The sequence below is a fragment of the Crassostrea angulata genome, chromosome 3, assembly GCF_025612915.1.
Source record: "Crassostrea angulata isolate pt1a10 chromosome 3, ASM2561291v2, whole genome shotgun sequence".
Taxonomy (NCBI): Eukaryota; Metazoa; Mollusca; class Bivalvia; order Ostreida; family Ostreidae; genus Magallana; species Magallana angulata.
Window position 1 is genome coordinate 22,841,821 of NC_069113.1, and position 136,723 is coordinate 22,978,543.

Here is a 136,723-nt window from a genome sequence, read left to right on the forward strand (position 1 = left end):
AAGTTAGCAGAGTTAGGGTAAACTATATGTTTAATTAATAAATCCAATTTTTTAGGCGGTTGAATGCTTTTAAAGTCGGATATAATTCCCGAAGCGAGCGACACAAAAACGGCGGCGTAAATCGGAGGTTTTTACAACGCTTGGAACTGTAGCTCTCTGGTTTGTCTATCCGAATTTTTTCAACCAGAGAGCTACAGATCTGCAGCTACAGTGCCTCCCGTAGTAAAACTTCAATTTACGGCGCACAAAAAATATGCGCTAGTTTTTTTTATTATTATTGAAGATTGTGTTATTATTTATCTTTCACTTACACAACAACAAAAAGTATAGATACATGTAAATTAACATAAATTTTTCCGCGAAAAATTACCAAATCCTTGCAGGTCGTTTATTCTAACTAATTCAGAAAAATAACAAGAGTAAAAATGGGGTACTCTATATGCAATGTTTTTTGCCCAAAAATGACTAAGTTCAACAGCTGATATTTTTATAAATTATCAGAAATCAAAATCCTAGCAATTTGCATACTTCTGATATATATGTATAAATGATCTGCAAAAGAACAACTTAATTCCTATCTTGAAAACTGTTCGAGGAGTTATCGGTACAATAAGGGTACCTTTTTGACAGCCACTCGGCCGTCTGCAATTTTTACTATTTCAATAATCGGAAACCCGGTTAAAAATTCACTCTCAAAATTCTTAGAATTCAGAAGCAATGGAGTTACATGGGACCTCACGGCGGTCTTCGAACCCCATGCCGCTCAAAATATATTTACCCCCTTAAGAAATTTCTTGATCCGTCTCATTTCTAGAAAAGAGTACGCATTTCAAAAATTAGCGCATTCGTCACATCGGCAACGATTTTTTTTCTACATGAACCTCTTCCTGTTTGGTCCAGTTTCAATCATACCTCAATTTTTTTTTCTAAAAATAATACCGGTGTTTTCGATAGAAATGGTGTCGTTCATTAAAAGCTTATTGCAACAGTTTAGCTGAATATTATAGTTATTTTTCGTTCATTCCGGTCCGGCGGTTACGGCATGCCTTTTCCCGCAGCAAGGCAGTTGCCATATAAGGTCATGTCAAAATTCGACAAACTTGTAGACTTTACCTTTGTCAATTTGTATCATGTCAGATGTGCTATTGCCGAGCCTGAAGTTACAAACGCAGAAACTACGGAATGAAAGTGTGCAAAGTTGAAGGTTTAATTAACTAATGTAAACAATAAAGTTGCAAAATGTGCATCATGCGAAGGAGCTGAGTCAAATCTTACACGTGTTTATGCCCGAGTTTTATAGGTTACACGATCAGAATTACACATATTCATGCTCAGGCTCACACATCAACACGATTGCATATTCGGATTTACAAGTTTACATGTCTGGATTTTTGAACACGATTACCCTCCATAGATTTGGTGCTTAGGTCTTCTGTGTTATGTGTAAATATCACTCAAATCAATCAATGTAATTTAATAGGGGAATAAAAGTGAATGGATTCCATCTTTAACATGTATCTAGCAGATCTAGAATTAGACCTAGAAATTATTACCAGTAATAAAATTGAAAAAAAAATACATATCTTAAACAGATTAATTTATATTCCAAAATATTTAAAATGTCAACGATGCAACGAATTCATAAAATGCCGGGTAAAATGTTTGATTTGAATTTGAATATTCAACAATTTATAGCAAGAAGCGCCATATTACGTTATGTTTGCGAACGCAGAATTACGCGAGATTGTCATTGTTATATCAGACATATTTTTCTTCAAAAAGTTCGTGATCTGATTTCAGAGGTTCCTCACATTAACATTACTCCTCTAACGTGATTGCAATCGGCCTGAAAGACTACGGGTATTTGCGTGTAAAAAGAGAATTTAAGATTAAATAGACGTATTTAGAAGACTAAACAGAGTTTTTTTTTATAAACATAAAACAATTAAAGAAAATGTGCGGCAAAAATATCTTGGGACAGACTTCAACACCAATGACAAATTTCCAAGAAGCTAGGAAACACGTACATGTGCATGTATACTTATAAATGTAATAAATAAGATAAGGACTAATAAGTAATGTGCTAATTATGATGGCTTAAATACAACTCTTTAGTACTTGGGTGGAATATTTTTTTTTACTTTCGATATATAAATGATATCATTACAAATTTTGTAGTTTAAACATAAAATCATGCATTCAAATCATTTCCTTTAAAACAGTTCATTATTGAAAATACTAGTACCAACTATTCATACAAAGAAGGAGTATGCATGTATATAGCTCTATACGGAAAATTGAATATCCATTTGCGGTGATTTCTCGTAGAGCTACGGGTTATTATACCATATAGCCCGTTTTCCGGGAGCGCAAGGCTACTTTCTACAATTTCTACAATATTGTACAGCTGTATGTATTAATACAAACATATATTAATCTGAACGCTTTATTCGTTAAAATATATATTCATCAACAATGCATGCATTTCTTGTTTATTCCTTGTATTAAAATTGTATATTTGACATAAAACATTTTTTACTTACAAACTCTCCCTTTTTGGTTTGAAAAAGAAATTATAAAGAAATATGAAGACCAACGATGATTTAAAAAAAAAAAATCTAATTTAATAACTATGAGAAATACATACACTAACACACGCACACACAACACTTGTCCCCCACCCCTCGACCTCCATCCAAATTGAGATCGGGCTCGATGTTTTCCTCTAAATGCGAAAATCAATTCTTATAAAATCATCATTTCATTCATTCTATCGAAAATATTTTGATATTAAATTTTATAGAAGCTTAAAATTCATAAGATTAACATCCAAATCACAAATTATAAGCTTTTACTCTCTTTCTAAAATTTGTTTTCTTAATGTTTAATTAAGACACCTTTGCGTTTATTAGCCAAACCATTGATTGTTTACCTGAGTTCCCAAGCATTGAGTCGATTGACTGAATCGGTGCCAACAAAGTGGAACCTTACTGTGACCGTGTACAGAATTTAGAGATCAAGACAGATTGAAGTACCAGGAACAAAATGGGGTGTAGTGCTAGCGCCCCCGTTATAGGTTTGTTTTTGTTTTTTAGAATTATAAGAAATTAAAATCAGATATAACCGTTACAGTATTTTTTGGGGGGGGGAGAACAGAAAGATTTATAGAAGCACATGCAAAGAAATATTATCATAGATAAAGTTATACACATTGCGAAAGAACACTTGAATCAGGTGACGTAACCAAATGTCACAAGACATTTAAACAATGGATAGCTGCATTTGTATAATCGGAATGCATATATAAATGTACATGTATACGGATATTTTAAAGTAATATATATAATTAGTAATGGTTAAAATTATATAACATGCTATTGAATGAATTTGGTTTTAAAAACATAACAATTTTCTCAGAATTGACTACCAAACTTTTGTAACCTCCTATAAAGTTGATAATCTTAAAAAAAAAAAAACCATAGCCATTTCGATCTATAGCTGCAGGTCTGTAGCTCCTGGTCTGAAAAAATTCAGATGGTCAACTTGGGAGCTACAGTGCCACCCATATAAAAAATGGTATATTTATTGTGCACAAAAGCATGCGCTAGTTTTGGACTAATTAAGCTTTTTTCATAATGTGCAAATTCTGTGAAAACAATTATAATAGTCTGTCCCAAGTTATTGCTTCCATCAATTTTTGATGACTTTTAATAAAATACACATACCTGTGAAAGAAATACAATTGAAATCGATGAAAGGGATTATATCCAAGATATCTTCATTGAACAAATATCCCTTTCCACTCATAAAATTTCACAGGAACGAAAACAATTTTCTTACGGAGATTTTTAATGGGAAATGTTTACATCTTTTCTCCATTCGGAAGTACTCAGGATACCTCACGCAATTTTTCGACTTTATCATCCGGGCTTATTAATGGCTGATCCCATGCAAAATCTCCGTAGACTTTCAATTTTGGGATGTGTATTGAAACACGAAGCGGTAGAGGGTGCGTTTCAAAACAGATAATGTGGACATTTTTCATGTATTAGTGGATGAACGTAGTTTGAGCACAAAGGTATTTACTATTTTTGAAATATGAAGCAAAAGTGGTGGAAGCAAAAACTCGGGACAGAGTATAGTATCATAAATTCTTCATGCAATTTACTTCTAATATTGTCTCTTTACTTTCCTCTGATAGTCTTTTAAACATCATCACCAGCCCCGTAAAATGAAGTGGTGCAGTTTGTTTACATGTAAAATTTGCTACTCTCGATCACAATGTAAATTTAACATACATGTACATGTACTTGATTTTCCAAGGTTGGTAGTATGTTCCAGAGAAAGTCTGAGGCAAATAAAGAGACAATATCAGTAGTAAATTGCATGAAAAATTTAATGGCATTATTTTCGTAGAGTTTGCATATCAAATTAGCCTAATGATATATTTCTGCAAATAAATATACTAGCTGTATAATTCATTTCAAATCAGATTAAGACCATAAACTTAAGGTAAAATGTTCCATAAATAATAACCCCCAAGGTGTTCCTGAAACTGAATATAATGGCATGGATTTTACTGATAATACGTTATTAATATTAATATTACTATACAGAATATTGCTTTCATGTTAATGGTAAAGAAAATCATTTATGATTTTGTGATTTTAATAAGGGGAGTATGATATGATATCTGTTGAAATGAGTTGAAGAAAATCCATTCTTTTTTATTTCATCAGTTAGTAGACCACCACCGAATTGCCCAGTAAAGAAAGAGGGATTTATCCTCTATTGTCCAAACAAGGGTGAGTATACATGCAAGTTTGAATGATGTAGAAATTATCTTGTAAAATTGTTTTTTACTCTTGATAGTACATACAATATTATAATTAAAAAAAAAACATTTTTGTGCAGATTAAAGTGCTGCATGTATAAATGGATTTTGATGATTGATAAGAAAATTACTCACCCTCACTCTTGGCAAGACTAATTTAACTCCCCTCATATAGAAAAAGCAAATAAAATAGCCGTCATTGAAACTTGTCAAATTAATGCCCTCCGTCCATGTTTTGAATGTAAATATTTCTTGTTGATTACTTCAGGGCACATGTACATGTATCTCAGTGAGAAGAAATCTCTACAAATAAAAATTAAGAATTATTTTTACGTCAAGTTCAGCTGCCAGGGTCAAAAAAAGATTTTACAATACAATCATATTTGAATGAACTGTTTTTATCTAAAAAAGTGTGAAAATGGATGAAAGAGCTTCATTAATTAAATTATTTACTTCTGAATCAGATGTGTTGTAAGTGTATCGATGCTGGTACAGGTGCATTATATATTGATTTGAATTTATGACATGTTGTAGGTGGAAACTGGAAGTCATATCTGTTTAGGCTCTATGAAGACAGCTCGTTTATATGGTATGGAGATGCTCATGAAGAATTAGGATGTGTGAGGTTGAAGGTAAATATTTAAATCAATATATGAGAGAGAGAGAGAAAGAGAGAGAGAGAGAGAGAGAGAGAGACTAGGCATTAAAGCATCCCATAGTTCTACAAATACTGCTTACAGTAGAGAGTGACATTGAATATTGTCATTCCTGTGCTGTACATCGATCTCAGTCGATGCAGTATCTGTCCACATCACAATTTTTATAGAATGACATACCAAATTCTCAAATAGACCATTACTGTTTCTATAAGTAACCACAGAAGAGTTTGAAAATCTGTTTACCAGTTAATGGTTTGTTTTTGTGACCATGGATTTCCAAAATAATCTACCTATATTTAGAATTAGTTGACATGGATGTACCATACAGTAGGTTGACAGAATGACCAAATCCTTGTACTGCAGCTTTTTTGCATTTTGAAAAGAATTTCTTGAAAGAAAAAGAGACCCTACATAAAAGATCTTTATTTGTAGCTTCACCATAATTAATAGATTAGAAAAATATCAACAGTCAAGCCTCGCTATCTCAAATTACTGTATGTGGGATTCAGAGAAACTTCAAGGTGTCCAGAGATTCAGGATATGTAGAAGTTATTAAGGAATGAAGAATCATTCTTGGGTAATATGAATTGAGGGATCAAATATAGTCAGGAGGTGATCAAATCCAATTAATTAAGCCCTGCAAAGAGCTTTATGATAGATTTGATCACACCCAAATGTATTTGATAGTCTTATAATACACGTACATGTTTTCAAAGAAGGAGTACTTATATTTATGTTAAATACCAATTGTTCAATTAAATATAGAATTTTGACACTTTTTCATTTTGTATAATCATGTAAACCCTAAAAATGACCCCACAGTACATCGTTTGTGTCATTGATGAAATGTATTGGACGTAATGTTACAGATTTGATTCGTTATGTTATCACAGACAAAGACAGTGGAAAATGACAATACATGTATATGCATCTTAAAAACAGAAGTTGGGATGTTTAATTCACTTCCACATATCAATACCGGTAATAATGTTGATGATGGTTATCAACAATATTATTAATATGTAGAAGTGCATTAATGGTTCATTTGATAACCATGTTTTAAATCAAACGTACTAGTTTAACCATATTTTTTCTTTATTTCTGCAGGACATAGCTCCGTTGATTGCCATTGGTCAGCATTGTCTACAGGTCCCCAACCGACCCGACATTCCACCCGGACAAAGCATAAACCGCATGATGGCCTATCCATTCAACTATGGCAGAGGAACGAGGCGCAATGACATGAAGATCAACTGGATCTTATTCAGAGGGGATGATGAAATGAAGCAAGTTCTCTCTTAACGATTTTAATTAAAGAGAAAAAAACATATGAAATTATAGGAAGTCAAGTGACTCATAATATGTCAGATCTTGTGATGAATTCTTTCAAATAAAGCAGTATTTTGTATTTCAACCATGAGCATTAAATAAATAGTTCCTGTTTGAGAGGGCAACAGTTGAAATTGACACCTGAGAAAACCATTGTCAACTGATGCAAAGCGGAGGTTAATAATGGTTTTTGAGGGATGTCAGTTTCAACTGTTGCCCTCCAAACTGGCACTATTTTATTTTATTTTTTGAATGTTTTAATTTTAAAGAAAACTTTACTGCTTTTGAATTTTTTTAATAATTGATAAACTTGAATTCTATGGGGAACTGTATACACATAATTTATGCGCATGTAACAATTCGTTGTGTTACCATTTGCCAAGTGTGTTTCGAACACTGAGGGTAATAGAATGGATTATAAACTGCATCTAAACCAATCAGATATCAGTATTTAACATGAAAGTACAATACATGTAAAAGGTAAATGTACATACATGTACATATGATATTTGTAATTTTAACTGTGTGATATTTTTTCAGAGATTGGATGCAAACTCTTGGAGCTGTGGTAAGTGTCAATTTAATTATCCTACCACTTTATCATTACAATGCGTTAATTTTCTGTCTCGTTCCTATAAGCTAGTTTATTGCTATAGAGTAGAGTAAGTGTACATAGCAACGGGTTGGGGGGGGGGGGGGGTACTGGTTATTTCATGAGTATAAATAGATTTACCGGGGAGTATTCGATTAATGCAACGTTCATTACAAAGCATTACAGGTTGTGTCTTTGGTTTTCCCTACCCGCCCTGACCCAAATATATTTTTTGAGATTAACTAATATTTTGTGTTGCCATTTATTTGTATGTTGAATGGATATTAAAAACGATTTGTAACGAATGCATCAATCTTAAAAAAAATCTGCTTTTGTTTTTTAATAAATTAGTCAAGAAAATATTTATTTTCGGAGGAGTGAAACAAGGGAGAAAATAACTCATATTTGTAAGGAGGGCTCTACAGCAACATCTTTTCTAGTCAAGGGTAAAAACTTTTTATTGAGAATAATTAAATCGGATTCCTGGATAGCTTTGCTACTGCATTACATTTACTACTGAAATGCTATGCATTTCACTAAAATAGTATCTGTATAAATCTGTATTTCAATATGTAAACTTTCGATGGCAAAAAAGCTACAAATAGTTTTTTTATTAGTCCCCTACCGGTTTTCACCAGCCGTCTGTCCATCCATCCATCTGTCTGTCCCACTTCAGTTTTCCACACTTTTTTCTTTATGCGTTTGAGGAATAATATGAAATTTGCTGAACAGCTTCAAAATGTCAAACTACAGATCAAGTTTACACTTTTGTAGCATCTGGTTGACATATTTTCGAGGAAATTAATTTTTTATATTCCAATTTTTTAATGTTCGGGTTCAATATTCTGCATAACAGTGCATTGTTTTCACAATTTCCACAAACCGGTAGGGGACCTGTATTGCTTATGCAATACTCTCAGAATGCTTGTTTCAATTAGTATACATGTATGATATAGTTTGGTAATATGTCTCATTTCTTTTCATGTAATATCAGGTATACCATATAGAAATAGTGATATAAATTTCAATTTGCTAATTAAAGAGTTAGTATCTTTCTATTTGGGAAAAATGAAAAAAAAATGAATAAAGATTGATATTGTTTGGGAAAAAAACTGGCACACACTCAATGTTCAGTAAATAGGTCTAGTCACATATTGCATAGTGAAAGGATCTATAGCAATATCAATCCTACTGAACAACAGCAATGATAACAACAAAGTTTAGATTGCCATTATTACATGCACGTGCAAAATCAAAACATTTGATTTTTAGATTCTTTCACATAATCATAGATTAAAGTCTAAATAGCATATATGGCAGTTTTTGATGCATTGTCATAATTTTATTTCCAGCTTCCTCCACCCCCTCAAGCACAACAGAATGGACAGGTCATACAACCTGCTCAGCCAATACAGCCTCATGTAATACAACAAGGTCAAGCAGTCGCTGCTGCCCCTCTCCCAGGCTTTCAGCCTCACCTGATGGGCGGCCAAGCCAGTAATGCTTACCCCCCACCCCAACAATACTACCCACAGCAAAATGGATACCACCCACAACAACCACACACACACACAGTGGTGGTCAATCAACATCATCATATACCTCAGCAGACCAGCTCAAGTGGTGATGGTTTCGCTACAGGTATGAAAATATTTAACCATTTTTGTGAATTTGAAGATTTCATTTGTAAATTAGAGGTTTCATAGTTGTATGATGATTATTTTTCTCTCTTTCATAGGTCTGTTGCTTGGAGGGGCAATGGGATGGGGTATGGGATATGGCTGGGGCCACGGACACCATTATCACGGCTTCGGATGGGGAAGTTGGGGGTCGCATGGAAGCTTTGGGCATGGTCACTTTGGAGGCGGTTGTGGTGGTGGCTGTGGTGGTGGATGTGGTGGTGGTGGATGTGGTGGTGGCGGTGATGGTGGAGGGGATGGTGGCGGTGGTTGTGGAGGTGGATGTGGTGGAGGATGTGGTGGTTGTGGTGGTTAATTGAACACCACAGACTTCTCTGTTGTCTTTTGCTAGGAACAACTCCAAAATGCTTGATGACAAAAGATTAGATCATAAATCTGCAAAATATTTCCAGTGATTGGCATTCTTTTGTATTTTGGATATTGGTATTTTTATTGTTTTTTCCTTACTCTTTACTAATAGCCCTCTCTCAGTCGTTTTGTTATTCATTGTTGGTGCCATTAAGGTTACATACTACAAGTTTTTCTTATGTTTTGAACTATGATGAAGCATGTTCATATCATTGTGTTAAGTTGCTGACTTTAAAGCACAGATAAAAACACATAAGTGATTTGATTGAGTGATACAGGTCATGGGTATTAAAATCATCAACAATTTCTGAATTTAATGTTTTGTAATAATGATTCCGTCCAATTACTATTTTATAATGAAATGGCATCATATGTCTTAAACATCTTGATTTATTTTATATCATTGCATATGAATATTTTTTGTTGATATTTAATTCTACAAATACTTTTCTGATAGTATTTTTTTAACATGTATAAATATACTGTTTTTACTGCTTTTTTTCCCATTGCATGAATATTGTATACATACATGTTCATGTAATTTATATATTCAACTACATGAGGAAAACCAAAATAGTGGTTTGAAATTTACTCTAAATATGTTTGCATTTGAAACATTTCTGTGATATTACCAACCATTGTGGGTACTTTCAATGATTTATTTTATGATACATGTAGAAGACATCCAAAGTATTGAGCTGATATATTTATGATTTTAAAAATGATGCATTGACTATATATGTGAAATTCCAAGTTATTTTGTACACAGTATTTCAGGGTTTTTGACAGTTTTTTAATGACCTAATGTACCTGGTACATCATATTTTTACAATCTTAATGATACCATTTCCAAATGCTCCAAATTGCATTGTTGACCATACCAGAAGTTTCAGTTTTAAACATTTGTATTTTGACGTAGTTTTTCATTATTTATGAAATCATGATTGCTTGTTGAATTTTGGTAAAAAAAAAAAAAGGTGATATACTTTACCTAGTATAGCAAGTTAAATGGATGATTTATGCTAGTTAAGAATATCCTTAAGCAATATACATGTACTTTACCTCGTTTACATAGTTCAGATAGCCTTAGAGCATATCTGCACTAGGAATAGAGGAAATTTACATATGTCTAGACGCAGTTAAATAATGACTGAAATGCATAATACATTTAGTGTATAGAGAGTACAATGTATAGAGAGTACAATGCACTATTTATTGATTGATTGATTACACTTATTAAGATATTATTATTGACTATGCTACCTACAGTGTAACATGTTTTATTTTTAGGTTTGTTAGCTAACACCAATAGCCTTTTAATTTTAGACAACTTGAATTTTGTTCTTTAATACTCATGCTGAAAATTTAGATTTGCATAAATACGAAATGTTTATCCTGAAAGATTATTTGACATACTCAGACATGCACATAAATCATATTTTATTTCATAGAAATTGTTTTAGATTTTCTTTTGGAACACATTGATACAGCCATACAAGTATTTATTTTGTATGTTTTTTAAACATGGACAGCTTCTATGTGTGTATGTCAAGTACAGTATTTTTTTTTTTTTTTTAGAATTTATTCATGTTTGGAGGTTCTTTTTAAACTTCTTCAACTGTACAAATGAAATATTATTAGATTGTTCCATTGATTTTTTTGTTTTAAATAAAAACACTTCTACAGGGTTTTGCAAGTCTTTGGACAAGGTTGTGTGTTACAAATGTTTTATACTCTGTGATACTTATTGTGCTGAATTTATATAAAACACACTCTGTTATTAAAATATTGTTTTCAAATAAAGTTCTTGAAATTTCCAATCTGTTTGTGGTGCATTTGAACCTAGATTTTTGGTGTATTTGTGTATTGAAATGTGATACAATGTTAATTAATTCGTGTCCTCTCAAACGTTTTGAAATTTTATACTATTGTATACAAAATTATTGTATTTATTCTACTACCTGGTATATCCATCGTGGGCAAAACTGCAATTATAACGTCCTAAAATGCATGAATACCATCAGTAAATTTCTTTTATTTCATTTATAAAGTTTGAAGGATAAATGACATTTTCATGATAAAAAATACTTTGAGGCAGAAGATCGGAGAACTTAAAGTATATTAATTAACTTCTCAGATATCAGAAAAATTGACAATAAAATTTTTATGACTGGAAACGGATTCACCAAAATATATATATTAATGGTATGCCTTGTAAGCCAAATTCACCAAATATTTTGTCTCGCTAAACAACAGAACCGGCTATACAGTATATGAATAGAGATTTGGTAATGCATTTTTGATTACAAATTGAAACCCAAACCATGGCAACTAAAAAATTTTGAAGAAGAAAAAAAGAGTTTGAATATATGATGTGAGTATTTTCTTGTGCAGAAAACCGATTGTGTTTTATTTTTAAAACAAAATGATCTTTAATTGTGTTTCATACGGGTAAATGACGGTAGAGAGCATTACAAAAAATACCCAGAAACCTAAACTCATATGTATTTAAAGCCTACAAAATTACATTAAAATGAAGAATTAACTAAGCAACACGTTTTATTTAACAATTAGTTGATGTTTGATTATTATTTTTTTTTTTATGAAAAGTTTCTTTTTTTTTTTATTCTTTTTAGCTGAAGTGTGCTATTCTGATCACATTTTGTTTGTCGTCTGTCTGTCTGTCCGTCTGTAAACTTTTCACATTTTCAACATCTTCTCAAGAACCACTGGGCCAATTTCAACCAAACTTGGCACAAAGCGTCCTTGGGCTAAGGGGATAATTAAGAATCACACCCTTTTACAAGGGGAGATAAGTAGGAATTATTGAAAAATTTCGAGAATTTTTCAAAAATCTTCTTCTCAAGAATAATAAGACAAGGAAAGCTGAAACTTGTGTGGAAGCATCCTCAGGTAGTGTAGGTTCAAAGTTTGTGAAAATCTTTACCCCCGGGGGAAGGATGGAGCCACAATGGGGAGTCGACTTTTTACATAGGAAATCTTTAAAAATCTTCTCAGAAACCATTAGGCCAGGAAAGCTGACACTTATATATGCTTTTACTTATATGCAAGCATTTTTACATATTTCCGATTCTTTAAAATTGTTTGAACTTTGGCCTCTGGACGATTATTGGGCCTCACAGGGGTTCAGGGTTTGATGTAGGTTTATATCCTGTATATAGACCATTGTTTAGGGTCTTTTGAGAACTGCAATCCTGATCTGATTTGACTATAAAATCATCAGGTTAGAAAAGGGACTTGATTATAAATATAAGAATATTCAGGGGGAAACTGATTTTTTTTATACAGGATTTATATATGTTTTATACCACATTGTCCAGATAGTTTGTATTATGACTCCATGAAGCTGATTTTACCATGCCTATTGTTGCTTAGGTGAGCGATGTTGTCCATGGGCCTCTTGTTTTAATGTCGTTTTATTTGTTTTCTTTTATATCGATTGGTTTATTTTCCCCCTTCCCGGTCGGCTCTTCACTGTACTGAATTACTTTCTGATATAAATAATTTTTTGTGCTTGGATATTCTCTTGTAATATACCATTGTTATTTCCATGGTATGGAATTTCCATATACGACGGCCAACTGCCAGCAGCTGTTGACTGCCTACCCTTGTAAGAATTTGTGCTTTTTAAAAACCTTGTAATATTATGGCGTACATGTAGATGTACACGCACAACATTATGTCGTGCTATCGTTCCTATCCTTGAGTTTCTGTGACAACTTGTCTAGAACTACAGGTCGGAGTGGACTGTAAAACATGCCGATTACGTTGCCTTACAAACGGTCCTCTTATGTAATCGGTGACAGTGAAACAAACACTGGACAGAATAATTTCCATGTACATAAACTGCGTTGATTCGTCACTGTCCCAGCGTATACTATACATGTTCACATCTACAACAAAATAATACCATGATATTAAAAACTCCTGCCCAGACAAACAAACAAACAAACTAAAAAAAAAAGCAAAAAAGAATAACTAATAAAAAAAAACCCAACAAAACAAACAAACAAAAGATAACAAAAAAATTCCAAATACATGTATATATACCCCCCCCCCCCTTTCACAACAAGTAAATAATTCTTTATATACATACATGTAATAATGGTCTAGAGCAGGACCCCCCCCCCCCCCTCCAAACCCCCCCCCCCCCCCCAAAAAAAAAAAATTCTCCGTTCTTTCTTTTTATTGTTGTATTTGTTTCTCTTCCACTAGCTTTTCATTTGTGTTCATTTTTGCTTTCAATTTTAGCAAAATTTCAAATGTGTGGCAATATACATATCATATCCCGTTTAAAAAGGTCCGTTTTAACAAGAGCTTGGACGTTGGGTAGTTGTGTCAAACATATATGTTACGTAGGCCTGTCTATTTCATTGCTAACTGTTACCATGCACTCGGCCATGGTTCTTTGAAATCAACAAAATTTGTCTGGCTTTTGAGCTAAGACTACGCAATCGGTGCACATTTCGCTTGAAGCCATGTAATTTTTAACTTGTTTCGAAGCAAGAACTATATAGATGGCTACGTCCTACTGAAAGTCCAAAGCCTTGTTAAAATGGTTCTATCTTGACTACACAGGAGAGGACATATATATAGGTAAACTGCCTGTTGATCAATCTCATTCGGTGTGTGTTTAGACAATAGCATGCTTTCTTTGGTGTATCATGCGGGATATAAAGGTGGCAACGTTGCAGAAAGAATACAAGACCCGCGTTTTTAGATAGATAGATATATATATATATATATATATATATATATATATATATATATATATATATATATATATATATATATATATATATATATATATATCTTTTTTTCAACAAATTGATAAATGTATCGTAAAAATTAAGAAAAATTGACAAAATTATTGTTAACGTACATAAATACGTTGGATAAAATAAACACCCAGATCGTGTCTTCTATGGGAACTTGAGTCTAACATCATTATGATTTTTTCGTGTAGTCCCTGATTTGATTTTTTTTTTTTTGAGGTTGCTAAAGGTTTCGACCAATCGATATTAAATTTAGTCAATAAAATGTGTTAAAGTTGAACTCTATAATAAGATAATCGTTGCCATACACAGGTTTACTACATGATTATACTCCTACATTTTTTTATTCGTTATTTGTGTATTTATTTTTACACAAGATAACAGTGTAATTCAGGGGCGAGAAGATGCAATGGTATTAGTCAAGACTAAGACAGATCCCAGGCAGACAAAGTGTACAACTTCAAAAGCAACAATCAACATGAAAAGTAACAATTCACATAAAATTATCCTGATGAGCGCCCCCAATGACCATCTTGAACCCTAATGTAACCTAGTAATATTTTACCATGCACGCCTTTTATAAGAACCATACACGCGTACAAGCTATTTCTATAAACAGTTAGATTTCAAGGGTAATTCTGTCACCAAATCTAGGGCGATTCTAATTTTGAATGTCCAGATGGACGGAGGAACATGGCCACAATGACCAAAGCCTGCTTTATCACCGGTTCACTTTGAGCACACCGAGGCCGTGGGTCAAATGTCCACTACTGTCCTGAGTTATCTTTCTGTTTCGTAACATTAACATCTTCACAGCTTTCGCTCGCAACGCCCTCTCTCGTTATATTGGTCATTTAGTACGTCTTGACTTTAATTGTACTTAACATGTGTCGATAATAAACACATAAGTTGCAATTTAATTTTTTTTTAAATGCCAATTTTCATTTGATAAAATCATCAAACATTTTAATTTACATTTTAAAAGGTTTCATCAATGATCTTTATCAAAAAGTGTAAATATTTTTCTTAATATTCATTTGAATACATTTCTAACTTATGCACTATATGTTTGTATTTCTTGATTTGCAATTTATGTGCTGGCATGCAATTCTATATTGTAAATACAGCGTACATGTTCGTGTTTCACGTATTATCATAAGGATTAATGAGTGTGTATTTACATCTACCGAGTATGATTCCTTTTATATCCTAAAGAGACTTCTAGTTAATTATTAGCTCTATAGAACAGCTGTAGAAACTGACAGCACTGAAATCTACACGCCCCGTTTATCGATTGGACGAAACCTTCAGCAAAATTAGAAAAATCACGGACTGCACGAAATAACTATGATGATGTCAGACTCAAATTCCAATAGGAGACGATTTGCCTATTTCTTTTAGTTAACGTACTAATGTTCATTACCAGTAATTTAGTGAATTTTACTTACTTTCACAATAAATTTATCAATTTGTTTTAAAAAGACATCGTTTTACAGATGGTGTGCATGGTTAGAATATTTCTATTTGAAATTGGCGCTGTTCGAAGAGACACAGATAAGAATGTTTTCATATATTGTGAAGGGGGGGGGGCTGAAACCAGTCAACTCGATGATTGAAAAAATCATTTGGTTCTATAGAGTATGTGTAGTCCATGTTTAGAGTGCTACCTATAATTAGAACCATTTTAACAAGGTTTAAGATTGAGATTATCGCATACATGTACAGATTCAAGATAAAATTAATAACAATCTTTTTTGGTAAAGATCAAAATGACTGAATTTTTTTTCTTCAAATAATAGAAGACGATAACGCAAATTTTTATATGCTAGTAAACAGAATCGTCTTAAATTACGTGTACTTTCACACTGCAGTTTCATGAGAATCAAAATACTGTAAGTCGCTTTAATTAATTCCACGGTGTTAAAATTTCACGATTTCTAATAAAGTACCAATCGCGATGATTTTAATTTCACGCTGCTTAAAGATAAATTGATCAGAATACAAGCATTGAAACGTTTTTGAAAACTAATGATAGTGTTCACGATGGGTCTAATTTCGCGGGAAAATAATAAATCGCGAACATTGTGGAATTAAAACCATCGTGATTATTTGACAATTTACAGTAATCTTGACAGAAATTATACGTTAATGAAATGATTTTGCATCATCCTGATGGACAGACACTATAGAAACAGAATAGTACTAATGTCGCCCTAACATTACAATTCGTCACTCATAGTGAAAATCCATTATCTTAATGAAATTGAAGATTGCAAAATTATTGACTTTGTTAATCACATCGATTGTGTGTTTTTTAATGGATTAATGCTACATTGTCTTTACCTTCATTGCTTTGCGTAAAGCAGATTTGGTTTAGTTCGTTTTCAAAATTTTAACACGGTGATGAAAATTATACATGTATCGACGAAAATATGAACTATTTTTAAATATGCAGGGTTTGGATTTATTATAATGTACAATGGCTTGAATTTGACATTGTAATTAATGTCTGCTCTTGTTTTAATCAGCATGTCAAATGTTGACAATATGCCAAATGGTTGTCTTGGTATCAACAGCTCATGGTGGAATGTTGATGGATTACTATAGATTGATGCAGAAAGGGGAAATTTATCTACAATTGTAGACTCATTAAACAAACTACTAAAAGAACTATAAAAATCCCTACATTTTGAATTTCATCAGGAAATTGAACGTCGCAGATTTCCAATGCAAACATAAGGGAAAATATTCACTGAATGTAATATTGCAAGTTAAACACAGGCACATATTATGCAAACATTCATTAAATGACATTTTCAAAAGCCTTTATCATTATACCGTATAATTATATCCTTTTTGCATATGAGATATGTTTTAGAAGGTTTTCATAAATTTACCTACGCTAAACTGATTTAAAAAAAACAACACACCGTATGTTTGTGAGGTGTGTTTTGTTCTCAAGTGATCTATATTTGTCGTTTATTTCAATTTACATATTTGTTCTTTTAAACATAAAGTATAAATTTAAAAGCTACATTTTGTAATTTACGATGCATTAAAAACATGCATTTGTATAATATATGACGTATTAAAACATGCGATGTTGTAATTGTATTTATACAATGTGCAAAATGAAAGAACACTTTGTGACAAAACGACAAATTATTATTTGGTTATAGAGAAGAACTCAGGGTTATTCATTGTTTGGAGAAACGGCGATTTTCTCATGCATATTCATTAAACGACTAACGTTTGCGATGGATCTGCGCATGCGCATCACCATCCGTATTAGCTACTAAAATGAGCGTGCAACAAAAAGTGTCCTATATTTCAAAGTGGAACGTTTACTTTTCAACTATGAGAATAAAAAAAATGGATAGAAAGTTGATTGTGAATGTGTTGACTAAACCTTGAAAATTGCATACACATTTATTGATGAAATAATATTTAAATGATTTTTTTTAAAAACACATTCATTGGTTGGTTCAAACTTTTTTTATTGTAATATACATATGTAATTACTTGTGCACAAGTTCTAAAACGTATACCTTTACAATAATTAACATATCAATTTTCACATGCAAAGAAAAATTTAATGTCAAACGTGTGTATTTTAATAAAGATTAAAAATGATTTACAATAAGTTTTAAGTTAGTTTTGATACATATGTAAATACGTAATCAAAATCTTTTGGATTTTTAAATAAAAATGTGAACTAAGGAAAACAAGTGCGCATTCACAGTATTACTAAGTTTGTCATTTTCCATAAGCAAAATATGTGTATTAACAATATTTATATCGCCAATGCTAAAATCAATATTAAATAACTTATCCCCGGCTTCAGCATATATACAGTTGAACTACGGTATTTCAAACACCGATATCTCGAATACAATGGATATGTCGAAGTGATTTATAAGCCCCAAACACCTAAACTTTAAGTATTTTACCTTTGAAATCTCGAATGCTCGGATATCTAGTATTTTTTAATCAGTCCCATCTAGTTCGAGATAACGAGGTTTGACTGTAATTAGTACATGAGAAAAAAATAATGATATGCGTCTTCAACCTTTCCATATGTGCATGTACATAAAGGACTTTCAACAATATTATATTAAAATAGGTCACACTTTTGTTTAATAGTATATGTAATTATGGCGAAGTCAAGTGTGAAATTTTATTTTGAATCCTGTCACCAAAAGCAAAATATGGTGGTGGTGGAGTTTTTTGCGTTTGAAACATTATCGTCAGAGGGGAAAGCATGGGACAAGGTATGGAATGAATTAAACTCTCTTATATTCAGAGGTAGAGAATTCATTCGCGTATAACAGTTGGAACTAATGATGATTTGTATACTTCAAATCGACACTTGGGTAAGCAGTAATCTTGGGAATTTTTCATTTGGTCATAGTACAGCGTTTATCAGGAAAAAAAATTGAACATAAATGAGTGTGATGTTTTTATCAACCTTAAACTGTTTGAGTCAAGCTATTTTACGTATTGAATTTAGTGTGCTCCATTCCGTTTCGAAATAAAAAGAGTCTTTAGAAGCAATTACCGGTAAACCGTTTACTATTCTAGCAGCAAATAATTTTACTTGTTCATGATTTTAAAATTATTTGAAAAATCTTTTAAACTATTATCGTCAGCAAAAGGTCTACAAAAAGTAAGCATATTATCAGCTACATCATTCACATAATAGTAAAAATAACATAGGTCCTCCTAGTGACCCTTGCGGAACCCCTGAATATAAAGTACATGTATAAGCTTTCGAATATGAGTTACGGTACGTAACTCTTTGTGTTCTATCGCGACTACATGTATATAACTCTTAATTAAACCATTTGAACTGATTGCCATGTATGCCATATGTTTGAACAGGCACGTAGCATCAGCCCCCCCCCCCCCCCTTTTTTTTCTCGCAGCAACTAATTTTTTAAAATTTACATATAAAAAATTGAATTATCATGGGGTTGGCCCCCCACTTTTTGGGGAGCATGTAAAAAATAGATATGAAAATAAGGAAATTAGGATTGAAATTGAAGTTATATACTATATATATTAGAAAATAAAGCGTGGTTTTGTGTAATCTCCTCGGTGCAAATATAATTTGTCGTCGCAGACTATCAGCTAGCAAATCATCTGTCCACTAGATTTTAAAAAAAGGAAAAGAAATATCGAGTGTACCTCTTCTATTTTACGATCAATTTTATTTTAGTTTATATTACAATTAAAAATTGTATAAGATGCTTTATCTTGATGAACGTCAACTTTTATTTTTAAAAGTTAAATTTACGTTAAGTCACATGTAATTAAAAGTTACATGCGTATAATTTATCAAGTTTAAAAAAAATCATCCTTGAATCAAGACCATACTATAAATGCATTTTGCTGAGTGTCCAGAATTTGGCCCCTAAATGTATATAAATCATAGCCAGTCACAATTAAACCGTAAAACTCGTATCACCTTAACGCATTTGACTCCATTAAATTGACGACATGGCTTTTTAAGTTTTTAGGATTTATAAGTTTATTGACCAAAATACTTTTTAATGACAAACCATAACAGACCATAAGACAAAAAGACAGTGTGGCTACAACACTTATGAACCTGAACTGAAAGGTTAAGATGGAGAGAGAGAAAGAGAGAATAGGCTTCGTATAAAGATTGATGATCATTCAGCAGATACACGTATATGAAATTAAAACTGACGAAACGGCCATTGATTCCTGGCCTTTTTCCGTCTCAGTTCCCAGGAACCTAACTTTCAGCATTTGAGAGAGAGAGAGAGAGAGAGAGAGAGAGAGAGAGAGAGAGAGAGAGAGAGAGAGATTTGGAAATTTACATTAATTACCCAGATAAACACGATATATTTTCAGAACACTTAATAGGTACAAATGTAAACAAATACTTTAATGTTTTATGATAAAAAGATTTTAATAATTTGCAGAATAATCATAAATCCTTTACAGTACTATTAGGAGATTATTTATAACCAGTCAGTCTCTCATGCCAGGCAAATAACCATATTTGAAAAGAATTAAACTAACACTTATTTGCGTGCAAGTAAAAATTCGCGATTTTCACACTTGGAACAAATTTGAATGGCAATTTTCTTACATAGACATAGTAAAATTAAAAAGTATGCCCCTCCCCCCGGCAAACACTCTCCTCCCCCGTAAAAGGGACTACATATCTATAATATGAGCCTAATTTGGCCCAAAAAATGAACATCACCAATTTGTTCCAATTATTTGCTTCCTTTGTACAGATAAACATGTGAAGTTGTTTCATAATTTTCAGTTTGATTCAAATGACCACAAGTTTTAAATATGACATCATAAAGATAACCTTTTCTCGTCATTTTTGCAATTTTAGCATAAAACGGCGTGTTTTCAAACAGTTCTTCTTCAGAAAACATTGAGCGATTACTTTAACAAAATGTTTTCATCACATTTGTATCTATCAAAGACTTATAAGTGACAAACATTTTTTTCTTGTTCAAAGCGTCGCTTTATCTTTTCCATTCAAAACACGATTAGAAAAATGTCATTTTTTTACTGATCTAAGAGGTCAAAAATATATATGTTACATCAATTATTCTAAAAGACAGTGGCATAATGTGCAATATGAAAATTTCACCAGTTACTTTGACAAGATTTATCACCAATCATTGTTTCAATTAACATTTCATGCACATGTCGCGCAAAGCATGATTTATTCTTCTTTTCAATTATAATCAGAAATATCAAATAAACATGTATCTACAAACTGACAAGTACATAACTAAATACCTGGTGATATACGAAAGGTGCCTCAGTGCTATTTATAAGAATGATATATAAGGACCATATTGAACGAAGTCCTGTCCATTTGGTATCTAAAACTTGTGACATTCAGATTGATATGACAAGACGAGTGGATTACAAGACTTACATCATAGTCAGATGTATTGTTAAAATGGGTTAACCATAACAAGGAGGTATGTTTCACATGCTTAGTGTTTCAGTATTTTTCTTTTAAAATGTAGATCGAATGAATAACAATGTGCTTAGTATACTAGTATATACACGGTTAGTTTTATTCTATATTATATCATTATTTACAATTTTTAGATGACGTCACATATCCCCAACTCCTCGATGGGTGAGGATATTTGTTGTGCCGCAATCGGCGAGGGAAATATTTTATTTTCCTGTCTAAAAATACTAGAAAAAGCAAACATCAAAATCACAGCAGTACTTACAGAAACTCAGTCCATACGAAGTTACTGTGACGAATCGTGCATTCAGTGGTGGGAACGAAAGTCCAATCTTGAAGAAATTCTCAAGGATAAACCTATCCATTATCTGTTTAGTATTTCAAATCCGCGCATCCTAAAGGAAAACGAGCTTCAACTTCCAAAGATTTTGACAATAAATTATCATGACTCTCCTCTTCCAGCATATGCTGGTGTACATGCAACAAGTTGGGCAATCATTAATGGTGAAACCGAACACGGTGTTAGCTGGCATATTGTCGAATCTGGAATTGATACTGGTGATATTCTTAAATTCAGAAAAGTCAATATTGATAACGAGGAATCAGCTCTTGCTTTAAACCTGAAGTGCCAGGAGGCTGGAATAAGTTGCTTCGAAGAACTCGTGAATGACATTAAAACAAACTCAGTTGTTCGCAATCCCCAACCAAGAGAGGGGCGTTCTTACTTTGGGCTTCATGCAATACCACCAAACCTAGGAGTGTTGTCATTTGATCGAAAACCAAAGGACACATTTAACCTTGCTCGAGCTCTAGAGTTTGGGCACCATGAAAATTCTCTTGGTTGTGCCAAGCTTTTAACCTCTACTGAAGAATTTGTCGTGGTTACAACTGCAGAGGTGGCATGCAGATTTCCAACAGAGACCACTAAACCGGGTACAATCCTTGATATTGTCGATGACAGTCTCATTGTTAGTACCTTAGGACAACCTCTTCTACTGTCGGTTGCAAAATTGGACGGGTCCAGTATTCCTCTATGCAATTTTAGAAAACACGGTTTAGTAACAGGACTCAGACTTGTCAGTGGTTTTTCGGTTGATACTTCATCTTTATCCACAATAAGGAAAAGAGAGACATTTTGGAAACGGAAATTGGACAGGTATGAACCAACAGTTTTCTTCAAACAACGCATGAATGTTGTTGCAGGTATTATTGATCTTTCCGAAGAAATCCATTTGGAAACAAAATCGGTTAAACTTCCATCGATTGCAAAAGACGACGATGAATTCATCATGTCAACTCTTGTCGCCTTTATTGGAAGAGTCTGCTGTACTTCGAGTGTCAATGTTGGGTTAATAGCCAATAAATTGCAAGTACCAAAGCACGTAGAGACGCTATATTCCGACATTTGTCCTGCAATTTTCCAGTTGAATATGGCAAGTCAAATTTGTGATGTCCTAAATGCATGCCAAGGAGATTTGAAGAAATATGGTGACTCTTCGAGCTTTCTGATTGATGTTTTCCACAGATATCCTGAACTCCGTGAACGAAAGCAAACATTGCATCACAACATAGTAATTGGAAAATCAGTTGATTTGTTGTCGGACATACTTGTAGGAAAGAAAGTTCTACAAGACTGCAACATTCTACTTCTCTACTCTGTTGAAACAAATGAAATTTACATTCATTACAGCAAGAAACCTGGTCAAGATCTTGGTTTCATATTTGACATTTTTAAACACTTCCCAGTCTTCTTAAGCTCGATCACAAAGAAAACATCGCAATTGTTGTGTGATGTATCTCTCGTACCGCAAGAAGAATTGAAAGTACTATACCCTCCTCCAACCGAAAACCAAAACCAACAAGCAAGTATATCTATGATTGATATTCTTGAGAACTGTGCTGATCACTACAGTAGTAGGATAGCCCTAAAGACATCCACAATGTCATGTTCCTATCAAAAGGTAATGCAAATGGTAGGATGTTTTTCAGCACTTCTACGGGAAACTGCTTTGAACGGGCGAAAGAGAGTCATAGGCTTACATTTACCAAATTCAATTGCATATGTTGTGTCAGTTCTTTCCGTCTTAAAATGCAAGCATGTTTTTCTCCCACTCCCTTTAGACTATCCGAAAGAACGTCTGATCTTTACAGTAAACGATTGTCGAGTTCAAACGATTGTCACGACAAAGGAGAGGGTAGACAAACTGAATATTAATGAACTGCGAGCAAATCCTAAACTAGTCAATGCTGGAACAATTGACGGAGTTGACTTGTACATTGTACAATTTTCTGAGGTTAATGAGTTTGAAAAAACGCATTCTATGCTTCTGCAGCAAAAAGACAACTTTGAGAATCTTGCATACATTATGTACACGTCAGGATCAACTGGAAAACCAAAAGGTGTAAAAGTGAGAGAAAGTTCTGTAGTCAACCTTGCCAAAGCACAAATACAGCTTTGGGATTTAAAACCTCAGGACATCATAGGCCAATTTGCTTCCATTGGTTTTGATGCCACTGTTTCAGAAATATTTACTGCTGTATTTTCTGGAGCCAGTCTTGTAATTTTCAAAGAGAAAGAACGACTAGGCCAGGAATTTCTCTTAGCCATGAATAAACACAAAATTTCAACGATAACACTCCCACCGTCGTTACTGAATGTTTACAGCCCAAAGGATTTGCCTTATTTGAAAAAAATTGTGACGGCAGGAGAAGCTTGCACCCTGTCAACAGCGGTGAAATGGGCTGAGAAAAATGAAAGAAGGTTCTTTAATGCATACGGACCAACAGAAGCAACCGTTTGTGCTACTTGCTTTGAATTTATTCCAGAAAACAAGCACGAAGATGTCAATTGCGACCTATCAATAGGAACCTCTATTCCAGGTGTTGACGTTTACCTGTTTGACGATTACATGAAACCTCTACCTCCTGGAGTAATTGGGGAAATTTATATTGGAGGACTTGGTCTTTCCGAAGGTTATCATGGTCATGCAAGCCACCTGACAAAAGAAAGATTTGTACAACATCCCTTGATAAATTCTCCAACAACTCTCTACAAAACAGGGGATCATGGTTTGCAGGATTCTGATGGTAATATTACCTTTGTCGGGCGTTTGGACGACATGTTGAAAATTCGAGGTCAAAGAGTAGATCTGAATGAAATCGAACAAGTGCTCATTCAGCATCCGAAGGTAGATGTCGCTGTAGTTGTTCCTCATAGATGCATTAACAACAACGAACTATCAATAGCTGCTTTCGTTTCACCAACTTTCATCTTTTCTTCAGAGCTACGAGAATATCTTGTTAAGGTTTTGCCGAAATTTATGATTCCAAATTCCATCAAAAAACTGGATATATCTGAGTTTCCAAAAACAATAAATGGTAAACTGGACAGGAAAAAACTAGAAAAAGACGAATCTATTCATGAACAAAATCAAGCTGTTGGACACAGTCATCTTAACGAAATCCAGCTCCAGATCGCACAAATCTGGTGTACAGTTTTAAAATTAAACCCTTCCTTTGCCTACTCACTACATAGACAGAGTTCATTTAGCGAATTGGGGGGAAATTCGCTTCAACTGGTACTTTTGCAGAGACATTTAGAGGATGCATTTGGTCTACCACTTTCTTTTAGTGACATTGGCTCTGCAGATACAATTGAGGAATTTTCAGATGTGGTTAAAAGAAAGAGAGATGTTTTGAAGAAAAATGAACAAATTTATTCACAAGATGACGAAAGCCTCCGAAATTTGATTATCGGTGATTCTAACCTGACAAGAGATCTATTTCTATCACAGGCAAGAAGAGGGTCTGTTGATATGCCACATATATCAGCAACAAATCCTAAAAGTTATTTAAGATATCCGAAGAATATTCTTATCTCAGGGGTTACAGGTTTCCTCGGTGCTTACTTGCTTTCTGAACTTCTGGAAAAAAGCAACGCTCATATTTGCTGCATGGTTCGAGAAACGTCTGAAACAAGAGGAATAGGGCGAATATTCGAAAATTTACGCCGATATGACCTTTTCAAATTTGAATATACCAATCGAATTGCTGTCGTCATATCTGATTTGTCACAACCACGCTTGGGTATAGCTCCAGATATTTACAAATCCTTATGCAATTCCATTGACGCTGTGTACATGAATGCTGCAATGATGAATTTCAACACAGATTACCATGACCACAGGACAGCAAATGTATTAAGCACCAAAGAATTCATCAAGTTTGCATTAACAGGAGTCCAGAAAATGCTTTTTTCTACTTCAACCTTAGGAGTTTTTCTGTTTCCGCCTAAATCAGCACCAGGAGAGCCAAACAACCAGATCTTATACGAGTGCGACGAAATGGAGGACCCCATTGAGATTGCTGGAGGTTATGGTCAAAGTAAATGGGCAAGCGAACGACTTGTTATGCAGGCCCTAGACTTATTACCAGGAGGGGCTATATTTCGACCCGCTAGAATAAGTGGCTGCACCCTTAACGGTTTTGGACCAAAGAATGATCTCTTTGCATCTACACTCATCGGAATGAGGAAATTGGGTTACTATCCGGATATGGATTTTCCATACGATTTAACACCTGTTGATTATGTAGCGAAAGCAATTGTAGAAATTTCGCTAAGAATATGTAACGACAGAGGAAAGAATTATGAACGTGTTTTCCATCTTTTCAACAGGAATACAATGCCTTTCAACCGACTTTTTGATGGAGAAAACATCAAACCTTTGTCTTTGGAAGAATGGAGAAAGGTGTTAAAGTCTGCTCCAGAAGACAATAAAGAACTCATCCCATTGACTCCATTCTTCTTCTCTTCGTTCTGGGACAGATCGCCATATTGGCCTATATTTGACACCACAAATACAGACTTTTTAATCTCCAATGAAACCAAACAGCTATTGAGACCAAGTAAAGAACTCCTTTTAGTGTACAAAAAATACTTTGGTATGATAAATTAATCATCGGAAAACAAATTGGAAATAAATAATAATGTTATTATTTTCTAAGCTTTAACAGTTATCAATTGTTTATGTGTGTAATTACCATATAATGTACTTGTACAGAACACTTTGAATGTAAAATAGGCAATAATTAAATTGTTAAATTACCGAAAAAAATCTATTTGCAACATATTTTCAAAAAGTGATGCATTATTAGATAATGATGTAACAGTACAATAGAGTTATTAAAATGTGATGAAAATTAAATCGAGATACTTCATTTTGCCGAGTAATTTTGCATTTCTCGATGCACCGCTTATAAAAATAGTGTTACCTTCTAAGCATAAAACATTTTTTTTTAAATGTAATGTTATATCGTAATGCTTGCTGTATATATGTCATAAATACGTTAATATAAAATATTCATTTATTGTTTTATTTGTAATGATGTACTGACAAGTAATTTTCGTTGCAACAATTTATAGCAAAATACATGACAAATTAAAATATATATTTTAATTTATCAATTCATCTAATTTTTGTGTAACACTATTTAAAACCTATTAACTCTAATTGAAAATGTTGGATAATGAAAATCTCAACGCAAAAGGGGGCCCATGGGCCACATTGCTCATTTACGCAACATTCCATAACTAATGTTAGCAGCCTTTTTTAGAAATAAATTGTAGAAAATCTACTACGATTTTGATCCATGTAATTGTCAAACAAAAGTAAATAAAACTTAATTAAGGCAATAAAACCTTATAAGTCTTAACCGTTCGAATCGGGGTTTTTTCATTGTATTGATTGACATATAAATTACGATTTTTATACCCATGACGGCGAGCTTCGTTTAACTAGAACTGTAATTGTAACTCTCTGGTTTAAGTTAAAAAATAAAACGTGTGAGTATCTAAGCACAATTCTATTAAAAATAACAAGATGGATAGGGCACTAGTTAAAAATTACCTATATCACGTGTCCTTGTAAAACACAAACATTTAACCAGTCGTTGAACAATTTAGCGATCAGAAAAAAAACACACGGTGAAAATACATATTACAAATAATGCAATTGCATTTGGCTAACAGTCACGTCAAACACTCTTGCCAGAACGCATATTACTATACACGCGTGGGAAACATGATGATGGGGAGGGCCAAATGGATATATCTCCCTTTTAAAGAGGGCATAGCCCTCCATTTTCACAAACGTACGTGAATCCCCTTCACCTAATGACGCTTTGTGTCAAGTTTGGTTGAAATTGACCCTGTGATCAGAAAAGCTCACTTGAGATTTCACCTTCGATGCGCTAAAAAGTAAAAATGCCAAGTTAAACACAAGTGCTTAATCATTTTTTAATTTTTTTTAGTTAACTGCTAAATCAGTTTTCCTCAGTATTATTTCTAAAAATAAACATGTTACTTTGCTGAGGGGTAGCAGTTATGGACTTTAATAAGACAAAAGATTGGAATTTTTTATTCCATGTACATGCATATATATAATAATACATTCTCTGAAGGAATCAAATTTTTTGAATACACAAATGCGTGATTGTCATTTGAAACATACTATACAGTAATAGGGTTGTGGCTACTTGTGGGCATATATGCCTCGCGGCTTATATATTCCTTTAGATTCTTTCAAATAAAATACCCTGAAAAAAACACGTGGCGCCTACCCCACCTACATAATGTCCAAGTGTTTGAGCTTTTCCAAAGATAACTCAACTCCCATATGCATGTTACTAGAGTTGGTTTCTCAATAATCACTGTCTGTCTTCCGTGCAATACTTTTGGTTATTGAAATTGACTTTTATTAAATTAATTAAACATAATAAGTCTTAGAATACTCGATGAGCTACTTTCACGGGCCCCGCGCTACACCGATCATGGGCCCCGTATGTGCGATTCTACACGGTGATTCAGGTACATTGCACTACTACGAATACATGACTGTATATTGGTTTCCCAATTTTTTTTATTTTCAAGTATGTTCAGACATTTTTTAAGATTGGGAGGTTTAAATGAGTTGGTTTAAAAAAACGCTTCCAATAAACCAATTATTTAAACAATGAAATGTTTTCTTTAACGATTTAGGCAGGATATGAAGGTAGCGACATTGCAACCCGCGTTAGCAATTATGCAGTTTTTTCTGCATTGATGCTACCTTTAAAGTCCGCATGAATCATCTAGCATTTTATTGTTTATATTTATTTTTACTTGGTAGATTAATATTCCAATATATATTGTTAAAAACCTGCAAAATGTAAGGACATATTTTACATTAAGAAAACGCCATCATACAGGATAAAATTATGATATGTTTTGTGAACAGCTGAAAGACAACATCTATTTTTTTCATACTTATTTTTTCGTAAATGGTTAATTTACATTACTAACAGTGTGGTATTTTAAAAATCTTAATCTTTAAACTTACATGTAGATGTTACAGCTATTCAGCAAAAATCAGTATATACATGTACATGCATTTCCTACTGAGGGACCTGGGTATTTTTTAACATTTTGATGTATGAAAACCTGCTATCCAACACTTACCTGTTTTCAAGGAAACTGAATCATCTTTTCTCTTACGCGTGAACATACATGAACTGTGTAACTGACATTAACTTGTACACAACTGATGAAAATATTAGTCATGTAACAAATAACATATTAAAGATATCACTGACAATGTTTTATTATAGTTAAAGCAATACAATTAATGTATAAAATAAAACAAAAACAAAATGACCAAATATTAAAGTGTCAGATATTGGTTTTTTGGTCTTTTTTTTGTTCATAGTAAAACTCTTACACATTATACATGTATGAACATACATTCAGTAATTTCTTGTGATATGAAAGAGAGATTTCCAAAGTACATATGTGATTATATTAACTATACCTAGTTACTATGGCAAATTACTAATCAAGTTTAATAAAAATACTAGACTCTGGAACAAATCAGCATGGCACTTTGTGACCATAAAGACAAATATAATTCCAAGGGAAGGTCCCCTTTCTTTTGAATAAAAAAAAACCCATTAAATTTTCATATGGCCAGCTAATTTAAATTAGAATCATCAATCTGTGATATAACAGACATACACACCGAATCTTTTGGAGGCACACAACTTAGTACATTTGTATGTGTAACGGCATGGCAAATCATGACTGTGAGGACTTCAAGCTCTGCATTGCATCAGCACTGGCCTTGATGAGGTTACACAACTGAATGCTATATTCTACACTACTGGAAGCTTTTAATTCCTCACTTGCCCACCTAATTTTTTCACACAGACTGTCCAAGGCAGAACTGTAGTCAGGTATTGGCCACACCCCTAAACTTTCACTTGCTGGCTTTGCCGCCTTTTTGGCCCCTTCTTCGTACAGACCTAGCCTGGGGTCAATAGACAGGGGGGAGGGTTGCTGTCCTTGGGATACCGCCCTTCTACCAGAAGTTGAAGAGGCTGCTGGAAAGGTTCTGGATCCTTGTGTAACGCCTTGTCTCTCCTCGGTCAGAGATCTGGCTGCTGATGAACTCATAACTAAAGGAAACAAAGGATTATATCAATGTGATATACCAGTACATATAAATCTACGAAGCCTTTATGTATTCATGAATTAAATATCGGTTTTGTATGTGACTTCATTACTTTCTTTCATTTGATAATTTGCATACCACAGTCAAGAGAGAGTAAGTGCACCTTAGTCAGATTTGTATGATACTGTCTATATGCAATTCCTATTAATTTTTTTGTTTTAAACTCATATCTACTTGTATATTCCTGAACTTCCATGTAGAGGAAGGCCAGATTTAAGTTAGTCTCATTGATGAGTTAATGTAAGTAAATGGTTTACTCCAAAGTGTTACTATGCACACATAAACAGGTTCATATCTACATAAATCTAACCAAATACATGTAAGGTACCGGTAAATATCTGTGATGCACATAAATTGCATACCCAGCAACTCTATCATAAACAAGAGACCTATGTGCATTTGTGTGAGGTATTCAATAGTTGTACTGGCTGAACATGAACACGGATGCTCAAGTCTTTTAATGACTGGCATACCTGGATCATCCTTGTCTGTGTCTGTATCTAGCTCCTGGCAGGCAATGCAATACTTCATTGCTTGTTTATCTTCCAAAAGTATTGTCTACAAATGATTGCATTTTCATAGTTTTACAATGTATTAACACATGCAGAAAGGTTGCTTGAAAAGAGAGCACTGCTGTAAATTGTCAATTCATTCAATGTATGGTGCTTCATACACTATGCTTCAGAGAAATAAATAGTTGATAGACCCTTTTTTTGGTTTTTAATGCCAGTTGACACGTTGCAGGTTGCACTACAGTATTAAATTTTACAATATATATTTACCAAAATTGCACAACTTTAGATACAGATTAAAAATTCAAAATGAACTTCTGGAAAAAATCCTCTTGACATCTTTTTAAACAACGCTTCATTTACAATTTTCTAGCAAAATACACACGTGCATCCAGCAAGGCGTGAGACTTTGTTTACCTCGAAGTTACACATGTGCTTGAAAATCAAGCCCGGGCCTTTTCACCCCCCTCCGGAAACAACACGCATCAAAAATTCAAATGACCTCGCATTATTACAAAAATGGGATAGTTAGACCTCTTACACATTGTTTTTCATCTCATAAAAAAAATCAGCTCCTGTCACGTGCGGAAACGCCCCGAATTCAAAGGAAAATTCGGGAATTATTTTGGCTCAGCCATGTTTTGACGTGAACCTTCAGTGAAATACTGTTATGATACCTGTTTAAAGTAAGATACAGAGCTCACAATTTTTTGTTACGTTAAAAAGGCTTGTGCCGTTTTGGTTTTTTTTTTTATATCTATGTTGCAGGAGAAATACATTATCTAAATTTGAAATAAAATAAGAAAAGAAAACACCAAAAACTGTATAATATGGTCAAACAAAACTTTCAGAGAGAAAAATTTAAGAAAAATGAAGTTTTTGCCAATATATTCATTGACAACATATGCTAACAAAATCAAGGTACTAGCTTTGTTTACATAACAAGGAAATGGAAGCTCTGTATCTTACCATACTTATAACTTCACAACTGACAGTAAAATTTGGACTGATTATTATAAATACCCAAGTTAGGCATTTATATTCATAGACATTAAAAACTGAACTGTACAAAATTAAGAAAAAAAAATGTGAGCATGTCCCTTTAAATTTTAATTTGATACTCACTACAATTTATTTATGATATTGTGGATTCCTAATTAAACGCAAGGAATTAATATCAGCATAAAATCGCGAGAAGCACCCTTCCCGGATTTTAAAATCTCGCCATTATTTTCTAAAAGTTGAGAACTGTAAGAAATAAGTAGAAAAGTTCCATGTTTTTCATTCTCGTGATTTGATACAAACTAGTGGGATCACGGAATTAAGTACTCGCGTAATGTAAGGAATTTACAGTATTATATCTCTGTAAATGTTCCCTATTTAAAATAACAACTAAACCAGCTATTTTATCTAACCATGAGATAGTTTCTGTGCTATCCACCCATAGGGAATTCTTTAGTCAACAAAACCATTCCTCATAGCCGGTAAATAAGTACATGTATATAACTACATTTAATAAAGAAACCTACATCACACGTTTCACAGACACTGCCCAGCATTTTGTAGCCCTTTAACAGGTAGTCCCCCATCAGCTTGCTTATCTTGTCCGATCTCTCCCGCCTGGCCTCCAAAATCTTCATCTCTGCCTCTGATGGAGGCTCCCATTCAAAATCTATCAATTGAAAATTGTTACAATCAATGTTACATTACAATGCCTGTTGACTATAATCTTAAACAAAAAATGAAATAGTGCAAATTGATAATTAATCATTAACAGATTAGAGGTAATTCGATTTGCTTCCCTTTGGGAAAATCATTGCAGTGCAGTAAAAGATATTGCAGTTTATGCCCTTTCTTTAAAATTTCAGAAATATACATCAAATGATTGTTTTCCCTTGTGTATTATAGGAAATAATTATATAGGCCAGGATATCATTCATTAATCACGTTAATAATCATCTATACCATGCACATTCACAAGACAAGTTGTTATAAATAATGGACATACCCATGCTGATGCTCTCCTTTTTCTTGTTTTGAATGGCGTGTTCCTACCTGGACAGCTCGTACAATAGTTTGTTCGTTAGTTTTCTCTAGATCTCTTTTTTAAATAAAAGAATCGTTGATAAATTTTAATTTGAATTGTTTTAATATCAACAGAGTTGTTGCATATATGGAATTTATTTCACACAAGCCTTGAATCGTTGACCATCTGCATTTACATACGAGCTCTGTGAACTCGTGATTCCTACTTTCATTTTGATTTCTCACCATTGAAAAGGAAGTCTTCCTCGCAGTTTTGTGAATGTCTTTCTTTAAGTCACAATGTCTACAGTTATCTAATGCATGGAACGCTTCATAAGAGTAAGTATTACATGAACTATAACTTATCACAGTTATAAACATCTCTCTCTCTCTCTCTCTCTCTCTCTCTCTCTCTCTCTCTCTCTCTCTCTCTCTCTCTCTCTCTCTCCCGGAGTCTCGCAATATCAGTTTTATGTAATTTATCAATGCTCTTTCAGTTTTGTTGCTATTCTCGAGAAAACACGATCAGTCATATCGCCCCTGTAACAAAATGCCTCCATTTACCAACAGTTTACAAAAATTACAGGTAAGGTATTGATAATACCCGATATTGCCTTATTTATAAATCTGTGCATACATGTACCTACTGCAACCACCGGTTTCGTTCGTAAGCCTATTTAGAATTTATTAGTCATCAATCATCATATTTTGTGTAACTATATGTTATGGTGAGTTAGATTTTTTTTTTTGGGGGGGGGGGGTCTGATTACAATAAGAGTTTCTTTATTATATCAACAATTTTATTTTCTTACACCGCATATAATTTTGGATGTTAATACAATTTTTCTATCAGAAAATATTAGGTATTTTTATTATTCTTATCATACATGATTTATTTTGTGATATCAGAAAATTATCTATTCATCATACAGAAAGTTTGATATTTGATGTAAAAAAAAAAAAATGAAAATAAGGGGAAATTTGTAATAAGATATTGTAATCGTATAATTTTATCTTTAATTCTGACACCATATTCTATCTAAGATGGGGTTGGGATGGCTTTGTGTGCTCACTGCTCAGGCATTTACAATTATAGCTTCTTGCTCTTAGAACACATCTTCTATTTTTTTTAACTACATTGTATGTACCGATATACAATTTAAATCGCAAATTTTATTGTAAAAATATTTACTTAATTTTTATAAAAACGGCAATTCTTTTCGATAATTTTGCATCTATACTTCCTGGGTCAAAAGATGCTTATATGATTGCATGTTTAATAACCGCAATATCTAGGCTACCATTCAGTTTGTGATGTCGGTTTGATATTTAAATGTAACTTTAAAAGTATTACGTTAAATTTTTGTTTTCATTTATGTAATGACTATTTGAACGATATTTGATGACTTTTTTACCGACGAAGTTGAGCTTGATTGTTTGTTTGTTTTTGTTTTTTTCGTAAATGAATCTTTCTTGCAAAAGAATGACGTTAAGGCGAAAAGCAGATTCACAGAGAGCTCTGGTCGTACTTATTATATAATTATTACATGCATATATAATATATATATATATATATATATATATATATATATATATATATATATATATATATATATATATATATATATATATATATATATATATATATATATATATATATATATATATATAGACAGAGGAAGAAAACAGGTGTACTTAAGATAAGTATATTATCAACTTCCAAATTTTATGAATTGTATTCCGAGAATGATTAAAATCAAAAAGGATATAACTGTTGCAGAATGCCTGTAGCTTAAAAATGTCACATGATTATTCGTGGAATACAGGCAGTTGGTGTTAAACGAGATTTCTTTTTAACTTTTAAGATGTATGTAATTTCCCTTCTGTAATATTTTTTTACACACAAAAATACTTGCCTGCATGTAGCTCTGTACCTTATTGGAAATCATTGGCAAGATATAAAACAGGACCCGTGTGAACACATTTTTATTATATTTTTTTTTCAACAAGGAATCACTGAATGACCTGAAATCGGAGATTGACAAATACCACTGTCCCAAATGTGGAGTCGGGCTCGAGTCTTATGAAGAGAGCAACTCTGCTACGGTGGCTCCATCTTATAAGCAGTTAGAGGATATAATTTTAGAACTGCAGGATAAATGTGAAAGTTTGACATTAAAGAATAATAAATATGAAGAAAAAATAGCTGATCAAGAGCACACAATTGGCGAACAATTTAGAGTAATAGATCAACAAAGAGAAACGAAATTAAAACAGGAATCGCTAGACGAACTTGAGAGAACTATATCTGAACAACAAGCAGAAATATCCCAACTGAAAGAGGCGGCAAAAGCGTTTGCCGTGGAAAAACAAAAACTAAATAGGGAGATATCAGAAAAAGATAAACATATTGAACATTTGAATTATACGCAAAAGATGAACAAGGAAAAACTCGATGAGTCCATACAACGACTGGGAGATGAGAACAAACACTATAAGGAAAAACTGAAGAGTTGTCAATCGGAATTTGACAAGCTTTCTGCGAAGCTTGCTGAAAAAGGTGATTTGTGATATTAAATTAAGTATCTGAAAATCAAATTGTATATTTCATGTCATGTATTTCTACGTTAAAGTGAATTTACATTTGATTAATAACTAATTAATGGTATTTATCTTACAGATAGAATAAACAATGATTTAGTTAGCAGAAGATTGGAAATTGAAGGTATGTACCTGCTTTTCGGTATCATAGAGAGAAACGTATGCATGCATGTATATTTATTGCTCAAATTTATAATTATTGTTATAAATGTGTATAAAATATTTCTGACGCGGGGTTTCTATCAGTTTTTAAATTGATTTCATAAAAAAAAACAAACACTCTTTATCGGTGGAACGGTTGTGTGATCATACATCTCTATATATAAACGCTTGTGCAACCAAATTGTTATTTTTATATATAGAATTGCATTTGAGATGTCTCCAAGACATGTTAAGTACTGACCAGCGTTGAAAAAACTTTTCCTACTATAAGAGTAAGGATCCAGAGTATCATTCTACAGCCATATATATTCTTATCGTTCCGTTCTATTCTACAGAGAAATGTAAACAGTTGGAACGCGACCTTGAACATAGATCAAGGAAAGAAATCGGTAGGTTATCAGAATCCGTGTTACGTCAATTTCGATCATGCTTTGTACTTTAGGAAAATACAAAGCATGTATATAATACCTGAGGATAGATAGGTAAGTATAATACTGTACATTATGTGAACGCTTTGGGGTTTTTTTTAAGGTGTTGGTTTCCATACTACTGTTGCACCGTCCATGTCGTCACTAATATTGGGAGGCCTGACGTCACGTTTGACTGATCGTCTGGCGGGGGAAAAGGTTGATCTCGTGAGACAAGCGTACTCCGGAGGCCCGGATGTCAACTTTCCATTATTGGTCGTCTGCGTGAATGTTTCTAGGATCGGGGCGGATGCGAAAGAAGCATTGAAAGGAATTCCTAAAGGTATACATTCCACAAGACTAACAAGTTGAAGTGACGTGTACAAATATTACGTTATTCTTTTTTTTTTTTTTTGGGGGGGGGGGGGGGTTAAACGTTTTTTGGTTGAACGGCATCCTCACAATGTCAGGGGCCCTGGGTCCACTCGTGGCCGTGGGACGGGACGAGTGGACTCAGGAACCCTGTCATTGTGAGGATGGAAGATGGTTGAACGGAAGAAGAAAACGATATAATTTTTAATCCATATACACAACTTTGTTTTATTCTAAGAGGTGTAAATATTGTACATTGCATAATTTTTTGCAACTTTTCGTTTCGAATTGCAAATATATAATCTAGATAAAGAAAAAAGGCAACTTTAATGTTCCGTCTGTCTTCCAATTAATTTTCCAAAAGTCACAGTTTAACCAGTTCAGATTATGTTTTCTCCTTTTTTAACAGCAATTATTGAAAATCAAAACAAATATATGATTAACAATTTACTTTTCGCTTTCACTTGTTTCCGTTTATTTGAATCATGACAACAGTTTATATTTACATACATGTGCACCAAGTACGATTTCCTCTATTTCGTACGTAAATAAAGAAAGTGAGCGCACAAGATTGTAAATTTGCAGGAATTCTCGACACGAATCAATTGTGATTTAAATGTCTATAACCTCGAAAGGCTATGTCATAATATATTATGTTGAGAGTCGAAGTACATGGCTATTCCGGTTATTAAAAAAAACTCACAAGCTTTCAAAAATACAATGAGAGGTAAACCGATAACTAGTTATATTGGAAATGTTAATTCAAACATATTTTAATGAAGTTATATTATGTATATCCTAAAAAACTAGTAATAAGAAAAGAAAATAGTGTTCATACAGCAGATCTAGAAATCAATAACGACAAATTAAAATATACCGGTATATTATATTTCAACATTATGTTATAATAACAAACATTTAAAAACAAAAAAGTTTTTTTTTTTTTTTAAAAAGACCACCAGTTGGATTTGAACCCAAAACACTGTATGTTTGTATTCACTAATCCAGTACGAAACCACTGAGCCATGCGAGACTTGTCAATATGCGATGTGAAGTACTGTTTGGAACAACACTGTCATATCAATGGACTTTGTTTTCTATCCTTCAAAAAATAATTTTAAAAAGTACATAATTAGTCATCTCTGGGTCATCTCTCCATCTTTTTTTAAAAAGCGACCTTTTTAATGTTGAAATGTGTTATCTTTACACGTTTCAAATTTGTGGAGAGAAGACCCAGAGACAACAAAATCATTTAAAAACAGTTGTAAATAAGTAGGATTTTGCATAAATTGCATCGTGTTGCTATATTTAGACCCATATTATGATAAAACCTTTTGCATTACAAATATTTTTCCACTCATTCCACATCCAACAGAAACCAAATAACGGTTATAATTCGAAAAATGTTTAATATTAATTGATGAAATTTTCACTCTCCTTGTGCGCCCAGATTCCTGCCGAATGTACATCTTAAGCGCCCACTTTCTTTTAATTCATAGCTCTGTAAAAAAACGCGGGTTATGTATTTTTTCTGCGGTGTTGCTTTAAAACTTCATATCCCGCATGAATCACCAAAGAAAGCACTCTATTGTTTAAGTGATAAAAGTCTGACCAAAAATAAAATAACAGTAAAGTGTTTTGTAATCAAATCTTTGGGGTTTTTTTTTTCAACACTACGGGTAACTGTTACGTGCGAAACGAAATCGAAACCAAACCAAACCAATCGAAACCAAACCTAACGAAACAAATTAACTTTTCGATTGGTTTCGTTTCGATTTCGTTTCGCACTTTACATGTACCCCAACAATACTCCATCTTTGCAAACCGCGGACAATATGATGACTGAGGGAAGCTGTGTGGACCTGAGACGATTCGAATACTGGCGTAATTACCATAATTTTGTTTAAATTTGTAGCTAAAGATGTCGCCTTGTTGGTATTTCACCACAAGGAGGCCCATGCTCTCCCGAGTCAGACGAGCGACAAGATCCTGACCGGAGCGGACTTCAGCGGCCTGGGTAGTATCATAGACCTCGCCTTCCTGTCCCAGAGAGGGATCTACGAGTGTGACATGAACAATGTCGGCATCGAACGCGTGGCTTCCTTTTTACTCCAGTACAAAACTCAGAGAAAATAGTATAGTGGTTCTTTTATAACGCAATAAATGGGCACGTGTAATTGTAAATTTGTTAAAACTAATATTACATATATGATATTGAGCTATAAATAAAAGTTATGATGCAGAGTATTTTGATTTTGTGATGATATGTGTGTGAATTTGCATGTGATAAATTCTGTAGCACTCGGACTTCTCAGAAAAAAAAAAAGATTTAGAGGTCTTCTTTTACGTTCATGTTTGATTTATCTTTTTTGGGCGCTAGGATTTTTAACGGACACATTATTGTTCTCTTAAATCCACTGTTGATTATGATACTTTATATTATTCAATTAACATTCATAAAAAAAAATTAAAACATTTTTAATTATAATCAGTTTAGGTTTTGACTTTTCAATATTCTAATACAGTACTGTATTATAATAAATGATATATATTTTTATAACAAAATGATAAGAAACAAGTTCTAAAAACTTACAAGATCTCTTTCCAATTTGTCATTTAAATAATATAATTAAGAAAGTATCTCAGACAATAGTTGAATTATATTATAATAAAGAATAGAAGAAAAAGAGACACTATTATTTTCAAAACTAAAATCCTACGTGTAGTTTTCATGATGAAAATGGTCACTAAATATGGGATCTTACAGGAATCTACCTATTTTACGAAGTACTGAGAGAATGAAGAAACGCTGACAATTGTCCTCTCTCATTCCACACACAATTAATGCATTTTGGAGAAGCATCAATAATCCGTTTAATTGTTTAAATCATAATTCAGTAAACTGCAAATATTAGGTGCATATGCAAATATTGTTATGCTACGTGTAAAAAAAAAATTAAGGGAAGGTAAGTCCCGTATCCGGATTTGTTCACAAGAAAAATACAGTTGTAGCCTATACGAAATGGTCAGCATGCGTCAATAATATATTGTACATGTTTTTATTTATTACTTAAATATCTATATATATATATATATATGTGATACAAGCATTAGGAAGAAATCTAATGCGGATCTTTTCTATTGTATTCATTCCCAATGAGTTCGCTGAAAGGATAAATTGTGCTAGTGGTCCAAATTATTCTTAGGAAAAAATTTAATCGACATAGTTAGGATGTCCATGTACATAACCTGTTCCTCTGTCAAAAGCTAGGCATTGAAAGTTAATGTAAGTTGGTGTGGAATTTTAGAATGAGAGTGTATGCCCATAAACCGTGATGCCGAGACACTAGCACATTGAAAATAAAAAAACCCACAAATCTATGACTGTTCAAACAAGAAACAAATGTCAATGCCTTAGACATTTCAGTTCATGTTTTGGTATTCATAGGAAATCGAGAAAAAGAAATGAAAAATCGTAATTCAATTTGGCGCTAACTGTCCGGTTAGGAATGGGGACCAAGACCCCTGCCGGCAGACTTAACTGTCATCACTGCGATTCTTTCTCAAGACTCATTAAGAACAAATCGGGAAAAATCGTCTTGAAATGGTCTCATTTCAATAGAATGTATCGACGTCCCATTCGTAGAAGTTTGGAGAGCAATCTTGGCAATTTTCGAAACAAATTGCGCGACAATTGCGTGTAATTTAAAGGGATGAAACGGGTCGAACTCTGAGTACACTGAGCTATCAATATTATTTTCTAAAAATCTGCGACATTTCTCTTGAAATGCAGTTGTTTATTTGACATTTGAAGTAATTTTTATGTCTCTGAGCTCACTATTGGAATTGGAATGAATGTAGTGTTTTCATTTTTCTTATCTGATAATATTTGTGAATTTAATTTATAATGCGTTTCTAAAAATGCTGTATGGCAAACTATATATCAGTCGTTGCTATAATTTTCAACCAAAAGGGCTACATTTACATGTCCATTACTTATATATACAACTGGCGCTTCTTAAACAATTTTAATGGAATTTGCTAGTTCGCTGCCATTTTTGTATAACTTTGAAACAGCTTTTCCTATTTTATATTCAAGTCGAAAATTGAGAAAAATTTAACAAAGAAATAATGCTTAAGTTTGAAATTAAAAAAGATTGAGGTATCTTGATGAAAAAATATTTATTTTATATTAATTAAGTGCCTCGTAGTAAATAACTGTTAAAATAAATACAATTTTTATAGTGTTTCGAGCAACGTTATGGTTATATTATTTCTTTTTTGTGCTTTCACAGCAATTATACGCTTTGAAAAAGGTTTTGAACACGCTTGATTTGAAATCCATATGAAACATTCTAAAAACTGGCATAACGTGTAATACTAAAAATGCATCAGATTTCAAATTGACAGAATATACACGACAATTCATTTAAAAATCGCAGATTTTGAACAAAAAAATCTTAGCCTTGATCTCTCTCTCTCTCTCTCTCTCTTTTCATAGATGTATTTTAGACTAGAATTAAAAACATAAATAGATAAATTAAAAATAAATAGATAAACCCTGATATACATCAAAGTATACATATATATACATGTACATCTGTCGATCGTCAGATACAATGTACCTGTTTTCATAACGGTCGCGCTCTCAATTACCTCTGTCCACACTTACAGGTAATTAAATTAACGTGATCCAATTAATTTGACTTCTGTATTGCTACTATGCCATGTGTCTTATCAAAACACAACGACAGTAATCAAGACTAGGTGGACACCGAAACAGATTGGACTACGATTAATTTTTCAGAAACGTGTTTTCGTAAGAAAACATGAAAAGCGCCGATGAATTGCCGAAAGGTTTTAATTTCAGAGTAAATTCGGAAAATAATTCATGTATATACGTATACTGTACCTGACCTCTTTTGGGGGTCAATCGTAAACAATATTGATGTTGCCAAAATGTCATCCCAAATATCCACCAGACCAAAATAACTCTTATGCAATAAAACACATTTTTATCACAATAGCATTCGGTCAAAAACTGTGGGGGGTTAGCGAGACCCAGCGGGTATGTGGGGGGTTGAATCCTCTGATGCAGGTGCGTTACTGATAGAAGAGAGGGGGGGGGGGGCAATTGGCATACATTTGAAGAAATAAACTTATTTATGCTAGGAAGGACATCAAAGAAATATTTACAAGAATATGTTTTTCAAAAATATGTTCATGACGCGCGTGCGTACTAATTTTAAACAAAAATATATTCCTTATACAGTGATCAACGATAAATAATTGAAATTTGTGGATGGTAATGATGTTTTTAAATATATTGAATTAACATATAATGCATTTAGCACAGTGTCACGAAAAAAATATAACGAGATTTATTTTTACAACATCATTAGAGTTTATATGACGGACGATTTGTCAATTTTTTTTCTATGGTACGTTTTTTAAACCGATGTTAGTAATTATTTTATGAATATTCAAAAGAAAACGACAAACAGCAAAATATGTAACCAATCGATGTAAAGCAAGACAGACGACAACATTAAACAGTTGCGCAATGCCTGCCATGTAATTTTACGATTTTGGGACCTGTTATTTCTGATCGTGACCAGAGGTTGGGGGTAAAAGATTCGCGTGTTAAGAGGGTGATTTTTCTCACACCATTACTCTATTTCTGGTAAAAAGTGTAACCCCTCTTTACAGCAATTGAATCCCGCCATCTGGATAATCGCAGACGATTTCTATCATTTCCGAGTAATTTGGAACCTGTCAATTTCATTCAAGCAGATTCTCTCTTTTGATTCTTTTCTTAAAACTCGATATGCTTTATCTGCCAATGACCAAACTTTTACTTACTTTTAGTTCAACAAAATATTCGTGAAGTATTGAATTTTTCTTACATTTTTTGTGATAATTTTATTAATCTAGTATCAATTATCACACGGTTCTTTTTTAATAGTCATATATTTACAATCCAACTGATGTATTATTACTATCACTATTATTATTAATATTACTATTTTTATCATTATTATCATTATTATAATCATTTGATTTATTGATTTATAGGGTCTCTCCTCCTATGAATGTACATGTATGAATAATATTTTTTTTAGAATATTGTTTAACGTCAATAGCGAACTGTTTGATTTTGATTGGATAGAGTGTAGCATTATATATTTATAATTATGTACATATGTTTCAACAGCTTATAATTCATTTGAATTTAGCCAATAAACAATACAATACAATACAAAATAAAAAAAACACTGTGTTGATGTTTTGACAACAACTGTTTAGAAAACCCATCATCTGTCGTAAAAAAGAATATAATTTGTGAAAATCGATATCAGCCCCATAATTTGGTAACGCCTTCCAGTTTGGATAATTATTCGGCGATCTCTTTGATTTGAAACTGACCAATCAGCGATCAATTTAGAGCTAGATTTGTTCTTTGTATTATGATGGCGGTTTTCGGTAATTTGATTGGTCAAGAGCCTTTAGGTAAAAAAGTCTCCATAGTTGGTACTATAAATCAACAGATAAGAAAATTATATTAGTCATTTAATTTTCCATCTTCCACCATAACAATCATAAAAAAAATACACCAAAATGACTGACGATAGAATTCATGGAGATGATGGTATGAGCAAGAGGAAACTCGAAGAATTTTCGTCTATCTACAATTTGGACAATGCTTCAAGTTCTCGGAACCTCTCCGACCTTAATGGTAGGTATTTAGTAACCTTGTTCATCAACGCAGATAAATTCAATTTCGTTGTCCGCTAATAAATTTTGTGAATTAACCTAATTTACAACTACCCCATTAATCGCGGAATTCAAAAATGGACCGCAGCGGCGAATTATCAGGTGGGCTATTACAAGATATAGGTACATAATTGCATTTAATTTACAATACTAGTAAATTAGAGTCTCTTGATTTAGTTATGATGACGAGAAACTAATTTGACATGGGTGTATAGTATTGGTATTACAAAAATATTATCCGGTAATTTTTAGCATTACATATTAGTACCTTGCCGCGTCAGGAATGTTTGAATTAAGTGAATTTCGGAATCGAGAGGACTTCGTTAATTTGGTTTTCTTTGTGGTGGAATAAGGGAACAAGATTGATAAAATTTGATAGAATTTGTTACATGGCCACCATGGTAAGTATTTTTTTTATAGAATTGAGTTACGACTTTACAGTAATTAGAGCCGCAAAGAAAATGAATCCAATAAATTTGACAAAATTGCTATTGCAATTTAATTTATCCCAGCTTTATATAGGTCTTGATTTCTCCGCAAGGTCTGTTTAGTTTTGTATGTACGACTGAATATGCGGAATAATTTTTCAAATGGATATAAAAATGTATTTCACATATTTTATGGATGTAAACGTTTTTCTTTTTCATTTGTTAAGTATTTGATATATAGTTTGGTATCCTGTATTTTACGTTAAATTTTGTTAAAGAGATCTTTGCAAATTACATGTAGGTGTACCCCTTTTTTTTTTTTTTTGGTATTTCTCAAACTTAATAAATATGAAAATTATCTTATTTGGTAGCTCTTTGAAAACTTCCTTTTTTATAAATCAGCAAAAAAGACAAGTTTGAAAAAGAAAAAAAATTAAGATATCACCCGAAAATTTCTGAAATATTTTCTTTTCATTATCTGCAGACACTGGAATGAACAATAAAGGTGCTTCTTTAATTCGGAACATTATTTTAAGGTATAATTTTTAATTTCTTCTTTTTTCAGGTACCGAAGGCGCGTTTAAGAAAATAAAACACGAGCCTGGGACGGGAACCAGCGGCTCCGGAATTGGTGCTGGAAGTTCAAACCCCGCAGCTTGCCCCACGCCTGCAAGACGTCGCCACCGCACCACATTCACACAGGAACAACTTCAGGAGTTGGAGAATGCGTTTGCCAAAAGTCACTATCCGGATATCTACTGCCGGGAAGAACTAGCCAGAATTACCAAACTGAACGAAGCCCGAATACAGGTTAGTTGTTTTAAGTATCATATATAGAAGACAATTTAAGATAATTGATAAAAAATAAATATGGAAAAAGGAAAAAGTATACCTTGAAAAAAAAAACAACCCACACACATACACTCGCAAGCGAGTTTATCTATAAACAAAAATGATTTCATTATGCCGGTTCTTTCAAAATGCAACGTTTTTTTATGATATCAATTTCTAAATTTTACGGGTTATATATGCAGTTTAGTAAATACTACGTTATAAAATACGAACTTTAAGAGTTAAAAAAAAAAATCTTTACGAATTTCTGATTTTCAAAAATATGTCCATCAGATAGCATAATTAGTGAAGATGAGTCGTATAAAATTGACGAGACTGCTGATAATTAAAAGCTAGAATTCCCTATCGAGCAAATAAACAAGGCCTAGTCGGAAAATTATCAATATTTGCACCCCAAAATCGTGCTCGGAAACAAATGAGAAAAATTTTGTTTGACAGATGGAGCTAAACTTGACAAGAAACGCACCACGGGGAGGAGTTCCGAAAGACCTAGTGAAACCATTAATGTCGAAAACTTCAAACGCTTTTTTTCCTTTTCCGAAGAGTTGAATCTCTGACTCGGAAATCCCCAATATCTTCACGCGCATATTCCTTCTCTCTGAGGATTGAAGGGGTATTTTTTTTTTTCGAAATGAGAATTATATAAAAAAAATTATACACAGCTTCGATAGGTATATCAAATGACTATGAACTATATATATAACATTTACATATTCAGAAAATAGCATCAAATTGTAATTCGAAAATGTCGCTGTTTAGATCTATTGAAGCAGTGGTGTTCGTTGAAATTAGAACATATTATCAATAAAATAAATTGATTTGCGGAAAATACTTATCGTCAAATCATTGTGAGGCAAATTCTTTTAAGGAATATTGCCGTGTAAAAAAAAAAAAAACTCCATTGTAATATTTTCGTATGCAGTTTTAGTTTCAACCTTTTTTCCCCCTATTTTTAAAAACCTAAATCATGCATCACCCCTAGTACGAATGAATATGATCTCATAAATACAGGTTTTAATTTATTAAATAAAGGAAATTCTTCTGCAATAAAAATTGCAAATTAACTCGAAAGAAGGTTATATAAAATCGAGATTTATTATTTTTTTGGTCACAATATATAAAAAATGGAAATAATATTCGACTATCCAATTCAATGTAAAAACTTGTAATGTCAGTTGTAATAATTAAATAGGTAAGAAAGCAAACGAGTGATTGTTTTATAATATTATCAATATCAAAAACAACAAAAAATATATGAATAAATCCATGAATAAAACTAAAACACAAACCATTCTGCTTGGATAGCAATGCTAAATTAGATTTAAGACAACTGATCAACGTGCATTAATACATGCACAAGAAATTTAACAAATTTTCACTTTTTTACGGGACTATGTCGCTCAAAACAGGTTAGAAAATGTAATTCATAAATTAAAAAAACCCAAAATATCTTTATTAATAGAAAGAATTCGAAAAAGAAAACGAGAGAGGACAAAAAAGAGAGAAAAAACCTGATGCGTACTCGGAAAGTATGACACAGGGTAGAGTATAAAACAAATTTCGTAAGAATCGAGACTTGCATTTATTCTGAAACTTATTTCAACAAAATACGGACTAAGCGGCAGTGCAGATTTACACCTATAATTAAAATAAACCCGTTTGTTTGTTTGTTCTTCAAAACGTTGTAAATTACCATACAGATATTAAAATCATTTCTGAACGCAGAAGCTTTTTCAAAGGACTTTTTTTCAATACATTTGAGGTAATATACATGCAGACTCTCTATAGGTGTTACGGAATTGCTGGGTGATAAATCAATATACCTGTCATTAACTATTGATACCTGTATATTGGCAGGTATTGTGCGTGAAAAGGTTTACAACTGGTCATTATAAATCGATCTTGTCACATTCTATCCAAAAATACTTCTGCGGACCAGAAGAGGTCAAAAACTAGCTATTGTGTATGTTTGTATGCTGTAATTAAGTTGTATTATCTAAATTTATTTTTAAAATGCATATAGACGCATCTTTACAGTTTTTCCCGTTTTTCTGTATTTTAATGAAGATCGTATTTCATTTTATTAAATGTGATTCTTGAAAATTTAAAATATACAATTTTTTGACATATTTAGAATTTTTCACAAAAAACGATTAGATTTATTTTTTCACGAAATAAGAGTTAAGACAACTGTTAGACTGGGTTTTTTTTTTCAAATATCTTCCGCAAATGAAAAATATTTTCTTTCCAGTATTCAAGATTATCTAATATTACAATATTCGAGAGCAATAGATTATACCGATATTAGTATTAATTCATAAAAAAAACCATATATGGATCAATCCAAGATAAGGAATTAAAAAACAAATAAATATAAGGGAACCCATCCCCTACCACCCAAAAGACACTGTTCATATATTTTCCCTTTTCGATGTTAAATAAGCAAAAAGTTGACTTTTAATTTTGTTTCTTAATTAACATGTTCTTTGGCCATTGAATGTGAAATTGTTAAATATTATATACTAGTACTTTTTCATCAAAGTTAATTGTTTAAAAAAAGTATCAGAATTTCGTGAGAAACAAAGATTACCTATATGTAATACCTTTAAGCGAGAATCAAGGAGAGAATTTAAAAAATATATACAGCAGAATAAAGTGACGATGTAAACGTATACATGTATTTAAAAAAAATCAATCTTAGTGTAATCCATTTTTTATTTAAAATAAAAAGTTTAGAAATAAGGCAAATTAATACATCCCCCCCCCCAGCGTACACATCTAGAAAGACTAATTTTCCAACCAAAAAAATGTTTTCATACAAACTTACTGTTATTTGTATACTAATGTTTATAAAGTGACATAAAGGTCCGATGGGCCGGGTGTTTATTTCATGTCTCTATATTTGTTTATAAAACACATGTCACTATAATCAATCATTTACTTACTTAATTACATACAAATAAATCATTAAACACTTTGTATACACCGATACTTAATGATATGACAACAATAAAAGAAAAATTTAAAAAAAAAAATCGAAAACGTAAACCATATTTGATTGTTGAAAAGATCTCTGTTTTATCATAGGACAAAAAAAAGAAGATATGTTTAAAAAAGTAATATTTGGCATCATATGGATAATTAAAGTAGTAAACCATAACCGTGCTCTGAGACAAAATATGACCTCAAACAATTTTAGCTATTCAGAAAATTGAATAACAATTTTTCACTTAATATCTTTATAAAACCTGCGTTATCCCTTTATGTTTAAAGCAATGACACTAAAGCAATTTCTTATGATCGACCTCGGTAATTTCGTGAGCAGTAATTCTAGATTAACAATGTAAACTTTTTTTTTCAATACACTTTGCAATAGTTTCGTGTATATGAAACTAAAGGGACTATTTTCGCGTCGTAATCAAGTTTTCCACCACTGTGTACCAGCGACTTTTTCTGTACGCAGGGAGAGAAATTCAATTTCGGAAAAGCTAGCAACGGCAAAGCGCTAGAGGCCCAAGTGTCGGCGCTGATGAATTTTCATTTGTCGCTAATGCAGTGAAAGACGGCGCTAAGAGAGTTTTCCATTAGCGACTCTGTCCTTTTTCATTATCTAGTTCGTTCTCAGGAGATATAACACAGTCTTGAAAGACCAAGGCACCTGTTTATGAAAGTTTTTTTTGTGTTTTTTTTTTGCGTAATGGCTTACTATGTAAAGTTTTGCAGACATGCTTATTACATGTACTTAGTATTTAAAATGAGATACAAAGGGGGCTTTTTAAAATCATCAACTTATAAAATAATATTGATTGTTGATAGGTGAACACGTCTTTTGAATTGTTTTGGGCGTAAACCGTATTTATAAATGCTCCCAATTGCAAGATTCTCTGTTCCTTGCGTGCATAGGTATTCTTGCTCTCTGAACACCGACAGGCGCGAAAAGCTTTCGACTTCCTACACGTGCTAGACGTAACGCCATCAATAAGCGACACCGTTTTATCACGCGTGAAGCGTGCGTTCTGAGACGTGTCATGATTAAGTCTTTAAAAGGCACGCGACTCGACAACAAGTGAGAAAATATTGTCGCAATGTGTGTAGATGATATAGATTAAGGTACCACATTGAAACGCTTTTCGGGGGGGGGGGGGGGGGGAGAGAGAGAGAGAGAGAGAGAGAGAGAGAGAGAGAGAGAGAGAGAGAGAGAGAGAGATCTTCTAATGAAGGACCATGGTTTTTTTTAAGGCTAACCTTTTTTTAGAAATTAGAAATGACCAATTTGTACTCAAAGACTTTGCAGTGGTGGGATACAAGAAATGTCCGATGAAGCCTTTCTGGCTTGCTCTCTTTTCTCCCAAATCAAGTACGCATCCTTTTGAAGGGAATAATTGAAATCAATTCTGCTTTCTTGGATTCATTGACCGCACTGAAAAGCCAACATGCTGAATGACCGAGTGACGACGATAATTGCAGACGACTTTGCTGCACGCGCGACGAATTGACGTCTGCTTCATTAATCCCGCTAGAAATATTTGGTCTCTTGGTTCATCAAAAGCTATTTCTTTTCAATTACGTATGCAAAACATCGCGTACTTCTAGGGACTTTCGTTGCTTTCGGTGTCTTTGAAAACGGAGTCGACTCTTCTTCCGGGATGTCTTTAAGGATTTCGTGTAGGATCACATAGGAATTAAAGATTGCATGATTAACAAATCTCCAATTTTTTTTTTATTTCGAGAGAATTTGCAGATATCAACATAAATTTAAATAGGTTGCGGAGGGGGGGGGGGTTAAAGGGAGAGCACATGAGTCATTTAAGGATGGCAATTCAGGGCTAAAACAGTTTGTAAAACTTTGACAGGCAACGGGATTCAGGCAATGATAAGTCTTGAATATCGCTTGGATTTGCAAAGCGATTTGTGCTCAGATCTTGTACATCCAAATCAGAAAAATACTTTGCACCATACTTGAAGGAAATTTCTTTTTGATTTAAGGTATGGTTCCAGAACAGAAGAGCCAAATACAGAAAACAAGAGAAACAGTTAGCCAAGTCCCTGTCGCCAGTGATGAACCCGGCTTGTGGGGCCATGATGAAAAATATATACCCCACCACATCCCGGCCATACGGGGCTTACCCCACCCCTCCCTCAATGAACACTATGTCCAGATATCCCCAGATGAACACGGGCTACTCCCCCGTTGCCCAGTTCTCGAGCATGTCGGGAATGTCCACCAGCAATATGGCCACGATGCCGCGACAGGTTCAGCAGTTTCCCATGACAACCGATTACAACCTGGTAGGTTGAAAACCCAAAAGAGATTTTAAAAAATTCATCTTACATTGTAAAAACTAGAAAATAAAATTATGTGTTTTTGGTTTTATCATTAAAACTGAATGAGATTATCTAACTGATGACAGGTGATGCATATGATGAATTTGATGCATATGATAAATTTGATGAAATATTAATGTGGTCGTAGTGATGATGATGTGATGATAATGTCATTGATGATTTTTTTCCCAGGATGCCCACGAAGATGACTGGTATAACAAGAGTCTCACGGCCTTGCGAATGAACAACACACATCATGGTCTATCGAATCCCGTGCTGCAATATCAAGCGTGACTAGAAAGCACGTGCAATGTAGACCTTGTATTCTAAAGAAAAAAACCGCCAACATACGCTGTGTATTATAGAAATTATATAGTATATATTTAGTGCTGAAGGGAGAAACTATGACGATATTCGTATATTCTAATGATAACATGTATATTGTATTCTGTTCCAATGAATGGGAGAAATTGAAATCCCGCATACATCTATATCTAGATGCCATGTACATATTTATTCATTGATCATTGACAGTCCTGCTTATATATGTTTATGGTCTCAGTTTAGTCTTAAATTGAGAAAAAAAGTTTTGAAAACGAGTAAAACGCGATGATTATTTTCGGTCACAAAGTGATGGGTATGTCTCCATTTGTCTTGTATTTTGTGGATATATTAAAAACTGTACAACAGTGGTCATTGCGTACTTTATAACTTAAAACCTATACGAGAAAAAATATTTAGTAATTGTATTTTCATAAATTGATTTTGTTTTAATTTCTTTGCGTACATTTTATCACTTTTTACTTTCCCTTTCATGAAGCAAAATATAAATATTTCTATATTGAGATTGTTATGCTGCAATCGGAGAGCATTGATAATCAAGAGCAAATAAAAAATGAATGTCGATACATAGAACTATTTTAATAAGAGCTTGGACTTTGTGTAGTTGGTGTCAAACAACATTGTGACGTAAGCCTGTCTATTTTATTGTTGGCCACTCAGTCATTGCTCTTTGAAATCAACAAGATTAATTGTTTGGCTTTTGAGCTAAGACTACGCAACCTGTGTATATTTCGCTTGAAACCAGCGTCGTTTTAATTTGTTTTGACGCAAGAAACTACTGAAATTCCAAGGCCTTGTTAAAATGGTTCTAGGTATTCACTTCCAAGAGCGTTTACAAAATGTAAAGAGTGAAAAATGCTTCGTATACTAGTATATGAGGCTTTTGCATATCAACATTTAAAAAATAATATTCCTTGAAGAAATTCAGAAAAAGGTTAAACAAACAAACGTCGTGTAATATGCCGACCCCAAACACTGTAATGGTTTGTCATCATTATCCGCTTTCTTTACAGTCTTCTTCAATGTTCGATGGGGATTGAAGAGAGGGTACTTAACTCCCCCTCCCCGGGGGCTTGTTCATTCCAGCACGCGCACTCGACCTTACATGGTCGTCAATAATTAACCACGGCCACCTGGTCAGTTTAACAAGGGGGGCGTGGCTAATGACGTCGTCCTCCATGGCCTGAACATCTTTGGAGAGCACAGTAGGACCATTTGGCTGGTCTCCGAGGGGGCAAGAGAAAAATGTGTGATAAATCGATGTTTCGTGAGACAATAAAATGCCGGGATTTTTCATTCAGTGGAGTTTCGGTTGTTTTACAATGGAGCGGGAGAAGAGAACCGATATTGTTAAACAATGCCTCAATTACCACTGAAAGCCATGTTAGAATATTCCATTAAAGCACATTAAAGCGCTAAGCATCGCATTTTTCTTAAGTCGTGTCTCTCAGAGAGAGAGAGAGAGAGAGAGAGAGAGAGAGAGAGAGAGAGATTGAGATTGAGATTGAGATTTCACTTCTTATATTTAACAAAACTTCATTGTTCAAGGTTTTTGGTTCATCGTCCACAGGCGCTTTACATTAAAAAAAATTCTTTTTATAAGATTATTCTCTGTACTATAATAATAACAACTTTGTATATAGTACATGGAATCATTTTATTATAACGTCAGACTGGCTTCATGTATTCATTTGATAAAGTATTCAATTTAATTCTAAAGTCTCTGACAAAAGAGGACCGTGCATACTAAATAGTGTACCGGTATATGTCTCTGGATTAAATGAATCTAAAACGCTTTTTCTTGTCGGTGCACTAATTTTTGATTAGCATTAAAATGCAGATCACCCGATCATGCTAATATATTATATTACATATACGTCGCACTGTCCCTAACACATACTAGTAGTAAGGGAGTAAAACCACGATTAAAGCATCCTGGGTTTTTTCTTGTATACATACTAACGGGTAAATTATCTTTTTTGAAAAAAAATAAATAATAAAATAAATAACAATTAAAAACAACACTAATCAACATGAAAATTTATATTGTTTCTTTATTATTGGCCTCCATACCACATTTATTCAACAATCAGACATACACACGACAGAACTTCCACCAAATCAATGAATGTTTATATGTTATCAGGAGAGATCATAGCTTATTCATGAGCCCTTCCCATGCCACGTCCTGAAATTAGGTTTACACAATTCCTAATAAATACACATAGATTATTCACAATCTTATCTCTTTTATATAACAATTTGTCATTGTACTTTATCTAACATGATTTAGTACTGTTTAAATAATATTTCATCGACTTTGCAGGAAATTGAAACGGTTTCAATTCTTAACAAGATACATTCAAGTCGTTATACTATGAGAATTATATATATAACACTTAAAAAATATGTTTTTAAAAAATGCCAAATAAGTATAAATGACTGTTCTAAAACATGTGAGTTACCCAATTTCTGACCATTTCAAGCCATTGCACTTTGAACCTTTGACACTTAGGCTTTCTTTAATATGAAACCCCAAAAATATAAAACTGCAAATACCTAAAACTGATAAAGAAATATAAAGCATTTTACATCAATATTCAGAGTGTATAATTGAAAAAAATTGTATACATATTAAAGAGCAAATATTTTTCTCAAATAATCACTGGTATACATCTGCATTGGTATGTAATCAAAATTCAATAATTTTTTTTCTATTATTAGATTTCATCATACAATCAAACACGATATTACCCATAAATATTTATTTCATTTGAACACTATGCAAAACCAGTACTACTGAACTGACTTTGAAACACATGGTCATGAAGTTATGTAAATTTCACTTAAAAATGCATCAATTTCAAACACATACACACAGCCACTACAGAAATACATGTGTAAACTTGTCACTAAAGGACAAAACATTGTCAAAGATGATCACTTACTATAAAGCATTGAAGAAATATGGATTTCACATTTATATATATATTCTCTCCAATATATGATATAGTGTTTTAAAATATATAAAAGATGAGCAAAGTAAAACAAACACATACACACACAAATACACATGTACAGATATTCACAAACATATAAAAAAAAATTAATATGAAAAGAAAAATTTGGTGGCAACTTATGGCAAATTTAAACTCATTTTTTAATTACTATTTAAAAATGTATATAACCTACATACATAACTGGTAAATAAAATTTTTTCAAAATCTCTCAAGTTTTAAAAATTAAAAATAAGAATACCATATCAGGAATGTTTAGGTAGTGATAATAAAAATTTATGAAATAACTTTTAAAGCTATTCCTAAATATAATAATAAAAATCTACATTAAAACTAATCACCAGTGAGAACTACCAAGTATGTAAATGTATGGTAGATGATTATTTTAAAGCAAAATTGCAGTTCTGATTGTGTTATAGGATTACCGTTCAAAAAATATGCAAGTTCATAAACAAAGGAAAGCAACTCTGCATGAATCAGCAAAATATAAAGGTTATTTTCAGGGGGGGGGGGGGGTTCCAAAAAATACATGTACCTGGTACAATGTTAATAACAATATGCTAATTGTTTAAAAAAAGGGTATAATAATTAATAATATTAGACTATATTAAAAAAAAATGTTGTGTACAAGCATCTTAAAAATAAAGAACAATTACCGTTATGTCAACATGAAAACATTACATGCATGTACAACCAAAATTTTATCAGGTTTGTTGAAATTAAGAAACTTGTTTTCATTCTCTTTTAGAAAAACCCAAAATGCCCTTTCTATGGGATTTTTAAAATGAACACAATTAAACCCTTTTCTGACACATACGGTAGGTAATAACAAGTGTTGTACATGTTGTAATAAAAACTATACAATGATAGCAACATCAACAGACAAAATAAAGTAAAGAGATTACAACAGGGTAAGACAACCCATTAAAAAAACAACAAGATAAATATGGAGCACCATCAGAGAAATCTTAGAAGAACAGTATAGACTTATTTCATTTGTTATGTGCTTGTTAATGAAATCTTGTCATATTTTTTTCTTTTCTTTTTTTTTGTCCAAGAAAAAAAAAATTTGCATGTTTTGACACATAAATTTTGCAAATTCATACCTCTGTAATGTCTCAGCATATTATTATAAAATTCATTTTTTAAAACTATGCTATAAAATGATTAATTTAAACATCATGAGAAAATACATAGAGATTGCTAGGTCTTCATGTCTAAACTTTGATTTTTCAAAGTGGTGCATGCATTGAAAAAATACCAATTGATTCAAATAATACAATGGTAGTCAATCATAAAATAATTTCAATCATTTTGAGCCAAAAGAAAAAGTTACAATATTTTGTCATCCTGGAATATAAATTTACCAAAAATCAACAAATGATATATTCTTTACACAAGAGATAAACAAAGAAAAGCAGACATAAAAACGTTAAGTGAATCCTCCTCATAAATATCGACTAGATTAAGATACTATCAAATAAGACATCCCGAGACTTTCCGACACATTTTCTAGAGCTGCGGCTTTGTTTTGTTGCTTACTGCTGAGGTTTCTCATTCTGTGCCTGCTCGCGGGCCTTACGCTGTGCTGTAACAAATTCTACATACTCAATGTATCCGTCTTTATCTAGGTCATCTTCTTGCAGAACTAGGTCAACAATGTTGCTGAGTTCATCATCAGAGAAAACTTTTCTCTCCTGACGTTGTTGATCTGTTTCTTCATGACCCTCATCAGCTGCAAAAACCAGAAACAACCATTTTACCACTATGTAACCAAAAAGCAACCAAACATGAAAACATCAAAAGACAATTTATGAATATAAATTATTACTGGTTATACATTTATTAGGAATTGTTTTAAAACTAGTAGGACTGTACAGAGAAACTGTCACCTGTGAAATCTGCTAAATCAAAATCTATTCATTTCATTCACCTCGCACTGACACACAACTTCCTTCCAAATGCAAGTTAGGCCATACTTTAAAAAAATACTGGTATGTTTGTTTGCATGGAATTACTGCCTGGAGATTTCTTGACCCAGGAGGAAGGGATGATTTTTTTTTTCATTTTTCAAACTTAAAGTTTAACTAATCAAAAATTGGTTAAAAAAAATTAAAATACTCAACATAAAAAAAGATCTTTATTTTTTGCTAATAAAATTTTATCAGCGGGGGGGTATTTCACATCTTTGCTAGCCAAGAGTTTTCGGTCCACTACGCTCCCCATAAATATGGGGAGTGGAGTGGAACGAAAACCCTTGGCTAGCAAAGATGGGTATTTCAGTGAGGAGGGAGGCAATTCCAAACAAATAATAATTTATTTTGGCCTTTTTAAATTTAGACATTTTTATCTTTGCATGCACACAATAGTTATAAAGTTCATTGCATCACCAAGTAAGAGAGTAGATCTGATTAATATGATTAACCATTTTTATTCATTGTTTTGTCAACACTGAAATATACAACATAATATGTATCATATTGTTATTCAAATTATATTAATGAAAGATTTAATCTTGTCAGAGTTATCTTTGTAACTAGGATATATTTCTATTACATAAATTGAACAGCTGCTTTGGAATGTCAGGCCAGTGATGAACAATTATGATTTATTATGTTGAAAATAAAATGAAAAACCCATACAGAAAGAAAATTACTATAAATATAAGTATAGGTATTCATTTATATATTGTACATTAATTTTGGAATTACAATCGATACCTAATCGCCCCATTAAAAGTATAAATATGCAAACTGTCACTGGTATACTTCAAGAACAAGTCACTGAGTATGTAGATATTATTCATAATAATTCAAGGAATAAAAAGATATCTGTAATTATAGCAAATTTGCATTTTGAAATTATAGTACATGTATAATAGGATGGGAATTTGAAAATGGGTCTGAACTTGAATAATTTCTATAAATGATAAACATTTGTCTATCTTTATTGAAGATCATGACAACAAATTTGTAAAAATGTTAAGTTGGATGATTCTTTAACTTCTTATGATTTTAAACATCAATGTCCATTCTGTGTTTGATCAAAAATAAAAATCCGTGTAATTGTGAAGAAGAAAAAAATTAAAGTTCACAGTTTAAAGTTTAAGGATATTATAAACATCGGGAAATGGTAGTTTTGTACAAATGTACATGGTGGAGTTTTATCCTAATACATGTACACGTAGAATGATTAATGGTAACAAAGAACCAAGTACGGGGTACCAGAGAGGAAGTTAAAAGAGATCGAGGCTCATAAAAGGTAAAATTCAGGGGAAAAGAAAACAGTCATTGGTGTCAAAAGGTGTATTATTAAAAAAATAGAAATTTGATTTTCAACCATTCAAAACCAGTGTGGAAGGGTAAAAAGGGGTCCAAAATTCTCGAGAAAAACAAACCTACATTTCCGTAAGGCAGGGTGAATGTTTTCTTGTGAATTTTCGTGTGATTCTGACATATCTACATACAACAAAAATATACTTTTGGGGATTAATTTAGATTCACACAAATTTGAAGAGAAAATATCATCACTATTTAAACTTGTGTAAAAAATGTCTTGTTTTTGTGTCAGACAGATATCTATAAGTCATCAAAACTTATCTGAATCCATATACAAAATTTAAATTCAACTGTAAAAGAATTTGATTTATGCAGTATATAAAGTAAATAGGTAATCAAATTTTTAACTTTTACCAGTGCATCAATTAGATAGAAGTGTTGTAAAAAAAATCACAACTCAAAGTGAAGTTTTACCAGAAAAAGTCTCAAGTACCTCAAAAAGATGAGAAGACTCAGAGTTTATTCTTGAGCCATATTAGTTTTTTAAAAGAAAAGAATGTGTATATATAGAGAAAACATGGCATTTTGACATCTGCATACATAAAATCTCGACCATTACCTCTTGTTGGTATCACTACAAACAGATATTATTAATATTACAAATGCATTTCTTTGTCTCACACCATATTCCATTTTTAAAACAACTACATTTATCATCAACTGAAAAGTTCCTTTGTACCGGGTAGATACTGATTAAACAGGTGGGGTTGTCAAAAAATCAATCATCAGATCTACATATTTTATTTTAGAAATTATGTTTTAAGATATAAACTTTTATTTTGTAAACTTAAATTACACATTTTTTAGCTTAAAATTTGAACTTTTCCTATATCTTAATAAAGATATCATCTTCCTTGGGAGATTCATATAGCCTTTAAATGGCCCCAGCCATCAAGTCCTCGTAAGGTGTAGTGCAAAATGAGAGGATTTGTGCTACAGTTATCTAATAAACAGTTAGATAAAGTCATGAAGCTGTAATGACTTTATTCTTTTTTCACCAGTTTACTTCTATTTGACCGGAAAAAATAAGAATCAGGCACATTATCTTAAAAAATCAATGGTTATAAGTCTTAGATATTTAAAGAAATGATTTATTGTATGCCCACCTATTTGAATTCAACTTTTTAAAAAGATATTTTCTGCAATTATGAAACAACCTACATCTTAATAAAAAATAAATGTGCTATTTAAATATTAGTTTCTATTTTCTACAATACATTCAAAATTTTACTCACCATGAAAATGTGTAATAGCTTTTACGATTTCTACTCCATCCAACTTGTTGTTTTTATCATAATCATGTAATTTGAAATAGTGAAATTCTAATTCCTCCTCACTCATTTCCTCTTTGGGTTTGTCTACAACATCCTTCAAATGCTCTTTTATGTGACTATAACAGAAAAAGGAAAAATATGGCAAATATTGAATGGGATGTAAGATTTCAATAAGTTTTTAATAAACCCGTTTTATTCATCTACATGCTCCAAACTTGAAAAAATGAAAGTAATTTAGTAGTCAGTGTTTTATATAGTTCTTACATTATCCTGAATTAGATTTAATTTTAAAAGGCAATAAAGAAAACACACTTTTATGATAGAACTATTGAGGTATTGAAACATGTATGATGCCTTAGATGTATAAAACAATACTACAGAAAATTTATTTATACCTTGCGTCATGGGCACTTTCATGACCAAACCCTCCATGGGCTGCCTGATGATGACCCCCTGGTTGCTGGAACTGCTGAGTGTTACCTTGGTTGAATTGTGCTTTGAAAAAAAATGCAAAAATCATATTTTAAGGAAAACCAAATCAATTCATGTTAAATCAAACAATTTAGTCAATCTCTTCATAAAAATAATTTATATATTAATGAATTTGTATTAAAAAAAAAAATATTGAAATTCAACATCTAATTTATATTCTTTTTATAGTACAACCACACGCTTTTATTATGTGGTATTTAAAAAAATATGTTTCTGCATATACTGTTTTATATTGATCTGTTGCTATAGAAACACATAACACTACCTTGTTCCTGCTGGCCATGTTGCCCTTGTTGGTATTGTAAATTCTGTTGTTGTTGCTGCTGACCCTGTTGAAATTGTTGATTTTGTTGTCCCTGTTGAAATTGTTGTTGCTGCTGTCCCTGAAACTGCTGCTGTTGTTGGCCCTGGAATTGTTGGTGCTGTTGTCCTTGGAATTGCTGACCGCCCTGGTGGCCGACTGGAGGGGCATGACCATGAGCATTATTTGGAGGAGGCACCCCGGGTGGGTATGCCCCATGTTGTGTTGAAATTTGCACACAGAAGCATAGGGTTATAACTGCTACAAATGTCCACATCATGATATCTGAAATTAAGATATGGCAATTTACAGATACTGTATGAAGTCATTTACATGTATTAATATTTCATTTATGACTATGGTTGACCGTTCTTAAATATTTTGATATTTTCAGTAACACTGGCTTTGCCAAATGCAGTGGGTTTTTTCTTACAATTTAATGAGATGCTGACATTTTACAAATGTATTCATTGACATTTGAATGTAACTAAACAAAGTGATATAAGGTAATGGATAATGGTACATATTTCAGGCATTTTCAGCATTCTATAAACAAAAACAATGAAAAAATTGAAATTTTAATAGAACTTTGTTATATTTATGATTATACTTGTTTAAAACCAATTAGAAATTTAGTTTTAAAAGAATGACAACATGTAAAAACATGATATTGTAATAGCCCCAGGACATCTCTCCGTTCATCCATATGGAAGGAAAAATCAAAAAGCGTCCATATGATTTCACTTTAGTTAATGTCATTTCAGTACACGCTTTTAAACTTCTAAAATATATGACAGTTAAAAAAAAACTTAATCATATTGCATTAATCTGATTAAAACCGCAACACACAAAAACAATAGATAAACAAATATACCGGCTGTACTTACCAGTCTATTTGCTGAGGTGTCAATATTGTATTCCGTCAATGTATAACGAAATCATCGTTTCGTCATGTTGAGATTTTGCCGTTTCAAACGCTATAATGACTACGAAAAATAATGGTCAAGTCGCTCAAAGATTGATTAAAATGCCGAAAAATGCGCGTAGCAGTTAATAGCAATTGTATTGTTTCTTTAGAATTAAGCAATAGATATAGACTCATGTGGAAAAATGAATACATTCTTATAGATTCTAAATTTGTTCAAAGTCGTCTCCCGAATCAACGTTTATGTACAAATTAACATAAAAACTTTCGAAACTCTCGGAGATTATGTCTCATTTGGGTATAAGCACTAGAGGTGTGCCGAAAGTAAAAACAAAAAGCACCTGTTCAATTTTTCGAGTTTACTCGGTGAAAACCAGGCATGGAGAAATATGTAAGACTTAAACATAATTACATTTATGTATAGCAGATATGTACGCAATTCACTGTATTTTATTATTTTATAGTTTAACAGATAAAACCTGATAAAGTTGTGTAAAAATTATAACTATGAAAAATGATTGTTATAATATGATTGTTATAAATCTTTAAACCTGACATTCAATTCATTTATTTCCGTATGAACACAGACTACTCCAGAACAATGTCAAGATTTAGAGGACATATGTACGCTTCTGCAAGACAAAGGATCCAAGCAGTTTTCCAGGAAATATTCTTCACTGCCTCCTATCATCAAGTGGTTTGATGTACTAGAAGATAGTCTTGTTGTAGGCATGTGGACATTTTTATATGTTCAACTCATAATTTTTGTATGTTGAATCAATTATTTATTCATCATTCTAAACCCATGCTGTATGAAGCTGATCATTACACTTTTTTTTGCATGTTTATCATGAATATTTATCACTTTCAATTCACTTATAAAACAGCAAAACTTTGTGGTTTAGATGTTTGAAAATGAAGCCAATAACTAAATAAAAGTGTCTGATTCATAAATGAAGAATCACATGAGATAGAATACGATAAATACCAATTTAGTAATGTTAATAATTTATACATTTGAAATTATAGATGATCCTTTTAAGACCAACTTCAAAACTGATCATTACAACATGCTGGTGCCTAATATATTACGACTGTTGAGGTTCTGTTTCCTGACCAGGAAGGACGTCCCTACCGTCACTCTCCTCAGTCTGCTGACCGACGAACCTCAGAAGCACATAGACGTCATCTGGAAGGTATAGTTACCAAAAGTTGTTTGCATGAGTTTAACATCAGGCTCACAGGTGTGCTGTTATTAACCAAGTACTGTTTGTGCCTTTTATTTACGGGAAAGAGCTATGCTTAGAATTTATCTGCAACAATTTTCACAAGCAAGCGTTTATTCAATTTATTAAAAGAATTGTGTTTTGTATACATGCCTGTTAAATGCATGCATGAAGTGAGGTTGCTTGCATGCCTTGCTGATTTTCATCTCACTCACGTATTTGGTTTACAATGATATATAATGTAAAATACTTTCAATGAAATGCATATACATGTACATTATTGACTTTCATTCAAGCTTAGAAAAAAAAACTTCTTATGGCTGGCTATCATACTTGTATATGATTTTATTCTAGGGTGTATTAGAAGTAGCATACCACAACCCTGACAGATATAAACCATTCTTCTTTCAACTTGTAAAGTAAGTACATTTACACATACCGATACTTTGTCAGATGTTTGCAGGAACTTTACTTTTTACCTTTTAGCCTCTCTGCCCATGGGCTAATTTAAAACTTTTTTATGTAGAATGATAGGCGATATCTTTATTGAAGCAGATTTCAAAACTGCAAAACTTTTAAGAAGTGAGATGAAGCAAAATATTTGAATTACACATGGCAGTCAGTATTAACTTTAATGAAGCCAAATATTTAATTTTTGAACTCAATTTTGCAGTGTGATTATGAAATGGATTTTATTATTGAAATTTTATCTGTTGTTTTTATATTATTTCCATTGGCAGTGAAACTACATACAGTGTACCAGTATTTGCAGCCAAAAGGCATATAAACATTTTTTTGCTGGATTTACATGTACATGTTTCATAATATTAAATATATATACCGGTATGTAATTTTTTTACAGTCAGCTGAAATCCTTGTATGAGGTGAATGCTAAAGAAATTCTTCTAGAATATCTGTTGTTCGTCCTACACCAAGGGGACATCAATGAAGCCAAGCATGTTTTCACCGTACATGTATGAACATATTTGATTTAGTTATGTGAGAGATTACACACTTACATATACTGGTATTACTATACACGATTTTCTATGGAGTGTCCTTTTTTCCTGTGATGTCATAAAAAGCGTTATATAAAGGATAAGAATAAGAATTTGTGGATAATTTTATTGGAAAACTTTGTATTCGTTCACAAAACTTTTTTCACTTTTTTTTTCATCATTTACTGTGTCTATAAGTCTGTAAAGTTTTTTTAATTTTTGAATTCTCCAAAACCATTTTGCCAATTTTTTAAAAAATTTCAAATACGTAGAAAAAAATTGTAACAAAATATGATTTTCCTTTTAAGTGGAGTGAGTTATTTATAATTAAAAACTCAGGAATAAAACTTATTTGAAGGAGCATGTAAATGTCATCAGGTTAACAAGTCTATGAATGGCAGTCAATATATCGGGTCTCAATAGCTCAGTGGTAAGAGCGCTGGCATGGTACTCACAAAGACTTGACTTTTTACCACCTGTTACATAAAGAATTTACTTGAATGATGTTGAGATAAATAATTTGCTAATTTTCGGGTTAGGATAAGTCATGCCATAAATAACGTAATTACCGGTAAATAAAGTTACGTGTATCAAAAGTTAGCAATAGATATACTTCCATCAGATTAAATTATTTTGCTAATAAGTGATGTGACCCATTGGATTTTTTTTTGTTTTCAAAGGCAATTTCAAAGAAGAGCCATGCTGTTACAGAGCAGACAAAGAATGTTGACGTCCTGTGTAAGGCGTATCAAGGACTCGTGTACTATGTGGAGTGGATATTGGCCAAAAGCAGACATAAAAAATTCCAGGACTTAGGTAAAAGTACTGGTACATGCACATATCCTGGGAGGGGGGGGGGGGGGGCACACCTGCCACCCTGAAAAATACAACCGTTTTAAAATCACTTAGTGATGTTAAAGTTAGTGAAAAATAGGGTTGGTCCCCCTGAATGGCCTTGCCCTTGTATCTCTCTCCCTTCATTTTTCAATTGAATGTAATTTGTTCTTTGTTTTTCTTTCTTAATTATTTAAGGTATTTGATGTATAACGACCACATTTTGTACCTTATAAATGAATGGTCCAATATTCTGAATCATGATATCATTTTGAAGGTGTTATCAAATTAAAATACTCCACCGAAGGGATTTTCAAAATTTTGATTATGGTCCAACTAATTACACCTTGAATTTTGCCTTGAAGTCTATAGGCAATGTATGCTTTATTAAAATATTGTTAAAAGTCACTTAAAATTCCTAAAACTCTTTTGGTTAATACATGCATAAACTTTCTCTTTATTTAAATATGAAATAAAATGAATCATTTACCGCAGATATTTTGTCGAATTTTTTTTTTATTTTTTTCATCAAGGGGAGATAACTCTTTAAAAAATTTTAAAGTGCGAAATGACCAGCTCCTTATATGTTGTCTGTCATGTGAATTTGGTTCATTTCACTTTCATAGTTATCTAGCAATACATATTTATACTAGTTTAAAATGATTCAAAGTTGTTCAATATCCCTTCATTATACATTGAATACCTTAAGATTTCTCATATTCTCTTTGAAGGGAAGCAGTTAGATACTGAGACCAGTGAGAACTTTGAGCAGTTAATGCTGGCCTGTGCAGACAAAGCTCTGAATAACTTTGAGGTTTTGAAAGATGTTCCAGGAGTTTGGGATATATTTATAACCAAGCACCTAGAGGTACTTTTATTATATTTATTAATATTGTACAAAAGAGGATTTGAGTTCAGTGTATATAATGATATAATGCAATTGCAATATCCTATGAATTTAATTTTCAAAAAAGAAACATCTTTTCCAAAAAGTGTCTTATTCTGGGATATCGAAGTTGCTTTTTTAAAACATTTGCCATATTTATCGAAAAGCTATCTAAAATTTTGCACACTTACCAAATTATTATATTATAAGAGGTATACGTTTTTAGTGGTAGTCTTTACATTGTAGTTCTGGAACAAAGGGCATTGATTTCTTTGTTTTTGTTGAGTCAGATACTGGAGCATTATGACAAACTGGAGGAAGCAGAGGCCCTTTTACGATCCTACAAAGACAAAAATGAGGACAATCCAAATGCCCACAAGTTTTTATATTCATTTGCAGTTCGTCAGGAATGGCAGAAGTCTGCTAGAATTGACCTTTTGAAGGTATCATTTGGCATTACATGTACATGTATAATAAGTTATTGCTAAACAATTAAATTACAATTACCTTGTAATCAGAAAAATTGATAATTACCGATTACTCATGATAATTCAGCAACCTGTTACTGTAAATTCCTTATTTTACGCTAATACTTAATTCCTCGATTCCGCAGTTAAATATCAAATTGCGGGAATATCAAATCGCGATCACCAATTTTTTGTTATCAAACTGTCTGAAAAATATAAGTGAGATTTTAAAATTCATGAGGGTTCCTTCTCATGTTTAATTAGGAATCTACAGTATCAGTTACAGCTGATTACGATTACTCCTAACGCACTGAATTCAATTTGTCTGCACCGTCTGGTGTGTCATAGGACCTACGACATCCAAAAATAAGCATTCTATGCTTAGATATAATAGATAAATTTATTTAAGTTTTGCTTTATTTCAGGGCTTGGCAAAACATGTTCCCTCAGACCCATTAGTTATTGAGCTGTGTGAATTATTGATTCAAGGTGAGAACATATTTTTTAATATGATTAAAAAGTACACCTGTCTACTTAAACAATGCCTGATCGTTGTATATATATATGGACAGTGTATATCCATGTGAATTTTCATGTAATTAACAGTGATTTTATTCAAATTGTTTATCATGAATGTATAAATATCCTGACATTAATGATTTATTTGTAGAGAATGAAGGTCAAAATGCCATTCCTTTCTTGTTTGCTTTGTTGGATGATGGAATGTGGCAATTTGAACTACGACCCTGGAAGCTGATGTCTGAGTTACTTATCTCAGAAGTCAAAGGGTAATTATTGTTTATGAGAATAATGACATTTATGTAAAAATAAAAAGTAATAAATCATGATTAAAGAGAAGTGCCAGGGAAGTACCTCTCAATGAGTATAACGACCTCTGTTGATTTTGTGGTCAAAAGGTCAAAGGTCTAACTTGATATAAAGATGTCCAGAAGTAGATCTTTCTTGATTTTGAGGCTAAAAGGCTAAAAGTCAGGGGTCTGCCTAAGATTTTAAGAACCCATTTACTGCCTGATAAAAACCTTACAGTTACCGGTATGCAGGCAACATTAAAAGTAGTCAATTACTACTGATTTTAGGTTCACATACGGTACTACTGATACTAGTACATGTACCAGTAGTCAAAGTTCAAGGTTCAAAGGTAATGTCTGCTCAATGTTTGTAGAATCTTTTTATTTTCATCTACTTAATACCTTGTGAAGAAATCAAGTTTTCAAGAAATTTGTCTAATTTCAGGGTCAATGTGATGAAGGGGTGTATGACCTTTCGGACGTCCTGGTGGCCTCAGTATCACTTCTCATCCACGTACAACTGTTCCTCCCAGCTCAGTTTCCACAAGGCTGTCTGCTGTCTCCTAATGGACCCAAATAGTAAGGAAAACTCACCAAACTTATATGTCTTTATACAAAATAGAAAGTAAGTTTTAAACTCTTTAAAACCAAACAACTAGCCCTGGCTCACAAGGCTTATCTGTATTTAATTTTTTTAAAAAGGAGGGTAATAACTCTCCCTTAAAAATACATGTCAATTAATTAATGTATTGTATTGAAAACCCCAAACAGTAATCACTATCGGAGTATCCACTGGGCAATCTGTCAGATGGTATTTTGAAACAACTCTGTGTTTGTCCCAAATTTTATTCTAAAGCTCAGGCTTGGCATAAAGCTTGCTCCTTCTTGGACAGCTTAATTTATTTTACTGCAGTATATGGAAAAACTTGCAATACAAAGTATTGAGAAAATGAGTTCTCATACTGAACAAATACATGTATTTATACTATTGCATTGCAGAATTTTAAAAATGTCTTTTTTCCAGATACCGCATTTCCTGAACAAGTGATGATGACACTATCCCCTGAGGAAAAGGAACAGTTTTTATCTCTGAAGAAAAAGTTGAAGGACCTCTCCAAAGGCTCATGACTGTATGGTTAGTGTAATCGGTTACTCACAACTGACAAACTGCCACAGCAAGTCTGCGGGAAAAGAATGCCAGACGCCTTGGCCCAACGAAACCTCAGCCCATGAACATGCTGTTGAAAAGATCTAATAACACTTTTTGAAAATGGTTTGTCCCCAAAGAAGTTGGATGAGAACTTGGATATTTAACAGTTATATTGGCGTACAGTTAAAAAAGACAGCCATGCTAGTCATGTTGTACAGTGGAAATGTTTTTGTATTGAATTATGTACCCGGAACCCATCGAGTTGGACCATGCAATTTGCAAAAACTAATTTTTTTAAGCATCTTTTATGACTTGGACAATGTCAGTACATTATACATGTATATACTGTTTTCCACTGATGTTGTCTGTGTGTTACTGTTTATTTATTGAAAGATGAAATACAAGATCTAAGATTTGATTTCTTTTTATCAAGATCAGGTCACGTTTAGGTAAAAATATGTTGTCATAATTTCTGGATGTGCTACCACTTTTCAGACATCCCACAACACCGAGTTCAGATATTGTGTGCTCATGTACTGATTGAAAAAATAAAAGATGTTCTAGCATGTTTTCTATACCACCAAGTATCATTTACATGAACCAGTACATGTATCATAAATACAAAGCAAATAAAATTGAAAACTTTAGGTATGATATTCCATGTTTTTTAAATATAATGTTTACATTGCACATGCATGTACACTGTACATGTACAAGTATAAACAGGAGGTTAATGACAGTGACAGTTTTAAATAAAAAGTCTCAATCTCTGATCATCGACAATGGGCCATGATGCCTGCAACACCTACAAGAATAGAAAAGTCACTTTTTTTTTATTCTTGTTAATTATAATAAGATATCAATTTGCAAAGGACTACAGATGTATTTCATCAATTAAATTGATTTTTTTTAAAATTTGAATTCAAATCTGTTCACAAGAGACATTCAACCAAGATAACTGATAATCTTGATTTTTTCATCATCGCATAATGATATTAAGCAGAAGTGTCACATTAGAATTATAGAAATCAAATTTTATATCAGTAGTTTCCTACGGCTAATGAATGGCTTTGTAACACACTCACTTTCAAATGTAATGGTCTCTGTGATGTTTTTCGTTTTGATGTTCTCCTCCTGATTGACAATGAACACATTCCCATCTTCCTGGAGTTTCCAGCCATATTTGTTAATCCACTGCTGGACCTGATCTTCTACAAACATCAAAACCACACATCAAGTAATATAGGATTACAGTCTATATCAAGGCTGACACTTTACAGAACTCTTTCCACTTTTCAAAAGGAAAGGAGCATCACCTTTTTGGCTAGCAAGTTTGTAACATGATTTTATACAATGTAATTGTCTAACATCATTGCCATTTGATGCAGCAAATATGCATGCGTGTTTGTACCTGGAATATCTCCTAGAAGCTCTTTCAACAGATCTGAAGGTATTGTCTGGTATGTTGCTGCTATCACATGACACACAACTGAAAATTCAAAACACATCATATTTTATATGTCAACAAGATACAGTAAAACTCGGTTATAGCGAAGTCCTAGGGTCCAATGGAATTACTTCGTTATATCCGTAATTCGTTATATCCGTATATAGTATTCGTAATAATATCTATAGCGAATTCACAATATACATGTTTTCTTTCACCAGACTATAAATTTCGCTAATTGAGGCTTAAAATAAAAATTCATTACTTTGATACCTTTAATAATCGGATTGTGAATTGAAAAAATTATATGAAAAAAAATTCATTCAAACTATTTAATTAATTGGTAGTGCATACTTTTTTAAACTGTAAAAAAAATTTGTTATAAAGGTGTTATATTTCGTTATATTTCATCTCTACGGGACTCAAAATCAGTTTGCTATATCCGTAAATTCGGAATATTTGAATTCATTATAACCGTAAAATTTTGCAAAGATTTGTTAAGATTTTTACCGAGGATTCCAAAAAAGTTAGCTATATCCGAAAATTTGCTATATCCGTGTTCATACTAAACAAGTTTTACTGTATTGGCATTTAACTGGCTTTTCCGTATTTAAACTGTATGCAAACAATTACTAGAACTAAATACATGTACTAGAATCAAATATCTAGAACAGGATAATTTTTCTTGAAAGTTATTTAAAACATTAAGTTTGCATAGATACCTTAAAATTGGATTATGACAATTATCAGTAATGGAAATTTAGCAAACATACATGTACATAACCAACTTTATAGATTGGTATGCAGGGCTGCGTTCAAGATCGTAGCGGCTAGGTAGGGCTATGTAGCGGCTACGTTGTTGAACGGTATGCTAACCTAGCCGCTAGGTAGATATTCGTAGCCTAAATATTTTATGCTAAGCATCGAATTCAAGATGGCCACCTTAGTTTCCACTTTGTAACAAACACGAAATCTATTTATATAGTGATATTTTATTCATCCTTTAAGTTATAATGAATCTTAACATATATATTTCCGCTTGAAATTAACAAATTATGTAAATGTAATAAGTCTTCAGTTGAATATTTCCAACTTCAAATCTGAGACCTAGCGGCTAACCTAGCGGTCCGTTCAATAGACCTAGATATCTACGACCTAGTGGCTAGGCTAGCAGCTACGATCTTGAACGCAGCCCAGGTATCTCATGCTTACATTTTCTTATGGAATCATCAAACCCCCTTATGTTGGCAGTCAGGTCAGGGTTGGTTCTCAGGGCTCCCTAGATTAAATCAAAGTGGGGAAAATGAAAATACACATGTACATGCAACTCATGAATCAACTTATTCACAAACATAATTGCAAATGAAAGTGTTGTCAAAAAATATTTCATTCAGAGCAAAATCACAAAGCAATGTGACTGTAATAAGCTGAAGAAAAGTAAAAGCAGTATTTTATTTACCCAGAATTCTCTAAACTGGCAGGTTTCCAACAGATGAGCTAGATTCATGACCTGTGCTGTGGGTTCTTCGTCATGCTGCAAGATACATTTGTAATAAAACAGATGTACATGTATTCCAAAAACACACTCCCACACAGTAATCAACAATAATTATTCAATTTGGGATTAAGAAAACTTCAGTTATCTAAAAAAAAATTATCAATACATGTGACGTGTTAACATATAATGTGAAGTCTGCAAATGACAAATATTACAGGTACAATATTTACATAGAGGCACATATATCTTAAGAAAAGGTACTTACTCTGACTGCATCAATTAAACATTTGCACAATGTAAAGTCAGTATGTGGCATATTTGTGAGGGCCTTGAGTAGAATCTGGCATGCAACTGTAGTCTGGTAGTGCATGGGATTGAACTGGTATCTGGAAAGGAGGAGAGAACATGTTTTCAACAAATGTCAGGATTTGTAATATATGTACTGGTTTACAAATTTCCTTTATTGTTATCACTATAATGGCCATACTAAATTGTATTCTCAAGTAAAAATTAAAAACAAAATTACTAAACTTTATCTAATTGCACCAGATTTTATGAAGGGAAAAAACAATAATGCAATAATGGTTAATTGAAAAACAAATATAATTCCTGTTATTTACTTTCAGTTGATACCTCAGCCTATACTTACAATTTAAGCACTGCAAGATTGGCCTCCAAGTCATAGGTTCCTTCTTGTGCTTGCATGTGTATATACTTCTCCAATGTTCCTAGGTTTTCTGGGTTGTACCTGTAACAATCGATAACAAGTTGCGAAAATCACACCTGAATATATGTACATACACTGGTATTCAGATATTTGAGAGATCATGGATGCATTTGATTAAAGCTTTTTTTCTGTGTGTGTAACGCCTGAGCACAAAAATTGACACAAACATTGTCAAACACAAACACAAACTAGAGATACTGTGAGCAACCTAGCTCATAATTGATACCCCATTTGTATCCTTATGATAACAAACATGACTGGAATCAAACGATAATCCACATGTCAAGCAGCTATTAAATGTTTTGAATTTTTGGTAAACCGAGCCCAATTTTTTTACTGAAATTTTTTTTTCCCACATAATTTTTTTTTTCCCAAAAAAGATAAAATGCATCAGGACGGGTCATTCTCAGTGGGCGCGGCGGAGATAAGAATGTTACAATTAATTTAATTTCGACTTATACAAGCAAGCCTTGTGTCAAATTTCACCTTTTAATCATTTCCATTCATGCAAGACATGACACATATAAGAATTAAGCATCTTTTAAACAATGACTTTGAACTTGCCCTATTATGACCTTGGGTCAAGGTCATGACACACCCTCAGGTCATAAACAATCTTTGTGTGAAGTAAGAACTTCCAATGTCTCTCCATAAGAAAGATATGGAAATTGAAAAAAAAAATCCACAGAATTTTTTTTTTCCAAAATAAAAGATAAAATGCATTGGGACAGGCCATTTTCAGTGGGCGCGTTGGAGATAAGAATGTGCAATTAATTTAATTTCGCCTTATACAAGCAAGCCTTGTGTCAAATTTCACCTTTTAATCATTTCCATTCATGCAAGACATGACACATATAAGAATTAAGCATCTTTACAATGACTTGAACTTGCCCTATTATGACCTTGGGTCAAGGTCATGACACACCCTCAGGTCATAAGCAATCGTTGTGTGAAGTAAGAACTTCCAATGTCTCTACATAAGAAAGATATGGACCAAACACGAATTTTGCACTTCAAACTAAATTAACATATTTCTGAACTACTCAAAATTTGTAAATACCTCAGGGTTCAAACCATGTTCATTCAAAAGTATGAAAAATTCCCAAGAGTTCTCCTATAAAACCTCTAGCCTACCAGGTTTCAATACACAGCTAAAAATGTGATGTCTACAAGGATTTTGTATTGCAACTGACCCGGATGATAATGTTGAAAAATTGTGTGAGGTATTCTGAGTGACTTCCTAAAGGAGAAAAGATGTCAACATTCCCCGTTATAAATCTCTGCAATAAATCAGTTTTCGCCCCCTGTGACTTTTTTCGAGTGAAAAATATAATGCGTGAATAAGATTATTTTGGATATTTTCCCTTTCATCAATTTCAATTGCATTTCTTTCACAGGTATGTGTATTTTTATTAAAAATTATATCTTGGGAAAGACTTTACACTCTTTAACATCTTTAATATCACGTCACCTGCCTGCATTAAACTTTACATTAAACTTTAAATAATATGTTTTACGGTGCGACCGTTGGGGCGAGCACAGCATGTGATCAAACAATGAATTATAATAAATTTAATAAAATAAAATTAACAACGTGAAATTTGAATGCCAAAAAATAAAACATACCTATTTTTCAGTAAATTTTCATTATTCATAGTTTATAAGATTTGTTATAATTTATTTATTTATATGTAGAACAATAGTTTAATCTCAGATACAATGTTGTTAAATAATAAAGATTTTAATATATAAATATTCATTGCACTGCATCTCCTCTTTTAAAGTGATTGTGATTATGATTGATTGATTGATTTCCCCCTTTTTTTTTTGCAGTAGACATTTTTTCTTAAACTTACATATAAAACTTGACTCATCATAGAGCTCCCCCCATGCTAAAATTTTTTTCATTTTTGTCAATTTATACATAGAAAATCGACTTACCATGGATTTGCCCCTCCACTTAAAAAAAATAATTAATGTTTAATTTTATTTTTAATTTACGCTTAAAAATATTTGCTTATCATGTTAAAAGAACATAGTGTTGTCCCCCCCCCCCCCCCCGCATGTAATAAATGGAAGTGAAAATAAAGAAACCATTGTACTGCTAAAGAGCTGAAGGATTAGAATTTTCATGATTTATTTTTCTTTTTGCTTGCAAAGATTTTTTGGATGAGGCTGCCATCCACCCACCCACCCCGTTTAAAAAGGCGCTGCTACGTATAATGTTACGTTTCAGGAAATTACAGTAATTATAGTGAATAAAATATTTGTGAGCATTCATCCAAATTAGTGCAATTTACAACTGTTTCCTGTATCTGAAGAAATGTCCTTATTCGTCAGCTGTTCTTTATCTTAGCCTTTGCAAGATTTTGAGAGGATTTTGGTCATTTCAGCAGATTTACAATAACTTCAATTAGAGTAATTTCCCCTTATCAGTGCTTATTGTGACGTCAAAGCTGACGTTGGTTAAGTGTCGTCTTACTCTTTAAAACTCCCCTGAGAAATAAAAGTATGCAAAGTATACTGTTTTATTTACTTAAAAAGCATGATGTTCTTAAAATTACACATCTTATAAGCTTTTCAAAGGTTTTACTTTGATTCTCGTGAGAACGTGATGTTGGAACGTGAGGTTGGAAACCAATGGTTCTATGAATTGTGGGTCAAAATTTACTGACTCCGAATAAATATATCGGATCAATGTGTAAACGTTTGTGACGTCACACGATTATTTTTGATTGAAAGTATACTGAGGTGAACTTTAGAGGTAACATTGACTGTATGTCGCTTAAATCGTTATTGTTTTAACTGTCTAAATTTGTCTTGCTGATTCTCGTGAGAGTGTGAAGTGATAAAAATTGCCATGATTACAGGGAACTACTGGGACGATTAAAACGATGCATTACTGGTCCGATTTACTGACGCCAAAAAAATCCGTTGAATGAATGTGCAACTAGTCCGAATTTTCTATTCACACACGCCTTGCCGGTAGAGCTCGCTTCGCGCCGGCGCTGCGCGCCGGCGAGCTGCGCTCGCTATAAAGGAGATTGTGGCAAGAAACATTTCTGAAAACACTCCAAGCATTTTCTGTACTGTAGCTGACACTAGCTGTACTCATTTAATGTTAACCTTATTGTATTTTGACAGATTATTGTCAAACATACTGTGTGTAATTGTACTGTTGTTGGGTGTTATGACTACACACAAGGAAACTTTCTTTACTTTCCTCTGAACTAACATCTAAGTTACAATTCAGTAAGTCGTCTTAATTACAGTACCTGTCTATTCCTTTCAATAAAGCAGCAACATTAGCTCTCATTGCTTCTGCCATCTTTCTATTTTTTGTAGAGCCGGTGACATGTGCGAGATCTCTATCAAATGTACGCTTATTATTTGTAGAGAATTTCTCTTTTGCATCAAGCGTTTAAAAGACACAAGTAATGTCGTAAAATGTGTATTGTCAGTCGACTTTCTATCATTTTATATGATACATTTATTTCTTAACATTATTAATGATAATAAACTTTAGATATTTGACATAAAATATATAGGCCTCTATCAAATCATTCTCATAACATTTTTATAAAAAAAAATTTATGGCATGAATTACGACAACCGAAAGTAATTTATAAACAAAATAGGTGCCTACATACTTTATAAAGTTGCAACATGGCAAAAGCAGTACAAAAACCGTTAGATGAAGATATGATAGCATCAGCAGAAAGATTCAAAATGGAGGGAAATGAATTCTTTAAGACTAAAAACACGAAAAAGGCAATGGGAAAGTATCACAGGGCAATTTTGCAACTGAAAGGAGTGGGGTCGGATGAAAAGATGGGTGCTCTCTTAGGAGCAGATATTCAACCAAAAAAGCTATCAGCAGACATGGAGGAAAAGTTTATCAAATTGAAAACGGATTGCTATAATAACTTAGCGGGTATTTAAATATAATTATGTTAATGTGTATGATACGTCTATACATCACAGGTCCAGCACAATCTCTTGATCATGTCGATTAAGCTATATAGAGTGATTAGTTATATAGCTTGATGAAGTTATTCTTAAAGAGGCATTTTTCTAGTTATATGAGAAATATTTTAATGTGATAAATGCTGGTTGAGCATTTGGCTTAGTGGTCATTGGTGGTCAGTAACCCCAAGGTTGCTGGTTCAAGTCCTGCTGTGGTTATTTGATGCTGTGTCTTGTGTCCTTAGACAAGGCACTCAATCTATATTGTCTTAGTCCACCTAACTGCAATCGGGCACATGAACCAGGTCATGCTAGAGGATTAACCTGTGATGGACTGCCCTGGTGTTGCATCCGAGGGAGTTAATGACTTTTTAAGTACTTTAACATATGAACTGGTCATATTATATGTCTAATGGCTCAGAGAAAAAATTAGCTTCAACCTAAACAACACTCATTTTGGGATATTTTTTCTTTTATCTTTCTAATGAATGAAAACTGACAGAACATGTTTTACTTTTATCTTAAATTAATATACTGTGGTTTCATCAATATTCGTTGAATACCAATTTTCGTGGATTTCGTTGTTAAGTTGATCAACAAAATTAAATGTTCATTGAAGTTCAATTTCAACGAACATTTTGTATTGATAGGATCATTGGCCACGAAATTACGTATCCTTGAAACTATGGTTTTCATAAAATCCACGAAAATTGATACCCACGAAAATTTATGAAACCACAGTATTCCAAGACTTCGAAAGTCTACAGTCACCCACCTTTTATAAATGGTCTAAAATGGATCTTTATCAGTTTAAATGGCATCACAGCATTCAAAGAGCTCCCACTTTTCAATATAGCTTGTTCTCCGTTGAACATCACATAAAGTGAGTCCCACATTAATATTGATTTGATTTGAACATATTTAATTATGCAAATATACATTTACATATAAGGATTAGGCAGCAGGCAATGCCTATGTAAGTCTTCTCCATATTAATATTCTCCACATTAATATTGAAACACTGCAATGACTACAGACTTTTAAAAAATCACAGTTGTCCATACCCTGATTGAAATAGCACAATCTTATTTTTTGATAAACTGACTAAAAAGTTCTCTTGACATTGCAATATATGTATATATATATTAATTTTGTATTTACCATAGTTAGTTTAAAAAATTATAGTTTTATAACAGTTGTGGTTTTAATTGAATGTCAATAAAGCTTAAGAGAATATGGCAGAGATGATAGAAAATGAAAACAAAGTACTGAAGTACTGACGGGAGTTGATTTTATCTATTATCATTTATTTTAAAATCAACTTATCTTGTGTGGTAATTAGTCTCTAGTCTGTATTTAATTATGCACTTTTTTATAATATGAATTTTTATAAGAATTTTCTGACAAGAATTTAGAGAAACTCCATATGAATCATGTTGTGTAATATTTAAAGATAGATTTCAAACTATGTATTAGTAATCGAAACAATTCTAAAAATTGTATTGATCCAAGTACTATTGATATCGAACTCTAGCCTCATTCAACCAGATGCTCAGCTGTCTCCGTTAATCTCTGACAAGCAAGAGAGCCTCTCTGTTTGTCGGAGATTTACGGAGACAGCCGAGCGTTTGGTTGAACTAGACTATATTAAACTCTGGCGTAGGAATACATGAGACTAAAAAAATATCTAAATTGTTCGTATTATATAAAATCTGACTATTTTCAAAGTGTTTATAGATAAGTTTCCTTAAAAAACAATGCTTCAGCATACATTAGATGGAATTTTTCTATTATTTTCAAGAACTAAGATTTGTCAGCGGTAATGATTTGTGCTTATAGGTCCAAACACTGTTTCACTTTCAGTTTGCCAGAGTAACTGCATAGGAGAGTTGATTAAAATCAACACCCAAAAATTGGGATGTTGAGCTCCATGTGCTTCATGCATCAATATAACTTCTAAATTTTCTTTCTTTATTCTTAGTGTATAATTGCATACATGTAAACCACATAAAATTATTGTAGTGTGTGCTTGACCATCATCTTTCTATCTTTCTTTTCTCTATCTTCAGCTTGTTTGCTTCAGGAGAAAGAGCCAAACTACAGCAAAATAGTTGAATATTGTGAGGAGGTTCTTCTTGTTTCTCCAGTGAATGCTAAAGCCCACCACAGGAAGGGTGTAGCCTTGTATCACTTAACCAACTATGAAGAATCCATGTCATCACTTTTGAAGGCAGATCAGTCAGGTAAAATTATGATTTGTTCAACTGCATGTACAGGCATTTATGATTACTTAATAATGTTGGGCTTATGTACATGCAAAATATCTTTTCCTTAATTATATTAATAATACTCATGATTTTCCCTTTCTGTACTCTCAGTCTCTCATGTATTGTTGGGATCCTGTTGTGTGTCTCCACTGTCTTGGTTTTCTTACTATCAGTAGATGAGACCATGCAACAGGGTTTTAAACAATATCTAAGACTTCAAATATGGTTCTCAGAATTGTTTATGACTTTTACTAAGATACGATTACTGAAAACCAACTTTTATTCATGACAACTTTATATTGTGATTAACCCAAGATATACTACATGTACCTGGTAGTTTGCGGCGACTACTTTTTGTGACCTAACCTTAAACACGTTTTATTTTTACAATCATATGACAAGGACTGGTCTGCGGTGAGAAATATTCGCAATGAGGAGGCTCAAGCAAACCTCGAGAATGTTTCCCACGTGCAAATAAAAGTTGGTTTAAAGTACATGTATTATCCTACTTGTGTATTGTATCTCCATTTAAGGCAAGTAGATGAAAATTGAAACCATAGAATGCACTTGATAGAAAAATTATCTCTCAACAGATTAATAAAAGTCAAACTACATATTACCCATGCTCATTGCAAAATCATTTCTCTTTTCTAGATTCATCGACCAAAAAGTATATTCAGATGTGCAAAAAAGAAATAGAAAAACAGGACATTAAACTCCAAGCTACTTATAAAGCCATGTTTGGTGGATCATCAAAATCTAAAAGTGACAATGTTAACAATGTCAGCGTCAATTCCGATCATTTATCATCAGGGGATGCGCCATCAAATGGAATCTCTGATATCAATGAGACAAGCTGAAGTATTGTGTACATACGTGATTATTATAAAAAAATACTTGCTATTCGGCTATTTGCAATACATGTATTTGGGACCATTCCACCTTTTATCAGGGTGATGATTGAACACTGTATAAGTAAATGTTGTTCAAGCCAAAGATGTTTCTTTAGAAACTATTTATTCAGTCATGTAATTTGCAAAAGAATTGTTTGATGCTGTTGTCAAGTTTGAAAAAAAAAGATCAAAGCAAGCTTGAATTTCTATGTCATTTTATTCATAAATAAATAAATGACAATTTGGATTTGATTTTTCAATGAAATAATTTTATCACAAATTATTTGCTCACACTACTTTCATTCCACACTGAATACATGATGTAAAAAAACTTGTTGCTGCTGGAATTGTAATACATGTACTCTATTAATCAAAATAAGTAAGACTGGCTGCAGAAATTAAACTCTTGTACATAGTTGTTTTCCTTGTACATTGAACATGTGCTTGTATGTTTTTGTTTGGTTTTTTAAGGGTGTATCATGTTAAAACTGAGACAATTGTCAAACTTTGTGTTAAAAATTTTGAGACAGCATCCTTACAAGAACTTTACCCTTTTAAGGCCCCTGTTTTTCCAAATCATCTCAATTACTGTACAAGAAACAAAAATATGTGGAAATGGTAAAAAAAAATTTAAAATCAATGAAAATCTAATTGATATCATAGATGCAGAGTAATACAAACTTATATATATATATAAAAGGCATGACTTCAAATCTAGAGTTCAAATCTTCAGATGTAATTAAATAAGTGTATATGAAAATATAATATCCATAAAATAAATATAAAGTATATTCTTTTGAAGTAAAAGTTTTTCTAATAATATAATGTTAAAAAAAAAAATTCAGATCTCTTCTAACATACTTGTAAATGTACAAAATTAATGTATTTTTTGTACACATGTACCTAAAGTTGATCAATTGGAATGAAACAAGTCCATACATACATAGGCAGAACTGAGTGAAAATGCATGAATTTCACATACATGTACCGTACATTATTAAAACATGTCCACATATATTTACATGTTCATTTAGTCTTCTACAAAACTTCTTAAAGATGAAAGATATATATATTTTTAAAAAAATTATCTTTATCAAAACAAAAATATTTCGACAACACATCCAATACAAAATGACATGTTCACTTACAACGTAAAATTTTCATGGCAATGTAATTGTGTACCAATAAGTAGAATACATGTAAATGCATTTATCACAGACAATAATATGGTCACAAACAACTACAAAAGTATTGCCATAGGCTACGAACTTGTGTATCTATACACAAAATGCACCTCTGAATGGATTTGCAACAAGAAGTTAAAACATAGAAAAATTGGATTTCGATTGGTGTATTGGTTACATTTAAATTTCATTGCAAAAGACAACGAAAAACACCATAATTTATAATAAAAACAACCTGAAGTTTGTGCACTGCATTTCCAAATGTAAAATAAAACAATATTTTTTTCTTTCATTGAAACATGAAAATTTCAACCCCAAACATTCTTTCTTGTAAGTCCTGTGTATTTCAAAGCACTTTATACACATTTACTATTTACATAATACTTGAACTACTAAAAAAAAAAATTCTACAAACACTTGTAAACAATTAACAATAAATAAACATGTAGTATTTACAGACCATAAAGTGAAAAACTAAGAATTTCTCATAAAGCTCTGTACATACAAATTGTATGTACTATGCAAACAGCTCAATGCCTTTAAAGGAATGCTATCATTGTTCTTGGCATGGAAGGAAGAAATTTTTTTTATCATGAAAAAAAAAATTGACCTGGTTGACAAACAGGTAAACGTGTTGGTAGAGATGTGGAGAGAGGGACTAGACCTGAAACAATCGTCGTAAGTTAATACTAGCACACCACCATCCGTCGCCCGGGGCTCTTTGACCTTGACCTTGAACGGACAGGCGGGCCGTCTTGAATACGGACATGATTTTTCCTCCGTGGTGATTTACGTAAATTGTGCATGTTTTTCTCAATTTCTTCGATCTGGAATTTAAAGGAGGAAAGAATTTTTGAAACATTCATGCAAAAAGTAAAGTTGGGATTGGAATTGACAACAGGAGTATACAAAAGAGTTACTTAATCCCATTTCTAGACAATATTTAACTGTAAAGTAAAGACAAACCTTGTCTCCATAGAAATTTGCTGTTTTGAGTTCAGTCTGTAGGGCTCTCATTGTCTCTTGTAGCTTGACATATCTCTGCTCAATTCTTGCCTTCTCTTCTTGCACCCCCTGTTAATTTTACCATATGAAAGATTGTAAGCACATGTATATATATGTTTGCAATAGCATCAAGACATCAAGTTTCCCTATATGTACATGTACATTGTATTAAACATCTGAATCAGTAGGCTTAAAGAGATTATTGTATGACTCAGGACTAACAATAATATCATCTTGCTATGGGACTGAACACTTAATGCAAAAATAGATGGAGAGATTGAAATCAGTACAAATTTTGTGAAAAGTTCTGCATATAAATAGATCGAAACAAATATTATGGACCAGTCATCTTTTCTGTAATAGCCTTTTGTTCTAAATTTTCTTAGCAAAGAAATTAGAAAGAAACAATCCTATTTGAGACTGCTGAACAGAGACATTTTTTAACTTTGCAGGATGCTTTTTGATTACAATTACTGGGCACTGTGTCTGAGAAGACAACTCACCCTCAGCTCTTCGATTTCCTCAATCACATGCTTGCTATCCATGGCTTGCTGTCTCAGTAGTTCATCCTCTCGAATTTTGCGAAGCTCCAGTTCATCAGTTAAGTCCAAAATCTGAGTCTGTAAATTATATTTATACAGATTCATGTTTTCATTTACATTCAAGTATGGGTATAATAAGATGACAGTTTCCAAAGAAATTGATATTTTAAAAAAAAAATTTTTATACATGTGTGTGTGTGTGCGTGTGTGGGGGCTTTAAATTCCTAATATCAATTTCATTTTCAGAATTAGAGGATATTACCGCACAAGACAAAGAGCAATGAAGGCTTTGATATATCTAAATGAATTTTCTATTTTGTATTTACATCTGGTAAAGAGTGATACTTTGTTATTTTCCCATGGAATAGACTAACATGTACATGTTTGTTTTTATGGACACAAGTTAGTTTGCAACTTACCTGCAGTTTTTCCACACAATGGACATTTTCAACTTCCCTATGACTTAGTTCTGATACAAAAAAATTAAAAAGATTAACAAACATATGAATGTACAGAATAAAGGAAGCAATTAACATCTGTTATAATTCTCAAAAACAGAGGATTCTCATTTTCCAAAAATCTATGAAATATTGTAACCACATATATGTTAAAACCTACCATGCTTGACCGATGAAAGTTCATCCAGAACATTATCTCGTTTGGCTAATTCAGACATGAGAAAATGGCGATCTGATTCATTGCAGGACAAAGCTTCCTGCAAATCTTTCTTCAAGGCATGCTCCATCTTAATTCTGTCTCGAACTTCCCCTCGTAACCATTTCATTTTGGCCTGAAAAGTAAGGACAGTCATTCTCATTGTTGGAAACATTTTATGAGTTTTGGTAATATTTATTACACTTTTACAATTCAATGTTACCCTTCTCTATTTTTTTTTATATGGGAGGGAGGGGGAGTTGAGTTGGTTCATCACACAAAAGGACATATTTGCCAAGAATCAACAAGGATTACTCATACCTTAATTTCTTGGAGAGCTGTTGAGGGTCCATTCGAAGTACCTTTGCATGACGCTATTGTCTGTAAAAGTAAAAAAGAAACAAAACTTCATTAATGATCTGCAGTAAATCTGAAAAACACATTTTTATCATAATCAATGCAATGTTTAAATTTCAATGCAAATTTTATTGTTCTCCAATCCAATGTTACCTTCTGCTTCTCTTTAGATCCTGATGCTGCAATTTCCATTAATGCATCAACTTCTGCCACCATCTCGTGAATGAGTCCTTCAAAGTTGGCTTGGAAGCGTTTGCTGTCATTTCTAGCTTTGAGAAGTTCTTCCTCAACATTCTTAACTCTAAAAATGTATTCCAAATTTACAGGTGTATATTTATATGTATTAACCTAACGACATTGCTATAACCCAAAATAAAAGTTTAAGTAACAGAGAAAAGATTTTTCTCACCTTGATAAATCTGTTTCCGCCATCTGTGTCTGTAAAAGAGATCAAAAGAAAACTTAAACATACAGCAGACAACACTCAGTTTATTACGTTGTTTACGAACATGTCAAGATACTGTACAAAATGTTTAGATATGCGATGCCATATATATCTGCAATGGTAATCATAACTTTGTACATCTGATTTCAAATAAATAAACTACATTTCCATTCTACATGAAGTCAGTATTAGGCATGACATCACTGACACTACACTTCAACCAACAATTCAAAGATCTTATTACAATTCACAGCATTTTGAGATGTTCCATGCATTACAAGTATAACAGCTAGAATTCAATCAATATTAGTTCAAACTCTCTAAGATGCTCTAACAGTGAGTACATGTTCACAACTTCCTTCATAGACTAGCATCTATCCTCTGGTATCTATATCACACTCCCATGCTCTGAATATTGACTTCTACTTGCAGTACTCTCAGTGCTTTGATTCTTGCCCCCAATAAAAAGCTCCCCCTTTGCAGGGCTTCACATCTTATTAATATAAGCGGATAATAAGTCATACACGTTGGTAAAACGATTTTATCTTCATTAATGTTTCAAATAATATGATTCATGTGTGTGTTTGTGTACACCAGAACCCGAAAAAAGAATAAAATTGTTTATTTCCATTTTTCCCAGCACAATATATAAGCAATGTCACCAACTCCTATGATAAGAAAAAGTCTCTTTTGATCACAACCAAAAGTCAGAAAGAAAATCTTAAATGACTCTGACGGACTAACATGATTACACAAATTTCAGTTTGATTAAATTGTTTCATATGAGGAACAATTCTAGAATTTGTCATTTTATATAAAATCAACTTCCAGATATAAAAATAAATTGGTACTACACAAAGAGGTTGAAGGAATTTGGTTGTTGTAAAATTGGAAGACTACAGAGTATTAGTGCATAAAGTAAAAATTTATCATATTTTTTAAAGGAAAAGAAACTGTGAAAATAAAACTTTTATTTCTACTTAAATCTACGGATTAAAAAAAATACATTATTTTTATATTCCTACACATATTTCTAAGACAGTTAATTAAAAAAAAAATTTATTCTCAAAATTCTTCTTCCAAAAAAAAAAAAAAAAAAAAAAAAAAAAGATGTAAAATGTCACAATCTACATGTCGGTGAGAGTGAACTATAGGATGAAATGATAATTGCAGTAAAAAAAAAATAATAAAAGCAGTTGCAAAACAAATAGAAAACATCACGCAGTGTGTTTAACTATTTTTTCATTTCTCTTTTGCATGCAAACCAGCTTAGGACCTACAGTTTTCTTTCGCTGCAACTTTATGCAAGGTCTAGGCGACCTGCTGCGGGCTCGCTTTTCCTACAAGCCAGAAAGAGTACAGACGTCTTTACACCCCAAGCAAAAGTACAATCAGACTCCATCTCAACAATTCACACAGAGAGAAAAAAAAACAATAGAAGTAAACTTAAGTCTGCTAAATTCACGAATCTTTCATTGCTCTTAATTAAATCTATGCAGATGTGTTAAAAATTAGCTAAAAAAAATATGAACAACATGAAGAGTGAAGCTCTGATATTTTCTTACGTATGAAAAATGAAATATTTGTTGCAGCATGAATGCAAAAACAAGTCACAATAGTTTACACATGTAGTAGAAAAAAAAAAAAATTAAAATCATGCTATTAGATTCACTAGATAAATCTATTTTGATAACAAGGGGGAGAAAAGCTTCTATTCCAACTTACTTTCTTTATGAAGAACTATCACACAGAGAAAAACAACCAAGTTAAATAAAAAAATATATAAAATAAATATGAGATTCAACAAAATAAGTTAAAACTTCATAAATTGCATGTACTGTTATGTCACCCAGCTACTGAGAAAATGTAAATGAAACCGTGATTTTATAATGAAGGCATGCATATAAATGTTTATGTACATGTAGATTGAAATAGAAATACATACAGTGCATATATTCACATCATTCCTTACCTGAGTTTCAAATTCTTCTCTAGCCATCTCCAGTCTTCTAGCCAACTTTTGGTTGTCCTCTTCACTCCTGTAAATCAAATAATGATACATGAATTTTGATAATCCAATCTACACCTTTAGCTAATAAGCTATTACAAAAGTACCATTGTTTATTGTTTACAAATCTTTCATTCTTTTAATAGTGACATAATTGTAAAATTTAATATTTCAACAGAGTTAACTTCCACATTCTCAGAAGGAATCTAAATGTATCATAACACAATCAATACACAGGTACATTTTTGGGACTGATTTCCTACCTTGCTATTTCCTGTGCCAATCTATCCACTTCCTGTCGGAACTTTTCTTCATTGCGTTTGGAGATTTTATGTGCCGACTTCTCTTCAGAGAGCTCCATCTAAAAATATTTTCTTTACATTGACAAATCCTGGATGGAAATAGTCTTTAAGCTTCGTTGACTCAATGTATTTAGTTTGTACAAACTTGAATATTCACATAAGTGAACATCTTCCGTCTAAAACCATTATCTAACTATGATGAATTGGTAAAATTTGTACATCAACTTAGTTGTTGTTAAAGATGTATATGTACCTTTAGAGCCTGAATTGTAGCCTCATACTCTGCATGACTTCTCTTCATCTTCCTCTGTATATCTTGCATAACATGGGCCTCTCTAACCTGAAAGAAAATCAAAGGAGAGTTAGAACTGATTTCTGAACAAGAAAGTAATTTCGAGCGAAGTTATACAACAGAATAATTGCCATATAGATGTTTATTGCTATAGCTGATCAACAAAAGAAATACACTTTCCTCCTTACCTTGGCTTCGTTTAATTCACGCTTCACTGCCTCCAGAGCAACATGATGATTTTCCCTCTCCTATAAGGATATGTGAACCATTATATACAATATTTTATAAATCACACACAATTCATTAGAAGATACTGACGTCATTCATTTGTTAAAATATGTACAATGTGTACTGTACAATGTAATTAATTACATACCGGTAATTATATTTTCAAAATATGTTTACCAGTATAAAAGCACCTTTTAATTAATTGAGTTGTCTAAGTGACAAATATGTGTACCGACATAGCATTATATGTACTTGTATTGATAGTCAAAGTTTATCATTAACTTAAAATTGAGGCTAGACTATATAGTATTGTACAGGTACCAGTACTCACATCATTGAGTTGCCTTTGATACATCTTTGACTCCTCTCTTGCTGCCTTTTCTCTGTGCTGAAGTTCTATAAAATTTTGTCTCATATCCTAAAAAAAAGAACAATACATGCATATTTAAAAAAAAAGAATGCAATTCTAGCTGATTTCTTTACATAATCATATATCATCATTCTACTTAATATAGACATCAATCCCCAAAGAAAACTCTGTTGTAATGCATTATTTAATGTTTAATGATAAGTGGAGTTTCAAAATCATAGACAATTCCAAAAAGTATTTTCTCATTATCATTAGTTCTTCATCTATCATAAATAACTTAAACAGATCTAAAGTTTACATATAGATATATACAAATGTACACGTACATGCAAAGAATATATATACATATGACTGGAGTGCTAATCTGGTACAGTACTGCTCTACTTGCAATAAACTGTGTTAACAACCAGCTACTGAACATGTATTTGGCAGAACTCTCACAATATTTTTTCTTTGATATGAAAAAATGTTTATCTAAGAAGTTTTTATTTTTCATTTTTTTTTAATTAAAAAAATTTTTCACAAAGTAGAGAATTGTTACCAGTCTAAACATATCTCATCCCACCTTTAAAACTGCATTTATATTGAAATACACTGACAGAAAAAGGATAGAAACACACAAAAAGACAAGGCAACAAAATGTTTAGTAAATTTCCACACACGCAATCAACAATTAGAAATGAAAACATGCCATCTTTATAAGATGCCATTGCTGCTATTAAATTAAGCCTCCTTAATACTATTACGATTAATTTGAGAAAAAGCTTTGTAAAATAAGTACTAGAGCTACATTCATTTTAATTTACAGTATATATATATACAGTGTATATAGTAATCAAATATGGTAAACAGCATGCATAATTGGTCTATATAGAAGTTATCTTGAGTGTACAGAGAGTTTCTTCTTTTCCATCACAGTCCAACAAAAAAAGATTCTAATTAACTTAATATAATTTTATAGGGGTCTTCTTTTTTAATCATTCAACTGTTTTTATTTTTTGCTTGATTATTGGCGATAATAAGGGGATTAATAAGGTACCTGGAGTGAAAATAAACTAGATGGTAAAGAAGAAACACAAGCAGAGACATATATAACAATTATATATGTCTCCATTAAGAAGTTACGATAGTTAGAAGTGAAGAGCACTGTCACTGAAGAGAACTACAATAATTACATGGATTTTGCCGTTTGATTCAGAAAACTTAGCTGCGATATCCGCCTTAATAGCGCTCATTTCCTTCAACTCTTGCTGCAATGAATATGTGACACATACAGAATGGAGGATAAAAATGTTATACATGTATATGTTTGACCAATTAATCCAGTTGAAAATGAAGTGAACAAATGTTTGATAAAACCATATATTACATTCTTCAATCCGAAAGATGTGAAGTGCAATTATATGTACATTGCATGATTTATATTAGTCAAATCTTTCCAATACTCAATTATTTGAGTACCACAAAAAATCCCTATTCTAATTTGTGCCTCTACAATCTTTACTGTCCACCATAATTAAGCAACACACTACCAATAAGTGCCCTAATGATAACTTTTTTCTTTTAAAAAACCCCCCAATGTTTTTACCACCTAGCCAATCAAAACATGTGTAACAGAAATCTTTTACAAACCTGCAGCTGATTGGCTTGATCCTGAGCCAACATATGAGCTGCTTCTATAGAGGAGAACTTATCTTCCAGTTTGTTCTTGTCGTCTGTCACCATTGACAAGCGTGATGAGACTGTGTGTAGTTCATTTTCAAGCTGCAAGAAGAGCATTATATCTTTTGAATAATACATCAAAAACGGGCAATACTTCAAAAGTCTTTCTCACAAAAAAATAAATCTTCTACCAGATAATTTCCAATACAATTTATTGGACAGCCTTCTCTCATTCCCATTTCAGTCAAAATCCAATACAACAAAAATTTCATCAGAAATACGTTAAAACATATGTACACCCGATACTTTTAGATCCTCTTATTACATATTAAGCACTCATAATGCCATTGCCTCTGTTATTGCCTGTCTAACTAGGTCACTTACCCTGTCGGCTACCGTTCTGACATCCCTGAGTTCCCTGTCTAAATCCATCCTCACCGACTTCAGCTCATTGATTTCCACATCCTTAAGTCGAAGCTGCTCATCCTGGGCTGCCCTGACAGCCTGTAAATAAAAAAAAAAAATTTAATCTTTCATAAGTGTCTATTGCTTTTATCGTAATTCAAATCTAGGGTTTTGAATTTTTTAAATACTATCTGATTTAACTTTAACCTAAACATGTTCAATTAGAACAGATGAGTTAAATATGAAAATATTAACCTGGTGTATTAAACACGCTTACATAAAAGAAAATTTAAAAGTAAAGAGGTAATTAAATGCCATTTCAAAAATACTTACCAAAGCATCTCCCAGCTCGCGTTTCATGTTCTCCATCTGTATCCCTGTGTGATGGAGGTTCTGTCGGTGACCTTCGACCTCTTTCACCAGCTGTTCATTCCTCTGCATCAGCTGATTAGCACCATGTTTGTGTCTGTCCACCTCACGCTCCAACTGCTTGACCTTCAACTTCCACCTGGTAAGTCAAGGTCATAATTGAGAAACATGTTTCAAAAATATTTCCAAGTACAGTACATGTATATAATCTAAATGTCAACCCTCAACCCTCCCCCTTTTGTCCAAAAAGAATTGTCGCAATTAAAGATTAAAACCAGCATGTTTCTGTATTTCACGTAAATAAATTTTTTCATTTAAAGATGACATATTTTAAGTTCAACTTACTGTCTGACAGTCTCCTGGGCACGACCTTTGAACTCGTCTCTCTTTCTCTCCATTTCCTGCAGGGCCTGCTGGGTACTTCGGAGTTCATTGGAAACTCTGTCTAACTCTTTGTTACAGTCCTTGAACCTCTGGGCCGTGTCGTCAAACTGTGCGATTAACTGTCCTTTCTGTCGTTCCGATTCATCATATTTATCAGACACTTCCTTGAGCTGCGTGATCAACTTGGCTGTCTGCTTTTCTCTGTTTTCTAAGTCCTTTGTTAATGTCTGAAAAAAAGAAGAATGTAAAAATATTGTCATATATCGAATTTAAATAACTTACCATATTTTGACATTTCACTTTCCTTTATGAGTAATTGAGTATATCTATTTAGTTTCTGTCTTCTTTTGTATGACACATGAACTTGAGTAACACATAAAAGCCTTAGCTCATACACTGACTGATGTACCACAAAGCAGCTTCAAACTATTCAAAAAGTTCAGTTGAGTACACTTCTTTTTATAATTTTTAAAAGAGAACCGCATTAACAAAGGCATTCCCTCTGAGAATGATTCTCAATCTTAATGAACTCAATTTGTACAGATTTTAGTGCCAATTTCGCCTACCTCTATATGATCAGAGAGTTGAGCTCTCTGTCTTTCACTTCGCTCTATTCCACGACGAAGTTCCTCTGCTTCGCTGCTAGCACTAATCGCCCGAGACAACTGACCCCTCAAGTCTGAGATTTCTCTCTCCATGGCTTTCCTTTCTCTGTCTTTATCTTCCTCCACTAAAGGGAAAGATTTAATAAAGTAGAAATAAAGAATATATGTATGCAGATTGAAATCTTATGTTTGTCATTTATTGGTAATCTATAGCAACAGTGTCCATTAAGCAGATATCAAAACTTACCTGAACGCTTTCTACGTCTTTCTCTGAGTTCTTCTTCGTAATGCTTTTCTTCCATTTGCAACTTCACACGAGCCCTTTCCTGCTCCATGCGATTTAGTTGATTTCTTAATTCTTCAACCTAAATTATCAAACATTTATGATAAATATATAACGCTGCAAGATTTGAGTGGTCTTTTTTTGCATAGAGTTTTATAACTATAAAGAAGTAAGATTCTTTTTTAATTTTTGTTTACCTGGTTTTGAAGAGCTGATTTTCCTCCTTCACTTTGATCCAGTTTTCTTTTCAAAACCTCCAGATCTGACTCGATCTAAAAACAATGTTAATCTTAAACAGTCTTTCAAGATGTTGAAAAACAAATGAACAAATTTACAATCAACTCTAAACAGGATCAGATACATTTCATTTGCTTAAATGAATTTCCATTATAGTAACATTTTCAATAAACCCCTTTTCCAGAAAAGCACAGTGCCCAAGCTTTTGAAAAAAAAATACCCATTCCTATAGAGTGCTCCCCCTTACCCTGTGTTTTTGTGCCTCCTGCTGGATATACTGACTTCGAATTCTCTCGTCTGCTGCAGACTGCTGTAGGTGATGGTGCTCCCGTAAAGCCTACATTTATATAGAGTACGTAACACATTGTATAAAAGCACACAGTGATACCAAAAAACACTATATCCCTTATAAAATAAGTGAAGATGTTTTCATTAACCAATACTTGTATTTATTAAACCAAAACCAGCAAAGCAAACATTTGTTAAAAAATTTACATAGATGTGTTTGCCAACCTGCAAGAAAATAATTTTTTTTACTAGATTCACCCCTGCGAATGTGTTCGGAATGTTTTCTTCATCGTTGCTAAGTATGTAATAAATCCAGAGGTGCTCGAATGAAAGTTCACGAGACTTCACCAAGATTTGTTCAGTTCCTGTGAAATTTCGAGCGGAAGTATAAGTGTTCGGATTATATTCTCAAAATACGTAAGTACTGGTCGTTTTTCATATCGTATCCTACTTTGGTTTATGTTAAAACATGAAATTCTTTTAATAAGTTCGTCTTATTTCACCATTTAGGGTTTTTTTATATTAAACGTTAATATTTAGAACAGAGTTATCGTTCGTGTTCAACCACGTGTTGTGTGGTTGAAAATATAAACATTGCGTGCCTTAATAAAATCATATCCATGTTTGATGCTTGTGGTGTGCAATACCATGTTTTAAAAAAAATAATGGATGTCTGTTTTGCATAAAAACTTAGTATATCGAGTCATTTTCAAGGAACATTCTGCATAAAATTGTATAGTCTGTTTTACTATTGATGCTATTACTAGGTCAGGCGCGGATCGAAAATTAATCCTTAGGGGGGATCTCTACCTAGCATGTTAATTGTTGCAACAGGTGACAAAAACTATTTTTTGTATTGTCACATTTATTTCTAGAACACATTTTATTCACCAATTAATAAAGATAAAGTTTAAAATCAATAAACCTCTAGATTTAATATCTGACTACTATAGTACCTATAGATTCTATGAACTAGACTATAAACACGAGGTACGATTTTTACTGCGAAACTGAAAGGGTCAAATAAAAGCACGTGGTCTAAAATTTAAATGACAATAACATTCGCAGGGGTGAGATTGATATTAAAACATGAATTTATTCAAACTTTGTTTGAAACGAGTCACTTTTGACCATGATGCAGTAAAAAAAATTTTTGTCAATGGTTGATTTGTTTGCAAACAAAGCTCTGATTTGCCATTTGATTGTGCACTCACATGTCGAAGGTCAGTAGATAGATTTGCCAACTCATCGTAACGATCTCCGAAATGTCGATCAGCCCTCATATCATTCTGTATGGCAGCCAGACGACTCTCAACTCTCATTGCAACCTTCACAACAGTTTACAAAATCTTAATATTAAATGCTATTTGGTGTTAAATAAATTTTGTTATTTCTGCTGTTACTCTATATCTCAGTGTTGTATTTAAACTTTAGGACCGGGTATGTACAATTTACTTATACAAAAGTAACATTTTACATGAGGAGAGGTAGTCTCAAATACACAAACTTGTCACAATTGCATGATTACTCAAAAAAAGATATGTATAAAACTATACAGTCAAATCCATGTGAGTTTACCATGATATGAAGGTATAACATTTATTCATATATAATTTTAAATTTAATTAACTGATAACTTTTGAGTGAGAAAAAAGAAGAAACAACATCTTACAGGGTCTGACTGTGGCAGTCTCCTCAGGTTTTCGGAAATCTCTTTCATGGTTCTTCTGGTATCAGCGTCATATCTTTGCAATAAAAATAAACACAAAAATGAACATGATTTCTTAAAGATATACGTACATTAAATGTATGGATGAAATGTAAATTTGACTGAAATCAGCTGTCCTGGCACAGTGCCAGTATACATGAGTAAGGCCTAAAAAAAAAGTTGTGTGTTTAGGGTAACCCGACCTAACCTACCAAAAATGCCCCGATCCTACCATTTTTAGATGTCTATTTTTATCCGATTGTGAATTTTATATTATTTCTATTAAAGACCCTGTTTTAAATATGACACAAACAAACATTCTTAGGATTCATGCAGAACAAAATATGATAAAATTTAAAAAAATCCCTACCTACCTAACCTAATTTTTTCATCAGTGTTACCCTAAACACACAACTTTTTTTTATAGGCCTAATAATGTATCAGTAAGATCAGCTGATTTTGATTAAATTGTACATATGAAATATTTTCTAGAATAAAACTCTTAAATAATTATTCACCTCCTAATTTACATTTACATATGTACTGTGGAGACAATTTCAAAGTAATAAATGATTGTGAATTGAAATCAAAGTACTGAAGAACTGATGGGAGTTGATTTTGTCGATGTTTATTTATTTTAAAATCAATGATATGTTATTTTGCATGACAAGAACATAAAGTTTCTAATTTGAATTATGCACTATTTTATAATATGAATTTTTGACTTTTTCGACAAGAATGTCGAGAAACCCCCATATGAATCATGTTAAATGATATTTAAAGATAAAATTAATTCAATCAAACTATATATGTATCAGTGATAGAAATATTTCTCGTAAATTGTATGGATCCAAGCAATATTGAACTCTATTCTCGTTCAACCAAACGCTCGGCTGACACCGTAAATCTTCGACAAGGATTTAGGGAGACCGCCGAGCGTCGAGTTGAACGAGACTTACGGGCGCGCTTGATTAAGCTTAACTTGCTGTTATATATACACCGGTGTAAAAATTTTGTATTGTATATAAAGTCCACTTCAATAGTGTAGTGTACATGGTGTAGGGAAGTTAAGAATGAATATGAAAGAAAAGGGTGCAGTTTTAACAAAGAATCTGCTGTTCTGCGACAATTAATTGGTTTTTTGTGATATAAATGCAATAAAATAAACACACTTTTCAAATTTAATTGCTTTATACAAACGACCACTTTTATGCGACTTTTAATCCGTTACATTACTTAAAATCATTTTCCAAGTTTCCATCATAATATTCGTCCGCCGTATTGATTCAGTGCTACACCCAACAACACATGCCCCTGACTCGGTGTAAAAAAGCTACACTTTTGCACTTGATTTACAAAAGTGTACACGGTGTACACCTTTTGGTAAAATCAAGCGCGCCCTATTGAACTCTGGCGTAGGAATACATACGACTACAAAAAATATTTAAATTGTTTGTACCATTTAAAATCTGACTATTTTCAAGGTATTTATAAATAAGTTTCCTTGAAAAACAATGCTTAAGCACACATTACATCGAATTCATCAATTATTTTCAAGAACTAAGTCTTGTCAGCAGCAATGATTTGTGCTGAGGTCCAAACAATGTTTCACTTTTGTTTTGTCTGAGTGACTGCATAGGAGAGTTGATTAAAATCAACTCCCAAAAATAAGTCTAATATGTTGGTGTTTTAATTCTGGTCTATAATTTAAACAAAAATTAAAATATGGAAAAGGATATGTGGAGAGGGGGAATGAAAAATTGATTTCACATGAAGATAAAATTTTACAGTATGAGCAATGTAATGTTAAGAAATATTGATAGACTAAAAACTTCAAGGAGAAGGGTGTAATGGAATTTACCTGTCTCTTCTATCCACTTCTTTATTAAACTGGCCCCTGAGTTCAAACTGATCGGTGGACAAATCGCGGACTGAACTGTTCAAGTCGTGAAGTTCTCTGTTCATGTCATCTGCGAACCTGACCGTCGAGCGTCTAGAACGTCGCCGTCGTCTGCTGGGAGAGGGGGAGCCTTCATACTCACTGTCACTCTAGTAAGTTAAACGTTCATTTTCATTAACATTAAAGAAAATAGAATATTGTTACACATGGACTTGAGGTAGAGATTTACAAATTAATGTGGTTTCAAATTCTACAATATTTTACCATAGTGGTAATAAGTATTTTCAACATTTGTGGAAGGATATAATATTATTGGAAACTTTCATCAAACTTTCATCATGTATATAACAGAATTAACTAAAAGTTAGTGAAAATTTCCATAATCATGCATATTCAAATTTGCTGATTTATAATGAGGCATGCATGAAATTCATGGAAAGTTTTTTTCAGATTTATCATACCGGTATTGCCTTTTGAGATTTTTATAAAATTGTTTTTGAATTTCATGAGAAAGCACAATTAATGTCTAGGTGACATTGCCCTCCCTCATTGCATTAACCAGATAACATTATACACCTTAAAGGTACTGATTAGTAACGAACGGCATGCATTGACCTGTCAGTTAGGAATTTAAATGAGGGTTAATCAAAATATCCTTCAGAAATCAACTTTCTCTTGAGTCAACCCTGACTTGAGTAAACAAAATTTGTGAAAAACAAGCATGCAGGAATTCAGTTGGTTTAAATCAACTTTAATCCAGGGGCAAGAAGATAGTGCCAAAATTTGAATAGTCACCTTCGATGCATATTTTTCTTCCTGTCAAGGGAGTTCAGAAATCTTTATTATAGCTGAATAAAAGCTATGATGAGGTTATAATATCAATGATAAATTTTGAATGCATTATGGTGCTGATAGGAATTTTTCTTTTTTTTTAAAGAATTTTTACTATGCACCCTGACATCAGAAGAATTTCAAAGTTTATGAAATTCTATCCATCAGATTTAGAGTTAATCTATTTCCAGATTGATTTAATCAAACAAACCTTTAAAAATTGTGAATTAAACCTCCATGGTGTTTTTATCACACTAAGATAACTACAAGTTTACGTATTCAAATATTTGGCATAAAATTTTGGAGAAAAAAAAGATTGGGATAGGGAAAAAAACTTTTCTTCAATTTCCTCCCCATAATGGTTAACCATGGGGAATCTAACAGATAAATGAACATATACCTCTTTTCTCTCACTGTTATTTTGTCTTTCTTCCTCTAGCTACACAATGACAATTCAAAGTTTGGAGGAAAAAAAATGGGTACTGAGTTAAGACATGTTTAAATTTACAAACTTCGCCAACAAAATGATTCTGATTACAGAGTTTAGAACTCAATTAACCAAGTGTAAATAAAATACAATCATTATTTAAATCCCCTCACTATCAAATCTGCCGTGCCCTTCATTGTTGTGCTTTTCTTTTCCATTTTAGAGGGTTATCACAAAATTCTTCAGGAAATAAATGGAAGATCACAAAGACCCAGCGATTCAACACTTGTGCTTGTTAAATCAACCCTGATTGCTCACATACATGACACAATAGATATTTAGTAAATTGTTCCTATTTTTCACACAATATTGTCCGTTGCAATTACCGATGCTTCTTGTAGGTACGAGCATGCAGTTTAAATGCATAGATTAATTTCAGTAAACTGTACAAATAATGGGTTTCCAATCAGAAGATTTATAATTGCAGTGCCTCCCATAAAACATCCATTTACCCTTTGGATTTAAATTACAATCTAACTTCTTTTTTCTCCCCCCATTTTTTGAATGCTTTGAATTAATGTTCAATCAACATAAGCAAACTCATTCATTTCAAACACTCTTTAGTCTAGAGTTTTGTTTGCAAGTGCCCATAAACTCATCTCTAAAATAATGTGAAAATTAACACCAAAGATTTTTTTTTTTTGAAATGCAATATTTTGAAGGAGATTCCTTGATAAGAAGACATTTTTTTTTACCTCATAATGTCTGTGACCAGGACCTCTGAGTTGTTCCTCGTGTAACTGAGCACGAGTTCTCGCCACGTCTTCTCTCAACTGAAAACAAAAGAACAGAAGATCATAAATATCTTAATGTCACATTTATCTGTAAAAAAAGAGAATAATTATAGTCTTTCATATCAAATATAGCCCATTTTGCATTGATGGCCTTCAGATTTCAGTGACATAAACAACATAGATCTTTATAATGGGTTTGTGGCTTCAAATTTTTTACATCATATCAAATAAACTGTTTTTGCAGAAAAATAATAGTCCAAATAGAAGACGGTAAAAAACTCTCAATTTCTGCATGCAAATGCAACGAATAAATATCAAATTAAGCGGACATTAGCTTCTGAAAAGAAGAACAAATAACCCATTGTACTCATCATTTTAATCAAATGACAGCCGTTTCCCTGCTCCTGAAAATTTATAGCGTGTCTATGATGATCAAATGATGATCAAAGACTCTGATTCAGAAGATTTGACACTGGAACTCACCCTATCAACTGCACTGCGCTGGTCTCTAGTGACATCACGATAGTCATCTAGCATGTGGTCCAAGGAACGCAAGTTTCTGGTGGTACCCTAAAATCCACATAAACATCAATCAAAATATTATGCATATAAAGTGGTATCACATTAAACCCTTAGCTTTATGACTCTATAGAGTCTTCTTGTCCTTACATATCCTTTTAGACTTTGCAAATAAATTTTTAATGTTTTAATATTTCTAACAAACTAATGCGTTCACAGACTTGGAGTGAAATTTTCATCATTAATTCAACAAAGTCCAGAATTTCATTGGGGTTTTTTTCTTCAACATATTCATTTCTTTATCTTCAATTTTCAACAAAACTGTTGTCCTCAGTTTTATGGCATTTATATATTTGAATTTGAACAAATCAAATTAATAAGATAATTTTAAAAGCATCCAAATTATATTGTAACTTAAATACATCTTGGTTTTGTGAGAATGACTGAAGTACAAATTGATGGATTTAAAAGACATAAAACTATCATAAAGATTTTATCATTTTTAGAATACAAAACTGCAAAAAGTCTCAAATTTTACAACTGCTTTTGCAAAGAGCATATAATCACCTTGATTTACGTTAAAAGTAAAATGAGCTACTGAGGTTCTGTGAAATGCAAATCAAAGATTAATTCTTTTTTCAGTTTCCTTTATACCTAATTCAAAAATCAGGCCCATGCGGGCAAAAACCCAGTCCTCTTTTTCCATTAATAATTTCATACAGGTACTTCAAAATAAATTGAAATATAGAGGAATCTTAAAACTAAACATTGTTATGTTTTGCTCAACATTACCGGTATATCAAAATCAAAGCAAAAGGATCGTAAAAATTCAAAAATCAATTTTTCCTTGTTCATATCAATTTGCGCAAAATTACAAAATCAACAATGTCTGAACCCTGGAAGTGGTCTTTCCATGGCTGTTTACATTTGGATTCAAAATTTACGATACCTCCATATCACTATCAATAAAATTGAAACTACCATGTAAACAAGTTAATCGCCATTTCAAACATGCCAAAAACACAGTAAAAACTCCTATATATTCAACCTGTATATTTACATATCACTTCAGATGTAAGGTGCAGAATCAAATTAAATTAGCAGCCAAGGATACCCTAGCTATAGCTGCCTCCGATAACGTAGGGTGCTTGGATGAGTTTCATTGCACCCTCAATATGACAAGCAGACCATAAAAAACTCTCAATTGATGCCTCCTTTGACAGCACTAACATGGATTAGACCACACCGGATTATCTTAATGATATGATAATCCCCCTGTCTCATGAATCATCCCAATCTTTGGCAATTCATTCTTTGATCAACATTTGATATGAAAGCTGTTTTGTTCATTTTTTGTGTCATAAAACACTATGGAGAAACTCTCTATATAAACATGTTAAAGAATTTCAATAAACATGATAAAAAGATATTAAATTTTGGGGATTAACGGTGACTTAGGTTATCCTAATATCAAGAGTTCACTTCATTATGACTCTTCGGTTTCTTGAGGTGTGAAAATAAATCTTATTCAACAGAAATTGATATGCATTAAAAATGAATATATTTTGAACATTGCATCTAAGTGTTTATCCTTTGATATAATATGAGAAACTTTTTCACAAGAACATCTACAAACATGTTTTCTACCATAGACACTGACTGGGGTTCAGATCTATATAATGACAAACTTGAGAAAAGTTACCAAATTGATACTGCATGTCTTTAGGCACAGTTCCACTTTGAAATTTTATCTATATTTAATTATATATCTAATTGGGTTTTTATTTCAGAAAATGTATTTCTACGAACAAAAAAAAAAAAAGGGTATGAATTATCATCAACAATTTGGCACAATGGTTTTAACAAGATGAACACCATTTCTTAATGACGTGCTCTATACACCACTTTTTGATGACACAGTACGCAACAAGTAAATCTGGAAGAATGTAATTTCCGTACTGGCTGATTTCAACTGAGGCGAACTGTATGGGGACCGTTCTTTTGAAAAATCAGATAATTTGATAATTGGAAAATTCATTATTTACATGAAAGGTGGTATGGGGCACCTTTAAGTTGTGTCAAATTTTTTATCGAAATACAGTTAAACTTTGAAATCTCGAACAATGATATCTCAAATACAATGCATATGTCGAAATGATTTTGTAAGTCCCAACCACTTATTTTTTAAGTATTTTACTTCGATATCTCGAATACCCAGATATGTGGAACTATTTAAACAGTCCCATCTAGTTCAAGATAAGGAAGTTTGACTGTAAACAATAATATCAAGTATAATTTTATATATAGTTTCTTTCCCATCATTGTCATCTTACAGCGTAGCGCACAGTGGGTCAGAGGGTTCACTACGGACCTGTAAGTCATGATTTCGAATTCCGCTGGGAGTCTTAAAATTTTTGCCTTTTCAAAATTTTCTAAAACATATTTTTTTGTTAAATTTGCTAAATACAATTCAATGCCCTAAACATTGTAAACAATTATGCTAATTCTGGCTGAATAGTACTTGTTCATGAAACACACGAAAGTTTTGCAGTCCTTGCTGAGAACTTATTTATATACCGGTACATGTACATATTACACAGAGTGTCTTTGTCTTAGTATACTTGAAACGCTGTCAATACACATGAAGTTGAATTTGCTTATTTATGCTGTATTTCTTAATGAATGAGGAATAACAAAATAACAATCAATACATAATATTTTTTGGTATACAACAATCGGGACACATTCATAGGTTTAAGCATTTAAAAAAGATACTTGAAAAAATCAAACTGATCGAGATAAGGTGATATCAAATCAGAACACTTGAAGGTCTCCAACTTAAAATCTACAAATTTCCCCCATGACATCTTTTATAACAAAAAGGTATGCAAAAAAGCGAATAATACAATACATGTATTAAAAAAAAGATATGTTTTTATTAATACATGTACAATTCAATGCCTTCGAACATTGTAAACAATTATGCTAATTCTGGCTGAATAGTACATGTTCATGATTCATGAAACACATGAAAGTTTTGCAATCCCCGTTGAGTACTTATTTCTATACATGATTCTCATTCTGTATATATTACACACAGTTTCTTTGTTCTTAGTATGCTTGAAATGCTGTCAATACACATGTAGGTGAATTTGCATGCCACATATGTGGCAGCTTTTGCATAGAGAAAAACAGACAGAAGGATAGACATGACATAATAAATAATGCTGCATTAATGCCCCTAATTTTTTATATACAGGGGCTTAAAAATACACTTAACTGGTTCATAAAATATGCCCCCAAAAATGATCACTGCATGAAAGCTCATAATAATTGATGGCCTGATAGGAGAAGGGGTTGAGTAGTAAATTTTAGATTTGGAAGTGTTCTGTCAATCTGTGGGGAGCACTTGCCATTTGGGCCTTTTATTCTAAAGTCTTCTGTACAAACATGATAAACATGTATATTGGTCGAGTGTAAATGTGAAAACTAAACTTTCAATCGACCATTAAAATTCCAGTTGAAATCCAAAGTAAGTGGGGTATAGTGGAAAAAATAAATTTCTAAAACTGCCTAATTTACTATGCTAAACTACCTCTTATATACATGCCATGTACTATACGGTAGATCAAATTCAGATTCAGTATTCCACCTATTCATGTACTTATTGCAACTATCTTACCTTAATTGTTATTTGTTAGTAAATTTATATTTGTTCAAAATTTATCTATTGAAGCTGTCTTACTCATGTTTAATACTTATAACTATATAATATAAATATCTAAGTCAATATATGTAAGTTAAACAAAATTTTATCACATAAAAGGCAAGCTTTTTTACAAGATTGGGGCTACTGGTTGTCTAAAGTGGATGGGACATTTCTAGGGTACTTATATCATAATTCAAAAAAAGTTACTTATAATTTCTGCTAATTGAACATGTTGAATGAGTTAATTTTTCCAATAAAGATTTCTCCCAGAATTAAAGAAAATATATTTAGATATACAATATAAATACCTAAACTTGCTATACATATTCATGATTATTATCAAAATTTAATTGATAGCAATTAAGACCATAGACCTAACATAGCATTTTTCGAAGTATGTGCCCATAATGGTTGTCTAAATTAGATTTCCCAAAATGATGCATTTTTCCAAATCTTTATGGCCCCTGTCCCATTCATAAAAAGCAGTGTGAGAGCCCTAGCTGTAAGATGTGCCCACTGCACTGAAATGGTCATAAAGTGTAATATCTAGTCTGATAATTCCACCTACCTGAAGATTTTCATTAATCCGGTGTATTCTGTCAACCATTGTTCACCATGGAAAATTGCAATTAAGGCCTAAAATCCAAAGACAAATGAAATGAAATGAATTATATAAACCTATGTACTGTAACCTTATATTGCATATATTGCAGTGCAAAATAGTATAAATCGACAATGATAATTATTAATATCAATAAAATTAATAAATATAAGTCTATCTACACATGTATACGATAAGTGAAATAATCACTTGGTATAAACACAGCTAAAATTGTCAGAAGTACACTTAATTTGAAGTAATGAATGCACAACAAATATCATAAGAGTTCTGTCATTTGTTGAGGCTTGCATGATAGTTGGCAGTTTGAGTGTACTACAGATAGTGTTACTTACTGCATAGAAATTGTTGGTGCTTCAATCCAATGCATTAATCCACAGAAAATGTTATCATGTTCAAGTAAAATCTACATCTTCATCATGTACAACTGCAGACAAGACAGGAAATCGTTCTAATCTTTTCTGTCCTCGTCTGACATACTGTTTTCCTTAGGAACTGTGTCACATAAAATGCAGGTCCATGCATGCCAAAATCTGGAGGTAAAAATAATCCCGCACCGTTAATTGATCAATTATTAAATGATTGTTCTTATAGATGGTTAATCGAGGGTTTTGAGTAAAAATTTAAACCTAAATTATTAACAGAAGGCAATTAAAGAAAAAAAATGAAAATAATAGATCCAGATACTGCAGGACAAAGGGAGACAATAGAATATTGTTTGTTGTTTTTTTTTTTTTAAGAAATACCGGAATACCGGTTGCTATTTTTTATACATTGTTATTCACATCGTTTTAAGAAATTAATAAATGTGACATATTTTTACTATTTTACATTTGCAGATTATGAATTCAACCAGGTGAATACACACACTTGTAAATAAACGAGTTCTGACTTGTCCATTTTCAAAACATGCGCCATTTTTATTTTGACGCTTCAACATAAAATTCAAACCGTACGCGTTATTCAAAATTCGGAATTTTATATCATAGGCCTGACGCAAATCTATTTATTTCGTTTACTAGAATTTTTTTTTTTTTTGTACAGCATTTTCTCTTTCATTACAATTGATAAATTATGAAGTGCAAATCCAGATATCCCCCCTTATCAAAGAAAAACTACATGTACTCTATATAAAAGAATCATACTACGCATACGGACGAACGCACCAAGTTAATTAGAGGTAAGTTATCTGGTACATGTAGGTTCTAAAACGGAAGGCACATACGGAGACCCTGGAAATTTCAAACTTATTTTAAAATTACGAAAAATAATCTTCAACCCCTTCTGACAAACAAAATTTATTATCCCTCTGACCCCATTCCATGAGGAAATTTAGGATCCATGCATGCACACTCAAATTTTTGGGTTTATGGTGGTGGCTCTATTAATAAAATAACGGCCCGGGTGTATACAAACCGTAAAATGCATCATATATATGTTTATTAATTGGTAAAATTATCTCGTAATTTAATACATAGACAAGGCATTGCATGACAGGGAATTAAGTCATCTATTAGTCAGATAGGTATAAATGATCTTATCATCATGCATTTACTCTTTTTATTAAAAAATACAATATACATACACGTCCCTGGTAAAAACGATCGAAACGATAATACTTGGTGCTCCCTTTCATAAATTCCTTGATCCACACACGGTTAATTATCAGTAACAGACGAATAATTATAATGACACTTTTCAGTTCTTTCATTTCTATCTCAGTTTGGGCTTATTTAAAATGATACAAATAGAATGATTAGATATCCACACCGAATATCTACTTGGTTTTCACGTATTATAATTTGAAATATTTTTGACTGTCAGTGAATGTAAATTAACGAAATCATTACTTTTTAAATATATTTTTGGAGATATAAATAGAAATAGATTAAAACGAATCATCCGATATATAAATACATGTATCGTCATCAACAACCTGTACAGGTGATAACGCTGGTTTATCCAGGTACCCACGACCACAGGGCGGAGAAAACTCGGGAATCTCATTTAAAATGGTAAGACAATAGTTTTATACATTAACTAAATACTGGTGGGGAAAATAGTTTGAATACTAATTGCATGAGCATTTAATTGTCAGGCACAAAAACTAAAACCAGATGAGCTGAAAGGTAAGTGACAGCGGAAAACACGCTACACCTGGTCTAACCTCAATCAATCACCTCACCTGTATGTATACCTGCACGTATACGCCCCCTATATTACCATGCAAGAAGTATTCAAAACTGCTGGATAGTACAAGCCATATATATAATCTACAACACAATGGGGAAAATGACAAATAAATACACGTACAACGTCGAGATCATATAAAACATGTAAAGGACAAGGAAACTGTTATACAAAGATTATGATGAACGGGTACACCATATGATAGATAAGAAATTAGGATGTTTATCAATACATACAAATATAGCTGAATTTAGATATACATTTTAAAGCCGTCGAATTTTCGGATACAAAGGAAATGTTCAAACGAAAAGAGAGCGCTAACATTAACCTATCATATATGTTATGTCAGTTTACAAAGGAATATCTGAAATAAATATTTAGTTCATTTACATCTATAAATCTAGATATATCAAAATGCTAGTATGGGTTTTATGTTTAAAAACTGTTGAGAGCTATGTCCCGAATATATAAGTATATATATATCTAATACTAGTATATGATAAAACTTCAAAACCAAATGTTTTCATTTTCTAATTAAGCCGTTAAGTAATATACCAGTGTATGCTTGTAAACTTTTCCCAGTACAATAATATTGGTCTGAACATATATTTTATTATAAACATATATATAAAATACATATACAAATGGTTCGGATACAAGTTCTGACAACTTACTAGGTCTTTATCATTGAATAGAAAAATTATACAAAACTTACATGATATAGAATTGTTATTATGATGAACGAAAATAAGTGATATATACGAGAATAATAAACATGCACATAAACTATATTAAACAAATCTACCAGTTTCGTTGATATACAATTGAACTAATGATATTTTTTTAACGATGATATTCGATGCTGAGGATAGTGAAGGTCCAAAATCAAATTGGAAGAATATATTTAAATACATGTACATAGTCTTGTTGGTTTCACAAATAAATATTAAATATTTATTTTAAAAAAAAATTAAGTCAATCCACTTGCGTTGTTTCGATATTTTTGGGGAGAAAAAATTCAAGTAGACTCGCGCATCCAATTGTGCGCTAATTGTAATGAATTGATAATGCAAGTTAGTCCAGTTGCTTTCCTCTTCTTTTCATTAAAAAAACTGTTGATAATGACGTGGGCACAGTAAACATGTGATATAGTTATGCCGCTCAGTGACAATTGCAGATAAAAAGATGAAGTGAGATAGTATGTGAGCTATTTTTTACAACCACCCCAATCTTTCCAGAGGCACAAGCATGCTTCTCCCTCTTCGACATGGACAACGATGGTAAGATTGCTACCAAGGACCTTGGCACGGTCGTCCGGTCATTAGGATGCAATCCGTCGGAAGCGGAAGTGACGCAGCTCATCCGGGAAGTTGACATCGATGGTTAGATTTTTTTTCTCATTAAAAGATCACCCAAAATCGGCACTCCTCTCATAAAATAAAGCGACCCACTGCAATTCTGAACCTTTTTCACTTTTAACTTTTTTTAAAATTCTCATCGAATTAAAAAAAAAATATAAGTAGAATGGCAGTATCGTCTTATTGACAAGAAGAAAACTCGCTATCATTAAATGTTAGCCTGCTAAAATAGTTGCTACACAAATTGAAATTCAATATCTATAATTAAAATTTTGTCTGATATTAAGCCATCTTGAAAGCCATATTGCATTTTCAAACTAAAAACGTGCATGGTATCAACCTATTTGTTTCAAACATTGTAGGAAGTGGACAGGTGGAATTTTCAGAGTTTATTGCGATGTTTGAGAGACATCGACATGAAAAAAACACGGAGGAGGAGATTATTGACGCCTTCACTGTTTTCGACAAAGAAGGCAACGGGTACATCAGTGCTGCAGAACTTCGTCACGTGATGACGAATCTCGGCGAGAAATTGCGAGATGAGGAGATTGACGAGATGGTGCGTGCTGCTGACATGAATGGAGATGGTCAAATTAATTACAAAGGTATTCTCATATGAATTTTGATATTTGGTTATGTGTATTTTTTAAAGGCTTGACCAATACTGTTACATGTAACATACATCTTCTCAAGTTTCCCGTACTTCAGAAGGCCTGGCCAACAATTAAATTATCCATCAGATCTTCCTTAGAATTCTACCCATGATTTTACATCATTATATATAGAACTCTTCTTCTCAAAGAGATTGATGATACAGTCTATCAAAATGGCAACGGCCGTCCAGTTCTCCAGTTTAAAAGACGGACCGATAAGACTGATTATGCCATATGAAAACAGAGAACGAAATTCCACTTAAATTGTCTTAATTTTGATTCTGTTTAGAAAGTAAAATCGATTTTTGCATGCTGATCAACGAAGTGCAATTTGCATGGTATTAAAATTTATATTTACCCTAAGGCTTAAGCATAAGCTGGAAGATTAGCTCTTTACAATTATTGTGTAAAGTATATATGAGGCCTTCAGTGTTTTCTGGTATATCTAATTCATAATTCTGTGCACATAATAGGGTAGATCAGAAATTGCACACTAATATTTGGATTTAAAAACAAACATATAAAGAGGTTTATTGAGATCAGGTAGGAACAATATAGACTTTTTAATCCAAAAGAAAAACTTTAAAGGAATATGTGTGTAATCGATGGAAGTTCTAAGAAGTTACAACATGGTAAAATTATTTTTTTAATCCTCTTGTTTTGTTTTCATTTCAGAGTTTGCACACGTTCTCCTTGCAAATTAAAATGAATATATTTAAAGAAGGTGTTTGATAATATCTCCTTGCATTGTTCCAGAAGATTTATACAATGTTATTGTTAACACAGTGAATGTGACATGTACATTAACTTGATATGGTTCATAAAATACCAAATCAAATTGTTAAAGATATATTACCTCGGCTGGTTTTTTTTTAGGAATAAATTAAGTTAACCACATGTTTGTATGCTTAATTTTCACGTACACTTAGATATTGTTCAGTGTAGCAGAGAGAGAGAGAGAGAGAGAGAGAGAGAGAGAGAGAGAGAGAGTCTCGCTTGAATGCTAAACAATCATACGTGATTTGCATTACTCCAATGAAAACATAATTCTTACACGCGCAGATAAAAACCAAACTTGAAGTAAAAATGATTCATGAACGAAAGATGTCAGTTGCATTTAATTAATGCAAATTAATAATTAACCTGAATGCTTACATTATGCGTTGTGCATTTATAAATGATAGAACAATATCGTAATTCTAGGCATTTTCACTGCTCGCAATTTCCCCCTGCATGAAATTGCCATTCAAAAACTAAAACTAATTTTAAAATAACTCATTTTTGTGTAAGTTTTTGTGTTATTATTTAGTTTCAAGTGACCATCAGTCATAATAAGATTGACGTCAGCCCGCAATATTAATGACCAAATAGGTTTATGAAGTTGTTCATTTGACGCAAATTATTTCTTACTTGTTTGTTGCTTACTACGCATCTGATTACATGTATATTATTATGTATATTATGTATAATATGTATATTATTATAGGATTCGACCGGCGGGCGCATTTACTTCTCTTAACAGAATTTTTGTAGGGGGTTGGGTGTAAAATAGAAAAATATATAAAGGAGAGCAATATAAACAAGGCAAAGCAAAGAAAATAAACAAAATGGTTGGAACTTCTGTCGATCCGAGTATATATGTTAAACTTACAATGATACACTAATGCGACCGAAATACAGGTAGTCTACGTAAATTGAAAGTTATATTGTTTGTTTTTGTTTTGTACATATTTTATTACTTAATATCATAAAAATATATACATAGACAGAAAACAATAAAAAAGTTTAAACAAACTTTTTTTTTACAAATTACGTTTTTCCATATATATATATATATATATATATATATATATATATATATATATATATATATATATATATATATATATATATATATATATATATAAATGAAAGTTGAATCGTTTATTGTAAGTAATTGATTTGATGAAAAGGATTCATTATTCGGTACAATTTTCATATGTGGAAGCATTTTATAATATGCAACCGAATCATACACTAAGTCACTAGTTCTTCAAACAACGGCGGTACTGAAAAATAAATAAATAAATAAACATCTGTTCAAAATGTTGCAAATTTAAAATCAAAACACCTGGTCAGAAATTTTTAAATCAAGAGCATTACCACCGTATTCTAAATCAGTTATGAAACAAGCCTAGTGGGCAGAAATGACACATTTACACACATGACAAATGAAATATGTTAACGATTTTTGACAGGGTTCAGACGATCGTGGAGAGGCGAGATTAATGACAAAATTCGTCCCCTTTCCCTGAGTAGTTCTTTGCGACATTTCTGTAACTGATTAGTCTATATACGAACGTGACTGAATAAAATGAGGCCATCAAATACGAAATTATTGGTTCTCGGGAATTAAATCTTACAAATAGATTATTTATTAGAAATATTTATACAAGAATGCTCCGCTTGATTAAAAACCTCTGATCTGCACTTCCAAAATTGAATGACGACGAATACATCTACTAGCAAAGAGATGTATATAAATCAATCTGTGAATGAGTTATGATTACATTCAGATATGTATTATAAACCAATTTAATTAAAACCAGCGATTCATCTCAACACGAGTTTCTGTTAGTCTGTAAGCGACACCCCCCCCCCCCAAAAAAAAGGAAAAAATGAAGAAAAACGTCGAAACGTCATAAGGATGTTACGTAGTGGATGGAATTCCAATTAATTCATGAATTGATGTGGGGGCAGGCTTCTTTTGGTTATAGTTAAGCGTTTGAGAACACGTTATGTTAAATTTAGTTTAAGATTATGTCTACATTGTCTTATATTGTACATTCTTGCATTTGATCTTAGAATAATAAATGACTTTAGGCTGAATAAGGCACGTTAGAACAAAACAGTTATTTTTGTGGAAAATATAATAATAAAGTGAATAAGTAAAAGGGGATATTGAATCCCCCCCCCCCCCCCCCGAAAAAAAAAAATAATGGACTGAGAATCAGAGTTAAATGTATTTAAAAAATAATTACTTTGTATCGTAGATAAAATTATATTAATTTAAAAAAATGTTGTTTTTTTATATTCAGCAGGTCTTAATAAAAATAAAAACCAGTTTATTTTCTCTCTTGGTCTCAGTCATCCATCAAACCTTGCTTAATTTGCATAAAACCACGCATTTTATAAAAGACCATTCCTCCAAGTAATAATATTTATGTAGACAAACAGAAAGTAAGCGTGTAAGTAATCCTCACGCGTTTTCTGAAAACAATTAAACATGACAAACAAAAACATTTTGTCTACTGCAGGGTTTTCCAAGTTTTGGTTTCTACATATTATTATGCATCCCCCAAAATAAAAACAATTCATTTACGCACGATGAAACCGTCTTGCGACTATATAAATCGCGTACATTTCTCCATAGAACTCAGAGCATCTCTCAGATTCAACAAACACACACTGAGAGTTAAATAAAGAGATAAAATGAGGTTCCACCAGCAGGCGATTTTCCTTGTCCTATGTCTTGCCGTCGTCGGAGACATCGGTTCTCTCATCAACTCGGTATGGACAGGAAGTGAATTGACATCCCACAATGCCGGGCTGCTGATTCCGGGTGCTGACGCCATTTGGGGTGCTGTTGCTAGAGGCGTTGCCCGCGCAATTGCAAGAAGAGTGGGGAAAAAATCTGCGTCTGAACACACAAAGAATAAGCGACCCAGCAGCAAAGGCAAACACGAGAAGGGACAGGGTAGGAAACAGAGGGATCAGGACCGGGCTAGCGGCAAAAAACAAAAGGGCGGAAAAGACGGCAGCAAAAAGAGAGGATGAAGAAACGGCTAACTTTAGTGTTGATGTTTAAAACGTAACGTGATAAATCAAGAAAGCAGCTACATGTATGAAATATTAAGACATTTACTCGTGTGTTCTTATATTGTCGAGACTCTAATTGAATCATGCAACGAATCGATCTAAAATATATTATTATTTTGTACAAATTGTACAGTTTTTTAATTTTTAAGGAAAATAAAAGTTGAAAGATATATTTTTCATTTTTTTTTCGATATCATGATCGATTACAACTGCGTACTTTAATAGAATCTGGTCATTTCACTGTTGTCTGACCCTTAGTCAAGATTTATTTGGTTACATTTATTCCTTAATTGTTGCTCTACAAGAACTTTGCAGAAAAACGTTAGCAGGTCATGTAATATTTTTGTACATTTGAAGCACGGCAATTTCATATTTATTTTGATGATGAATTATGCGGGTTATTAAGGTAGCGATCATTGCAGAAAAAAACAATATAACCCGCTAACGCAAGTTATGTATGTTTTCTGTAGCGCATGAATCACAAAACATTTCAGTTATTAAGTTAGTGTGTGGTGTGCGTGTGTGTGGTGAACTTTCTATGCTTTTATATAATTATTATGTAATATTTTTTTACACCAATGCCAATGTTATAGCAAAGTCTTTCGCCGCGTTGCTGTGCGCTTTGGCTGCTTTCAAGAACCTAGCCGCTAGGTCGTAGATATCTAGGTCTCTTGAATGGACCGCTAGGTTAGCAGCTAGGTTTCAGATTTGAAGTTGGAAATAGTCAACTTAAGATCATTGGCGGATCCGGGGGGGGGGGGTCGGAACCCTCCCCCCCTTTCTCTGGGACAAATGAATTTTTTCGAATACTTTTAATGCCTATTTAAAGGCAATTTTTCCCTTTTATAATATAAATACTGTAAGTATTGAAATAACAAAAAAATGCTTTTAAAATTGCTTATTTAAAGAATTTCGTACAACGTACCTATCGATTTTTTTTATCGAAATAAAGTACTCCCTTTTAGCATCCGGTGTTTACTACACTGAGTAAACATGTGGAAAATAAAAGATTTGTAATAACATCTACAATGTATTTTCTACTCTATTTCTTAAAAAAAATCGATTTTAGTTTATACAGTTTTAAACTGACAAGCCGTCGAGTAAAACGACGTTCAAGTACGAGTGTACGCACTCGTTTTACTATTAAAAGTCGCTTTCAAATGTATTGTTTAGGTTATTAACTTAAGTAATTATAATAGATAATTTTTTCTTCGTTTCATACGAAAAATACAAAGAAAATAACATGACCCGCTTATGTGGGTTATGCTATTTTTCTGGAATGCTAGCTATATATACCTTCATACCCACATGAAACACAAAAAGAATCGGAACTTCTATAACAAAAATACTGCGTAAATGGTTTATATGTAAACCATTATGAAATTAAAGGGGCATGGTCACGATTTTGATCGAAAATTATTTTCCCAATTTTTTAAATCACAATGCTTCAGTAAGGCACTCTTAATAAGCAACAAAAATTTCAGTGTCATTCATTGAGCTATAAGCGAGTTACAGAGTTTACAACTCTTTGCTACGTAAACAAAGCTTTTGTTTACATTTTGAATTTTGAAATGTGAAAATTCCAGTTTAACACCTAAAATGAATGTGTTGGACATTAGGAACTCTTTATTTATGCTTAAAATGAATAAGAATATAGACAGATTAGCTTAAAAGATTTCTTATTGGTGTATTGAACCTATGTAAACAAAAACAGGGCACGAGCCTTGTTTAAATGACAAAGAATTGTAAGCCCTGTATCTTGCTTATATAACTCTACGACTGACTCTCAAATTTCGTTTGATCATTAGAAATGCATTCCTAAAGCATTGTAAATAACAAAAACAGAAATATAGAATTTGACCAAAATCGTGACCATGCCCCTTTAAATGCACAACTTTTCAAAACTTTCCTAAATATGACCGCATCTGTACTACTACCGGCAGATGTAACGCACCCATCAAGTTCCCTGGGACGACATTGTATTACACATGCACCATCTATTCAGCAGATAAATTATCCCCATTCTTTTGTCATTTCCTATCATTTAGACCTTTATTAAAGAAGGCAATCGATAGAAATTAAAATCAATAAATAGTTCAGAATTTAAACATCAAAGACATACAAAAAAAATACCAAAAAATCCATTTTTACAATAGCTTGTCGTAATTAGTTTGAATTATTTTTTGTTTCTTAGTGTTTCTTTTCTATTAAGCATAGACGCACGTTCTCATTGCTGGAGACTTGGTTTTTTTTAAGGCTAGAAATTATGCAAATCTTCCTTACCTAAACCAAAACAGCACTGCTCAATAATGCAGTGCACTCTGATGTTGAAATAGATATGAAATAGATACAGTGACGAGATAAATGTTTATTAAATTTACGCACGGAAAACGTTAAAAAAGTCCTTGTTAATTGACAAATAATGAATTTTGCACGTATTGATTTTCATCAATTGGAACCCCCTATTCCAAATTGCTGGATCCGCCTCTGAAGACTAATAATAATGACATAATTTGTTGATTTCAAGCGGAAATATGTAGGTTAAAATTCATTATAACTTAAAGGATGAATAACATATCACTAAATAAGATTTCATGTTTGTTACAAAGTGGTAACTACGGTGGCTATCTTGAATTATTGCTTAGCATAAAATATTTAGGCTACGATCGAATATCTACGAAGCAGCCAGGCTTACCGTTTAACTACGTAGCCCCACATACCAGCTATGTATGTATATATATATCTACCTTTACCTTTAACAGGAAGTGGTTTGACAAACGAAGCCCAGATGGTGCGATTATTGTGTCAGGACCATTGAAAAACCCAAAGTTGATTTTTGTAAGAAACAAATGTTCGCTTATTTTGGAATTAATGTGCATTAATTGTGTAAGGTAATTTTGTTGTCTAGACAATTACAGTATACGGGTATGCTCACATCGTTTAGATAAGAGAAAAATTGCTACGGAAATGGCCTGTTCTTGGTATACAGGCATTTTTACTATTGGCAAGAGTATTCTATGATATTTAAGTTGATAAAATCAACGGTAAATGAACATGTACTTACGATTTTTATACATCAAACGTGTCTGTGATTTTGTTTTTGTTAGCGATTCAAAAAGAAAATTAATCTTTGATTTTCATTTTGTAATAAGACATGACGTGTACATGCACCTAATTGCGCATGTAAAAGTTGTAATCGCTGTCCTACTGACTCCATGCTATTTTATAAAAGGTATCTAAGGCATGGTATACAGTGGTGTATCTAGGGACAAAATATTTGTAAGCAGGGGTTCTGGGGGCGGCAGCCCCGAAGAGCTGAGCACATTTTTTATCATGGCGACGGCAAATTTAATGTACTGTGTACAATACCTCAGCAATGTTATTGTAATTGTACCTACAGGAACAGTTCTATTAGATATACGTTGTTTTTTTTCTTTTGTCTATAGAAAATAAAATTTTGGAACAAAATAATTAAAGAAATTGAAAAACGAAACAAAACACAAACCAACAGACACAAAAGAATCAAGCAAATGCATCTTAAAAAGAAATAGATCGAAGTTTTTAAATGAGGCAATCTCGACTGAACAAAAATTGTGAAATAATAAGGGAATAAAGTTGTAATTTACAGTACCCATATGATATTGCAAACGTATTTATTGCCCATTTTTCAATTCATTTTCAGCAGCTAGTTTAGACAACCTCCGTTTATTTATGAGGTTAGACTTTTTCCTCCAAAAGTAAATGATAGATGCTCAACCACACTTTGCCCTGAAAAAAAAATACCATTGGCATTGTTGCTTCTTTTCATTTTGACACGGAATAAGGCTGATCAATGTAATGAAATGAATATTTGTTAATCTGTACCGTATGAATCTAAATTTTGATCATACGACTCGGTCAATGTTTCGAAAAGTGTATTACCGTGTATTTCTAGTAATTCAATACATGTATAAGAACAAGTTCGGCATGCTTCGAGAAAATTATCGGCACAAAAGGTTGTCGGGATTTACTATCATGCATTTATTTGGACCAAAATTAAAGGTCTTAATTTTCCTACGTGCAGCAAAAAAATAATAATTTTTTTTTAGTGTCTCTGGAAAAATGCTTAAATTTCATCTAAAACAAATAACTATTTTTGAAATATTATTTCAAAAAAAAAAAAAATACATGCACGTAGTTGAACGAATATTTGATATGAATATAACGATTTGATAGCTGATAATCATCCTTCTACGACCATGAAATAATTATTTTGTAAACTAATAATTTTTCATTCTTACAGGTGCACAAAGACTTTCATGATGGCATCTAGAGATGACGCCCAACATTTGGTGGAATGTAATCTGTGTCAGCAACCAGTCTCGTTTCTCTGCAGACGATGCGGGGTCAATCTCTGTGACCCCTGTGTCCCCATACATCTACGCGTGAAATCTAAGAACGGCCATGACGTTGTAGATTACACCAGCAAGGATGATGACGACACATGCCACTGTGATTCCCATCCCCAAAACGATTGTTCCGCATACTGTAAAACTTGTGATGCTCCGATTTGCATTCTTTGCGTTTCTATCAAACACAAATCGCACGAAATGTCTGAACTGTCCGATAAAATTGAAGATCTTTTAAAAGTTATCGCGAAGAAAAATGATCGACTTCAGTCATCCAAGCATAAATTAGAAAGAGTTCTGGAGCACACGACAAAGCTGTTGTCCTCGATATTTTCGATTTACAAACTGCAGAAAGATGATGTTACAGCGCGGGGAGAAGAGTGGCACAAACAGATCGAGGAGACCGTGAAGAAACTTCACCAGGAACTGGATGACATGCAAAAGGAACACGGGACTGTACTACAGAAACAAAAGAAAGAGTTTGAGGAAATGATTGATAGAATAAATGAAGTGAACAGGAAAACAAGAAAATTACAAAAATCAAAAAATGTCAAAGAAATGCAGACTTTTGTACCAGTGATTCAGAAACAGAAGAAGTTTAGCTTTAGCGAGGTTTTGCAGTATTCGGTCCCGAAATCCTATGAACGTAAAATAGATGAATATTTAGATATCATATTAAAGGAAAAAAAAGTCATCGGATAGAAGAATGCTAGATGTACCCACAGTTACCTCTGTTATAGACACTGGGTTCCCTGCTGATGAAGTGACTAATAGTCGACTGTATGACATGGCCGTTACCGACGATAATCGAGTGTGGATGGGAGGAGCAAGCAAAGAACTGAATCTGTTTGATCTGCAGGGAAACCTCCACCACACCGTCAGCATTACTTATTTAGGCATGTACTTATGTATGTACAACAAACAAGTAGTGTACACTGATCTATTAAATAAAGCCGTGAGAATGATATCGGATAACGACACTGTGGTGACGATGTTCACTACCGGGGACTGGAGGCCACGCGGCATTACAAGTACTGCGTCCAGAGACATACTGGTCTGTCTCTACAACGGCGATCAGAACAAAGTCGTCCGATACAGCAGTACCGGTACCGTGCTCCAGGAAATCCAGTACGACTCGCAGTGGCTACCTCTGTACAAGCAGGCGGCTTACATTACTGAAAATGTCAACGGAGACATTATTGTAACTGACTGGGAGAAAAAAGCAGTCATTGGGGTTATTCGGGTACTCGTACTCGGGTGTTCAAAAATGTTCTGCGATAACCACTGATTCTGTCGGTCACGTTATCGTTACAGATATTCAGGGTGACAAGATTCACATGCTGAACACAGACGGGCGATTCCTGAGGTACATCATTCCTGAAGGAGGAATAAATAGACCACGCGCCGTGTGTATCCTTGGTCACGGTGAGATGATGGTGGGAGAAAATAGGACCGGAATCGCCAAAAGAATCAAGTTCTTAGAAGAGTGAAGACACAATAAGTTTTATTTATCGAACTATAACAGGGTTTTGAACATTCGTATAAAAATGCAGTGAAATAAAATGACAATGAATAAACAATGATCAACTGACTGTAAGATGTAAGAATGTGCATACTGTCTGTATTCGGTAATCTTTTTGTCATTGATAGTTTATTTCATTTTCTGAAAACTGCATAGTTCTAATGCGGTTCATTTGACTTCTCTACGATTGAGTTACAATGTACAAGCGTGAATTGAATACATGTTTAGATATAGAGTGTAAATAGCGGGAATAACAAAAGTAGATTAATTTGTGAACAGATTCTTTTGAAGAATCTTCCATTTAAATTTCGTTTCATATTTTTAATGCAAAAATCTATTTCTTTATGTAATATCATTCACAGAAGAAATTATAATTATAGTCTCGTGCTCACAGACATCGGTTAAGGTTTTGGCGCACATCGAAGATATTGATCGGACGATCAATTAAGATGACATGTACATATATTTGATTTAATGTACTATACAAGAATGGTTCGGTGCCTTCAGTACACATATAGTTCATTAATTTTAAAAGGAGGGGAAGTCCGTGCAACCTAATGCCGCCATCGAAAAGCAACCGACCATAACTTTCTTGACCAGTGGCAGTTGAGATTGTATGGCGACAAAATGCTTTAATAACTAAGAAAACAGAGAAAAAACTACACTCTTCGCTAAATTTACTCACAAACAAAAGGAAACCAATGTATTTGACAAAATAATCACTGTGAAACTATTTGGTATACCGGAAGCTGTGTTAGGGTGTTGTGTTTTTTATGATAATTTCGAAAAATTGACTGCCTACAGCCGAGACTGCTTTCAGCAGAGCCCGGCTAAATATCACGTCAAATATATGAACTTTTGATAACTATTACAATCAAACAGTTTATAATGTTCATATTAGATTCGTGATTCTTTTTAACATAAATAGCGACACCTGATATTGTATGTTCATTTATTTAAGTTATGAATGCTTATTTCTGAATGTCGTCGGCCAGAGCAGTGCAGACAAATTGAATGCCGCGTGTTAGCTCTGTAGAAACTGATAGGACTGAAATCTACACACTCCGTTTGCCGATTGGTTGAAACTTTCAACCAACTATAGTCTGTCCCAGGATATTTATGCTGTCATTAGGACGATTTTTAAACAAGAGGCCCACGGGCCACATCGCTCACCTGAGCAACAATAGACATGATTAAATCACCTTCGTGAAGTCATAAAACAAAATATCTGGACAATGTTGTATAATACATGTAAACCCTGTACAAAAAAATCTGTTTCACTCTGGATATTCTTATATTTATAATCAAGTCCCTTTTCTAACAGGATGGTTTTATAGTTATATTTAGCATTGCAGTTCTCAACAATTGTTTATATATACAGGATATAAACCTACATCAAACTCTGAACCTCTTTTGAGGCCCAATAATCGTCCAGGGGCCAAAGTTTAAACAACTTTAAAGAATCAGGAATAAATAAAAATGCTTGCACGTAAAAAAAAGCATAAATTATAACATTTCAGCTTTTGTGAATAATTAAAATGTTTTCCTTTGTACAACTGAATCCCCACTGTGTCCCATCCTACTCCTAGATATTGTTATTTGAACAAATTTGAATCTACACTATCTGAAGTTGCTTTCACGAAAGTTTCAGCTTTTCTAGGCAAATATTTTTTTAGAAAAAGATTCAAAGATATTTCTCTATATATACCTCAGAAAATATTTGTCTCCCCCCTCCCCCCTCCTTGTGACCCAGTCCTACTCCCCAGGAATCATGATTTGAATAAACTTGAATTTTCACTACAACATCGATGCATCCAAACAAGTTTCAGTTTTCCTGCCCAAATGGTTCTTGTGAAGAAGATTTTTAAAGATTTACTCTATATATTCCTATTCCCCATTGTGGCTCCCTACCCCCCCCCCCCCCAAAAAAAAATGCTTCTACACAAGTTTCAGATTTCCTGGCCTAATGGTCTCTGAGAAGGAGATTTTTAGATATTAAGTCTATATATTCATATATAAAAATGCAACCCCCATTGTGGCCTCACCCTATTCTCGGGAGTCATGATTTTCAAAATTTTAATTCTTCACTACCTGAGGATGTTTCCTCATAAGTTTCAGCATTCTTGGCCAAATGGTTCTTGAGAAGAATTTTAAAGATTCACTCTATATATTCCTATGTAAAAATGCAACCCCCATTGTGTCCTCACCATACCCCCAAAGGTCATGATTTTCACAACCTTGAATCTACGCTACCTAAGGATGCTTCCACATAAGTTTCAACTTCCCTTGACAAATGGTTCTTGAGAAAAAGATTTTTAACGTATACTCTATATATTCTTATGTAAAAAGTCGACCCAACATTGTGGCCCAATCGTTGCCCTAAAGGTTATGATTTTCACAACTTTGAATCTACACTACCTGAGAATGCTTTCACATAAAAGTCAGCTTTCCTGGCCCAATGGTTTCTGAGAAGAAGATATTTAAAGATTAAGTCTATATATTCCTATATAAAAATGCAACCCCATTGTGGCCCCTACCCTACCCTCGAAAGTCATGATTTTCAAAATCTCAAATCTTCACTACCTGAGGATGTTTCCACATAAGTTTTCCTGCTCTCCTGGCCAAATTGTTCTTGAGAAGAAGATTTTTAAAGATTTACTTTAAGAATGACGTTTACTCAGAATGAAAAAAAAATTCCACTGATGATAATGAAAAACCAACTATTGTGTGTTATAGACCTTACATGGTAGTGTTATTCTTCACTTTCAAAAAAGTAGGTCAATGACCTACTTTTTGAGTTAATGACCATTGAAGATTTTTTGAAAATTCAAGAAAAATCCATTAAAATTTACACTATGATTCAGGTTTTTTTAATTGTGAAAATAATACCAATTGGTTAACTCTTTAACTCTGAAATACAGTTTATGAATGGTAGTGACATTAAATAGATACAAAGCATAAAATTTTCATTCACAATTTTTATAGATATTCTAGTCCGAATTTCCTCTATCAGTTTTCAAATTACTACGCATTTTTGTTTCAATATAACAAAAAACTGAATGATGATAATGCTAAATCATTTATAGTATTACACAAAGTATAATGACCTTTCTCTGCTGGTATAAAATTTATATGAGGTCAATGATCAAAATTTTGAAATATGGTGTCTTTTATCATTTTTAAGCATTTTTCAATATTTTTGTAGTGTGTGCCATACGATTATCTAAACGAAAAAGGAAGATAAAACTAACAGAAAACATGCAAAATTATGTTGACTAACACATAAAATCTTAACTTTAAATATTAAAGTACTACCAAAAATATTTCAGTGGAAAACAAAATCTGAAAAATTTAGTCCGAATTTTCTCTGTTTTGCTAAAAGTCAAACTTTGCCAGAGCCTAATTCCATAATTTATTAAAAATATCGATTGTTACATCAATAATAGTTCATTTCATAAATACTTTTTGTATTTAAAACAAATTTTACTCATGAAATTGAAGTTTTTAACAATCCGGATTTGAGAACTCAAACCCTGAGTAAACAACATCCTTAATATATTCCTATGTAAAAATTTGCCCCCCCCCCCCCCAATTGTGGACCCACTCTACTCCCAAAGATCATGATTTTCACAACACAACCTTGAATCTACGCTACCTAAGGATGCTTCCACATAAGTTTCAACTTATTTAAAAATTCGACCCCCAATGTGGCCCTATCCTACCAACAGGGGTCATGATTTTCACAACTTTGAATCTATTCTATCTGAGGATGCTTCCACAAAAGTTTCAGCTTTCCTGGCCAAATGGTTCGTGAGAAGAAGATTTTTGAAAAGTTTCTCGAAAATTTTCAATAATTCCTAATTATCTCAATTTGCAAAAGGACGTGGTCCTTAATTTTCACAACTTTGATTCCCATTAGCCTAAGAATGCTTTGTGTCAAAATTTCTCGAAAATTTTAAATAATTCCTAATTATCTCCTTTTGCAAAAGGACGTTGTCCTTAATTTTCACAACTTTGAATTCCCTTAGCCTAAGGCTGCTTTGTGCCAAGTTTGATTGAAATTGGCCCAGTGGTTCTTGAGAAAATGTTGAAAATGTGAAAAGTTTACAGACAGACGGACAGGTAAACGGACGGACTGACAGACGGAGGACAGACAAAAGTGTTCAGAATAGCTCACTTGAGATTTCAGCTCAGGTGAGCTAAAAAAAAATACACATACCTGTGAAAGAAGTGCAATTGAAATAGATGAAAGGGAAAAATTTTAGAGATTAGCACTTTCCATACAATGTACACTATTCGCAAGAAATTGATATCCCGTAATGTCTACGCTGTTTTGGTGTTCAATTGTATCTCAAGCACAACATTGCTGTTTAAATCAAGCAAGCCATTTCAATGAAATATATAGTAACATACAAATTGGCAAACGCATTCAGAAGCCAAGCTCGGAATTCTAAACGGACTCAGACGTACGCATTTAATTTTACTTTACACAGTAACATAGAAGATAATTTAGAATCAATTCATTATTCGTAAGAAATAGAAGTTTCTTTTTATTTGTTTGTTTACTTGGTTCTTTGGGGGGGGGGGGGGGGGGGGGGTCCATATTTTATTGCATAATATAACATATACTTGCATATCTATAACATGTTAAAACTTTCAGACAAAAGTTCTTAAAAAATCTGATTTTCCTTAAATTATGACATTGGATACACCTACACATTGGGATAGTTGAATTGTTTATTGTTGGTGAAATTATTTGATGGGAACGCTCATTGATTCGGTACAATTTTCATATGTTGCTCATTTAAACCGTATGACTGAATAATAGTACATGTACATGCATGTTAATAAGTATATGCAACTGACAAATTCATACACAAGCTTACTAGTTCACCTAAATACGGCTGCACTGCCAAAAATAATCATAAAAAATAAACATCTGTTTACAACTTTGCAAATCTGAATTCAAGAGCATTACCACTGTCTTATAAATTAGTTATGAAACAAGGTTAGTGGGCAAAAATGACACATTTAAACACATGACAAATAGAATATAACAACGATCTGTGACAGGGTTCCTGGGAGTGTGGGGAGGCGAGATTTTTAAGTGACACAACCCATTCTCTGTTCCTGACTACAATAATTCTTTTCGACATTTCTTTAACCGATTACTAAATACCGACGTGACTGAATTAAACAGTTAGTCGAAGGACCATCAAATACGAAAACATTAAATCTTTCATTAACGTTTCTTACTTATAGCTTATTTATAGAACTATTATGCTAGCTAGTAGCTACTATGCTCGGCTTGAATAAAAACATTTGCTATTCCAAATTTGAATAATGATAAAGACATTACTAGCAAAGTGATGTTATTGTATATAAATCAATCTTTAATTCTAAAGGATTAATGCAATGAAAGATGCAAGAAAAACGTCGAAACGTTATATAAGGATATCTAAGTTGAGTAGTGAATGAAATTCCGATTATTCATGAAGAGAGGTGGGGGGGGGGGGGGGGGGCGTCTAGGGACACGATGTGCTATACACGTAAAATTTCTTTTAAGATGAAAGAAAAAGTGAGAAAACTCACTTACATGTATCCCACGCTCCCCTACTACATGACAAATTAAGATACACATAATGAATGGCAAGGTATGCATTAAACACACAAAATAATTTGTTAAAGGGCATACAACTCACAAAAAATCTACCTGCAAATATGCACACTTATTCCGTTGTCTTTAACAACAAAAATATTATAAGTTCAAAAGGGCCAAAATTCCCGGAAAAAAATCGGAATTTCCGGGTATTATGCACATCATGTTCAAAATGCCTACGAAGGTTCACTGAATTCCGTGCAGCGGTTTAAGAGGAGTTGCGCCTACAAACTGTTCATTACCATTTTCAACATATAGCCACAATTCTAAGATAAAAAGGGCCGAAAGTCCCAGAAAAAATAATGGAATCGGAATATCCTGGTAATATGCGAGTCTGCACATTGTTTCCAAAATGGCTACAAAAATTTACGAAATTCCGTGAAGCGGTTAAATAGGAGTTGCGTTGACCCCCCCCCCCCCACCCCCCCCCCCCCCCCCCCGAAAAAAGGAAGGAAAAAAAGCACACACACACACACACACACACACACACACACACACACAGAAAAAAGACTGACAGATTGACTGACGGACCAGTCAAAAACATTATTAAAATACCCCTTGCAACGAAGTTGCGAGGGGTATGAATATGTCTACATTGTCTTATACAATCAAAGAACCAAACAGTGCTTCTTGTAGAAAATATAATACTAAAATGAATAAGGTGGGCAGCTGATTTTCTCAAAAAATGATAAGACAGTGAATTAGATATTTTTAAAAAGTATTTTTGTATCATAGATATATGTTTGATTTTGATAATAAATAAAAGGGTTTTTTTTTTTAATATTCCGCAGTTCTTGTTCAAAACCAGTGTATTTTTCTCTCCTGGCCACAGCCATCCATCAAAACTTGCTTAATTGCATAAAACCTTGCATTTTATAGAGACAACTCCTCCAAGTAATTCCATGTAGACAAAAAAGAAATTAAGCGTGCACGTAATCCCTAACGTAAGCAAATAATAATTAACATGCCACTAAAATATTTTATCTAGTGTGGGATTTTCCAAGATTTTGTTTCGGCATAAATTTATGTATCTCCAAGAAAAAAAACCCCCCAAAAATCCAGAAAAAACCCGAATAATTTGCGCATGACGAAACGTACCGTCTTGCGACTATATAAATCGCGTACATCTCCCGTTACAATCCAAAGCATCTCTCAGATATTCAAAGGGAATAAAAATGAGGTTTCATCAGCAGGCGATTTTCCTGGCCCTATGTTTGGCCATTGTCGGAGACATCGGTTCTCTCATCAATTCAGTATGGACCGGAAGTGATTTGGCATCCCAAAATCCCGAGCTGCTGATTCCGGGCGCTGATGCAAGTGGGATCTTTAGTCAAGTCCTTCGCCGCGCCCATATAAGAAAAAGTAGGTATTCTAAACTCACCAAAAAGCGGCCCACCAAAGGCAAATGGAGTAGAAAACAGAGGGAACCAAGGGTTAGCGGCAAACCGAGGGGCTAACCTTACGCGATAAATCAATCAAGCAGCTAAATGTGCACATGTATGCGAGACAATGACGTTTATATGTTGTAATATGTGAAATGTGCATTAACTATATAAATATATATTATTTCATATATTTATATTTTGTAAATAATTGTGCATTTTTTTTTATTTTACTGAAAAATAAATCATGTTGAAATTCATATGTGCAGGTATTATTTTCAGGGTTTTTTTTTTCAAACGATTGACTCGATGTCATGATTACAACTGCGTTCTGTAAGTGGAATTTGATCACTTAACCGTTGTCTGACTCTTATCAGATTTAATTGGTTACACTGTTAATTTAGTGTTTTTTAAACGGAAGACACTTACATTATTTGTTTGTTCATAAGAGCTTTGCAGAAAACCGTTAGCAGGTCATATAATATTTTTTTTTAAATATGTAGCACAACAATTTCATCATCGGTATCGCTAAAATAGGCACACTCCATCTTAATTTGTAAATTAAAGTGTATTTTGTAGTAAAAGAGAATTTGCACCGCTCCTCTGGTTTCTACATGTTCAACAAAGAGAGAACCATGAATATGACAAACACGATTCTACAATACATCATGATGTTTGCGTAACAGTATCACAAGCTGCAGCATTATAATTCTTAACCAGATTTTCTCTATTAAAATCTAAAGCATAGCGTTGAAATCTGCGCCTTTCCCACAGCTCCACTGTCCGTCGAAACAACGGGTCATTGTTCCGAGGGTCACGCCTTTGGTTCGAGGGTCACGCCATTGGTTCAAAGGTCAGGTATTGAAGTCATTGGTCCAAAGGTCAGGTATTGGTCCAAGGGTCAGTTCATTGGTCCAAGGGTCACGATTTGCACAATCTTGAATCTATAATTTATCACAAAACACCAATATATACGTGTAAAAAGACTTTTTAAGACTACAATCAAGTTGTCTTTTAAAAAAATAGTTTTAATGTATAGTTTGACCATCGTATCTTTTCTACAAAAGTAGTCATTCATTAAAACCGTACAAATTCGATAGTACTTTTCCCCAGATGTATAAAAGTTCCATATAGCATGTGCTAAATGAATTGAAAATTAATTGTTTTGCTTCCGATCCGCAGTGTATATTATGATCTTTTGGCCAACTCAGTTTGCAAGTTCTCTAAATTTTATATCTACATTTTTAATATTTTGAAGAATAAAGTTTTTAAATTTGATTAAAATAAGTATCCATGTCTCTTTTTACAATTCCATACTGATGGAACAATATCATATAAAATAGATTGTGATTTTCATGTAAATATATATACTGTACATTCCTAATAATACATAGAAATCAATAAATGTATCGAGAAGCATCATTCGCGGATTCTAAAATCTCGCTCAGTTTTTTTTTTCATTTTTAGCTCACCTGAACCGAAGGTTCAAGTGAGCTTTTATGATCACGTTGTCCGTCTGTAACCTTTTCACATTTTTACTTCTTCTATAGAACCACTGAGCCAAATTTAACCAAACAAGGTGCAAAGTATCTTCATGGGACCGGGCTTCAAAATTGCTAAAATAAAGGACGAAACCCTTTTCATAAGGGAGATCATCACGAAACAGTAAAAATAGGAAGTGTGTTTTAAAAATCTTCTTCTCAAGAACCACTGCACCAGATATGCCAACATTTATTTTATACCAGAGCTTGTATGTGTAGTAAAGATTCTAAATTGTTTAAACAAAGACCCATCCCCACCAATAATGTAACCCCAAGAGGGATTCAAAGTATAGCATAAAAATGTATAGAGAAAATGTTTAAAAATCTTTTTCTCAAAAACTACAATGCTACAATTTGTGAAATTACTATGCAAGCATCTTCAGATAGTGCAGATCCAAAATTGATAAAACAATGGCCCCCGTACCAATACCTGGGCCCAAAGAGGGGTTAAAAGTTTTAACATAGAAACATGTAGGGAATATGTCAAAAATCTTCTTCTCAAGAGTTACACTGCTACAATTTGTGATATCATTATGAAAGCATTCGCAGATGACCCCCCCCCCCCCCATTCCATCAATACTGTGGCCCAGATGGGTTCAAAGTTCAACATTCATATATTTTGAGAAATGTTTAAAAACTGTCTTCTAAAAACCTACAATACTACAATTTGTTAAGTAATATTACTATGCAAGCATCCTATGATAGTGTAAGATTGTAAATTGTATAAACTATGACCCAAGACTAATACTTGGACCCCAAATTCAACATAGAAATATATGAGGAAAATAATTTAAAACATTTTCCTAAAGAAATACAATGCATCCTCAAATCTTCATATTATTAAGGTCACAATGATTTTCTTTTACTTTTTATAATCATTTATTAACAGTTCATTTCCAATTTTCTAATCTAATATACGTTGAGGCCAAGGACAATAAGAATGGTCAGTTGATGCATCTCATATCATATAGAATATGATGTCCCAAAAAGTAGGATTCTTTTTATACATTGTTTTTAAAAACTGTCAAATCATGGAACATATTTTTTGTGAGAAAATTTTTGTCCGCATTCGGAAACCACGCTTATAATTCTAAATCAGACAAATTTAATTTTACTAGACACAGAAACAGATCAGAAAATTTAGAAATGACATAATCAATGTGTGCTCTCATTCAACATTTGGCCAAAAAAAATAGTTTTTAGGAAATCACAAAATCTAAATCTTATATCTTCATTCGAGCGTTTTACTACGTTTGCTTATTGCGACCAATGACGAGAGGAAATGATTATTTTTTTTCATGTCTTTTAACACAAAAAACAATTGCAAAGTTTATAACCTATTTATTTTTTCCTTTTGACACAATGGTCACTGACAAGTGTTGTAAAATCATACATCTACAGAATGATGTAAAATAATTCATACATACCAGGTACATGTATTTATACCTGCAAGTGTACAATAACTGTATCTAAAAGTCCCTAAATAATCATTTTTTTAACTTTCAAAAAATAAATTATTCATTTATACACAAGTACATGTATTTATATCTGCAAATATATTTGTAATGCATCTAAGTTCATTTTTCTAATTTTCAAAAAAATAAATTACTTATACATACAAGTACATGAATTTTTATTGAACTGTATTTCATAGTCCCTCAATGTTCATTTAGTTTAATACTTTCAATTTTACACAAGTTAATTCCAATAAATAATAAGACATAAAAAACTGTTCATTCAGCTTACTTGTGACTAGATGACGAAAAAAGACAACAATTTTGTCCTGAATAGTTTAAATAAATAAACTAGCATGAAATATAGCACCATGTCAATCATAAAATAATGTAAACCCCTTTTCTCTTATACTCACTTGAGCCATTTGCTCAGGTGAGCTAAAACAAATTCAAAACAAAAAGGACCCAAACCTCTCAGCATATTTTGTAAACCACATGTATGTATAAAATATGTTAGATATGGATTCCTCCTGGAGTTCTGACTGCCTCCAACATGTCGTCTTCTGCCTCTTTGTGGGACATCTTGTGAAAGTTCATGTAGATTTTGATGAGAGCCTCCGGAAGCAAGACTTTCATTATATACTCAAGATACTACAAATAAAATGGAACACACAAAAATTACTTTCCTTGCGGCACCCATTTCATGCAGTGTACCCATGTTTCCTTTGAAACACACGACATATGTAATTTTGCAATCAATGATAAAGTATCAAACAGTTTCATTTTGTTCTATAAAATCATCTTTTATAAACCAATTATTGAAAAATTTCATAAGATTTAATGGTTTTATTAGCATTGAATGAATGTTGTTTCATTTCACACATATACCTTGTGATGTTTCTTGCAAAATATTGACATAAGAGTTTCCATGACCACATCCAACTGTTCTTCAGTAAACAAACCCAGATGAACATGATGATTTAAATCCTCTGTTGTTAAAGAAAAGTATAATCCAAAATTCAAATTTTCATACATGCACGACAAGACTGAATGTTGCTTATAAAACTTAAAACTTACTTCTAGGTTTTCCTCCCTTTTTATAAACATCATGTCTCTCAGAGGAAACCTTGAAGAAAGCAATTGCTACTTAGTCAGCCATCAACACTAACAAAAACTCTAAAACATTTTAAGTATAAAGCAATTCTAGACTACACTGTGACTGGGTAGATGTATGTTCTCAATTACAATTAATACCAGAACAATTTTAGTGATGTCAATTGAGAATCTCTGAAATTAAAATAAATATCAACAAGTACCTTTCCTGAAAAAATGTCCTGGAGGTAGACTTTGTGTTTCATCAACAGATAATGTAAGTGCTGCTCATTTAGCTCATCCACTTTGCTGTAAAAAAAATAATAAATCCAATAAAAACTAAATTTGAAATTAGCATAAATATTAATAGGGAATGATTTTTAAACTATAAACTAGAACATTACCCCAAACTATTGATTTCTACTTCAATGGCTTCTGATTCACCATCTTTGAACTTTGGCTCTTTAAGATCATCTAGTCCGTCTATGATGACACTTTCCAGACTGTCGGAATCTCTGAAATCCTCCTCCACCCCAGCTGTGTCTCCAGATAATTCCTCCTGTTCACTGAGAGATAAAAAGTTTAAGATGGACTGTCTCTTCACCTTGTTGGAGCTTGATGCCTTCTTGAACGAGAACACTCTTGGTTCATTGTTTTTTTCGACAGATTTATTTTGTGGTCTTTTAAATAATTCAATTTTCCTGCAATCGGAAGTTACTGGATCAATATTCACCGAGTCTGTTTCAATGCATTTATTGCCTTTCTCGTTTTTTCTGTTTCGACTAGAAGATAAAACTGGTAATGGATCCAAATCATTTAATGGAATTTCTTTAGATGAAGTTTTTTCACTTTTATCATTTCTTCTGTTTCTAGAAGATAATTCTGGCAGTGGATCCAAATCATTCGCTTGAATATCTTTTAATGAGTTTTTCTGTGCACTTTTCTGAAACTGACTAATCTCTAGTTGGTAATCAGAAATTTCAGGAAGAATCTGTTTCACTCTTGGCCTTTTCAACTTTAACCTCTTTTCATCTTGATCTTTAGGCAATGAATCTTCATCAGAGGCACTCACGGTACTGAAAGGTCGTTTTTGTGACCTTGTTACCTCACCAGCTGAAAGCCGGGCAGGCCCAATTTCTGGCCCCTGTATCATAATACATGTATCAAATTGGTCTTGGTTTTTCTGCAATTCTCCATAGTCCTTTTCTTCAACTTGGTTTAAACAAGATGCTCTTGTTTTCCTTTTCAAGAAGCTAAAATCTGGTAGATCTGAATCAGAACCTGGCCTCGTCATGCTGAGAGAATCATTCTCACTTTTCTCTTCCCCAAATTTTACATTGTACTCAAAAGAGACCTCCGTTTTCTGTATATAAGCATTACTACTAGAATTTGCTGACTCAGAAAAATCAACTTCACCTTTGTTGCTTCTACAAACATTTTGTTTAAAGAAACCACTATCAACTGCACATGAACTATCGTCAGAATCAACACTAACAACACATGAACCTAATGTCTTTGTAGACTTCACAGACAAAGTGGACTCCATTCTATCATTCCTTTCACAATTTACTAAGCTCTGCTCTGAAGAACTGCGAGAGGAGGAAAAGTCCAGATCCATGCGAGCACAGTCTCTGGGGGCACTGTCAGCAAGTATCTTGGACGGTGAACCTTTCTCCTGGCAGGGATGAAGATCACCATCCTCTGAGGTCAATATTGAATCAAGACTTAAACCACTTCCATCAAAACCATTGTCTTTAACCATGCTAGATTTACATGTCTTTCTGTGCTTGGTGCTGTCACTGGAATCCTCAAAGTTATATGCATCTTGGAGTCTCGAGTTAGTTGCCACGACTTTCCTATGCTTTGTTCTTCTAGAGAGGGCAGGAGCACTGCGTTTTATCCTGTAAAGTAATGCAATTACACATACCTTTTATATTCACATTGTCTGAAATTTCTTAATACTGTAAATTCCTTATTTCACAAGAGTTCTTAAATCTACATGTCTGCTGTTTTGTTTCAATTGCGATAATATAAAATCATGAGCACCAAATTTTGTTATGATTTCATATAATTCAAAGCCTGAAAGCCTGAAAATGAAATTAAAATCTGTGAGGGTTGTTCCTCCTGATTTTATGCGGATATTAATTCCTCACATTTAATTGGGAACCTACATTAATCTTAAGGAATACTCTGAACTATATAGTGCTTATTTCGTTTGAATTCACCCCTAAAATGAAGTCTTATATGGTTAACTGTAGAAATTGTCACCAAATGATCTGGCATAAAATATTATAAAACTTACATATTCTTTATGGCCCGATGTTTCTCTTCATCATGATGTGAGCTTTCTGACTGATCTCCTGCTTCAGTTTCTTCACTTTCCTCACACTTGTCATCCATGGACCCTGTAGTCTTTGTCTTTCCAGTAGAACTTTCTGTCTTATTTTTAGATGTGGAGGAAATACTCTTCTGGAAGTAGCTACTAATGCTGACAGTCCCTGTTTGTGACTGAGACAAGTTTCCACTATTCAGTGCTCTCACCATCTACAAGACAAATGAAAGTATGTACTGAATGTACTCAAAGCAAATAAAACATAATATGTGACATGATATATGTGACATGATATATGTATCAGCAATTAAATATAGGTTTAAAATTTTTTTTCTCCATGGGCAAGAATTTATTTATCTTTCTTGATCAAGTGTACGCTGAAAAAAAACCTCAGTATATATAAACACAATTTTTCGCAAATCTTGCAAAACAAACTAAATACCTACCTTCCAGTTTATACTTTGAAATTTTTGGCCCAAGAAACTAAAGATTAATCTATACTAGTAATCATATACACGCATGTCTTTGACTGAAATTAGGTCATGTGCACCTATAATAAGGTTAAAAGAGTAAATAAATGGATATATTCTGCATACAAACCACTGTAAATGCAGCATATTAAAGGTGTGCAATATTTGATGAAAATTTTAATTCAAAAAGTTAGCACAGATCTAATAAATTTCTGAACCCAAAACTTTATTCATTTATATATGCATAATATTTGGTTACGTACTTGGTTTACAGGAGGCTATGTTTCACCAAAAATGCTAAACAGAATACACAGCCAAATATTACACGTTTACAGTGTCCTATAACTGACCTGTGACATGGCTTTAGTGGAGCCTGGACTATCCTCCTGATCCAACGGATAGTAAAACACCACCAACTTCTCACTGTAGATCTTAAGGGAGTGCGCATAGAATTCTACAAAAGAGTCTGTCATTAGTTCTGATAAAGTTATAACGTGAGTGTTGATCAATAAAAAAGGAAGGACTTAGTCAGGGAGATTGTTTCAATATTATTAAACAATGTCGACAGTTTATTCTCACCATCTTCATCACTCTCATCAGACAGAAGGAGAATCTGATTTTCTGCTTTCTTCTTGAAAGTGTATCCAAGTCTGACAATTTCACCTTTCAAAAAAGAAATTCAGTGTGATTAACCATTTTTCAATAAAGTGACAAAAGTTTATTGAAAAGAAAATGCTTTGGATTTTATGAGTTATTTATATACAGTAATCAAACATATACCCATAGAATGTAACAATTTTTTTTTTTTTTATATTTTCTAAGCAGTGAATGTTGTCATTTCTATGAGTTGTAAATATATGCAAATCAGTGATAAAAGCAAAATTATAAAATATTTCTAAATTAAATATTCTTTATGTATAAAAAGCAGCATATTTTTGTGAGAAATGATAATTATGCATATTTTTAAGCACAATACTGAGATTTATTTACAAAACCCTTATCTAACAAGAAATAATTTGGAACAATAATACATTGTAGTTCTGAAGAAAATCTATATACCTTTAATCAATCAACAAAACTATTCAACTGCAACATACCTGTTAAGATTTTACACTCTGTCAAATGTTTCTTACTTTTCCTATCTTCATTTTCTATTTGATGTATGATAACATCTTTTAGCAAACTTTCAATTTCCTGCATGAAATAAACAATTGCAAAAATCAGCAAATTCATATGCTGACATCTAAATGAAAATATTTATCACTGTACAAAATCGTACGCTGGTCGATAGGTAGCCTTTACAGTCCATCCTAGCAAGTGTGGTTTACTAGTAGGTAGAACTTATTATTACTTTGTAAACTCTGTAAATACTAGTTTGTGATTAGTTCTGTTATCCATGTTCATGATAAGATGGCAAGTGTCAATAAATGAATTAAATTTGGGAATACCTCAATACACAACCAAATGATCATACAAAATGTTAATTCATAGTCTCCCTACATAAATCCTAAGGAAACATCATAATTAAGCTCTCCTTAAACTATAAGAGCGAGTTCAAATCCATCACCATGAGATGATAATAAGTCATTGTGTTTCATTTAAAATGAAAAGTTCTGTTAATGAGTTTTTATTACTTTCAAATGTTTCCTTTCCACTCTTTTTGCACTTGTTTTCTTGAGGGATGAATCGCTAGCACTTCTCTGGATCTCTACTTGTATTGCTTTTTTATCATTCACCTGAAATTTTAAAATTCAACAGGTCCAGTACAATCACTAGATTTAGCTACGTAGCTTGATTTACCTAAATAGCTTTATTTACCTACCTCAAGTAGGTTTATTAAGCTACCTTTTATGAAATTTTGCTTTTTATGTTAAACAGACAAAAAGTTGCAAGGAACTGTTGATCTATATTTGTACTGTGTAGTTTTAAAAAAGCAACCCAGAGCAAATAGAGTAGAGACATATCAAAATATTTTAGCAAAACATGCATTTCTATATATTGTTTAAGTAACTGTATGACACCTTACATGTATGTGCATATTGTGCGATGAGACATAGATAGGAGCGATTACCTCACATTGTGCTACATTATTACCAATCAATTATCATGTTAATCAGAACTGTTCTTCTTTGATATTCCATGTAAGAAGTAACTGTTTGGTAGCACAGTTATAACTGTTTACCGGGTATATATATACATTATAAGCCTCAAATCTTTAAGAACTTTGACTGGAGTTGTGATGAAAGAGCAACAATTCAAGAGTGATTTTTTAATGAATTGTTTCCAGATCAGTTCAAAGTTGAAAATTATTGCTGCATCTAAGTGCAACTTTTTTTTTACAAATGCTCATTTAAGAGAAAAGTATGACTAAGTAGCTGCGTTCAAGATCAGCACAGCTAGACTGGCCACTAGGTCATAGATATCTAGGTCTATTGAACAGGCCACTGGGTTAGCCACTAGTTCTCTGATTTGATGTTGGAAATATTTAACTTAAGACTAATTACATCAACAATTTTTTTTTCATTTCAAGCTTTATACATGTAGCATAAAATATTTGGGCTACAAATATCTACGTAGGGGCTAGGTTAGCTTACCATTCAACAACGTAGCTACTACTTAGCCCTACGTGGCAGCTACGATCTTGAATGCAGCCCAGGTAGTTGAATAACGCTTAGTCCTACAGTATATGTAAATATGAATTCAAGCTAGTATAGTTAACACTGGTTAATATTAATGATTGTACTAGTACTGGACCTGTTCAATTTACCAACAACAAAAAAAAAAGTTATCTTGCTTTTTTCAAATAAACTATTCCATACACAAACTATTTCAATAAAACAAATGTATTAAAAAATATCACATAATTTCATCCCATTATAAATTTTATTTTAACATTACGCCAACTTAAGGACATCTGTTGCATTATGGTAATATACATGACAGGGACCTGATACATCATAAGAATAAAGTTTTGAACAATCTATTGTAAAATCTTGTATAAACTTTATTTTTCATCATTCATACCTTTATATATTTTGTCAATATGGTATTCCTGTAATTGTAAAATCTTCGCCCACCCTCCATATTTCGCGGGTTTTTAGAGTGATATCCCTTTTATTTGGAATAACGAGTCCGATCACAGAACCAGTATTTCTTTGCCGATAGCCAGGACGTCTCACGTGGAAGCTACCGGTTTGTCAAGGAATGTAAACAGGTAAAGATGAAGGAATATTTGCGAGTTATATCTGGCTTTTATTAGATATGTCAAGTGATCATTGCAATGTTTTACAAGAGTAAACTGTATACTTTGCTTGTAAAAATAGCCATATCCACTCGAGTGTCCTCGATTGCAATCAAAGGTCATGGATTACGTTATGCAATAGTCATGGTGCAAATTTTGATAAAAAAGGAATGTCATTTTTTTTTTGTCCTTAAACTTGAACTTATTTTTGTGACCACAACAGAATTTCTTTTTGAACCCTGAATAAGACTAGCATATTTTTTTTTAGAGTGTTCCAACAAATAAAGCAGGGGCCATAAATAACAGATTAGACGAACAAAACATGATACAGCCTCTGGGAAAGAAAGGTTTAGCGAAGGTTATTGCTGCAGTTAGTGCATCTTTTGGAGCCTACTATCTGATGCATGTTGGCTGGATGTCCTACAGTCGCAAGCGTGAAATAGAGTTACTGGAAGTTGCCAAAAAACAGATTGCTGAAGAATATCCAGAGCTCAGTCCTTATGTAAACTTGGGTAAAGATGACTTTGACGAGTATATGGAGCACTATAAGAAGATCATAAAGCACTAACCATTTATCAGTCACTGTAAGTATTTGCAATATACATGTATTATGTACTGGCAATGATTCAGAAAAAAATAACTTACATGTATTTGTATAATGTACTATTTTGCAACTGTAACAGTTTATTCACATTTTATTCTCTGTTTCAAATTTAATTAGTACACCCTTTTAATTTTTTATGTATTTTTCAGAGTCGCTTTTATTGAATATTTCATTACATTGGTGGATTTGTTAGTTAATTTTTGGAGACACTGAGTGTGTAAATAATGAATATTACAAGCCCAAAAAAGCGGAGTAGGATTGTGAAAACACCCACCCAATTTTTGGGACTGTTGCTTGGATCAGTGATTTTAAGGAAAGTTATAGAAAAGTACAGGGTCAATACCATTCGGATGGATAAACCCTCCACTGGGCTGGAGCGGTATGAGGCGCGGCTGGCAAGACAAGAGGAACAGAGAAGACGCGAACAGAATCAGTTCATAATCGCCTAAATCATTCATTGAATTGTGTTGGCAAAATTAACAAATTATGATGGCTTCAAGAAAAAGCATCAAAGAGGAGAGTGAGATTCATCAGAGTGAACTCTCGGACAATTTCGAAGGATTGAAATTGTTGAAAAATATTGCCATCTCCTCTAGAGGTCCACATGGTAAGGTCAAGGTCATTCAGAACTTGGCAGGTGGTCATGTGACCCTGACATCATCATCTGGACGTCTCTTGCCAGCATTATCTATATCCAGACCACTCTTAAAGTTGTTGACAACGTCAGCCGAGGGTCAGATTCAAACGTTTGGAGATGGTGGATTGTTTTTAATGGCTTGTTGCCTGAATATTGTTGAATTGTCTGAATATTCTTTGACAGGAAACAGAATTTTAATTGAAATATTTGAAGAGTTAATGGAACTAGCATTAGGCGAGTTGAAATCTGACAATTTCCTTGGAAAAATTCATCTGTCGCTGTCCAATACAGTTCAGATTCTATCTCTAGTGAAAACAATCCTATCCTCAAAACCCCTCTGTAAATTGTCAGAGGACTCTGTGAATCATCTAGCTTCCATGATTGTTGAATGTTTCTTGTCCTCTGTAAAGGACGATAAGAACACTAATAGTGTCTTAATTCTTACTGCTGAGGGCAAATCAGTGAATCAATCCCATCATTTACCTGGAATTTTAATGTTGTATCCAGAAATTTCCTCTTTTTCCAAGAAAAAGCTTCATTTCATCACAAAAGATGAGAAGATTGTAGTTGCCTTGGTGACAACCTCGATGTCGGGAGATAGTGAGGAGGTCATCCAGGGTAGATACCAGCAGAATATAGAGGTCGATGCAGAGCAGACTGTGATAGAATGTATGAAGTCATTCTGTCACTGCATCAAGGACTGCGATGTAGGAATTGTGATGTGTCAAAAGGTTGTCCACCCTATCATCAAATCGCAGCTGAGACAAAGCGGAATTTTTGTGGTTGAACGCATGGGGGCCAAGTTGACTAGTTTTGTTCAGGATTTAACAGGTGAATTGTGGTCCCTCTGTGTTTTCAATATTAGAACACTGGCATTACAATAAATTAAACCATCAACTTTTTAATTAAAAATGTGATGCAAAATGCATAGTCATGGTATTTGCCAAAGTCCTAATGATTAAAGTAAGGTATTAAATGATATTTTGCAGGTGCTACACCAATGGAGTCGTTTTCCTGTAAACCTGAAAAATACCTTGGCTCCCTTGATACTGTGAATCATGTCATTCTCAACAAGAAGAGTTATCTTCACTTGCAGAGAGCGAGTTCTGGGATGAACACCTTGGTTCTGTGCAACTTGGAGGAGGAAATGGTCTCAGAGCTCAAGGTTGGTAAAAAAATTTGCAAATGTTTTAAATTTTTTCAGGTATTTTTTTTTTGTTATGTAGTGAATGATTTTTGTTTGAGTCATCAGTTTTGCTGCTTACTTTGTATAAGATCAGAGGTGTGTACAGCTGAGCAAGTGAACTCACCAAACTTTGTGGTATAAGGAATTTTGGTGAGCGCTTGCAAGCTACAAAAATAAGTACAATGTACTTTTCTGAGGTATTATAGGTTGAATTGTCAGATTTCTATGTATGTATGAAGTCTAAGATACAAAAAATAAAATTCATCAATTTTCTAGGCCTAATAATGGTCTTTTCTTAGAAACTTGTATTTCTCTCCTTCATAATTACTGCTGTTTTATTCATTGTAACAATCGCATTGCAGGTGGTATGTGAGACAGCTTTGAACACCCTGCAGAATATTTTACAGTATCCCATACTGCTCTGTGGTGGAGGTTGCTGGGAAACTTGCCTTTGTTTCCATATCAAACAGAAAGTAAAATATTTTGCTTTAAAATACTTTTCATCTAGTTTTTGACTGTTTTTCATTCTTTTTTTCAACTTATCTATGCAAATTTCAGAAATGAGCTAGAAATTAATAATGTATGATTTGGATTTTCAAGCAATGATTTTAAATAATTCTACATATATTTTAATACTGGGACAGTACATGTTTGAAGCACATTTCTGGAGTTATATTTTGTGTTTTGCTTTTTTTCAGGTGAAAGAAAACCAGGGTTTCATTCTTGAGAAAACAAAGTGCACAGCTTCAGCACTTTCAGCAGCCTCTGAAATATTTATCAAGAGTGTACTACAGGTTGCTAAGACAACAGGTTATTCTGGAGCCATGATGATGACATCTTTTCCTACCTTTCATTCTTGGAGAGTTCCTCTAAATAGTGATGACTTTGATCATGATAACGTTTTGACTTGTAACTGTGGTATGGTGACTGAACCTGCTAAAAAACTAATGCCTGTGAATGAAGTGAACTTAACAATTCTGAAAGTTGACACAGTTTTGAAGGAAGAAGTTTGTAAACTTCAACAAATTTCTCAGTCAAAATCTTGTGTGGTTGATTCCTATATATCAAATGTTAGTGCATTTAGGAAAGCTGTTTTCACAGCCATCATGATGTTGAATGTAGGAAATTGTTTACAGGATATTAATTAATACAGCTTTTTGTAATCGATGTAAGGGAATGAAATGTGTTTATGGATATTACATTGAAAGGAATTGTCTTACAATTTGTTTGTTGAAATTTGATGAATCTACATATATTTTGTATCTATCTTTATGTCTTGAGTGAGAGGTGTGATATTCAGAAAACATGAAATTTGATTTACAAATTATAATAAAATTCATCACAACAAAGCATTTATTTTGGTTTTTGTTCGCTGACTTTTTAGGGGGTGTTTTCCCTCCAGGACAAGAATGCAGAAAACCCCATTTAGTTACAGGGCCTCCACAACTTTTAGAAGAGATTTGCCTACCAGCCCAAACTTCTATATTTCTTAACAAAATGTAATTTTAGCATGCATTGGACAGGAAATTTGCTGGAAAAAAGTGAAATTAAGGGGGAAGGGTGTTAAACTTTTATATCATTAATTATTTCAACAAAAGTAACTGGTTTATTTGAACCCAAGACCTGTGAGTTAGTAGACCGAAGCTGTACCTGTCATGGGGTGCCAAGGACCTTTTAGCCTTATCAATGTTGACAGTAACTTATTTGCTTGCAACTTTTACAGATGAGATTTGACACACCTAATTAATTTAGATTACAAATATTTAATACATTTTCTTCGCTGAAAATTTTGATTGCGGAAACTATTGCTGTGGTGTCAGAATTCTCAAAAACATCAAATAATTCATTTTCAGATTTCAGGAAGTAAAGGATTTTTTATTATAGAAAACTTTAAAATAGCGAAATTGTCATGTTCATGAATGTCACCTCCTACATAAAATCAAATGCGCGTGTTCTCTTTGTATTGAGTTGGACCAAGGAACATATATCTTCTACACATACTTCAAATCCGAAAATCAAAGGCGCTACCCTCTTTGTATTGGAATATGAACAAACAATTTTCAAGGACAATGGTAAATTGGTTTTTACAATAGTTGAATACACAACCGGTAACAGCGAAAATAAAAATCTTAATAGAAGTATGTTTGTGTGACATCCCCGCAACGTCAGGGGTCCTGATTTCACGCAGTATAATATAAAGAGCAATATAAAAAAATTGTTATTGATTTTTTTTCGTAACTACAAGAAAATATCCCATAGTAACGAAATATATCACGTCATTACAAAATTTTATCTCGCACGACAATCAGTGGCAGTTCCGCGGGGGGGGGGGGGGGGGGGGGGGGCACCCAGCGCACCCCCCCCCCCCCCCCAATTGTCAAGATAAAGTTAAATCATACTCATTCTGGCAAAGAAATTGTACAACTCATGCACGGATCCAGAAATTTGTTCCAGGGGGGGTCCGAAGGATAATTGTGTTTGCCAGGGGGGGGGGGGGGGTCCGAGGCATATTTTCGCGATAATTTTACTATGTAAATTTAATAAATTTTCATTTTCCAGGGGGGTCGGGACCCCCCCGACCCCCCCTCTAGATCCGCGCATGCAACTTGCAAGTTTGAATTATCATCTTTTTTTGAAAATTGTGGGATTAATTTCTACATTAGACTAATTTCAACGGATTACGGTAGTATGAAGAAACCCTTGGGTTCAGTGGTGTAACGTACATAGAAAGTCAATTTTAGTTACGCACTCCTCGGATTCAAATGTCACCATAAACTAGCTTGACGTGTTTTTAAAGACTCATCTATATTTATTATAATACAAGCTGGCGTCGTTATTTTCTTTTAAACTTCATTTACATCGATATCGTCCCAAATTGAAGTAGATTTTAAAAAAAATGATTAATTTACAGCAATTCGTAAGAAAAAAATAAGAATAAAAGAATATGTTTTCTTATACTAGTATTTCTGGAAGGCAGATGGTTTTGATGGGATTTTTTCAGCTACATGTAGGTCTTAAAGGGACATGGTCACGATTTTGGTCAAATTCTATTTTTCTGTTTTTATTATTTACAATGCTTTAGGAATGTATTTCTAATGATCAAATGACATTTGAGAGTCAGTCGTTGAGTTATAAGCAAGATACAGGGCTCACAGTTCTTTGTCATGTAAACAAGGCTCGTGTCCTGTTTTTGTTTATGTAGATTCAATAAATCAGTAAAAACTCTTTATCTACTTGTATATTCTTACATGTATTAATTTTAAGCATCAGTAAACAGTTTCTAATGTTTAACACATTCTTTATAGGTCTTAAACTGGAATTTTTACTTCATCATTCCAAATGTAAACAAAAGCTTTGTTTACATAGCAAAGAAGAGTAAGCTCTGTAACTCGCTTATAACTCAACGAATGTCACTCAAATTTTGGTTGCTTATTAAAAATGCCTTACTGAAGCATTGTAAACATTAAAATCAAAAAAATAATCTTTTACTAAAATCGTGACCATGCCCCTTTAATCACGGGAAGAAATATCACAAAAGTTTAAATATTGAACTTCAATTTTACGTACCCTACAAAATATCTAGAATCCAGGGGCTTCCGAGGTTCCCCCCCCCCGGACCCCCATCAAAATAAAAGGAAATGTTTCTTTATATTTCTGCAAAGCAGAGGTTTTCGATGGGATTACTGCAGGTCTTAAATCTAGAAACCTTTAAATTTTTATACAATATTTTACTTTTAAGTATACTCACAAGAAGAAATATCACAAAAAGTATAAATTTGAAGACTTCTTTTTTATCGTACAAAATCTCTAGAATCGAGGAGCCCAGATCCCCTGCCTAAAACAGGCGTCCCCTCTAACTCCAAATTCTGTATCCGCCTCGGACAAAATTGAATTACTAGTATATCAAAGAGAAATGGTGTTATATAGAAAAGATTTTTTTTAAAAAGATAACAAAAATAGTGATACAGAAATGCTAAATGCGAGTCTGTATCTTCCATTCTGAAAAATTCGGATAGACGTTCCAAGTCGTCCATTCAAACATTTTTTTCGGACTCGCCGGGAGCTTCAGAGTCAAAATTAAGATTTAACTATCAAAATAACCATATAATCTTCAAATAACAAGAGATATAATTCATAATTATATGTCTATGTCGTATCTGTTTAAAATCGTAAGTACGATATAAACTTAGTTCTATGTGGCACTATAATATTCTACTTTTGAACTCAATAAATCAAAATAACGATAGTTTTAAAAATATTTATAGTTTAATAGATATAAAAAAAAACCCCACAGAAACACCCCTATGTAGACAGGAAAGAACGAGGTAGTGTTTGTCACAGTTGACTAAGAATGTAAATTCATTGCATATCATCGGAGACATTAAATAGTGTACATGTATATTCGCCACTGGACTCTTTCAAGAGTGTTCAAATATTTTGGGGAGCCACCTACGTCCAATGCTTTTAACTGGTTGTCGGGATTTTACGGGGGTTGTTTGAAATAAAGTGATCTATCACCTCTTTGAATATGTGCGATGTCATCTAATTTAATTTAAGAAGTATTTTATTCAAGTATATAGATACATTGAAATGGATTGAACAGCAGGCATAATGCCTATTTATGTTCTCTCCTGACAAAAGATGTCATCTATTCAGTAAGTGATATAATCTATTCAAATATGTTACATATCATTATAGGTATAAATATCACCATTTCAGTTTGAATTTAGTGATATCTACTTTTCTAACACATGACATCTCCTATACAAATATGAAATTTCATATTCAAGAAGGTGATGTCATCTATTCATTTTAAAGTGGTGATATCAGAGACATATCTATGTCTCTGGTGATATCACCTATTCAAATAGGTGATATCGCTATCATATCGAAATCACCAATTCAAACAAAATAGGGTAGGTGACATCATC

The 136,723-nt window shown here is 32.9% G+C and overlaps 13 protein-coding genes and 1 pseudogene across 23 annotated transcripts; 9 read left to right on the forward strand and 5 right to left on the reverse strand.

Moving 5' to 3' along the window:
- Positions 1-2,932: 2,932 nt before the first annotated feature.
- LOC128177335 (uncharacterized) lies at positions 2,933-11,282 on the forward strand. The gene is made up of 7 exons (XM_052844019.1): positions 2,933-3,076; positions 4,740-4,805; positions 5,369-5,466; positions 6,601-6,779; positions 7,363-7,390; positions 8,767-9,055; positions 9,153-11,282. Exons 1-7 carry the CDS (start codon positions 3,046-3,048, stop codon positions 9,407-9,409), a joined length of 948 nt encoding a protein of 315 aa, XP_052699979.1. The 5' UTR covers positions 2,933-3,045; the 3' UTR covers positions 9,410-11,282.
- A 9,859-nt stretch (positions 11,283-21,141) lies between these two features.
- LOC128177317 (uncharacterized) lies at positions 21,142-26,243 on the forward strand. The gene is made up of 2 exons (XM_052843985.1): positions 21,142-21,241; positions 21,375-26,243. Exon 2 carries the CDS (start codon positions 21,375-21,377, stop codon positions 26,193-26,195), a length of 4,821 nt encoding a protein of 1,606 aa, XP_052699945.1. The 5' UTR covers positions 21,142-21,241; the 3' UTR covers positions 26,196-26,243.
- Positions 26,244-28,900: 2,657 nt separating this feature from the next.
- Positions 28,901-32,435, reverse strand: LOC128177342 (protein ZNRD2-like). The gene is made up of 4 exons (XM_052844029.1): positions 32,304-32,435; positions 31,825-31,967; positions 30,257-30,341; positions 28,901-29,727 (listed from the first exon to the last, which is right to left on the reverse strand). The coding sequence occupies exons 1-4, from the start codon at positions 32,305-32,307 to the stop codon at positions 29,348-29,350; spliced, it is 612 nt and encodes a 203-aa protein (XP_052699989.1). The 5' UTR covers positions 32,308-32,435; the 3' UTR covers positions 28,901-29,347.
- A 94-nt stretch (positions 32,436-32,529) lies between these two features.
- Positions 32,530-38,109, forward strand: LOC128177334 (interaptin-like). Its single transcript, XM_052844018.1, has 7 exons — positions 32,530-32,659; positions 32,818-32,906; positions 34,331-34,880; positions 35,001-35,045; positions 35,419-35,472; positions 35,615-35,833; positions 37,778-38,109. Exons 1-7 carry the CDS (start codon positions 32,638-32,640, stop codon positions 37,996-37,998), a joined length of 1,200 nt encoding a protein of 399 aa, XP_052699978.1. The 5' UTR covers positions 32,530-32,637; the 3' UTR covers positions 37,999-38,109.
- Positions 38,110-38,914: 805 nt separating this feature from the next.
- Positions 38,915-72,400, reverse strand: LOC128177340 (eukaryotic translation initiation factor 3 subunit K-like). The gene is made up of 9 exons (XM_052844027.1): positions 72,248-72,400; positions 68,895-68,993; positions 68,511-68,631; positions 68,207-68,281; positions 67,960-68,026; positions 66,712-66,789; positions 66,386-66,511; positions 65,964-66,105; positions 38,915-38,924 (listed from the first exon to the last, which is right to left on the reverse strand). Exons 1-8 carry the CDS (start codon positions 72,298-72,300, stop codon positions 66,074-66,076), a joined length of 651 nt encoding a protein of 216 aa, XP_052699987.1. The 5' UTR covers positions 72,301-72,400; the 3' UTR covers positions 38,915-38,924; positions 65,964-66,073.
- Positions 42,451-49,959, forward strand: LOC128177338 (homeobox protein unc-42-like). Of its 2 annotated transcripts, none has more exons than XM_052844025.1 (4): positions 42,451-42,598; positions 43,630-43,874; positions 48,903-49,205; positions 49,434-49,959. In XM_052844025.1, the coding sequence occupies exons 1-4, from the start codon at positions 42,481-42,483 to the stop codon at positions 49,533-49,535; spliced, it is 768 nt and encodes a 255-aa protein (XP_052699985.1). In that variant the 5' UTR covers positions 42,451-42,480; the 3' UTR covers positions 49,536-49,959. The 2 variants fall into 2 exon arrangements, with proteins under 2 accessions (XP_052699985.1, XP_052699986.1); XM_052844026.1 differs by lacking the exon at positions 42,451-42,598 and adding an exon at positions 42,699-42,738.
- Positions 53,117-59,012, reverse strand: LOC128177337 (sex-determining region Y protein-like). Of its 3 annotated transcripts, XM_052844024.1 has the most exons (7): positions 58,893-59,012; positions 57,970-58,290; positions 57,608-57,707; positions 57,174-57,328; positions 56,498-56,512; positions 56,002-56,058; positions 53,117-54,335 (listed from the first exon to the last, which is right to left on the reverse strand). In XM_052844024.1, the coding sequence occupies exons 2-7, from the start codon at positions 58,283-58,285 to the stop codon at positions 54,139-54,141; spliced, it is 840 nt and encodes a 279-aa protein (XP_052699984.1). In that variant the 5' UTR covers positions 58,286-58,290; positions 58,893-59,012; the 3' UTR covers positions 53,117-54,138. The 3 variants fall into 3 exon arrangements, with proteins under 3 accessions (XP_052699984.1, XP_052699982.1, XP_052699983.1); XM_052844022.1 differs by lacking the exon at positions 56,002-56,058; XM_052844023.1 differs by lacking the exons at positions 56,002-56,058; positions 56,498-56,512 and having other exon boundaries at positions 58,893-59,011.
- LOC128177332 (TATA box-binding protein-associated factor RNA polymerase I subunit A-like) lies at positions 59,226-65,947 on the forward strand. Its single transcript, XM_052844015.1, has 12 exons — positions 59,226-59,321; positions 59,518-59,659; positions 59,960-60,126; positions 60,511-60,575; positions 61,019-61,130; positions 61,835-61,970; positions 62,720-62,856; positions 63,165-63,317; positions 63,767-63,830; positions 64,012-64,129; positions 64,596-64,729; positions 65,175-65,947. The coding sequence occupies exons 1-12, from the start codon at positions 59,310-59,312 to the stop codon at positions 65,276-65,278; spliced, it is 1,344 nt and encodes a 447-aa protein (XP_052699975.1). The 5' UTR covers positions 59,226-59,309; the 3' UTR covers positions 65,279-65,947.
- A 190-nt stretch (positions 72,401-72,590) lies between the features above and the next one.
- Positions 72,591-76,343, forward strand: LOC128177341 (tetratricopeptide repeat protein 9C-like). Its single transcript, XM_052844028.1, has 3 exons — positions 72,591-72,906; positions 75,008-75,181; positions 75,860-76,343. The coding sequence occupies exons 1-3, from the start codon at positions 72,639-72,641 to the stop codon at positions 76,063-76,065; spliced, it is 648 nt and encodes a 215-aa protein (XP_052699988.1). The 5' UTR covers positions 72,591-72,638; the 3' UTR covers positions 76,066-76,343.
- Positions 76,301-99,145, reverse strand: LOC128177318 (centrosomal protein of 128 kDa-like). Of its 8 annotated transcripts, XM_052843986.1 has the most exons (34): positions 99,096-99,145; positions 98,561-98,758; positions 98,175-98,242; positions 93,862-93,948; positions 93,340-93,417; positions 92,558-92,596; positions 92,122-92,142; positions 91,288-91,475; positions 89,391-89,463; positions 88,933-89,046; positions 87,678-87,767; positions 87,391-87,465; positions 87,158-87,275; positions 86,872-87,035; positions 86,267-86,532; positions 85,886-86,060; positions 85,532-85,651; positions 85,118-85,249; positions 84,661-84,735; positions 83,447-83,533; positions 83,076-83,135; positions 82,849-82,935; positions 82,557-82,654; positions 82,258-82,324; positions 82,011-82,025; positions 81,566-81,625; positions 80,250-80,278; positions 79,994-80,141; positions 79,805-79,864; positions 79,448-79,619; positions 79,249-79,298; positions 78,791-78,907; positions 78,249-78,356; positions 76,301-78,109 (listed from the first exon to the last, which is right to left on the reverse strand). In XM_052843986.1, the coding sequence occupies exons 3-34, from the start codon at positions 98,211-98,213 to the stop codon at positions 77,972-77,974; spliced, it is 3,150 nt and encodes a 1,049-aa protein (XP_052699946.1). In that variant the 5' UTR covers positions 98,214-98,242; positions 98,561-98,758; positions 99,096-99,145; the 3' UTR covers positions 76,301-77,971. The 8 variants fall into 8 exon arrangements, with proteins under 8 accessions (XP_052699946.1, XP_052699948.1, XP_052699953.1 ...); XM_052843988.1 differs by lacking the exons at positions 92,558-92,596; positions 99,096-99,145; XM_052843993.1 differs by lacking the exons at positions 84,661-84,735; positions 99,096-99,145.
- Positions 99,146-100,119: 974 nt separating this feature from the next.
- Positions 100,120-103,141, forward strand: LOC128177345 (neo-calmodulin-like). Its single transcript, XM_052844033.1, has 5 exons — positions 100,120-100,240; positions 100,324-100,354; positions 101,654-101,797; positions 102,136-102,378; positions 103,102-103,141. Exons 1-5 carry the CDS (start codon positions 100,238-100,240, stop codon positions 103,128-103,130), a joined length of 450 nt encoding a protein of 149 aa, XP_052699993.1. The 5' UTR covers positions 100,120-100,237; the 3' UTR covers positions 103,131-103,141.
- A 7,364-nt stretch (positions 103,142-110,505) lies between these two features.
- Positions 110,506-113,150, forward strand: LOC128177329 (uncharacterized; annotated as a pseudogene).
- An 8,951-nt stretch (positions 113,151-122,101) lies between these two features.
- On the reverse strand, positions 122,102-129,270 carry LOC128177375 (uncharacterized). The gene is made up of 11 exons (XM_052844068.1): positions 129,149-129,270; positions 127,759-127,860; positions 127,222-127,318; positions 126,704-126,787; positions 126,475-126,578; positions 125,625-125,866; positions 123,727-125,223; positions 123,547-123,631; positions 123,308-123,356; positions 123,119-123,219; positions 122,102-122,881 (listed from the first exon to the last, which is right to left on the reverse strand). Exons 1-11 carry the CDS (start codon positions 129,206-129,208, stop codon positions 122,744-122,746), a joined length of 2,559 nt encoding a protein of 852 aa, XP_052700028.1. The 5' UTR covers positions 129,209-129,270; the 3' UTR covers positions 122,102-122,743.
- LOC128177376 (molecular chaperone MKKS-like) lies at positions 129,252-133,146 on the forward strand. The gene is made up of 6 exons (XM_052844069.1): positions 129,252-129,338; positions 129,634-129,949; positions 130,119-131,437; positions 131,596-131,771; positions 132,155-132,265; positions 132,491-133,146. Exons 3-6 carry the CDS (start codon positions 130,456-130,458, stop codon positions 132,938-132,940), a joined length of 1,719 nt encoding a protein of 572 aa, XP_052700029.1. The 5' UTR covers positions 129,252-129,338; positions 129,634-129,949; positions 130,119-130,455; the 3' UTR covers positions 132,941-133,146.
- The last annotated feature ends 3,577 nt before the right edge of the window (positions 133,147-136,723 follow it).

Coding starts and splice junctions, on each gene's coding strand:
- LOC128177341 (XM_052844028.1), top strand. CDS start 72,639: ATGGCAAAAGCAGTACAAAAACCGTTAGATGAAGATATGATAGCATCA. Junction 72,907..75,007: donor TTGCTATAATAACTTAGCGG/GTATTTAAATAT, acceptor CTCTATCTTCAG/CTTGTTTGCTTCAGGAGAAA. Junction 75,182..75,859: donor TTTGAAGGCAGATCAGTCAG/GTAAAATTATGA, acceptor TCTCTTTTCTAG/ATTCATCGACCAAAAAGTAT.
- LOC128177317 (XM_052843985.1), top strand. CDS start 21,375: ATGACGTCACATATCCCCAACTCCTCGATGGGTGAGGATATTTGTTGT.
- LOC128177375 (XM_052844068.1), bottom strand. CDS start 129,208: ATGGAGGGTGGGCGAAGATTTTACAATTACAGGAATACCATATTGACA. Junction 127,319..127,758: donor TGGAAAGGAAACATTTGAAA/GTAATAAAAACT, acceptor TATTTCATGCAG/GAAATTGAAAGTTTGCTAAA. Junction 126,579..126,703: donor TGATGAGAGTGATGAAGATG/GTGAGAATAAAC, acceptor ACTCTTTTGTAG/AATTCTATGCGCACTCCCTT.
- LOC128177345 (XM_052844033.1), top strand. Junction 100,355..101,653: donor AAAACCAGATGAGCTGAAAG/GTAAGTGACAGC, acceptor CAATCTTTCCAG/AGGCACAAGCATGCTTCTCC. Junction 101,798..102,135: donor CCGGGAAGTTGACATCGATG/GTTAGATTTTTT, acceptor CAAACATTGTAG/GAAGTGGACAGGTGGAATTT.
- LOC128177334 (XM_052844018.1), top strand. CDS start 32,638: ATGCATGGAACGCTTCATAAGA. Junction 32,660..32,817: donor GCATGGAACGCTTCATAAGA/GTAAGTATTACA, acceptor ATGCTCTTTCAG/TTTTGTTGCTATTCTCGAGA. Junction 32,907..34,330: donor ACAGTTTACAAAAATTACAG/GTAAGGTATTGA, acceptor TTTTTCAACAAG/GAATCACTGAATGACCTGAA.
- LOC128177340 (XM_052844027.1), bottom strand. CDS start 72,300: ATGGCAGAAGCAATGAGAGCTAATGTTGCTGCTTTATTGAAAGGAATA. Junction 68,632..68,894: donor AATCTTGCAGTGCTTAAATT/GTAAGTATAGGC, acceptor CCTCCTTTCCAG/ATACCAGTTCAATCCCATGC. Junction 66,790..67,959: donor TGATGATTCCATAAGAAAAT/GTAAGCATGAGA, acceptor TTGAATTTTCAG/TTGTGTGTCATGTGATAGCA.
- LOC128177335 (XM_052844019.1), top strand. CDS start 3,046: ATGGGGTGTAGTGCTAGCGCCCCCGTTATAG. Junction 3,077..4,739: donor TGCTAGCGCCCCCGTTATAG/GTTTGTTTTTGT, acceptor TTATTTCATCAG/TTAGTAGACCACCACCGAAT. Junction 9,056..9,152: donor TGGTGATGGTTTCGCTACAG/GTATGAAAATAT, acceptor TCTCTTTCATAG/GTCTGTTGCTTGGAGGGGCA.
- LOC128177332 (XM_052844015.1), top strand. Junction 60,576..61,018: donor TTCTTCTTTCAACTTGTAAA/GTAAGTACATTT, acceptor ATTTTTTTACAG/TCAGCTGAAATCCTTGTATG. Junction 62,857..63,164: donor TTATAACCAAGCACCTAGAG/GTACTTTTATTA, acceptor TTGTTGAGTCAG/ATACTGGAGCATTATGACAA.
- LOC128177342 (XM_052844029.1), bottom strand. Junction 30,342..31,824: donor GTGTCTGTGAAACGTGTGAT/GTAGGTTTCTTT, acceptor AATCATTTGTAG/ACAATACTTTTGGAAGATAA. Junction 29,728..30,256: donor CACAGACAAGGATGATCCAG/GTATGCCAGTCA, acceptor TGTTTCCTTTAG/TTATGAGTTCATCAGCAGCC.
- LOC128177337 (XM_052844024.1), bottom strand. CDS start 58,285: ATGATGTGGACATTTGTAGCAGTTATAACCCTATGCTTCTGTGTGCAA. Junction 57,708..57,969: donor ACATGGCCAGCAGGAACAAG/GTAGTGTTATGT, acceptor TTTTTTTCAAAG/CACAATTCAACCAAGGTAAC. Junction 54,336..56,001: donor TCACCCTGCCTTACGGAAAT/GTAGGTTTGTTT, acceptor TGGTTTTTGCAG/CTGATGAGGGTCATGAAGAA.
- LOC128177376 (XM_052844069.1), top strand. CDS start 130,456: ATGATGGCTTCAAGAAAAAGCATCAAAGAGGAGAGTGAGATTCATCAG. Junction 131,438..131,595: donor TTTTGTTCAGGATTTAACAG/GTGAATTGTGGT, acceptor GATATTTTGCAG/GTGCTACACCAATGGAGTCG. Junction 131,772..132,154: donor AAATGGTCTCAGAGCTCAAG/GTTGGTAAAAAA, acceptor ATCGCATTGCAG/GTGGTATGTGAGACAGCTTT.
- LOC128177318 (XM_052843986.1), bottom strand. CDS start 98,213: ATGGTTGACAGAATACACCGGATTAATGAAAATCTTCAG. Junction 82,936..83,075: donor GTGAATTAAACGAAGCCAAG/GTAAGGAGGAAA, acceptor ATTTTCTTTCAG/GTTAGAGAGGCCCATGTTAT. Junction 78,357..78,790: donor AGGAAATCGAAGAGCTGAGG/GTGAGTTGTCTT, acceptor TAAAATTAACAG/GGGGTGCAAGAAGAGAAGGC.
- LOC128177338 (XM_052844025.1), top strand. CDS start 42,481: ATGACTGACGATAGAATTCATGGAGATGATGGTATGAGCAAGAGGAAA. Junction 42,599..43,629: donor GAACCTCTCCGACCTTAATG/GTAGGTATTTAG, acceptor TTCTTTTTTCAG/GTACCGAAGGCGCGTTTAAG. Junction 49,206..49,433: donor TGACAACCGATTACAACCTG/GTAGGTTGAAAA, acceptor TTTTTTTCCCAG/GATGCCCACGAAGATGACTG.